General features: G+C 50.9%; 5 protein-coding genes and 3 non-coding genes across 10 annotated transcripts; 5 read left to right on the top strand and 3 right to left on the bottom strand.

Moving 5' to 3' along the window:
- Positions 1-15875: 15875 nt before the first annotated feature.
- TRNAH-GUG (transfer RNA histidin (anticodon GUG)) lies at positions 15876-15947 on the bottom strand. Its single transcript has one exon. It is a non-coding gene; the product is annotated as a tRNA-His (tRNA).
- A 601-nt stretch (positions 15948-16548) lies between these two features.
- Positions 16549-16620, top strand: TRNAH-GUG (transfer RNA histidin (anticodon GUG)). Its single transcript has one exon. It is a non-coding gene; the product is annotated as a tRNA-His (tRNA).
- A 1581-nt stretch (positions 16621-18201) lies between these two features.
- TRNAH-GUG (transfer RNA histidin (anticodon GUG)) lies at positions 18202-18273 on the top strand. Its single transcript has one exon. It is a non-coding gene; the product is annotated as a tRNA-His (tRNA).
- Positions 18274-26833: 8560 nt separating this feature from the next.
- On the top strand, positions 26834-46226 carry SHF (Src homology 2 domain containing F). 2 transcript variants are annotated; one of them, XM_055132499.1, is made up of 7 exons: positions 26834-27330; positions 36680-36821; positions 38852-39061; positions 40708-40848; positions 41830-42001; positions 42133-42252; positions 45505-46226. In XM_055132499.1, exons 1-7 carry the CDS (start codon positions 26836-26838, stop codon positions 45689-45691), a joined length of 1467 nt encoding a protein of 488 aa, XP_054988474.1. In that variant the 5' UTR covers positions 26834-26835; the 3' UTR covers positions 45692-46226. The 2 variants fall into 2 exon arrangements, with proteins under 2 accessions (XP_054988474.1, XP_004609690.2); XM_004609633.2 differs by lacking the exon at positions 40708-40848.
- Positions 46227-46559: 333 nt separating this feature from the next.
- Positions 46560-79854, bottom strand: DUOX1 (dual oxidase 1). Its single transcript, XM_004609632.2, has 33 exons — positions 79794-79854; positions 78540-78623; positions 78181-78345; positions 77254-77441; positions 76933-77134; positions 76646-76812; positions 76248-76308; positions 76006-76102; positions 74391-74478; positions 73111-73207; positions 72710-72882; positions 70868-71043; positions 70588-70706; positions 69857-69994; positions 69153-69266; positions 67873-68072; positions 67086-67271; positions 64268-64493; positions 63963-64056; positions 63578-63753; positions 61628-61697; positions 60966-61091; positions 59664-59842; positions 59195-59425; positions 58302-58401; positions 57470-57519; positions 55934-56061; positions 51354-51507; positions 50792-51024; positions 50409-50567; positions 49243-49398; positions 49013-49141; positions 46560-48306 (listed from the first exon to the last, which is right to left on the bottom strand). The coding sequence occupies exons 1-33, from the start codon at positions 79852-79854 to the stop codon at positions 48184-48186; spliced, it is 4650 nt and encodes a 1549-aa protein (XP_004609689.1). The 3' UTR covers positions 46560-48183.
- A 10008-nt stretch (positions 79855-89862) lies between these two features.
- DUOXA1 (dual oxidase maturation factor 1) lies at positions 89863-92997 on the top strand. Of its 2 annotated transcripts, XM_004609630.2 has the most exons (6): positions 89863-90009; positions 90310-90367; positions 91061-91195; positions 91464-91677; positions 91868-92085; positions 92690-92997. In XM_004609630.2, exons 1-6 carry the CDS (start codon positions 89863-89865, stop codon positions 92944-92946), a joined length of 1029 nt encoding a protein of 342 aa, XP_004609687.1. In that variant the 3' UTR covers positions 92947-92997. The 2 variants fall into 2 exon arrangements, with proteins under 2 accessions (XP_004609687.1, XP_004609688.1); XM_004609631.2 differs by lacking the exon at positions 91061-91195.
- A 1074-nt stretch (positions 92998-94071) lies between these two features.
- On the bottom strand, positions 94072-101995 carry DUOXA2 (dual oxidase maturation factor 2). The gene is made up of 6 exons (XM_004609800.2): positions 101849-101995; positions 96298-96355; positions 95731-95865; positions 95280-95493; positions 94694-94908; positions 94072-94430 (listed from the first exon to the last, which is right to left on the bottom strand). The coding sequence occupies exons 1-6, from the start codon at positions 101993-101995 to the stop codon at positions 94240-94242; spliced, it is 960 nt and encodes a 319-aa protein (XP_004609857.1). The 3' UTR covers positions 94072-94239.
- A 1365-nt stretch (positions 101996-103360) lies between these two features.
- Positions 103361-124508, top strand: LOC101538188 (dual oxidase 2). Its single transcript, XM_055132493.1, has 34 exons — positions 103361-103418; positions 103986-104075; positions 104254-104418; positions 104929-105116; positions 105231-105432; positions 105553-105719; positions 106067-106133; positions 106440-106536; positions 106955-107045; positions 107452-107554; positions 108331-108494; positions 109152-109327; positions 109515-109633; positions 109924-110058; positions 110248-110361; positions 110550-110752; positions 111486-111671; positions 112540-112765; positions 112850-112943; positions 114716-114899; positions 115613-115616; positions 115653-115716; positions 116078-116161; positions 116845-117023; positions 117163-117393; positions 117510-117609; positions 118482-118531; positions 118771-118898; positions 119083-119236; positions 121458-121690; positions 121906-122064; positions 122752-122907; positions 123010-123138; positions 123393-124508. Exons 1-34 carry the CDS (start codon positions 103361-103363, stop codon positions 123513-123515), a joined length of 4623 nt encoding a protein of 1540 aa, XP_054988468.1. The 3' UTR covers positions 123516-124508.
- The last annotated feature ends 5176 nt before the right edge of the window (positions 124509-129684 follow it).

Genomic DNA, 129684 nt, shown 5'->3' with positions numbered 1-129684 from the left:
TAAATATTCTCCCTTTTTTCCTTTCTGGGGCTCTTCCTTCTTCCCTAAATTTAGGTTCAATGTTCAATCTACCTAGTCATGATCCCTATGTTCCTTTCAAATAGCTTCTGACATGATTGACAGATCACCTTCACAGACTGAAATCCAAAGTGGTAGACAACACCTGATCTGATTATTTATACATATATAATATATTATTGGGCAGCTAAAAACAAATTTATTGACATATAAATGGGAAAAATTAAATCCTGGGCTGGACAGATGATATAATTGGTAGGATGCTTGCCTCAAACGTGGCTGGCCCAGTATCAATCCCTGACCCCTCATATGATCCCCTGAGCCAAACCAGTAATGATTCCTGAATGCAGAGCCAGAAGTAAGCCCTGAGCACTGCCAGGTATGGCAAAAAAAAAAAATCTGTCTCCCACATGACTATAATGTTCATACCCAGCAATATTTAAATAATGATATAGCCAAATTAAATGTTACATTTTTCCCATTTGAGATAATCAGGCTCTTAAAAAAATAATCACCCCATTATCCCTTAAAAAAGTTCTGCAGTACAGGGTAAGACCTTAAGTTGTTAGTATTCCTATTCTTATTATTGCTTTCTCTTAAAATATTGCAAGATGGGGCTGGAGCTATAGCTAGTGGGTAGGGCATTTGCTTGCACGCGACTGTTCGATTCCCAGCATCCCGTATGTTCCCCCAAGCACTGTCAGGAATAATTCCTGAGTGCATGAGCAAGGAGTAATCCCTGTGCATTGCCGGGTATGACCCAAAAAACCAAAAAAAATAAATAAATAAAATAAAATATTGCAAAATAAGAGAAAGGAATGCCAGACAAAGAACAATACTTTCAGAAGTCATAATTCTGTAAAATAAATGGTGCCCAATCCATGGCAAGAGCATGCCAAGGGACATCCACCTTTCCCACATCAGAGCCTGGTACCCAGGTACCATAGGCCTAGGCAGAGTACTGACTGGGTTTTGTGGAGCTCTATGTCAAAACATGAACAGGTTCAGTAGAATCGGACACAGGCCAAGGTGTGTGTGTGTATTGGGAGGGGGTGGAGAGGAGGGATGACTCTTCCAGAAACAATATTATAACATGAACCCCCAAAACACCCCAGGATTAATTAACAGATTAATTAATTAAAAAGTTAACCCAACTGCTGTTAATAGGAATCTTAGCTATAAATCTAGATAGTTAGGAACTTTCTCAAGTAGAGTTACAAGCTCCCAGTTATTAGGTTCCAAACTCGCCTCTTTATGCCCTAAGGTACAGGCAAAGATGTTTCTTCTGGAGGACTGATTCACTCCCTCAATCCGCATCATCTCAGGAAGCTGCTGCAGTTCCTAAAAAGGTTTTCAGTAAGTTGTTCAAACATCAAGTGTAATTTGAATCAAATTAGAAGATAAGAGTAGGGAAGGGCTGTCAAGCTGGCGCCGGCTTTGAAGTCTATCCACAAAGGCTGATTTCTCAATTTTGCAAGAATTCAACTGACTCAATGTAGCCAAAAGGTGGAATCTGCCTGCAAGGAAGATAGAGGGGTTGTGGCTGCCATCTGTCTCACCTAGTCCTCTTTCTTCTACCACTTCAGTCCAAGAAATTCACTTCCTATGTCATCTTGAGAGGAGAGGGAAATGAGATTCAACCTGAGTCAGAGGAGGGTGTGAAGATAGGTGCCTGTATCTTGAGACATGTTCTGAAGAAGGACAGTACAGGTAAAAAGGAAGCCAGCAAAGAATCTTTGGCTCAAGCTCCCTCCTCTTGCCTCTCCCTTCCCTCCATCCCTGTCTACCCCAACATGTCCTCAGAAAGTAACTGTGATTGGCTGTGTCATTGGGAAGCGAAATCAGAAAGTACTCAAGTGCTTTCTCTGCCTGCTAAAGGGTTTCTAGTAATCTGTGAGTAAGTAAAGGTGTCCCTGATTTTGTACATCCTGTTGAAAATTATGGTATGTTGATCAGTGCCTAGCTCTTTAAATTTGTCAAACAAATCAATAAATCAATACTAGAGACCAAAGTCTTTCTCAGGACCCTACAATAACACACCAATTGACCTACGGTTCTGGACTTAAGAGGTCACAGTTACCAGACAGAGCTCTGAGCAAAAGGATGGAAAGATCACAGCCCGTGTGATTTCTAAGCAGCAGAATACACAAACACTAAACACTACATTCCTATATGTGGGTTGCCCTTAGAGCACCTAGCAATGACTCTTGTTTGTTTGTTTTCATTTTTTAAATCACACCTGGCTGTGTTCAAAGATCACTCCTAGTAATGCTCAGGGGATATTAAACACATGTGCAAGAGAAGCCCCCTACCCTCTCTCCAGCCTATCTGTAACTCTTAAACTTTAGCTTGGTTACAGAGCAGTAGAATGTTGGTTCTATCAGTGGAAAACAAGTCACCACCTTTCTGGACAGAGAGCAAAGAGTCTGGACTTAGACTTCTTGCATTTATTCCTTTGAATATGACCCCTCCCACCAATTCATAGGAAAACCTAACCCTAAATTTGAATACAGTAAGAAAGAAGATTAAATGAGGTCATATGGGTGAGGCCCTAATCCAGAAGGATGAGTGTCCTTATAAGAAGACATATTAGAGATCTCATTCTCTCCACCTTATGGGAACAAATAAAAAGGTTATCAACTGCAAGCCAGGAAGAGTCCTCACCAGAAAACAAATCAACTAGCCCTTTGGTCTTAGACTTCCTAGTTTCTGAAAATATGAGAAAATCAGTTTCTGTTGTTCAAGCTAACCAGTCTATGATGTTTTGGTATGGCAGCCTGAGCAGACCAAGATACATGCTTTCCCTAAAATTTTTCAAGAATAATACTCAAACCAGTTCAAATGAATATACATATCTTCTGGGTCTACTGTTACCCAAGTCAAATTTCTTCCTATTATAGATCTTTTATTTCATACAGGTATACACAATATTTTTTTTCCTCCACACTCTATCCTTTGCTATGTCTCAAATATTGTATCACAAATAAGACAGACACTATGGTACAATCAGATTTACACAATCCAGATATTCTTTGAGTCCTGATAAAAACCAGAAAACTTTTTTATTTCACTCTGTCTCAAGGTCTCACCATTAAAAGGGTTCTCTTTTTCTTTGGGGGTAGAAAGGAGTTGGAGTCATACCTGGAAGTGCTTGAGACTTACTTGTAACCCTGTATTCTGGTATCACTTCTGGCAGGGCTCAGGGGGCAATACGCAATGCCAGGGATCAAAGCTGCGTCAGAAGTTTGCAAGACAAGCACCTTATGCCTGTACTATCTCTCTGGCCCTAAAGAGGTTGGCTTAAGATATCTCCATTTTAAATTGTCAAGTTACTGTGGGTAGGAGAATAATTTGTTAACATCTTTCAACAAACAAGCAGGTTGACTGACTCGCTTTGAAGGAAATTGGATAAAGAGTTACATCGAGGGCCAGAGAGATAATACAGGGATTAAGGCACTTACCTTGTACACACTCAGCCCCAATTCAAACCCCCCAACATTTTATATGATCCCTCAAGCACCCCCAACATTTTATATGATCCCTCAAGCTAAGAACAGAGCCAGGAGTTAGCCCTGACCATGGCCAGGGGTGGCTCCAAAAAAGAAAACAACAAAAACAAGAACCTTTTCTCCTCTTGTATTTAAGACAAGAAAAGATTCAGGCCAGAGAGACAGTACAGGGTTAAGGCACTTGTCTTACATACAGTCAATTCTGATTCATTCAATTTCTAGCACTACATATTCCTCTAGAATTGTCAAGCACTGTTGGGTGTGGCCCAACAACCCTCCCCAACCCACCCTGCCCCTCCCCCCAAAAGAATGATCACATCTAGAGCTGGAGAGAGAGGTTATGCATCTTGCCTTGAATGCCACAGGCTCAATCTTTACACAGCGCTGCCAGAGCTGCATATGATCCCCTAGCACAACCTAGTACAGAGCTAGAAATAGTTCCTGAGCACCACTATGTGAGGCTCCCAAAAGAAAGTTCAAGAGTCCTGGGTAGATAAGCTTAGGAACCAGAAAATGTGTGTTCAAGCAAAAGCAAAAACACTCAGTTCTTGGGGCTGGAGCAATAGCACAGTGATAGGGAGTTTGCCTTGCTCACGGCCAACCCGTGTTCGGTTCCCAGCATCCCATATGGTTCCCTGAGCACCGCCAGGAGTAATTCCTGAGTGTACAGCCAGGAGTAACCCCTGTGCATCGAAGAATGTGACCCAAAAAGCAAAAAAAAACAAAACAAAAAACTCAGTTCAACCCCCTGCACTTCAGGGTTCCCTGAACACTGCTGAGAGATCCCAGCACAGAGCCAGGAGTTAGCCCCAGTGCTCTGCCAAGAGTGGCCTCACAACCCAAAACCAAAACAACCCAAAAAAGCAAAACTCAGCAAACAAAGCTTGCTGACTTGATAATTATCCCTATCTAACAGATAAGATTAAAAAAAAAAAAAACCTTTGTCTCAAAGGTCAAGGAAATTATAAAGCATTTAAGAGAAATTAAGATAAATTATTAACTATCTTGAAAATTGAAGAACAGTCCTCCAATGTTATAGGGCTCAAAAGGTTATATGTGAATGAGGTGGGGCCCGGGTGTGGAGTGTTAATGGGGTAGAAGAAAAGCACCCATTAAAATGGACTTGAGGTGGAGGTAGATAGTACAGTGAATAGAGCACTTGCCTTACACAAAGCAGATCTGGGTTTGATCCCTGGTGTCCCCTATGGTCCTCCGAGCATACCAGGAGTGATCCCTGGGCAAAGCCAGGAGTAACACCTGGTGTGAGCCCTCCCACAAAATAAATAAATAAATAAATTTAGGGTGGTAGGGAGAGTGGGGGTATGACAGTGAATGGCCAGGGGCAAGAGGCAGAAATCTGACTGACAACTGTACCCCTCACTACCATGCCTTGGGGCAGGCGAGGGGGAGTGGGGGCATAGTGCTGAACATTCATCACACTCTCTTTCCAAACTTGATATACATCCCAGATGTTTGAGAGATGGGGCAGGGCTAGAGACTATTGAAAACTATTATACTTTTCTACAAAATTATTCTAAAGTATGGTCAAACTTATTTTCTATAGTCTTAACTCTACCTCAATGAAACACTGAGTCTTCGCATGATTCTAAAAGTTTTAGGATAGGTAACAAGTCATTGTCCAGAATTTTAAGATTTCTTGTTGTCTATGGCATGCGGCCTCATTGCCTTGCAGGGTGCCACAAAAGCAGCTTTCATATCACTCAGCACAAACTCAGCAATGTTTTCTTTGGAGTCCACTGAAAGTTGCTGGGGTAGCCCCTGCCAAAATAACTATATATGGATAACTTTTGGACTTAGGATATAGGTAGATAAGGCACCCAACACTTCTTATTTTGAAGAGTCATAAGATCTGGAGAATGGCCTTTAGAGACCCAAGGTCATAGGACAAAACTAGCAGTCCCTCAAAAAGGGATTTACAAAATCCAGGATGAGAATATAAGCTTCTTCATTCTGGGAAATCTCTTGTTAAATCATTAAGGTGAATAATGGGTATAGAGGACCTTCTTCCCTTAACCAAACTTTGTTCAAAAATTAGAAATCCATACTTCCTTTTGGTTGTAAGCTATTGAAGCAAATTGTCAAAGTTAGAAGCAGCTTCAGTCTCTTGAGGCTACGCCAGCTGAAACTAGGCTAACAAACCCAGCTCCAAAGTCAGTAGCAGTGTCTCCTATGTATGCTGGAAATTTGTAGTGGATAGTTATTAATTATTTCTCACCACTTTGTTTCAGGTGGCATTATTTATGTAACTTTGATGATTTAATTAATAAGAAAACTATGGATGTCAAAGAGGCCATTCAAAGAACTGGAGAACATAATTAGCATTATAAACCTTGGGTTTGAACCCCAACATTTCATAGCCTCCCTAGAACTACCGGGAAACCACCACCACCACCATCAAAAAAATAAAAAAAGCTATAAAATATTTAAAGACCATCTAACTAATTTTCTGTTTATTTTTTTTGTTTGTGGGGGGAGGGTCACACCCAGCAGTATTCAGGGTTTACTCCTGGTCCTGTGCTCAGGGACCATCTGGCAGTGCTCAGAAGAACATATGGAATGCCAGTGATCAAATCCAGGTCAGTCAGTTGCAAGACAAGCATCCTTATCAACTATACTATCTCTCTAGCCCCTAGCTACTTCATTTTACACATAAGAAAACTGAGGCCCAGTCTCTGTTAACTTAAGATGCCTACAGAGAGGACTGAATGGTGGACTCTAGAAAAGATAGGTCCATGTCTTAACTCCTACAACCTTGAACATTATCTTATTAGAAAAGATATCTTTGAAAATGTAACTAAGTCAAATATCTTAAGATCATTCTGAATTAAGGGAGACCCTTAACCCAATTACAAGTATCCATATAAGAAAAAGGTAAAGGGATTTGAGATTCAGGAGCCAAAGAGATAGTACAGGGGATTAAGCACTTAGATTTGATCCCCAGTATCACATATGGTCCCCCAAGCAACTTTGGGTGTGATCCCTGAGCTCAGAGCCAGGAATAAACCCTGACCACCACTGAGTATGACCCAAACTTTTTTTAAAAAGATAAGAAGGAGCCAGAGTGATAGTACAGGAAGTAGGGTGCTTGCCTTGCACACAGCCAATCCAGGTTCAATCCCCTGCATCCCATATGGTACCTCAAGCACTGCCAGGAATAATTCCTGGGGGCAAAACCAGAAGTAACCCCTGAGCATGACTGAGTATAGCTCAAATCACTCCCCCCACCAAAAGAGAAAGAGAGAGAGAGGGAGAGAGAGAGAGAGAGAGAGAGAGAGAGAGAGAGAGAGAGAGAGAAATACAATATGAAGACATGCACAGAGATGTAATTAAGGCAAGTCAGAGATCAAAGAATACCTGCAGCCAACAGAAGCTAGAAGAGCAAAGAAAAGTTCTCCACTGGAACTTTTGGAGAGTGCAATTTTTTATTTCAGACTTCCAACCTAAACTGTGAGAATAAAATTCTGTTGTTTTCAGATATGTTTATAGCGATTTATGACAACTCCAAGAAACAAATATGGTGCCTAATCAAAAAATGAGGCTAGACCCCAATTCTCTAAACTCCCATAGTACTGACTTTGTTTTTCTGTCATCATTTTATATTCTGAGAGTTCTGATCTTATCAAAGATGTGAAAAAAAAAATCCACTCTTCACTGCTGAAAACATAACTCCTGACAGAGGCAATTATAAATATTGCGGACACTGCTGTTTCCATGATCTAATGCTTAAACTATCCAACAACTAAGCTTCCTGGGTCTGAAAGTAATATACCTGGGGCTGGAGAGATAGTATTGAAAGTGGCCACCTCTAAAAGCACTGATGGGTGTGGCCCCTATTTTTAAGAAAGCAATATGGTGTCAGAGAGATAGTACAGAGGAGAAGGTACATGCTTTGCACTGCAGATAGTCCCCCAAGTACCATCAGTTGGGATCCCTGAGCACAGTCAGGAATAAGCCCAGAGCAATCTGGATATAACCCGGGAAACAAAATACTAATGTTAATTATATATGAGTGTGTGTGTGTGTGTGTGTGACTATAACATTAAGTATTTAAGAATCATTTACAATCTGGTAGGGAGACCTATAAAAACACAGCTAGAAAGTTATACCAATCCACTGAAAGAAAATATGAGAGCAAAAGACAACATCTATTTCACACAGTGCTTTGCATTCAACAAGTATTAAGCACACATTATTCACAAGGCATTTTCTAAATTCCTTGATCTCAATAGGAATATGAGATATCAGAATGGCAGAGCTTAGATGGCAACATACAAATGCTAGTGATAGTATGGATGTGATTAAGAAAGTAGTATGTAGGGCTTATATTGTACTCTCAATGGCCTTACCTGCTTTCATCCAGTTCTGGCCTGTGTTGGCTGTAATCAGTAGCTTACCCTGTAGTTTCTGGTAGAATTTAATGGGAACCACTAGAAGGAGATCAGCTATCTTCCCATCTATTTCCTCAGCTTTCCAGATATGTTTATAAAGTGGACATAAACACGGATGGCAATTTGATAAAGTTATGGATACACTCTATATTAGTGACTTCTCACTGAGGCTCATCTGCCCTCTCTCTGATGACAGGTTACTGCTGAATGTACCAAGAGCAGAAACCACAGCTGAGTCCATAGAATTTCATCATGCTTCAGTGTCATCAGCAAATTCCCTCGTAGCAGGTTGATATACTGTCACATAATGGAGGGGGCAGAGTTGCTCAATAACTCAATGAGCAATGATACTGATTTTTCCATTCTGGAGAAGCCTGTGTTCAGAAGCTGTCTTCTAGGCCAGAGCAATAGTACAGCAGCTAGGGCATTTGTCCTGCATATCGTCAATCCGGTTCTATCCCCAGCATCCCACATGTCCCCTGAGCACAGCCAGGAGTAATTCCTGAGTGCAGAGTCAGGAGTAACCCTTAAGCATAACTAGGTGTATGCCCCCACCAAAAACTCTATTTGTTTCACTAAGAAAAAAAAAAAGAGCAATGATAAAGGAAAGAAAATAAATAGGAAGTCACAGTACACTTTATAATATCATGGAAGAAGTAAAACATCTTACTATTTACTCTCTTATCTAGTTATTCCAAGAAGATACTCACTCCAGGAAGGGAAATTAATTTCTACCTCTGGAATGGAGAACTAAAGAATTTGTCCGTTTGGGGCCCACGTCCAATGATATGATAGTCAGGGCTGACTCCCAGAGTAGTGGTGGGGTTTGCTCATGCAGTGCCAAGAATTAAACCCAGGCTCCAGTATGCAAAATATGCTCCAGCCTTTTGATGCTTTTTCTCTTCCCCATACTTTTAAACCATCATAGGTTCCTTCAGAGTACTAGATCTGAAGATAATTAAGGGAAAAGAAGCTCTCTTCTTTTTAAATTAAATTTATATTTGAAATGTTCATAATATCATATCAAATTCTCAATACTAGCAATTATACTGTAATATTAATTGCATGTATATATTTTCATACTGGCTTGACTATTGTGATTCTAGAACACATTTAACTTTTAGGGGAAGGCAAAGGTTCTCAGACTCTGCTTAGGAATCAACGCTGGTGGTACAGATAAGTGCCTCAATCCCTAAACATATCTCTGGCCCTTACATTTCACTCTTGACAGAACTCCTCTCAAGCCCTCACATCCTTTTCCTTCATTGACACACTCACCTCTTCTACCTGAGTTAAATGAGAAAACACAGATATAATGTGAGTCCCTCCTCTACTACCAAATTAGTCCCTAATCTCCAACCTCAACAACCAAACTAAGACTGAAATTCTCTTCTGTCTCTATTTTGTGTCAATAATATTGTCAATAATTACTCATTTCAACCTCATGTTTCTAAAACACAAACGTGATTATGCCTCTCCACTCACTGGAAAATGGAAGTTTAAGGCCAGGGAAATAATACAGGGGATAAGGTGCTTTCTACACACATGGTTAACCGCCAATCAACTCCCAGCACCATATATGATCTCCATAAGTACCGACAAGAGTGATTCCTGAGCACAGAGTCAGAAATAACCCTGAGCACAGTCAGGTATGACCCTCCCACTCATGAAAATAGAGACTTAGGGAGACAACTCAAAGGCATGTGTCTCAGCAGTTGAGCACATGTTTTACATGTCTGAGGCCCTGAATTTGATCCCAGCCACAGCTAGCCCCAAGCAGAAGGATATTGTTAGCCTGACTCTTTCACCAAAAGGGACCCCTACCCCAGTCTCTTTGAGCATAGCCTGGTTATAGGATGACCTTGGTTTGTCCTTTCTCCCTGGCCACAGGGAGCTTGGGTTTGTTGGATTGCACCCATTCACAGTAGTCCCAAGGCATTCCCATTCCTCTGTTTATCTTTAACCTCTTCTCTGTGCTCTTCCCCAACCAGTTAATCACCATTTCCCCTAAGCAGTACCCGTGACTTTTAAAGTCAAATTCCTCAGAAATCTCTGATTTCTGAAAATATTGCTTTTCTCCTTCTCTTATGTCCTTTTGCATAGTTTACTTAAGAAGAATGTCCTTTTTGTATAGACACGGGAAAACAGTTAATTCCATGCTTTTGTGACTTGGGAGTTAACTGACTCCGAATAATATTCACTCCTGGGTATCTGTTTTCTCAACTTAAGCCTCAGTTGACCTTAGTTCCTGACACCCCAGATGCAGGGTCACGAGGGACTGGATGGACCCAGGGCAAGCTGTGAGTTACCCTGGCATCAAAAGGGGCCAGGCCAAGTGCCATAATACTTAACTATAAATTAGGAGCACAGTCAAGGACAAATTCTGTCATGATCCAAAGAGTCACAACTGGATTAGGACCTTTCTAGAGTTAAAAAAAAAAAAAAAAAACACTAATCTGGCCTGAGCACTGTAGTCTGGGATCTATAGCAACATGTCCCCAGGAGAGCCACCCTACAAGCTGAATATATCTCTTACAGTGTCCATACAAAATGACTAATATTAAGAAGTAGAATTAAGATGAATGTTTAAATGGTTGTTGGACTAAGGAAAAGAGAAACACACCCCTAAGTGATATTTCACCCTTGAGCAGATCTCCCGACTGCAGGAGATCTTTGTCTTAAAAGAGCTTCCCTTGGAAGGAAGGGCTTTCATATGTTGATTGTGCTATCTGACCTGGGTGTGGTAGTTACCCCCAATGATTGGAGGCTGGACATGAGACCAAGGCTGTGAGACAGAGGGCGGAGAGACTAGCATGGAGGACAGGAAGAGACAAGAATAAGAGGCATTGTCAGACTGGAATGGGGCGGTTAGTGAGACTGGAACAGACCTGTGGGGAGAGTGAAATAAATGGGAACTGATCACCAAGCAGCCTGGTGGCCCTGTTCTTCCTTCATGTGCTCATTGGCAGTGGCAGCAGGCCTGAGTGGGGAAGTGGAACATAGCCACCAAACGCACATGGCAGGTGAGAGAGACCGCCCGTTGATCACTTATTTATTTTGTGATTACACAGCTTGGGAGATCTAAAGACAAATAAATGAATGAATAGACAGAGACTAAGAAGGGTCCCCAATGACTACAACAAAACCAATAATCAGAATCCAGTAATGTGAGTTCAAAAACTGTGGGCACATGACACATGCATTTGGTGGCCAAGAACCGAGACAGCAAAGAATGGGGAAACAGAGGAACAGGGGCCACAGTCTATTTGGTAATCAGAGACCATTTATTTCTTTTTTTCTCCTTTACTTCTCTCTTATAGCTTAGTTATACAGAAATCATGAAGAGCAGGTGGAGGGTTACACATTGATGCGGTTGAACATTATCATAATAATAAACAGATGTAAAGTCCCTCCTTCAGGGGAAGTTCTTCTAAGAGATTAACTCAGGGACAAAATCTAACTTGAGGGTTCAGCACTCTAGATTACTAGGAGATCGGCTCAAGGGCAAGACTATCTAAAGGTATACTGCTTTCTCCTTCCTTAGCTAGTAATCCATTTAAACAGCCATATTAAATACTAATATTTCTAGTCATTTTACATGAACACAGTAAGAGATACATTAAACTTAAAGAGTGGCTCTTCCTGGGAACATCTCGCTATCCCAGACTACATTCCTCAAGCCAGGTTAGTCTTTCCTAACCCTAGCAGGGTCCTTATTCAATTACTTCTTTTTGGATCATGAGAGGGTTTGTCCATGACCATTCTCTCAAATTATTATACTTGTTATGGCGCTTATCTTTCCCCTTTCCCTACCCTGCCAGGGTAGCTTACAGCTTGCCCTAGTCCTCCAAGTCCCTCTCTCCATCTACTCCCTCGGTACCTTATAGCAATCATTTGTCTCTCCCTATATAATCCACAGGTTCATACTTCCTTGTTTCTGACTTTCTTTGCCTAGAATACTTTCCCCCTTCCCAGTAAGAAAATTACTTACTGGGGGGAAAAAATTACTCTACTCTTTTGTGTCTTGAAACCCTGCTCAAATATTGTATCCTGGTTAAGTGGTTTAAATTTCAATGTATTTTGTGTACACTTCTAGCATAGCTGTACTTACTTCTTCACTCATCTAAATAAGTATGGACTGAGATGATGTGAGAGTAGAAAGGGGTATTATTCTTATTTATAGCTCCAAGTCCTAGCACAGATAATACTAAGGACTACAGTAGAATGAGTGAGTGGTTTGCAAATTGAGCCCACTGTATGACAGAAAGGGGCACATCTTCCTCTAAGCATTCTCTTGCAGAGTCTGGACAGGCAGTAACCGGGTTCAATCCCTGCAACCCATGGTCCCCCTACCAGCACTCAGAAATGGCCCTGGAGCCCAAACCACTCCTAGCACCCACCTAACACTCCTCCAATCCTTGGAGAAAATAATAACTTTTTAAAATAGCATTCGCTCAGATTCCCCTCTTCATTGAGGACCGTATTTTTTTTGTTTTAATGTATTACATTTTAGGCTTTATAGTAAACTTTATCCTTTTAGATTCCACTGGCAGTAAAAGTCCAAAAATAATTATAGAGAGCAGCATAGTATTGCCAAATTTTAATGTTTCTAAGGAAGAACTTTCAAAAATTATCACCTAGTTTCTCTATCACTTTACAAAAATCACTCTAACACTTAAGAAAGTAAGAAAAAGTAAGAAAAACATATTAGCCTACAAGAAATGATCCTTGAATTAAATACATGGAATCTTTGGAAAAATTGTCAATGAACTAATTTTTTTCACTAAATATTTTTTTAAAAATCATTCCCATTTATTAGTTCTGAAATGTTTAGAAACCACTATTTTAGATCTCTACTTCTGAGAGGTGGTCCCCTCTGAAAATCTCCCTAAGTCATGAATGAGTTTCAGGACTCATGACAGGAATCTCCCTGTGGCAGGATCTTCCTGTGGCATCATATTGCGGAGGTGATGAGAAGTACCTGGAAACGAAAGACCAACCCAACATCCAGGTTCAGTCTCCAGCATAGTCACTTGTGACATGTAATAGTTGTACACTTCAAATGACAAAATCAAGAATGCAAAAAATGCAACATTCCTTTTCTTACTGAATTTATTTTCTAGTTGAATGTGAAATGCTGGAAATAAACTTATATTCTTTTCTAATTCTGATGGAAGTTTCTCAGCTCTTTTCTTGGAGAGTTTCCTTCCACCACAGCAAGAAATATCTCTTCCACAGAAATTTTTTTGTTTGTTTGTTTGTTTTTGGGTCACACCCGGCAATGCACAGGGGTTACTCCTGGCTCATGCACTCAGGAATTACTCCTGGCAGTGCCCGGGGGCCCATATGGGATGCTGGGAATCGAACTTGGGTCGGCCGCATGCAAGGCAAACGCCCTACCCGCTGTGCTATTACTCCAGCCCCTCCACAGAAAATTTCTTGTTCTTTTCTATTGTTGCCTGTGGGATAGCACTTTCAAATTGAAGTATGCTATTCATAAAGCTTTACAGTACCCTGGATGCATAACATTTTGATACAAAAGATGCTACTTTACTGAATGAATAATGAATGGATCAATGAATGGAACTTGAGTATAGCTGTCAATATATAGTTAATATATCAAGAGATAGTTGCAGAGACAGCAGCACATGACTGGCCATACAGGAAAGATATTTTTTGTATAGATTTTTCTGTGCTTTGTATATCTAACTATCAAGAGAATCCCCCAGAAATGGGTTCAGTGTATAGAGTTTAAATCCAAAGTGGTATTTTATCCAGTCTGATTTCACATCTACTTCCTGGGAGGTAGCACCTCCTGGTGGAAATTCTGTGCTACACCCTCATCATATCAGCCCCCAAAACACAGTAACTGGCTCCTGCATCTCTCTCCATCTTCTCATTCTCCAAATCTCAATGTCACCCTCATCAATCAGACACATCGGTCTCAGGAAGGTCACTCCTGATAACTTAAATACATACAAAGTGAACAATGAGGAGTTCCATGGGAGACAGTACCTCCTCTGGTCAAAAGCAGCACTGTTCTAGGTTTCATAGAAGAGTCACTTGAAAAAGGATCTTCTTAAAATGGTTAGTACCGCGCATAGAAACATGAAACTTACGGAAACATAAATTACAGTTGAAGTCTCCTACACACTTATGGGCTGGAGAGGTATTATAGTGGGCAGGGTGCATGTCTTGCACACTGGGTTAGATCCCCAGACACCCATCCCCTCCAGGAGTGATCCCTGAGTGCAGAGTAGGACTAAGCCCTAAGCACTGCCCATTTGGCCCCAAAACAACAATAAAAATTACAGAGAATTGGATAGGGCTCTGCCTTGCGATCCCCAGCAAGCCATGAGCACAGAGCCAGGAATAAGCCTATGCACCACTAGGTGTTGCCCCCTCCCATAAAAAAAAAGTCTACAAACTTATACAAGAGTTAACTTCATAACAGAATCTATATATTGAAATGAATTTTCTCACATAGCTCCTACATTAACTCTAAAGATAATCCCCAAACAAGATTTCCAAAATTATTTGGGGCAACTAGTTGGAGAAAGGGGAATACTTACTCTGAAATATAACATTCATCTAGATGTTTAAATTCCACTGTTTTCACTGGAGCCTTCTCAAGATGGTGCAGGCAGAGTACCTGGGAGGGCCCAGTCCTCCACCTGCCCACACCCACTTCCACACACAGTTCAGGCTCCTTAGACAGAGAAATAACACAGTCAAGTCAAACCTGGTAAGTCTGAGACACCATGCTGTTGAATCATCCTAGTGACACATCTGCTTGACAGCCTACAGTATGTGAACTACTATACCTCAGAGTCCATCAGAAGGAAGAAAAACAAAATTTAACTGACAGAATGGAGACCAGAAAGTAACAAATCAAATCAAGATAAAACCATCTGGAGGTGGAAAGTGTGTGAAAAAGCTTGGAAGGGATACTGAAATTTCACACTTACCTTCCCCTGTTCTATTTTCTCCTGCTCTAAGCTCCCCTATCTGAGGTCCTGAACATCAAATTTAGAGAATGGGGAGAATGGAAATGAGAAAAAATGACAACTCTCACCAATGTCTTGCTTTTACACATTAACAAGCCTTAGTTGATGGCGCTGGTAAAAGGAGGCAACTACACTGCCATGTCCATCTCTCTGAGAAATGCTTCCTGGCTTCCCTACCTCCAGATCCCCCAGGAGGGGCTGGAGAACCTCATTCCGCACTGGTGATAGCCACACTGCTGCCACCCCACCCCCCAGGACCAAATCCAAAATTCAGTTCCATTTTGTCTGATACCAAATGACAGACCTGAATTTGTTATCTAGGTATTCTTTAAGTGCACATCAAACAAGTAATAAAATGAGGATTAGGGAAAAAAAAATAATTCCTGAAGGTGGGGAACCCCTCTCACCTAAATGGGCTGTGGAGCTGGAGGCCACAGAGCTCCCATTAGCACCCATCACGGTGGCCTGGTCGGTGACCAGTGCCTACAGTGCCTCACGTCTGTCACTTGTCACCAGATCACCAGTTTGCTGGGTTTTATAATCTGCATTCTTCAAACACTTGACACATTTGCCTATAACCCTCCTCAGCGAAATACTGACGGTTTGTGTTTTTTGTTTGTTTGTTTGTTTGTTTGTTTTACTAATGTCCGTGTAGTTTTTAGAGAAGAACCAATATAGATTTCTCGGTTTCTCACACTGACTGGGGCCGCACAGAATAAAACTGACATAAAAGCGAAAATAGAGGGAAGGATTAATATCTAGGGGAACACACTGCGCGGAAAGGCAGACTTGGAGAAAGAGAAAGCCCGGCCTCGGGGTTTCCTCTCAAGGTTCCTGGGCCAGACAAGAAGTAGAAAAGACATCGTCATCCTGAGGGGCTCGGGGCTTCCCGAATCCAAAAGGACGCCCTTGCCGTGCCATTGTCACCACAATGCCGTGACTCGGATTCGAACCGAGGTTGCTGCGGCCACAACGCAGAGTACTAACCACTATACGATCACGGCGAGCTACCGGGACGCCACGGGGGCCGGGTCACCGGGTGCCGTCCTTCTCCATTCGACGGTCGACGCTCCAGGTTCCGGAAACCGCCTCTGGCACTTGAGGCGGGGCGAGCGACCAGCGACCAGTGCCTTCGCGGCAGGCCCCCCCCACCCCCACCCCCACGCCAGGGTCGTGCGCGCCGCGCACAAGAGTCCGGGAAACTGCTTGAAGGAGTCGGTAGCGGAGAGGAAGTCCCCTCAAGGTTCACGCCCACAAAACCTAGCGCCCCGGGTAGCGGAACGCACGGGCTTGGAATGCGGCTGTCTCTTCAATTCGACAGGAAGGAAAAATCGGTTCTGAGCCACCTCACAACTCCCAGTTCGAGGGGCGGAGGAAGGGGAAGGCCGGGCGCAAGACCGACCGCGGTTCTGCAGGGGTAGAACGTAGGCCCGGAGCAAGTGCGCGGGCTAAGTCAAGGCGCGCAAGGAGACCAGCGCGCCGCCCGCGGCTCGGCGCCGGGAGACCGGCGAGGGGCGGGAACCAGGCGTGACAAGGCCAAGGGGCGTGGCTGGCTGTAGAGAAGAGCTCTGACGAGAGCGGTCGCTTTCGATTCCCCAGTAGCTCGCCGTGATCGTATAGTGGTTAGTACTCTGCGTTGTGGCCGCAGCAACCTCGGTTCGAATCCGAGTCACGGCATTGCGAAGGCAATAACACGGCAGGGGCGTCTTATTTTATTGCGCTCCTCCATTTTCTTAAATTTTTTTTCTCTCTCCAGTCTGTAACAGGATTCTCACGAGATTTCTCGAAACTGGATCCCAAATTCCCGTGCGACCCTTGGGAATCGAGGTTCGCGCCAGTTCGGTCTAAAGTGGCCTTCGGTCGGTGTATTTCGGGGTTGTTAGACGCGTTCTCGGGGACAAAGCACAGAACAGTTATAACGTCCTTGGCCGTAGTGGAAACCGACTCCCAGTAATTGGAAGTCGAGACTTGTAGCTCTTAAAAAGGAAACTTGCCAAGCCCAGCCAGGATAATTTCGTGAGCTGACTTGAAAAAGACATGATAACTCTTCTTTGTAAATAATCTCCCTTTCCCACCCCCAAGACGCCCAAAGGCCCTGGCTTGACATAGTAGGTGCTCCTCAGGGATCTGTTGAGTGAAGAATACAAGTAATTAAGGAATAAGAACAATCACGCCAAAGAGATGAGCTGGGGAAGGTCTGTGTTAACTTCCTTGCAATCTGGGTGGGGGTGAGAGGTGGTGCAATGAAAGAATTTATTTTCGCGTTAAGCAAGACCAATTTGGCGACTCTGCAGGTGTCGGGGAAGAGGGGTGCGTTTGGTTATAGCATGTGACCCTGGCGGGATGGGTGATTACTTTCGTCCTGTGTAGAATCAGGGGCTATGGAGAGAGAGAGAGAGAGAGAGAGAGAGAGAGAGAGAGAGAGAGAGAGAGAGAGAGAGAGAGAGAGAGAGCGCACTGGATACTTTGGATTCAACCTGGTTCTAGGTGCCTAGGAAAATTGGGAGTATTCATGGACAAGAAGAAAACCTGGAGAGAGAGAGAGAGAGAGACCGCTGGATATTTTGGATTCAACCTGGTTCTAGGTGCCTAGGAAAATTGGGAGTATTCATGGACAAGAAGAAAACCTGGATCGGCCCTGCGGTGGCGCCCAGGGGTGTAACTGAGATGGGCACCGAGTCTGGCGGGAGCAGTATTTCAGGAAGGTGTCAGGGCCGCCCGACGAGTAGCAGAAGCTGCAAGGAAATGTGTACCGGGGCGCGGGGTAGGTTGAAACATCGGACGAGAGGCATTCAGTGAGTGCTTCTAGGTGTCCCGCCCGCTTCTCTGGGTGTCCAGATCCTCTGGTTAGGCGGCACAGGGGCACTCTTCGGGCACCCTGCGGAGGTAAGCCCCGGAGGTGCACTCACTACCGGCCCAAAGCACTAGAGTTCGGCTTCTTGCAAGGAATAGGCTATACACAGCTTGTGAACACTGTACGTGGGAGGTCCCTCGAAGCCCAAATTAACCTCATCTTCCGTCTCACTCACGACGAGGGTTATCTTCCCGGGACCAGCAACCCGCACCTGCAGCTATTGAATCAGAACAGGCTAGAACCCGTGCAAAGAGCGGGCGATGGTGGTATGCGCCTGCGCACTCTCTTTCCTTGGGCTGGAACCCGCCCCCGAGGCGGGCCCGCTGATGACGTACAGGCTGGGAAGACCTATGACTGTTGAAGAGGACAACAGGAGAACTTGTCCTGCAAGTCCCCGGTAGCTCGCCGTGATCGTATAGTGGTTAGTACTCTGCGTTGTGGCCGCAGCAACCTCGGTTCGAATCCGAGTCACGGCATTGTGGGAACAATGGCGCGGCAAGGGGACTACTTCTTTTAAAAATTCTCAGTAAAATTTTTTTTTTAACCTTATCGTTAACGTTCTGTGTAAATCATAACTGACTTTTTAAATCAACCGATTGCATCTCTTTTTCTTGCATACTTAACAACCCCTAAAATCGCTACCTCCGTTAGTTCTCATTTCATTCTCTGAATGCAGTCGTAATTCCTTCCCTCGAAAACATCGAAAATCGTTGTCTAAATCATCCTCTTACACCAGCAAAACAGCGCCCCCGTGACCTTGCGGATTTTTTTCCCGTGTATCTTAAAATCGTGTTACTCATTTTAAAATAGACTACATGTGCGGAATTCCAGTGAAAAATAAGTCTCCCTTTTATTCTTCTCCTCCCCCAATCATTGTCACTTTGCATGACAGTCTTGTATAAACAAGTACACCGTAGATATGTATGTAATTATCTCCCTCTTGTTTTTACTTAATACATAGTCTTGGCTTCATCAGTTGCCCAGAAATCAGACGGGACTTGACATGACAGATTTTCACTGCTAGGCAATTTCCCTTTACAGGAAGGACAATGTTCTCTTTCCATACTGGGAGAGGATCTCACCCACTTGGATCCTGATTCTTTTCTTCCAGATCCTGTTCCTGGGCAGGGAGGTTAGAGGTTTGTGTGGCTAGAATAGGGGAAGGGGATTCTTAACTGTGCTCATTAAAGACCGTTGGATGGGAGCCTGGCTCGACTGGTAGCACTCCTATTTCAATCTCAGGTTGGAAAAAAATAAATAAATAAATTTCAGGTTGGAAGAGCAGAAAAACATCCTAGATTTGGGAGTTGAGAAGCATTTGCTTCCGTCCAAAGCAAGGAAGACCTTTGGAAATCTTCCACTGCACCTCTCCCATCTTATTGTCAGGATCCAGCTTCTGTCACAAACCACTAAACTAAAAAAAACAAAAAACAAAAAAAAAACCCGTAAAGCTCACTGAAGGCAGAACTAATTTTACTATGTGTGTCGAGCATAGTCTCTCCATAATTGAAGATAGATTTCTTACAGTTTATAAATGAGTGGAGTGGCTTGGTTTGCCATATATTACATCTTACATTGTAGTCTTTCAACATAGAACCATGCTGTTTTCATATTAAATGAATAGAAAACCTGATGTAAATGAAACTCCATCTACATCCAAAATCTCAAAGAGCAGAGTACATACCTGAGTATGCTAGGATATTTTACCCTCTCAAAGGTGTGAATAGAAATGCAGCCAAGGTAAACCTGGTAACAAAGGGAGAAAGGAAGTGGCCACTGGTGAAGGGATGGGTGTTGAAACATTGTATGCCTGAAACATACTCATGAATAACTTTGAAATTTCACAGTTATTAAATTTTTAAAACAAAAGAAAGGAAAAGCAAAAAGAAGAGAAAAAGAAAACCAAATAAAAGAAAAAGATACTGGGCCCAGAGCAATAGTACAGTGGGTAGGGCTAGTTCAGCCAGTAAGACATTTGTCTTGTTGCCAACCACGGTTCAATCCTTAGCACCCCATATGGTGATTCCTGAGCACAGATACAGGACTACCCCTGAGCACCACCAGGTGTAGCCGAAAAACAAAAAATAGAAAAAGGAAGGGAGGAAGGGGAAGAGAAAGAGGGAGGAAAGGAAGGAAGGAAGGAAGGAAGGAAGGAAGGAAGGAAGGAAGGAAGGAAGGAAGGAAGGAAGGAAGGAAGGAAGGAAGGAAGGAAGGAAGGAAGGAAGGAAGGAAGAGGGAGGGGGAGGGAGGGAGGACAACTCAGAAAGGATCAGTGCTCAGGACTGGACATTTTAAAGTCAGGCAAGCAGAAGTGAGAATACCCCATTCATTATTCAGTTTACAAAGTGTGTGCTCTGGCCAAAGCCTTGGGACCTAGTGCAGGATGTTAAGTTGAATAAAAGAGGAAAGAAATAACAGAATAATGATGCATTAAGAAAAGTTTGAGGGGCTGGGAGTGATAGCACAGCGGGTAGGGTGTTTGCCTTGCACACGGCCGACCCAGGTTCGAATCCCAGCATCCCATATGGTACCCTGAGCACCGCCAGGAGTAATTCCTGAGTGTAGAACCAGGAGTAACCCCTGTGCATCGCCGGGTGTGACCCAAAAAGAAAAAAAGAAAAGTTTGAGATCACATGTCCTTCTTTCCCGGAAGGGAGCATAACATGACACTTGCCTTAGCCATGCGCCAGGCAGTTTCACTTGGGGCGCCCCAGAGTGGGGGAGGGTGAGACTCTTCCCCACCAAGGGACCCAGCCCCGCTGGCTGGAAACCTCCAGAATCCAGCTGCCGCCATGTTCATCGCAGCTCTCCACTGGCTGGGGCAGAGCATCACCCAGGAGGAATCTATTCCAGGAGGAATCTATTCCTGGACCACACAGTCATGATAATAACTCATACCTCATGACATTTCAAACCACACACCCTACCCACACTCCAAGACTACGGCACCATATTTGATAGGGTTCAAAGTAGGAGGCAACCAATCTTAGAGGGAAATGTACATTTTTTTTACAGATGTGTATATATATATATATTATATATATATAAACCACACAAGTCTCAACCTTTAACAACATGTAAGTGATCTCTTATAGAAGGGCTTAATGGCCCCTGGGTGAAATACAACAATCTCCACATTCTTTCCTCCAAGAACACTTTTTTGTAGCGTTTTCAGTGGTTTTTCATAACAAACAATACAAAATATATTATTTCGGTTCTGCTTTGGGGCAGGGATTGGGGTTCGGGATGGAAACAACTGAAATGTGGTGGGAAGGTATAATGCTGGTAGAATTGATGTTTGTATATTAAATGTAATAAAATATTGTTAACTACTTTATAAAATAAAAAAATTATTTAAAAAATTAAGAAAAAAAGAAAACATTTGAGGGACAGAGAGACAGTTCAGGTATTATAATAGGTAAGGCACTTTCTTTGTTCACAGCCAATCCAGGTTAAATCCATCATATGGTCCCCCAGCATGCCATCCTGAGCACATAGCCATCCTGAACACAGACCCAGAAGTAAGCCCTGAGCACAGCAGTGTGTGGCCCCCAACAAAGTTCGAAAGAAGGTTTCAAGGACAAAGGAGGACAGTGGACCAGGGTGCTTTGGATGACATAAAGGAATGAAATAAAATCATAAGGTTTGATACTTATAAATCATGACTTATATGCATGACTTTTATATGGCATGACCTTATAAATTGCACTGCATAATATTATTTCATGATTCCATGAAATCAAATGGGCTATATTTATAAAAGTTAAGGGGAAATGTACATACTTAGCTCTAGTAATTCCACTTTTGGAAAATTTGACAAGAAATAATCCTAAACTTACATAAGTCTTTACATAAAAAGATTTGTCATTAGTACCTTATCCTAGGATCATTTGAAAGAGAGAATGAAAAATATCCTAAATGTTCAACAAATAAGACAATGTTAAACTAGACCATATTTATTTGATAATAGTAGTCATTAAAAAAATATGAAGTTGGGGGCTGGAGAGATAGCACAGCGGGTAGGGCATTTGCCTTGCACGCGGCCGACCCGGGTTCAAATCCCAGCATCCCATATGGTCCCCTGAGCATGGCCAGGGGTAATTCCTGAGTGCAGAGCCAGGAGTAACCCCTGTGCATCGCCAGGTGTGACCCAAAAAGCAAAAAAAAAAAAAAAAAATGAAGTTGGGAGGGTTCATAGCCATAGTACAGTAAGCAGGCTATTGGTCCTGCACACTGGACTGAGTTCAATTCCCCAGCACCTCATATGATCCTGTTAGCCCAGCCAGTGATGATTCCTGAGTGCAAAGTCAAAAGTAAGTCCTGAGGATTGCGGGGTGTAGCCCAAACTACTCCCTGTCCCCTCACCACTACCAAAATGTTAAAAAAAAAAAAAAAAAGTTGGACTGGAGTGATACTGCAGTAAATAAGGCACTTGTTTTGCTCATGGCTGACCCGGGATCAATCCCCAGCACCTCATATGGTTCCCAAAGTCTGCCAGGACTGAACTCCAAGAACGGAGCCAGAAGTCCTGAGCATGCACCAGGAACGGCTAGGAAAGAAAAAGAAAGGAAGAAAGGAAGAAAGAAAGGAAGAAAGAAAGAAAGAAAGAAAGAAAGAAAGAAAGAAAGAAAGAAAGAAAGAAAGAAAGAAAGAAAGAAAGAAAGAAAGACAGAAAGAAAGAAAGAAAGAAAGGAAGGAAGGAAGGAAGGAAGGAAGGGAGAGAAAGAAATAGAAAGAGAGAAGGAAAGAGAAAGAAAGAAAGAAAGAAAGAAAGAAAGAAAGAAAGAAAGAAAGAAAGAAAGAAAGAAAGAAAGAAAGAAAGAAAGAGAGAGAGAAAGGAAGGAAGGAAGGGAGAGAGAGAAAGAAATAGAAAGAAAGAGAGAAGGAAAGAGAAAGAAAGAAAGGAAGGAAGGAAGGAAGGAAGAAAGAAAGAAAGAAAGAAAGAAAGAAAGAAAGAAAGAAAGAAAGAAAGAAAGGAAGGAAGGAAGGAAGGAAGGGAGAGAGAGAAAGAAATAGAAAGAAAGAGAGAAGGAAAGAGAAAGAAAGAAAGAAAGAAAGAAAGAAAGAAAGAAAGAAAGAAAGAAAGAAAGAAAGAAAGAAAGAAAGAAAGAGAGAGAGAAAGAAAGAGAGAAAGAAAGAAAGAAAGAAAGAAAGAAAGAAAGAAAGAAAGAAAGAAAGAAAGAAAGAAAGAAAGAAAGAAAGAAAGGAAGGAAGAAAGAGATAGAAAGAAAGAGAGAAGGAAAGAGAAAGAAAGGAAGGAAGGAAGGAAGGAAGGAAGAAAGAAAGAAAGAAAGGAAGGAAGGAAGGAAGGAAGAAAGAAAGAAAGAAAGAAAGAAAGAAAGAAAGAAAGAAAGAAAGAAAGAAAGAAAGAAAGAAAGAAAGAAAGAAAGAAAGAAAGAAAGAAAGAGAAAGGAAGGAAGGAAGGAAGGAAGGAAGGAAGGAAGGAAGGAAGGAAGGAAGGAAGGAAGGAAGGAAGGAAGGAAGGAAGGAAGGAAGGAAGAGGGGCTGGAGTGATAGCATAGCGGGTAGGGCCTTGCACGCGGCCAACCCGGGTTCAAATCCCAGCATCCCATATGGTCCCCTGAGTACGGCCAGAGTGCAGAGCCAGGAGTAACCTCTGTGCACCGCCAGGTGTGACCCAAAAACCAAAAAAAAAGAAGGAAAGAAAGATAAGAAAGGCAGCAAATAAAACTTAGCAAATACAGTGGAGAACAGAGTAAATCTTAAATAGGACTGTCTGTAGGTTTACATGTACATGCACAGATACATGACTTGGAGGGTGCAGATTAGAAAAATGTGTAGTATACAATGCTATTATAGTGTGTGTGTGTGTGTGTGTGTGTGTGTTTCTTTTCCATAGTGTGATAATGATCTTATAGTCCTATTGCAGAAATTCTCAGTCTTAGGAAATGATTGCTAAGGTATTTAGAACTGAAGTGTCATGATATTTGCAACTTGCATCAAATCGTTAAGAAAAAAGAAAGGGAGAAAATATGGCAAAATGTTAAATGTAGTGATTTTAAGTGAAGTGTGTAGAGTTCTTTGTACTTTCAGCTCTTTAGGTTTGAATTAAAAAACAAACCAACAACAACAAAAAAACAGCTGAAAGAAAATAAAGCTTTCACAATAAAAATGAGGGAAATTATACAATGCTCTATAAAAAAACACAAAATTGTGTCTACTGCAATTGTAGCTATGTAAAAATAGTAACAAGAGATGATCTTTATTCATTTGAACACTTACAAGGTCTTGCACATGACAGGCTGTGCACTAGGTGATGGGTACACCATGCTCCCCTTAAGAATCCTGATCCTATGTGTTTCATGCCTAGCAGTATTTAACATGCAAGACTGCACCCATGTCTCCAACCCGAGTCTCCTAATAGTCTTGTGGTACCAGCCTCCGGCTGTGTGCCTAATTCCTAGACAGCGTTGGCCTCCGTGAGGTACCTGCTTCCAACAGCTTTCGTACTGGTAAGGAGGAAACTACAGTAACATACCATATAAACTAGAGTAAGTGCATCCTGCACACAAAGCATTCCCTTTTTTAAAAATGATCCTTTTTTATGTGTGTTTTGTTTTGGGACCACATCCAGGAGTGCTCAGGGCTTACTCCTGACTCTACCCTCAAGGATGACGATTGGTGCGCTCTGGGGACAATACGTGGTACTAGGTATTGGACTCAGGTAGGCCGAGTGTAAGGCAAGCTCCCTATCTGCTATACTATTTTGAACCCTAATGATCCTTTCAACTCTATATTATCCTCTCCCCTCTTCATCTAATTTTATTTCCTTTCTCCTATGAATTCCCTTTTATATGGTATACTGGTTTTCACCTCAGTATTTTCACTTAGTTCATGCTGCCTCCCAGCTTAGAATGACTGTACACTCTTTCATCTGTTCAATTCCTGCCTTGATCAGGTTTGCCTCCTCCATGAAGCCTGCCATCTTTTGTGCAGAGTTGTATGATTCCTTTCCTCTGAGTCATCAGCAGCTTAACTCCAAACTTTCACATAAACATATGTGGCTTTATTTGATACCTATTAATGAAAGCTTTTAAAAATATTCAGAGGCTGCTCATATTCTCCATCTTCCCAGTTCTTTATCTTTTTTTTTTTTTGCCAAATGCCCCAGTTGGGAACCATGTGAGGCAGGTCATCTACCACGTAGTTAGACCCCTGTAGTTATCATGCCCTTTGTAGTTATCAGTGGTATTGTGTTTTGTGTCTTACCCAGGAATTTAATTGAGGCTTTTGTTCTGCCTTTATTTACTTTGGGTTTTGGACTCATACCGGTGGTGCTCTATGCAGAGATTTGACTGGAGCCCACAACTTTGAACACCATGAGGCAGACTTCTGAGATTTCAGACACCTACAATGTGGATTAACTGGACCTTTCTTCTGGTATTATCTTTATGTCCAGTTTCACATCATTAGTCAAGTTTTAAACCACACATTTAAAAAATGAGCCCATGTTACTTTTGCTGTAAGAGTTTGTGAACTCAGTGTTTATCGACATCCCCATTGCCTCACCAGTCAAAGTATCCAGTGGAGGTGGATGCCAGGTGGCATCTATATCACTTCAGTTCCTATTCCGACAACTGCTTAGGACCCCACCCCATCTAGACTGACAGCAACTGCAGTTGAGCTAGTGACTGATGTACAGAGATGATGCAGTTTCCCCAGGTGATTTGTGTTCACATTCAAGTTTGAGAAGCACTGCAATAGAACACTGGCTAGGACATGCACAAAGCAGAACTCAACAAACGTTTTTAAGATATGGAGATCCTACTGATCTAGGGGAGTCAGAGTTATTTCATCATACCCTTCTCTGCTCCAGCAGCTTTGAGATCCCTTCCCTTTGGATCCTCAAGTGGCTTTTTGCTCCCTCACAAAGCAGATGTGTGAGAGAGAGTACATAGAGGCAACTGCTCTGGAAGAGGATGGCAAGATGAAGGTACTTACCTTACCAGCCGACTTAAAAGCAAATATTGGTGACAGTTTCAAGACTATGACATCTTTGGGGAAAAGGAGGTATTGACTTTATTTTAAAAAACGCCTATACCTTGAGCATCCTGCCTCAGGAGAATAAGGGGTTTGTGATAGACAACATTGGGACTGCTTCCAGACTTGATTTATTGACTTGTCTCTTTCTGTTCTGTCACTAATCTGATTGACAATGAAACCCGGGATGTGACGGGAAGGGATTTGCATGTGGGTGCGCGCTTGCTTGGGGGCAGTGGGCCTGCTCCAGGGCTCTGTGTTCCGAGTGAGAGAGGGAAGCTCTGTGCGAGGTTGGCTTTTGAGAGGTGGGGTGGTGCGGAGGAGGGAGGGAGGAAAGACCGCGGGCAAAGTCGTTGTCTGTAAGAAATGAATCGTTTGTGATATGACATCTACTGGACCAAAAGCAACCAGCGTTTGGGTCTGTGCGATGAGAGCAAATGCGGAGGGAGGTGGCGCTTTCAGGGTACATCTCCCCACCTCACCCCACTCCCCACCCACCCCACTCTCCAACCTCGCGCGGGGGGGGGTTTAGACACACCTTAGGGACACAGCCCCTTCCCTGGCTCCTCAGGCTGTTCCTCCTTGTATTCTTTCCTACTTAAGACCCAGAAAGGGTGGGGCTGGGGGGTGGGGGGGTGTCAAGGGTGTCCGGGGCAGAGACGGGATGAGCAGGAGCAGGAATGCTTGGAACCCAGGAGTCAGAGGGCACTTCTCTAGGTATCACAGGAGTGGGGGGACAGAAGGAGGACAGGTAAGCCCCCACAGGGGCTCGGCGTGGAGCTGCCTGGAAGAATGTACCCTCCTTCCAGGAGTGGCGTCCCCTGGGGTGCATGCCCCGGGGACGCCCACTTCACTTCTCTTTCCGGCACACTGGCTGGAAGCCCGCGCCGGGGGCGGTGGACCCCGTTGGGCGCGGAGCCCCGCCCCCCCTTGTTGCTGCCGGGCCCCGCCCCCGCCCGCCGCCCGGCGGAGCCCCGCCCCTTCGCCGCCCGCCCCCCGCGCGCCCTCCGGTCGGCGCGCTCAGTCCGGCTCGCCCCATGTTACTGAGCGGTGCTCCTCCGGCGGGCTCCGGCCCCGCGCCGCGGGCGCAGGGGAGCGCGGGGGGCGGCCCGGGGGGATCGCGCCGGGGAGCAGGGGGGGCGGGGGCCGGCCCGGGAGGGGGCGGCAGCGGCGGAGTGGCCAAGTGGCTCCGGGAGCACCTGGGCTTCCGCGGGGGGAGCGGCGGTGGAGGGGGCAAGCCAGCGCCCCCCGAACCGGACTACCGGGCTCCGGCACCCTCACCGGCCGCGCCCCCCGCGCCGCCCCCGGACATCCTGGCCGCCTACCGGCTGCAGAGGGAGCGCGACTTTGAAGACCCTTACTCCGGGGGGCCGTCCGGCACCGCTGCCCTGGCCACCCCCACCGTTCCCGGCCCTACGCCGCCCCCGCGCCACGGCTCGCCCCCCCATCGCCTTATTCGGGTCGAGACCCCTGGACCCCCAGCGCCCCCTTCCGAGGAGAGAATCTCTGGACCCCCTGCCAGCAGCGACAGGGTGAGTGCGACGACGGGCGGGGACGGCCTGCAGAAGGTGGCTGGAGGTCTGGGGCTTGGAGAGGGACAAAGGTGGCCTGACTGGGGCCTGGCCTCTCGGTGTCAGGTTCCTGGCAGACAAGATCTTAGTCCCTGACCCCAGGACTCGGAGCCTCCATCCACCTTTGTTCAGATTCTTCACCGACCGATCTCAGACGTGTGCCCCAAACTCAGCTTTCTATTCCCTGTTATCGCCCCAGGACTGGTGATCCTGCCCCTCCTGGACTCAGCTCTCCTCTTCCAGGATTTCCCCCCCCCCCACCTTCGCCCCCACCTCCCCTCCCCCAACATACACCCCAGGCTAATGGGCGAGCCTTTTTCTAACGGGATTGGAGGCGCTCCCTCCCCTGCTGCTTTATAGCCTCTCTGCCCTCTGGGAGCAGCCGCTCGCTGCCCTTTGATCTCTGACCCCTCCCTCCCGGCCCTGCGTGCACAAAGCTGGGCTCCTCCTCCTCCTCCCCCCCCCCCCCAACTCGGCATCCTTGCAGGTGTTGAAGCCCACCCAGCCACCCCAAGAAGGTGACTGCTGGGCTTGCAGCCGGTGGGCGCAGCCAGAGCTGGCCTTTGCCTCATCCCGGGACTGGGGCTGGCTGGACTGTTCTCCGGAAACCAGAACAGGCAGCCCTCGGCCAAGGTCGCTGCCCCTGAGGTTTGGGGGGTGGGGGGGTTCCGGCTGCACTAAGACCTGTTGCCCAGGAGGTGCTGAGGCACTGGGCCCTCTCCTCCCCTCCTTTTGGCCTCCCCTTCCCCTGCTGCAGTGTGGGGCAGCCAGTTCATTTGGGGGCACTCTAGGAGAAGGGAGAGCTGGGCACCCTCGATTCCCCAAAACATGCACTGGGCTTCAGGGGAGAAGCCTCCCTGCCCCAACCCCAGTTTAGCCTTTTTCCTGCCTGGCAACAGAAAGCCACCCCCAGGTTCCCAGGGCACCAAATTCTCTGCTGTGGACATGTGGCCCTCTCTGGCTCCACTCGCCCCCTCACTTTCTCCTGGGAGCAGGGAGCTGGGGGCTTGCTCCCTCTGCTTGGTGGAGGACGCAGATTTGTTCGTTGGAGACTGGTAGTGGCTTCTGAATCTGTTGGCTTCAGGGTTGAGGCTGGCAGAGGAGAAAGTATGGTTCTGCCTGATTTCCTGGACAAGAAATGTGACAGGGTCAGAGCAGAAGCCTCAGGAATGTGAATTATTTTTTTTCCCCCCCCCCCGAGCTCCTGCCATGGGGCATGGTTGCCCATCCCAGGCCGGGATCCTTAGCATGCAGAGGTTTGCGGGAGCTCCCCTCTGAGCCTGTGCTCTCCTTACGTATCCTTTGGCTCTCTTCTTCCTCCCTGTCCACTGCCAGGACAGGGAAGGGAATGGAAGGGCTTGTCCTCACTGTGGACCACTGGCTATCCTCCGCGACGACCCTCACCCTGCCCTCACCTTTCGGGAGTGTCTTAGCAGGGCCTCAGCAGCTACCCACTGAGCAAGGGGTTTTTTCAGGACAAGGCCTGGGCCTCCTCTGCTCCATTTCCCTCAAGTGCCTGATACGATGCTTGGCCTAAAGAGGGATGCTTGAATGCATCCTGCGTGGAAACTGCTTTTGCAGGATGAGGGTTAGAGACTCCCCTAGCCATGGATTCCCTTGCTCATTTCCCTCCAGAGACTTCCAAGAAAGAGGCTGTGCCCCCACAGCCTTGGAGACTCACAGCCTCTTCTCTCCAAGGCCCTCCCCCGCCGCCTCTGGGTGGCCTTCTGATCCGTTTCAGACCTAGGGGCCAGAGGGGTGTCTCACTCCTTTGTCACCTGTGGGTGCAGGAATGGAACCCAGCAGGCTCTTAGCGACCATGCATGCAGTTCTTTCAGAGGAGGTAATAATAAGGATCTTGGGTACATTCCAAGCTGATCCAGGTCAGGGGGCTGTTCTGTGGCCCTCCATAAGGCCACCCAGCATTCCAAGAAGCAGAGTTTATGTGATTCCAGAGCCTTCCCCTGGGAAGAGCCCAGTCTGGCACCTGGGTCCATTCCCCTGAAGGAGTGCTCTTCAGGCCTCCTGGGCATGAGCCTACAGACCTCACACAACCGGCCCTTGGAAGATGTTCCAGCCTCAGCCCCCAGCCCCCAGGAGGCTCTGCCACACCCTCCATTCTGGCCTGTATGACTGCCTCTCTCTATTCTCACCTCCTCAGCTTGAGCTCCTCTTGGCTTGTTGCCATGGGGTCACTTTCGCAAATGAACTGGGGACGGGGCAGCTGCGTGTGCTCTGGGCACCGTGGCAAGTGCCAGGAGGGTCAGAAGCAGCCTAGGAGAGGGGCTGGGGAACGACGTTGATGAAATCGGTAGAAATGCTTCAGTGATGAGCCAGAGGGGTGAGGGGAAGCGAGCCCAGTGAGTGTGGGGGCAGGCAAGACAGGAGGACCAAGATTGGCACTAAGGAGCTAGAGGCTCAGGGCCGTTAGTTTTCCCCCGGTGTGGGGCTCTGGCGGCTGGTCCACCCGGAGACCCACTGCTGCGGTTGGCAGGGGTGCCAGGGCGGCCATCTGGGCAGGCCTGGCAAGGCAGGTGTGGGAGCAGCAGGAGCCGCACCCTGCCCTGGGCGGTAGGCAGGCCTGGCCATCTGGCTGCAGGAAGTGCCCCTGCACAGCCCCATGCCCTGTCTGGCCACCACGCTGCACTCGGGCAGGGCGCTGCTGAGCCTTGCTTTGCTCCCTTTTCTCAGCCCTTCAAGAGGGAAAACACCGTCTTCTGAGGAGAAGCAGACGAAATGACAAGAGGCGCTTGGTTGGAGGAAGCTCTGAGCTGCTTGTGGCCATCTGCAGCATGGTTTGGCCTCCATCAGGACAAGATAGGCACGTGCACGTGTGAGACAGGCAGAGGAGATGCCACGAACAGTGAGACCAGGCATCCCACATGAGTTGAAACAAGGGCTCTTCTTAGCTCATGAAAGGGGGCTGGGGCTCACGAACCTGCAGATAGTCTTGGAAAAAGCTTATAGCTCTCAGATTCTCATGGGGCTCCCAGGATCCCCAAGACTAAGAAATTAAAAAAAAAAAAAAAACATCTAGATGGACGTTACAGATGGTATCCACTTGCACTGGATCCTCCAGAACCAAATTTAGAAATGAGTGAACAGGCAAGGAAAAGAAAAGGGACAGGGACATCCAGGCACCTGCAGGTGGACAAGATGTGTCCATCTGGGGTTAGGGGATGGGCAGAGGTCACTGCTTGCAGGCCCCTCCCTCAGCGGATGTTTACTGAATGTGTATACCTACCTCTGTATCCATGCTCCTGAGTGTGTGTACCTCTGAGGATGTGTGTACTATTGAGAGTGTGAGCTCCACTGAGCATGTGTGCACCCCTGAGCGTCCGCTGAGAATATGTGCAGCGCTGCGTGCTGAGAACACCCGGTGCTCACTGCCTGGAGGTTGATTCTCGCCTGTTTTGAGTTTGCTTTACTTCCCTTTCCTCTTAAGACTCCCACAGAGATCAGATCTGTTTGTCTTGCAGGTGTTCTTTGGCGGAGGGAGAGGGGAGGAAGGTCCTGGGGAGAGGAGGGAGGAGAGAAGGTCTCAGGTCAGGGGAGCCACAGCCTGTGGTCTGTATTGCTTTCACGGGTGACTGAGACCTCTGGCACCTGTGGGATTGGCAGGCAGCCCGGCTCTCTGCCCAGTGCTGCTTCCTCCTACGGTGGCACTTACTCCCTGGGGAAGGCACTTGAGTCTCATTGTCCTGGCAGATGACTCAGGACTCCTCAACTCTGGGAGTCTTCCCATTGAGAGCTGGTGCAAGAGACCCATGGCCCATGGGTTGGAACAGCTGGTTGCCTGAGCAAACCCTGGCCAGGGCCTGGGGCTTGGTGTGCCCACTCTGGTTGCCCTCACCACTGAACAAGTGTGACAGTAGTTGAGAGCAGAAGAGACACCATGGGCCTATAGTATCTACAGAGTCTGGGGTCCAGCCACGGGCTTCATCACCCCTAAAAAGTTGAGGACTCTCTCTCTCCCTCTCTCTCTATCTCTCTCTCTCTCCCTCTCTCTCTCCCTCTCTCCCTCTCCTTTCTCTCCCCCTCTCTCTCCCTCTCTCTCCCCCCCTCTCTCCCTCTTTCTCTCCCTCCCTCTCTCCCTTCCACCCTCCCCATCTCTGAGCTCCTGGAGGACCCAGGATTTTCTGTCTGTAATAAGATCATGACAGATATTTGTCAGGCCCCAGGACCCTGTGGAAGCAGCAGGTCCCTGAGGAGAATGCTGACTCTTTCCCTAGGTTCTCCTGTGGGAGACCCAAGTACAGGGTGGTTGCAACGCTCATGCATTTCACAGCCAGTCTCCCTGAGAGACCACCACAGTCATGCGTGACTCTGCACAGTGGCCTGCACCCTGCTCCCAGACCTTTGTATCTTCGGAGGGGAGCCCGCCCCCCCCTCCATCCCCTGCTCCCCAAAGAGAGGTGCTCACTTCTCCTTGGCTGCTGAGCTCAAAGGCATGAGGCCATCCAGATGGAGAAGGCCCAGACCCACCTGGGTAGGGTCCGAAAGGAGTTTGCGGCATTGGTCGCATGTCTGATGTTTGACTGTTCTACCAGTGTGGCATTTCTTTATCATTAGAAAGGAAAATGCCACATTTATTTCATCTGAAGGTGTTTCTCTGGCATACAGAACTGTAAGGGGCATTCCTGTAAGTGAAAGTAGGAGAGGCAAAAAGTTTGATCTCAAAGGCTAGAGCAGGGGCTGGAGCGATAGCACAGTGGGTAGGGCATTTGCCTTGCGTGCGGCCAACCCAGGTTCTAATCCCAGCATCCCATATGGTCCCCTGAGCACCGCCAAGGCCATGGGTAATTCCTGAGTGAAGAGCCAGGAGTAGCCCCTGTGCATCGCCGGGTGTGACCCAAAAACCAAGAAAAAAAAAAAAACCAAAGGCCAGAGCAATAGTACAATGGACAGGGAGCTTGCCTTGCGAACAGTCAACCCAGGTTCAATTTTCAATATCCCATATCCCATGAGCCCCACTGCAAGTAATTCCCTAAGCCCAGAGCCAGGATTAAGTCCTGAGCATCTGGGTGGGATCCAAAAACAAAACAAACAAACAAAATGTTTGATCTCAGAGAAAGTAAATAGGATACCGTTTTCCCAGCTGACAGTGGAAAAGGGTTTTCTGGTTAAATACTTTGGAGAAATGCTGAATTAAACAAAATTAGACTGCTTGCTTGCTGCCTGGTATAGAAATTCTCAAAGCCTTTAAGTATGTGTGTGTGTATGGTGCCGGGAATCAAACCTAGGTCTCATGTATGCAAGCCATATGCTTTATACTGAGCTATATCTCCAGCCCTTTTTCAGATCCTTTAACCTGCTAAAGTGTATTTTAAATCAAGTAGAGAAGATGCTGCATTTCCCAGTCTTTCAGGAAATCTTTGGGGAGGCAGTGAATGTCAAAAAACTGAGGCCTCAGTCTTAATTGCTGCTGTAGTCACGCTGGTCCCCTGGACAAGTATCTACGCTCTGAGCTTTAATAAATGCCTGTGTCTGATTATCACCAGAGCTCCCATTTACTGAGCACTGATTCTGAGCAAGCTGCTGGGCTAGGCCTCTTACTTCACTGCCGTCTTTCCAGCACTATCTACATTCTACAGATTTTGAAAGTAATGAAACAAAAAGCTTCCACAAATCAAACTAAAAGAATTGGTGGCAAGACTCAGTGATAGATGCCAAGGAGCTAACAAAGCCCAAGCCTTCTGATGGGTACCCTATTGATTGCTTACCCCCGAGCCTCAGAACCCATGGGTTGGGTCAGGAACTTGAAGCCCAGCTCAGCCGCAGGGTGCAAGGTAGGAACAGATGGTGGGCCTGACAGCTACCCCAGAAGAGGCGTGGGCAGGAAGGAGAGGCAAAGCATGGCAGGTGCTCTGGGAGGAACTCTGCCCAGTTGGAGCAGGGACAAGAGCAGGTGCCTGAAGACCCCCTGCTGGATGGCAGCAGGGAGAGGGGGAGCCGGTTGGTGGGAGGCATGGGGACAAAGGGGACTTCTCAGCAGTAGCTGTAAACCTACTGGTTTGGCGCTGTTTCTGCCTTGAGCTGTGTCCTTATACTACCAGAGGCTTTAACTCGAATCAGTCCTCATCTTAGGTACTTTCCTTCCAGTTTCTCCCTTCTGCCTTTTAGTCATGAGCTTTAACCTCTCTCTCAAGAGACAGCCTAGGTGGGTTGGTCCCTCATCTTAGGTACTTCCAGTTTCTCCCTTCTTCCTTTTAGTCACGAGCCTTAAGCTCTCTCTCAGGAGACAGCCTATACGGGTTGGTCAGCAAGGAATCTGGGAGTCTGAGTCACTGCAGAAGATGGAGTCTGGGGCCTCGGAGGCCCTCTGAGTGTCCCTGGTGTATGCCAGAGACCTTGAGCCCTACTCTATGCCAGGTCTGCAGATGGATGCAGGATCTAGCAGCAAGCACATAGACCTAGAAAAGGACCTAGAAACAAAGGTTTTGAGTCTATGAGCCAACTCGCACCCTTCAAAAAAGTCTTCCTTCTTCCTCTGACCCAGAAGGTAGAGGGAAAACAGGCTTGGCCTCAGATTGGAGGTGTCTGTGCCCACGGCAGGTACCATACTGCTTATCTTCCCAGCCAGCACCTCTTCTGCCGCTCCCGACTCCCTGGCCCCATGGGTGTCTCCCCAAGGTGCCCTGGCCCAGGGCAAAGAGCAGGGCTTCCGGGAGCAGGGTGTGGAACCAGCCGTGGAACAGAGGAGCCATTGAGTTGCCACCTGGCGCCCACAGGCCCTGCACACTGGCGCTGGGGAGTCCCACGCCAGCTTGGGAGGGGTCGTGGCTCTGGGCACCACCCAGGACTGGAGGGGGGTGTAGGGATGATGCCTGGTGGTAAGAGAAGGGTAGGGGGCCCTGTGAAGTTGGGGGGTCAGGGTCCTGGGCCAGGTGCTTCTGCTCATGAAGCAGTTCCCAGGGACTGGCTCCCACCGAGGAGCCCCTGCCCCACCCAGATTCTTGCTTCCTCTGCTGAGCCAACGAGGCAAAGTGCTTCCTTTGTCCATTCTTCCTGTGAACTGACTTAACACATATTTACTCAGCACCTCGAGGCACTGGGGATTTAGCAGTAGACAGGCCTTCTGCCCTCAGGAAGCTCCAAGTCAGACAATGAAATGAGTTATTTGCACAGTGAGGTGGTAGCCTAGCACGAGGCCCCTAAGCCTAAGCCTGGGCTTTCTGAAGGAAGATAAACTGATCCATGCTAGGAAAAGGCCTTTGAGGTTAGAAAGAACCCAGTGCTTTAAGGTCACAGAGTAACCCAGGGTGGAGAGAAATCAAAGGAGAAAGTGGAATCTGCCCACTGCTGGCTTTAATGTTGGACTCTGTTGTAGACTTAGGCGTGATTGCAGGTCTGAGGAGAGCACGGCCATTGATTGCCGCTGTGTGAGGCCAGGTCCCGGGGTGCAGAATCTCCCCTGAGCAGGTTGAGCCCCCGGTGAGCTGTGAGTATACCATTTGGCTTGAGGTGAAAGGGGATTAGACTTCTTTTCTCTGCTTTTTGGAGGCAGGAGGTCTGGAGAACGGCTCTGGGAGGAGCTGGTGAGACCGGTCCCTTTTCTAGGGTATCCTGTGGGTCTGGAAAGTCTGAGGGACTGAGAGCTTTGGTGTTTTGTTTTGTTTTGTTTTGTTTTTGTGTTTGTTTGTTTGTTTGTTTGTTGTGACCCCAGCGATGCACAGGGGTGACTCCTGGCTCTGCACTCAGAAATTATCCCTGGCGGTGCTCAGGGGACCATATGGGATGCTGGGAATCGAACCCGGGTCAGCCGCGTGTAAGGCAAACGCCCTACCCGCTTTGCTGTCACTCTAGTCCCGGGACTGAGAGCTTTGGAGCAGGAGCTGGAGGCTGGTTCTCAGAAGCAGGCCAAGATCAGGGCAGGTAGAGGAGCTGGGGTCTAGACCAGAGCACAGTGAGATAACATTGTAGAATAGCATGATGAAGCCATGGCTTCAGAGACCCTAGAGGGATACGGGGGAAAGACGGGGGTCAAAGGAACATGTAGATGGGGTGTTTGAGGTGGGGAGGTTTCTTTGTCCATCTCTGCATTGCTGACGGTTCTGCACCTCCACCTGGGCAGGTGGTCCAGCGCTGTGCAGCTGCCTACCCCCAACCCCACCCCACCCAAACTCCTGTCCTATGTGGTCAGAAGCAAAGCCTAGATGGAGACTGGGGAGGGTCTGAGCAGAAGCAGCCCCTCCCCATGCTGCAGGCCTGAGACACCTCCTATCAACGCCTGCCTGTCAGTAGCAGCCCTGGTGGGCTGGGCTGGGCTGTCTCCACCTCTGCCTGTCCTTGCCCGCCCGTCCCCAGGAGGCTGTGCCCAGCAGGGAGAAAGGCTCCATTGTCCTCAGCCGCACCCACCCCAGCACCTGAGGAGCTCTGCAGGGCGTGCGGCTTGCGGTTCACTGGCTGGACTGGGAACCTGGGAGAGGGGTGGCCATGAGCTCTTGTTGGGGAGAAAGGGGGCCGGGTGGGCCATGGAGGCTGGAGGAAGCCTGCCCTAGCTCTGCCCTCCAGGAACTAAGGTGGCTGCAGCCAGTCTTACTCCTGGCCTTCCTCTGCCTGTGACAAGTTGTGCTCTCCTGAGATGGCCAACTGTGCCCTGTGGTGGCAGGTTGGCAAGGATGATTTTGCAAAAAGCCACTGATTCCTGTACTTAAGCAGAAAGGTCTTGGGCATGTTGTTCTGTAAGTGCCAAGAACCCCTATTTTCTGAGATGTTGGGAGTGGTGACAGCGTGTGATGTGGTGGACGCTGTGAGGACAAGCCCATCCGACTGTGGCATCCAGTGACAGCCACACAACCACACACACACACACACACACACACACACACACACACACACACACACACACACCCTGGGTACACAGCAACTGTTGATCCAGCATCTGGAAGTGAACACCTGGGAAGTCACACATAGAGCATTTCTCCAAGCTTCTGCTGGTCCTTTGAACCCTTCCGACATTGTCGTCACCCCCTCCCTGGACTCATTCACTAGAAGAGGCTCCTGGTGTAACTCTGGCCCTACCTGGACCCCAGCTGCAATGGACCTAAAGGCCCAGAACCTCCTCTGGACCTTTAATCAGAGGGAATGACCCAGGGATACAAGACTAACAGAATAGATACACTTCTCTGTTGGCTGGCTAAGTGGGGGAACCCCTACAAAGGAGGAGCCAGTGTCCCCACCATGTACCCCTCCAATTGCCCCAGACTCTGGCTCCCACATGCAAAGTCTGTGTATGGGTGGGAACCAAGGGGGTGTGAGCAGGGCTGCCCCTCAGACAGCCGGGCCCACTCTCAATCTCATCCTGCAGTTGGCTATCCTTGAAGACTATGCAGACCCATTTGATATCCAGGAGACGGGTGAGAGCCCAGCAGGAGCTTCAGGAACCTCAGAGAAGGTCCCTGAAAATGATGGCTACATGGAGCCTTATGAGGCCCAAAAGATGATGGCTGGTAAGTGATGACTGTCGGGGAGAGGGGAGGCGCTGGAAGGAGGGGGCTTGAGAAGCTGCTCCCCGGGGCTTGAATGTCTACAGAATAGATTCTGTAGATAAATATTGGGATCCGCAACTATAAGGGCTAAGTCCTCCGAGACTGTGGAGAAAACTTCTGCTGCGCCCTGACCGCCACCCGCAAGAGGGTCGGTCCTCTTGGAGTCAGAGCTCTGACTAGTAGCGCCTGTGCCCTGAAACATAGAGCCGGCCTCGGAGTTAGTTGTCAAAGGGAGAGAAATAACTGGGACTTGTCTGAGAGGGCAGAATAGGGGCTGGGCTGCCAGTTTGGGGTCAAGGAATCCGACAGGAGAATCACTAGCTCAGGGTGGGTTGGGGGGTGTGATGTGATGGCAATGAGAAACATCTTCCTGGCGATTGAAAACACATAAGTAGAAACACAGACATTGTGCACAGGAGACAGAGAGGTAACCCTGGAAGTGAGGGCAGGCAGACATGAACAAGACCTGGCCCGGGAGAAAGAAGCTGGGAGAAGCCAGGAAAAAAGATGAAAAGGGTGATTGGAGAGGAGGATGGGGAGAGGAGGATAGGCCAGGCTCCAGAGCGGAATGACAGAGAATTTGTTCAGGGGCAAATAATGAGAGTGTTGGGGCTGCAGGGGAGCGAGCGTAAAAGGGACTGCAAGGCTGGACCAAGACATTTGGACCTGCTCCAAGGGGGAGGGGTGCCATTATGGACTCTTGAGCAACAAGGGGCCAGGATGCATGTGGCATTATAAGAGGATTACTGAGGCTTTGGTGTGTAGAACAGACTGGAAGAACTGGGCATAAGAAGGATAATATAGTTGGCTAGTGTGGAAATCGGAGGCTCTAAGACACCAACAATTAACACCCCTTTCTTTCCCTCCTGAACTTGGAAATAATTAAGAACTAAGATTAAGGAAACTGAAAGATAGAGATAATGTCATCGTCATTACTAACTGATAGAAGTTGTTTGGAGAAGATTATTTCCCCTTGTTACCACAATGGGTTTCTTAATACACAGAATAGACTGTCCGCTCAGACTATGGAGATGCAGGACAGCTGTTGGCTTCCAGATTTAGGAGGGGGAATTAGGTGAAAGAACCATGATGTTCTCACTGCAAGAGAGGTCTGAGAAGGAGAGCCTCCTCTGGTTGATCAGACAAACCGCCAGGGGCCAAGAGTGGTCAAGATTATAATTCTGAGGAGCCCGGTGCCAAGGAAGCTGTGGGGATTGGTATGAAGGAGGCCCAGGAGCAGAGAAAGTGCAGAGACAGGACTGGAAGAAGTGAGGAGGCAGCTTCTAGGAAAGCCCATGTGCACATGGTGCGTTTTCTTGCCATACTTGGCTCCCAAGCTCTCACCAGCTTTTCACAGGGGTCGGTGAACACCAAAAGATAATCACAGAACAGACTAGATAGGACTTCAGAGGAAAGAGGTGAGCTTGAAACATCTAAATAAGGGAAGACTGGTTATGGCCGTGGGAAACACATCGAAGGATGCCGGAGAGGGGGCAAGTGGTCCCAGGAGTGAGGGCTGAGCAAGAACTGAGCTTGGGAGCAGAGACTCAGAGAAAATCCAGGGAGAGGCCCAGCAGGTTGATCAGAGAGGACAGTCCATGCAAGCGGCTTGTTGAAGGGGACAACTCCAAAGAGCTGGGGCTGTCAGCAGTATCTGAGCATCAGGAAAGGTTTTCCCAGCTGTACAGTGATATTGTTTAGGACACAGGAAGTAGATGGAGCTGGGGAGCAAGGCGGGCATGGACATGAGCCTCTGGTTTCAGCCTGTGCTGGTCTCATGCAGCATTTTTTTCTCTTCTGTCAGGCCGCCTCTGCTCCGCTTCCATTGGGTCACATCCGTTTGCAACCCCAGAGGTGTCTTGAGGGTGTTTGGCCCCAGACCACTTGGTACCTTCTATGAAGGAGCTGGGCTGGGGATCTTATCCAAGATGTCAGTCAGAGCAGGCATCCAGGGCCCCGCTCATGCCACCCCTCCTGTCTTGTGCCGGCAGAGATCCGGGGCTCCAAGGACGCGGCGGCAGCTCAGCCCCTGCCACTGTATGACACACCTTATGAACCAGAGGAGGAGGGAGCCAGTCCGGAGGGCGAGGGGGCCCCCTGGCCCCGGGAGTCCCGCCTGCCTGAGGATGATGAGAGGCCCCCCGAGGAGTATGACCAGCCCTGGGAGTGGAAGAAGGAGAGGATTTCCAAAGCCTTTGCAGGTGAGCTCGGCTGGAGGGGAGGGGTCTGCAGAGGTCTATGAAAGGTTCCTGAGTTAGAAAAATGGAAAGGGGGTTGGTACTTGCATCTGGGCTCAGAACAACATGGCAGGAAGTGCACGCGGAAACCATGAACTGGATGAAGAAGATGCAGTGCTGAGTGCTGAGCAAGGGACTAGCAGAGGAAACAGGGGGAGTGTGTTATGTGTGTTAACTCTCAGAGACCCCGAGCCTGGTGCTCCTTCTGTCTGCTGGGACAGGGTGTATTTAAAGATAAAGACATGCCAGGGCCTAGCGACGGAATGCTTTGCAGCCAGTTGACCTGGGTTCACTCCCCCGCATCCCAAATGGTCCCCTGACACCCACCAGGAGTGATTCCAGTGTGCAGAGCCAGGAGTCAGCCCTGAGCACAGCCAGGCGTGGCCCCGCGAAACCAAAAATAAATTCCAAACAAAATGATATAACTTGAAGCATACTATGTTAAGTCATTATGTTTAACAAAAGGAGATATTAAATGCTATTGACAATGGCCAGTGTGCGCAGCCCTGATACCAGCGGTGAAGGAGAGGGCTGTGTCTGCGGTGCCACCCAGACGGGGCGCTCTACCCCAGGGGACTTCAGAGGGGCAGTACCCAATGGTGAGAGAGAGGCTGTGAGACTTGCCCAGTGCAGAGTGAGGTCCCTCAGGTGCCAGGCGGCACTCAGTGTCCAGCCCAGGCCCGAGGTCAGTACGGGAAGGTGCTGCTGATGGTGGGAGCAGGGGCGGCAGGGGCCTGGAGCAGAGAGCTGGCTTCTCCTGCTGACCCCTAGGTTCCGGGAGAGCACGGAGGGACCTGACCTCCCTTAGAGCTCCTTCCCACTGCTGCCCCTATCCTTCCTCCAGCAAGGGAAGGGGCTCGCCCCTAGCCCTCCACTCTCTCCTCCCCAGCTGCAGGCCACCTGCCTGGAAGACCACAAGTCTCCCATTTGCTTCCTGTAAAGGGAGCACCGGTGAGGCCGGGCCGTTTATCTCCAGGAGTCTCCTAGGAGAATCGATACTGTTTGGATTGCTTAATGGGAAAATCTATGCTCGTCATTAGGAAACCTCGTTAGCAGCCTGGCCGCGTCAGTGGCTTCGCTCTTCTAATTGTCAGGGCTGAGGATTGAGGGTGTAGGGGGTGGTGGTGGTTGGGGGTGGATTTCAATAAACTGCCACCCGCCTGCCCGCCCGCGTGAGCGCCTTCCCAGCAGCCAGCCCTTCTGTCTCACCATTACCATTGCTGCAGGAGTTCCCAGCTTCTTTCAGGCAGGAGGCTGGGTGTGGTGTTGGGCTCGTGGGAGCTCCTGTCCCTCTTTCTCTCCCTTTCCCTGGTCCCTGTGGGCCCTGGAGGTTTGTGAAAGGTCAGATGGCAGCGCCCACTGGGCAGGCTGACCAGTCCTGCATCCTTCCATCCTGTGACCAAGCTGGCCTGGTGGGACACAGGCAGTGGGACCCTGCTCAGCCCTCTGAGCTCCTCTTCCCCCCTCCAGCCGCAGCCACCCCTGCCTCTGCTCTGACCCTTCTCTCTAGGCGCTCCTGTGTCCTGGCTCTGGTTTGGTGTCTCAACCTCTGCCTCTCTCTTCTCTGTCTCTGTCCCTGTCTGTCTCCTCCTTTCTGCTACTGGCTCCAGTTGACATTAAGGTCATCAAAGACCTACCTTGGCCTCCACCTGTGGGACAGCTGGACAGCAGCCCCTCCCTGCCCGACGGGGACAGGGACATCTCCGGTCCAGCCTCGCCCCTCCCCGAGCCCAGCCTGGAGGACGGCAGCGGTGGGTCCTGTGGGGGCTGCTGGCCTCTCCCACTCAGGCCCCCCGGGCTTGGAGTGGAGGAGCCCAGGGGTGGCGCTGGGTTTGGAGGACACTCCCAGTGGTGTAACCTCTCGTCCTGGAGGAAGCGCTGGGGGGAGACACAGAGCCCGATTCTTCCTGCTCGAGTCTGGGGGAGGTGAATGCTCAGGAAGGCCCCGTCCATGTGCCAGGCCCACCTTGCCCCATAGATCCACGCTAGTGAAGTCTGGGCCTAGGCATTTCCCAACCATATCACCATATTGGTTGCCTTTAAGTAACCTCTGGGGGAGGGGGCTGCTTGCACTGGAAGTGGGGGCCCCTTCCAGGAAAGGGAAAGCTCTCATCCACACATCTGGGGACTGAAAGATGATAAGGGCTGGAAAGTACTACCCCCAGGAGGAACCCCCCAGGGAATCCCAAGCACAGCATGCAGACTCCCTCTCCCCAGAAGGGCAGCCAGAGGGCGAGTGTGAGCCTCTGTGGAGGAGGGGGGAGGGGGAGGGGAGCCTGTGGGCAGCGACCTTGGGGGCGGTGGTGGGGCAGGATTAGTCTGTCAGGATGGCACCAAGGGGAATCAGATAATTGTGCTCCAATCGATAAGTCATTTCTACAGAATGGCTTGGCAGGGTGATTTGGAGAACGGTAATGAACTCTGAGGAGGAGAAAGAAACAATATTATCAGTGCTGCAGCCACCCTGGAAGGGGTGGAACCGGGAAGGCAGCATCTGCTCCAGCAGGAGAAGCCTGAGTCCTGCCAGGTCGCTCCTCTCCCCTCTCGTCCTGCAGTGAGAGGCTGTAGCGAACTGTAGCTGGGATTCTGCCCTGTGGCCCCTCAGGCCCCCGAGCAGATCCTGACCTGGAACTTTCCTGAGATGCCATGGGGAGGGAGATGCGGGCAGGCCTGGGGCTGTCAGTGGGGCTGTGTGGCATCCTGCATACCTGTGACTGGTATATTCCCCACAGCCCAGTTTGAAGGATCAGAGAAGAGCTACCTGTCACCTGGCCGTGAAGAGAAGGGGCGGCTCCCTCCCCGGCTCTCTGCAGGGAACCCCAAGTCTGCCAAGCCTCTAAGCCTGGAGCCCAGCAGTCCGCTGGGGGAGTGGACAGACCCAGCACTACCCTTGGAAAACCAGGTGTGAGTGTCTGTGTCCAGCTGAGGACTGTTCCCTCCCCTCCCCTCCTGCTTGTAGGCGACACCCGCCGTGGGTGGGTTTGGCTTGCGGGGGGGCCCCAGCAGAGATGCGCCTTCCTCTCTCTCGTCCCCAGCTGGTACCACGGGGCCATCAGTCGAACAGATGCCGAGAACCTGCTCCGGCTGTGCAAAGAGGCCAGCTACCTGGTGCGCAACAGTGAGACCAGCAAGAACGACTTCTCCCTCTCTCTCAAGTGAGTGGGGGCAGTTGCAGGGGGGAGGGGACACAAAGAGCAGAGCAGGAGGTTCTCCGTGTCCCCACCCCAGCTAGGGAGAACTTCCCTACCTCCTCTTTTCTGGACCCTGGATCCAGAGCCGTGCAAGGCCCCCACTCCTCCACTTGGGGGACTGCGTCAGTGGAGGGAGAATGGAGGAGCAGCGTCCAGCACAGCAGGATTTTTCCGTCTCCCAGCTCTGTGGCCTGGACCCACCCTTAGGACAATTTTCTTACAAAAATGGGCGAGTAATCCCGTTTGCCTTGGGCTCGAGGTAGGGCTCAGTGGTAAGAGCCCTGGTATAGCAAAAAATAAAATGAAACACAAACCAGATCTATCTTCCAGGACAAAGTTAAAGGAAATATAGAAGAGACACAGTTAGGTGAAGCTGTGTGCTGGGTAAGTTGTCACCATCATCTGTACCAGCAGAAGCCCTAGTGGTACCCAAAGCACAGGCAAGGAAATGGGGACTCGCCTGGGGAGTCTGCAGGGAGGCGGGTCCTGGGTGGAGAGCAGAGCTGGCGGATGAGCTGGAGGAGTGGCTGCAGGCCTGACTGCTAAGGGAGACAGCTTTCAAGGGTCCTGGGAGAAATGGGGGCTCAGGGCCTCCCTTCCCATCAGCCTTCCTCTCTAAGAGCAGACACCCAGAATAGCACCTGCTTCCCTGGCTCTCCTGCCCTTGGGTGACCAGGAGTTCTACCTGGTGGGCTGGCACCCCACTGGAGGTAGTCAGATCCCCCCCATCAGTCCTGGGGCATCTGTGTTACTTCCTGCCACTTTCCTTCCTTGGCAACATTAGAATACAATCCAGTATTTGGAAACATGGGGCTGCTCAGCAGATAAGGCTGAGGGTTGTTATTCAACATCACTGGGTGAAAATAGCAAAATTACCAAACTGTGGTGAGATCATCTGAGTTCCATTCTGGCTATGTGACTCTGGGCAAATTGGCTTACCCTCTCTGGGTTGTGAACTCTCTTCCTTTTGAAAATGTGTAGATGGGTAACTCAAGTTTCTTCCAGTTCTCATTTCTTGGAGTGTGCACATTATCAGTCAAAAAAAAAAAAAGCAGCTAAAGGAAAATCCCGTTTCTTCACTAACATGTTCTCCTTTTAAACGCACAATTAAGATTTATGCATTAAGAGGGTTCAGGGATGTGGCTCAGTGGTTAGCACTTGCTCTATGTATATAAGACCCTGGGTCTGATCCCTGGCTCCACAAAAAAAATAAAAATAAGGGATTTGTAGAGTTTTTATGTACTGCTAAACAGTAGATACACCTTTTCCAAACCAACTAGCACCCTGCAAGTTTGGTCTTTTATATAGATTCTCAAGGCCACCAGCTAAGGTGCTAATAGCAGGTCTGGAACCCAGCTCCGTCTGGCTCCAAGAATCGCTCTGTTCCAGTGGACAGCCCCACCCCTCACGAGTCTGGTAACATCCAAGGCCAGGGGAGACGCCAAGGGTCTGGCTCCTAGAGCCAAGCACAGCCTGGCGGGCCGGGCCCTGCCTTAGCCTGCGGAGGGAGAGGGGGAGGCAGGCCTGGACACCAGCGCTAGCCCAGGCTGATCTGGCCCCGCCAGCATCTGTCTGCCAGGATCTCGTTTGCATATAAATGGCTTCTCTGAAATACAATTATGGTTTCTCTTCACTCTGTAATGGAAGGGCTTTCACTGGTAATTAAACAGCTTCCTCAAAAAGCCAGACCAGCCCTGGTCCTGTGGCCAGACTGGCCCCACCCCAGCTCCATGAGGGTCTGGCAAGGGCTCTGCAGTGTCCTAATGGACCCTGGGGACTGTCCCAGGAGGCCAGGGTGTTAGGGGAGGGAAGCTGGACATTTGGCACCCCACGCAGATCTCTGGCCACTTGTTTTTCTTGTCCGGACAAAAGGGAAGGTACAAGAGTTGGGGAGCGGAGAATTACTCTAAGGGCGGGGGGGGGGCTGCCCTCTAACCTAGGAGAGGGGGAGGGGAAGTGTGCCCCCCACACACACACTCTGTTGCCCCTAGCTTGGGGGTCTGGCCTGGGGAGGGCAAATACTCTCTGCCCTTTCCAGCCACCCGTGGGCTCTGTGCACTGTTCCTTAGGCTCTTGGCTCTTTTCTCCTGGGCCTGTGCATTCTCTATCAGCTACAGCCATTATCTTCGCCCTGCAGCTGATGGATAAGCCCCTCCCTCCCACCCTGTTAGACACACTCAGCCCCCAAGGGGCCCCCAGCGGGCTCCAGGAGGGTGCTAAATGCAAGGTGGGCTGGGTTTAGTGAGGGGCCTGTTTTCAGGTCATTTCCCTCCTCCTCCATCTCTCCATTTCCTCACTGGCGGCTAGCCTCATGCACCCCGCCAGAACCTTCTTTGTAGGGGAGGCACATGAAAGGAGTTTCCAGCTTTGTCTCCCAGCACTGGCTGGCCTCACCGGTTCTATCAGCGCTGTCCTTGTCCCCCAGCCAGCTCTGACCAGCAGCAGACAAGTCCTCAGGCATTAGGGCTGTCCCATCCATGGCGTCTCCTTTGTGTGAGGGTGAATTTCAGACCTGGGGTCCAACCCACGATGCCTTTATTATTGGGGACACCTAGTTTCCCTGAGGGGCCCACACCCACACGGTCTCCAGAGCCCCTTCCCTAGGCAGGGCCAAGCACTGAAGCTTTCCTGGCTGGCTGAGGGGAGACTGGGCCGAGGTAGAGCAGGTCCACTATGTATGGGCGGGGCTGCAGCCCGGTGATGCCATGAATGAGGTCAGCCCAAGCTGAGGGACTGGGCGGGTGAGTCCTCTGTGTGTCCAGGCAGAGGGATTGTGTGTGTGATGGGAGAGTGAAGGCATCATCCCAGACCAGGCTGCTGGGTAACCCCGGGTTTGGGAAGGATGTCCAGGGTGGCTCCGCCTGTCCCCTGGTCTCTACCAGCCAGTCCCAAGGAGACCCGCTTGGTTGCCCTGCCCAGCCCAGTGCCAGGACCCTGGTGATATGGGCTGGAAGGTTTGCTTTGGTTCTGTGGGGGCGGGTGGTTGCTGGTCACTCCAGTTCCCACCTGCACACGCCCAGTACACTCACCACACACATTCCTGGCACACCCAGTACCCTGGCCACAAAGCCAGCTCCCTTGCCCTCTCCCTGCTTTGACCTGGGCTTCCCCTCTTGCCCCTGGCGCCGGGCCAGCAGCCGCCCCCAGGTGCCTGTGTGGGATGGGGAGGAGGCCTGGAGGGGCCCCCACTCACCCGGGTCTCCTTCCTCTTCCCAGGAGCAGTCAGGGCTTCATGCACATGAAGCTGTCTCGGACCAAGGAACACAAGTACGTGCTGGGCCAGAACAGCCCGCCCTTCAGCAGCGTCCCCGAAATCGTGCACCACTACGCCAGCCGCAAGCTGCCCATTAAGGGGGCCGAGCACATGTCCCTGCTCTACCCCGTGGCCATCCGGACTCTGTAGATGTGAGGCCCCGGCACTGTGACAGATCTGGACCAGCCCTGTGCCCGTCCCCGGCCTCGGGACAGGATCTCTCCCCTACCTTTCTTCCCGGGTCCCGGAGGAGGTCGGGTGGAAGCCAGAGTCCTTAATTTATTCTAAAGGGGAAGGGCTGCCCGGGAGCAGATAGCAGAGGAATCCATCACTAGGGAGAAAGGAGAGCCCTGCAGGAAGGGGGCGCCGGAGCCCTAGCGCTCCTGAGGATCTCCCAGGAGCGGCGACCCCTCGGCCCACCACCACCTTCTCCCAGGGTCGGTGCCGGGTGGGGTGGGGACAGACCGCGAGGCGCCCGGACCCTCGCTCCGCCTCCAGCCCGTAACCACGGGCGGGCCCCGCCCTGAGTCTCGCGCGCAGCTCGGGGAGGCCGAGCCCGGGGAGAGGCGCTGCGGCTGGGGAGGAGAGGAGGGGAAGGAAGGGCTCGGGCCGGAGGGAACTTGTGCAGTCCCCGAGCCGCCCCGGCTCCGGGCCAGAGGCAATAAATAAAGCGCGTCCTGCCAGGCCCCGCCGCGTCCGCGCCTGCCGCGCCGCCCCCCTCCACGGGCCCGCGCGGGCGGGAGCGGCCGGGCGAGCGCAGATTCTGTTTATAAGCCCGCCCCCGAGCAGACGCGGGCCGGCTGTGAAAAGCACTTTCGAAGCATCAAGTTCCTGCCTCTGACGAGACGTCAAAACATCCTCCGCCCCGCCGCCCGCAGGCGAGCGGCCGCGCGGCGCCCCCCTCCCCGCCCCGACGGGCGCAGCCTCCCCGGAGCGCGGCCGGTTTCCTGCCAACAGCCATTTGTCTGGGAGGATGGGGGAGCCGCCGGGAGACAAAGAGGCGGCGCGCCAGGCTGGAGGGAGCGGGGCGGCCCTGCCACGCGGGGGCGGGAACGCTGGCGCAGCCGCCAGCGTTTCCTTTACAGGGGAAGCGGGGCCGCCCGCGCCTCCCCGACCCCCTCCCGGCCCCGCGCCTCACCAGGACCTGCAGCCTGGCGGGCCACGGCCCAGGGCGCCCTCCAACCTGGGGCCTGAGCCCGGCGGGGCCGTCCGCGCGCGCGCCCTGCTGGCCCGGACGTCCAGCGCAGGAACCAGCTCGAGGCCCGTGCTGTTCCTGGACCCCCGGATCAGCGGTTCTCTCGAGCGACCCAGCAGGTCCGCCCACCTGCTCCCACGGGCAAGCTGGAGCATAAACTACCAAGGCAATCTCTCGGGCTGCACGGACACCCCGGAAAGGGTCTATCCCGATCCAAAACTGCGACTCCCCAGTTGTGAAGTGAGTCGTGAGGATTTTCTAATCCAGAGGCTCCGTGATGGTTATACTGACTGATGATAGTTTAGAATTCTCTGAGGACAGTCGCGATTGGGCATTGCTTCAAAAATTCCCTCGGGTACATGCCCACTCTTAGTAGACTGGGAAGGTATTTGCTCATTTGCAGATGAGAAAAGAGGCCCCAAGAGGTTAGCTGGCTGATGCCACCTGTCTTCCCTGCTGGCATTTGCAAGCTACCTGTCTGGCACAGGTGTTCTGAAGCTCACCTGCTGCTCACAGGAGGGTTGGGAGTAACGGTCCTGAGGCAAGCCAGGCTAACTGCCCTCCTTCTCACCAACTGGTGCCCAGCCAACTCCTGCAGAATCTGCCCTCCACCCCCAACCTTTGCCTAAACCTCACACTAGCCGCTCTCGAGACCTTCTCGCAGAAAGGCTGAACTGGGAAAGGGGACTCTTGTGGGGCACTTGACTGTGCAGAGTTTATATTCAGATACTGGCAAGCTCAGCAAGAAGGTCTGGGCCAGCCTGGAGAGTGGGCTGGATGGGAAGCTTCCACTGTTCGTGCAGTACCACCGCATCAGGGCAGAAGAAAGAAACCTTGAGAGCAGCAAAGATGTTTATTTGTAATGGAGACTACAGGAGCCAGAAAAGAAGGGCTGAGGGGTACCATCCAGACAGATACTGGACCAGGTTCTGACTATAGCACATGCTTAAAAACTCCAGGGAAGATCAATTGAACTGTTAGACCAGAGTCCTAAGGGGTTCCTGTAAATTACTCTGGTTCCAGCCGCCACCCCTCCAAGGCATCTGCCGGCCCTTTTGACAGTAGAGAGCCAAGTTGTGGGTGGGCAGCCTTGGAGGCGAGGTTCTGAGATGCCAGCATCTGTGTTCCCATTTCATCCTTAGACTGAACACACACACACACACACACACACACACACACGTGTCACCCATGCATGCTAGTTCGGTCTTGATTTTTCTTCTCAATGTGAAAGTGTCACCTTGTCCCAAAACAGTGATAGCTCTCCAATTTCCCAGCCTCTCATCCCCAGTGCCTCCCACTTCTCTTGACCAGGATGCATTCTGGGCCTGGGGTTCCCTGAAGCCACCAGGAGTGACTGAACCAAGAATAGGAGGTGGGAAGAAGAGAAGGCAGAGGGAATTAGACAGGTGCAGTGCACCCAACCCTCTGCTCAGCCTTGGATGGAGGCTTAGAAGTTTTCATAGTGGTGGGAGAAATGAGTCCGGTCCTGCTTATTGATGAGCTGACAGGCCTTTTCCACATTCTTGGTCATGCCAGGGGGGCCACAGCTAAACACCCCAATCTTCCGAACCTATTTGGGAGAGGAAAAAGCAAAGATTCCTGGTTCAAGAACAGCAAGGGTACTTGGTGCGGCTCACCCTACATTGCTGTGAGGGCTGCGTTGTGCCAGCCCTGGCATTAGCTGGATTTTGGTAAACCTGAACTCTGGCCTGGCCTCTGCCCACTCCTAGTCAGCGCCTCGTGTTTCTCTTTTTGTTTTGTTTTTTTGCATACACCCGGTAATGCTCAGGGGTTATTCCTGGTTCTGAACTAAGGAATTAGTCCTGGTGGTGGCTAGGGATCAAACCTGGGTCTGCTGTATTATCGCTTCGGCCCCAGCTCCCAGTGTTTCTAATAGGCTGGTGCTGACTGATGTTCAAGCTGAAGGCAGCCCCTGCCAGTGCACAGTGGCTCATCCTCACCCAAGATCCACGTGAGGATGAACTCAGTGTGCCAGAAAGGATATCCAGAGGGAAGACGAATGCTGAATACTGGGGAGGACTAGTTCGGTCACAGAGTCCTTCAGTGTGGACAAGGCACTGTGGCTTCTAAGGTGGCAGATCCCTGTCACCAGCCTCTTCCCTTGCCCATTGGGTAACTTTCTCTCCTTCCCCATTCCACCACCCCATTGTCTTTCAGGGGGAGGGTCTCACTAGTTCCTTCTGTAATAGAGCAAGTGTGGGAGGTTGCTCAGGCCCCACATAAAGGCGCCCACAATGAATTTGGGAGAGACTGACCTGTGGGTGGACCTCCTGCAGGGAGTTGAAGAAGGGCTCAAAGGGGGGACGGCCAAAGTGGGTGACGGAGCGCAAGCCCGTGAACAGACTCCGGTTCAGTACCTTCTGGAAGTGCCGCTCACAGATGTACTAGGGGACAGAGAGGAAGGGGAGGGCCCCACCAGGCAGGCCCAGGGTCAGCTGCTCATCCAGTGGCGACTCCCCGCCCCACAGGGCCAGCCCTGACCTACCAGCATGGTGGTCCTGAGGTCGAACTTCTCGGCCAGCTGAGTGATGTAAATGTGCACGGACACCAGGTCCTGGCGGTCATTCTCCTCCACCTCCCGGATGATGTCAGCCAGCCACTCGAACTGCCGCTGCGTCCGTGTCACCCAGATGAAGTAGATCTGGGGGCACACACAGCTTAGGGTCACCACACCCACAGAACTGCTGATTCCAGACAGTCTGGGGTACATGAGGTCCGCAGCACCAGGTGCTGGCCCAAGGCAGAAGAGACAACTGTGGGTGATGGCCTGGGGGCAGTGAGACTGGCAGGGAGTGGCAGGTCTGATAGGGTGAGGCACTCTGCCCCATCCTGAACCCACCCTGCCACTCCCTCCAGTGCCCCCGCAGAGGCTGCCCAACGGGGAAAAGAGGGTAGTCACAGAACAGCCTCAGAAAGAGCCAACTAGCTGCATAAAAGCTTGGAGATAGATTTGAGAGATGGGGACAGATGGGGACCCTGAGCTGCTGAGGGGTGGGGAGCACCTCTAGCTTCTGCTGGGGAGGAATGTGTGGCTCTTGGACTGAGGAGTCCAGGAAGAGCTGGCAGGGATGTAGGGCAGGGTGAAGGGGAGCTGTCTGTCACCTTTGATGCCCACAGCTTCTGGGCGGGCCTCTGCCCGCTGCATTCCTGTGCCCCTGACTCATGGCCAGGCCCAGGAGACAAGCAGGGGCCTGCTACCAGGTCCAGACTGGGGTGAAGGGACCCACTGTGGAGGGACCTAGGGCTGGGCTATGTGCCTGAAGCCAGTCCAGCGCCTCCTCCAGCCCCACTGGCCCCTCCCCTCCTCAGATCCAGGTGCATTTGTTCCCCATCCCAAGTGTGCCATTCTCCCTCCCAGTCCCACCACACTCTAAGCACCAGACTCCTAGGAAAGAGGAAATGGGTGTCTCTGGCTGTCTCCAACCCCATCGCCAACCTTCTGTAGGGTTCCCCATATCAAAAGAAGGCATCTGTGTAAAACACTGCAGTTACCAGCAAATCCACTCTGTCCTGTTGGGGGGGTGTTGCATGGATATCCTGACCTCCATCCGCCCCGTGATCAGGTCAATAGGGTCTTGTCCAATTAAGGGTGGGGGATGGCACCAATGGACACAGTGACAGGTCTCAGGCTGAAGAAGGAGGGACACTCACCTTCTTACAGAACACTTGGCAGCTGACTGAAGACTTGAAGACCAGGTCTTTGAGGATGGAGGCAAAGGGAGTGACTCCAATGCCCCCTCCCACCAGCACAGACACCTCAAACTTGTGCCACTCTTGATGGCCCTCTCCAAATGGCCCATCAAGGTATAGCTGCAGGGAGGTGAAAGAGGTTTGAATTAAGCTCGGTCTCCACCATGATCCCAGAGGCAGAAATTCAAGGCCTTGAAAGGCTGATGGGTTTATAGAGTGCAGGGGAAGAAAAGGACCGCTGGCCTTATCAGGAACAGCTATGTCTAGAGGGGCAGAGGGTAGCTGGCAGCAGGCCAAGGTCAGTTATACGAATGTGGGAGCCTATTGGCACACGGCCTAGGCACCTTTGGGTATCTGGGACAGGTGTCACCCGGTGGGGGAGAGTAGATCTCCCTGAGGCGAGTGGTCCAGGGTCCTGCTGCCCGGATATGCAGGCTGAGCGTGTCCTCATGGGGTGCAGACGTCAGCGTGAAGGGGTGATACTCGGTGGTCCCCAAAGCCAGACAGGCGATCCGCACCCACTGTCCTGACTTGTACTCAAAGCCTTGGGGCCGCTGGAACTGCAGGTGGGTCACTCCTGAAGAGAGAAGGTTGCTGTTCTGAACCCCACTATAACGTGGCCTCCACAGATTGCTTCACCCGGCTTCAGCTCTGCATCTGGACTGTGATGGAGCCCTGTTCCCATCACATGCCCTAACTGCCTTTGAGCCTGGCCCCTCGAGGAGGCGCTGGCAGCGGGGGCTCCTGATCAGCAGGGCTGCCTGGCCTGGACTGCTTCTCCTTTTGGAGTCTCCTGACAAAGAGTTTCTCTTATCCTCTTCATTGTCCCCAAGCCCTGACCCACTCCACCAGCCATGGCTCTGCTGCTATCCTGGTTTTGCCAAGCTGGTCCCGATAGGCTGGTACCTGAGGGCAGCAGCTCTGCCTTCACCACTCCAATCTCCACCTTCTTCCGGCTCAGGCTCACCAGCTTGTCACCCCCATAGATGAGTGCCGGGACCAGGAAGAAAATGTGGAAACGGGGCATCTGGATCAGAGCGAAGCTGCCATGGATGATGAGCTGGACAGAAAGAAGAACCTGGATCAAATAGAGCCACCCCAACTGGACCCAAGGCCACGCACGACTCACGCCGCTGCCTTTCCCTGCACTGGCACCTCAGAACCCCACCTCACTGCATGTCCTACCTGTCCCCGCCTCCCAGCCCTGCCACCATCCTGGAGCCTCCAGAGCCTCTTGTCTGCATGTATACAGCTCCTTCAGTGGCGGTGTCTTGCCACACCAAGATCCATTCTCTTCAAGACTGCCAGTGTGACCTCTAATTAATTTGGGGGTGGTTGGACCACACCCAACAGTGCTTCGGGGGCTATGCTTGGTTCTATGTGTGGAGGTTGCACCCAGTAGTGCTCCTTGCAAGGCGAGTGCCTTCGCCACACTTCCAGTCAGTGTAGCTTTATAAAGTTCATTTTATCATCTCATTCCCAACTGAAAGAGCTTTTGTGGGCTTCTCACGAGAGCACCAGGCTTTGCAAGGTTCTGCCAGCGTTTCCCTCTCCTGGTTTTGCAAACAAGATGAATCCTATCTGCTTCATGCAAGACCTTCTTGCCTGCTGATTCCTCTGCCAGAAATGTGACTCCCACCCCCAATCCCCACTTCTTCCCAGGGTGAGCTCCAAAATCTCAGGTTCCAGGTTGTAGCAGCAATGCCACCTCCTCCTCTGTCGTCTCCCCCCTATCCCCCGCCCCCCGCCATGAACTTCAGAACATTCGTTCATAAGCATTTGGGTCTTCATTCATGGACTTGTTTTCCTTGTTGTTTTCCTCCCGGACTATGTCCATTCTGTTTGCCACGATGCCCTCAGCACTGGCACGCAGGGACCGCTGAGGCCATGGAAAAAAGTTTTCCTGATTTGTCTTCCCACTCTGGAGCCTAACCAGCACCGAACCAGTCCCCCATGTCCGTGAAAGAACTGAGAGGTTTTGCCCAGCATGCGCCTTTTCCCAGTCGGCTGGTCTGATCTTCTCTGGCACGCCTTGTCCCCACTCTCCCACTTGCTGGCTCCCAAGTCTGGGTCAGTCTGGTTCCCACCCCCGCCTCTCTTCAGGATTGGCTCCTGGAAGGCTCATGGGCCGCAGAAACATCCCCCTCCCTTCTTGAGACAACCAGATCTGAGGACTGCCTGCAGACCCAGCCCTTTGGTTCCCACCCTTGACAGCCTGGGAATTGAGATCCCTCCATCCTTGCCACTTCTACAAAAGTGCTCTACTGGTTCTTCCTCCTCCCACTCTGCCATGGATTATGCCTCCCTCACCCCCAATTCTGCATGTTGCCCAAGCCTGATTTCCTCACTCTCTGCTCTTCTCTGTGCACTCGCGTTGGCATATTCCCAGACCTGGCCCCACAGCTGCAGCTGCAACCTATAGAGGCCCAGTGTCGTGTGTTACCTCCTAATGCACCGAAAGGCCATCCCCAGGCAGACCTGCCTTCTCTGCTCCCAGAATAGTCTAGCATCGTTTCCACCTTTACAGCTGTGCGCATGCCCTTCCTTCTTCCTGGAATGTATTTCAGCTCCCTCTCCGCCCCATCCCCCTGTACCTTATCTCCCCTGCAGGCTTGGCCCAAGTCCCATCTTCTCCCTAGACTCTTCCCTAACCAGTTTGGCCCAAATGAAACTTCTCTCTGAGAATTCCTATAACTTACTCTTCAGAACACTCAACTATCGGTTGCATATTGTCTGTTTATTTTGATCATTTTGTGTGAGTGTGTGTTTGTGTGGGAGAGAGAGTGAGTGGGGGTGGAGAGAGAGAGAAAAAGAGATTTTTCTTCACAGCAAACCCTCAATTCCTGAAGGCAGAACCTAGAGCTGAGGTTCCCAAAGTTATCTGCCAATTACTCTTTTTTCAGGAAAAAAGTCAGTGCTCCTCCAGAAATCTACCTTTCTATTTTTATTTTTTTCTGTGTGTGTATGTGGGGTGAGGGGACACACCAGGCTGTACTCAGGGCTTACTCCTGGTTCTGCACCTGATCAGGGACCAGTCCTTCTGGTACTTGGGGGACCATCTGTGGTATTAGGGAATGAACCTGGATGAACTGCATGCAAGACAAGTGCTTCAACCCTTGCAAAAATCTCTCCATCTCCAGAAATCTACCTTCTTTTGAAGGGTGAACAGAAAGCACCCCTCAATTACATCCCAGACTCTGCACTCTGGGTGGTCTAGCATCCTGTAGGGGTTGTACAGCCTACTTGGGGAGACAGTGGCTGAGTCTCCTCCTTGGCACTGGCACCAGAGCACAAGGCTCAAGAAAGCGACCTTGAGCAGACACTTCAACTATCCCTGGTTCCTCTTCAGTTCACCCCCATGGCCGTGCTCCAGTTGGGGGCCTTCCCCACAGGACCAACACCAACCTCTCCCAGCGTCCCACTGAGCTGGCCAGTTTCTCTTTTATTGTGGAGTCCACGCCCATCCCCAAGGCTCTCTGAGCATCCAACCAGGTGGAGAACAATACTAGAATGACCTCATACTCCTCTGTTTATATGCCCCATTTGGTGTTGGCTTGACTTTTAAACCGCAGAACTGTGTCAGACGCCTGCCTCGGTGGCCAAGGAACCAGAGGAGCTGGCCAGCCCCTGTGGCCTGGACACCTTTCCCCAAGCCTGCTCTCCACTGGGGTCCTTACAACTTCCATTTCTGCCCCAAGTCAAGAGGCCCCTAGCTGGGCTAGGTGGGGAGGGGGGAAAATGGGCATCTTGGCCATGATCCACCCAATGAGAGGCTCCAACACTACTGAGGTGAGATGGCCCAGGGAGAGGCCTGCGATTTTCTGAGCTGCTTATCCCCTGTGGCCTGAAGGGTGTGCTTGAACCTCAAGGATCCCCCTGTGAAAAATCAGAAAGTAGTTACGATGTTGGGATGTCACACTTTAGGATCTCCCCAGTCTAGTTCAACAAAGCTGCCTTCTTATGAGGAAGAACGCCATCTCCATGAGCAACAGAGACAGTCCCCCAGAATGCAAGAGTCAGTTTGGGGTAGTGGGGGCTGTGGAGAGGTGGGAGGACTAAACAAGCCAGTACCTCCAAACAAGGGAGAGATTCCTTTGGAAACAAACACCGATGTTCTAGGAAGCATTCTAAGCCAGGCAGGGCATTGGTATGCCAGAACCATGAAGTGCTGTGCCTCAGGCAAAGCAGAAACAGGCTCTGTCACTAGGAGCTATGAGACACAACACAATTTCGAGGAGGTCGAACTGGTCACTGCACAGCACAGCCAAGGACAGACTCTCTCCCACTGTCTAAGGACAAAGAGACCCCTGTGTGCCATTCAACCTGGAGCCCTGGGAGAGAGAGTCAGCCAGGTGATCACTAGTGGAGACCTCTGAGCCCTTGGGGCTTAGTTTAGCTTCTTGGTCAGGCCCATGGGGTGCCCTTTGCCTGTGTCTGTGAGAAAGGAAGGGAAAGAAGAATGGTGACAGGGGCACGGGTCGCAGGTGTGGAACAAGCCAGGGGAGGTGAAGGGAACCAAGGGGGGAAGGTGGAGGGGATATGAGGGGAGGGAAGCAGGAGCCTGAGTTAAGGAAAAGGAAAGGGGACGGGCAGACCTTAAAAATCCATTCTAGGGGCTGGAGCGATAGCACAGTGGGTAGGGCGTTTGCCTTGCACGCGGCTGACCCGGGTTCAAATCCCAACATCCCATATGGTCCCCTGAGCACCACCAGGGGTGATTCCTGAGTGCATGAGCCAGGAGTGACCCCTGTGCATTTCTGGGTGTGACCCAAACAGCAAAAAAAAAAAAAAAAAAAAAATCCATTCTAAGGGCTGGAGCTATAGTACAGCGGGTAGGGCATTTGCCTTACACGCGGCCAACCTGGGTTCGAGTCCCAGCATCCCATATGATCCCCTGAGCACCACCAGAAGTAACTCCTGAATGCAGAGCCAGGAGGAACCTCTGAGCATCGCCGGGTGTGACCCAAAAAGCAAAAAAAAAAAAAGAAGTCCATTCCATCAGCAGTGCAAACAAGACATTTCAAGTACACTCATTAACTTTACAGGTAGCACTTAGCTGAGCAGGGCGGTTGCCACCCTAGAAAATAGGATCAGACCCAAAGTGACAGAACCCATTTAAGATAACTTACCTGAGGTAAGTTGCCCTTTTAAAAAAACAAGAAGGGGGGTGGTGTTCCCTAGAGTATGGACAGTACCCAAGAGACCAAACCAGTTGTCCCAAGTGGGGAAACGCAGGCTGGGCAGAAATGATGTGGGGTGCCTGCAATGAATGTTGATGAGCCTGGCCAAGCTGCCACTGCAAAAGCAGGCTGAATGCTAAGACTGGGATTCTGGCAACTCAAGAGCCCCAGATTAAAACCTTCACATTCTCAGAGAGCTGTGGACACATCAAGAGGATCCTCAATATTTGGGATGACTTGGGGGTGTCTTCTCTCTCATAGCTCCTTGGAAAAATCCTGCCCCAACCCCACAGGCCCGGCGCTCACCAGTACGTAGAGCAGGATGTAGAGGTGGTGGGTCAGCCAGAAGCCCCTGAAGCTGTGGCGCCGGAAATGGTGGGATGCAAAAACATACATGATGGCCAGGACCAGGAGCAGCACCACCCCTGTGAGGCCTGCAAACAAACACAGGGTGAATGGCAGGGGGAACAGGGCCAGCACCCATGGGCTGCAGGGTCCACTTTCCACTCCACGGTTCTCCCACGAGGTGGGAAATCCCTAGCACTTTGCTTTGTCCCCCTGATCTACCCCCCACCCCCAGCTGACACTGAAAACTTTCACTTCAACAGACTCATGCTTCACATGCCTAGTCACAACTGTAATTTGTCAAGTACCAGCGTCATTATTTGTTCTACGTCTGTCACTTTCCTGCGTTCCTCCAGAACAGGGGGCAGGTTAGGTGAGTTCACCTCAGAATTCTGCTGTCCAAGGCAGGCCTGGCACACGGGGGTGTCAGAGAAACTCGCGCCGTGCTGCATGAGTCAATGCACAGGGCCTCAACTCTGGGCCCCCAAAGTCATCTTTGGAGCATAGCAGGCCCTGCCTCCAGGGAGACAAGGCTGGGTCTGTGTCCCTATAGCACCCACTCAGCTGCCACAGCATGTAGCATGAGTATCGGCAGAGGTGGGGGACAGGGGAGGGGAGGCCGTGGAGAGCCACCATTAGAGGTCCCCTGGGTCCAGCCCAGAGTTTCCGGCAGACCCTCCTGTCACAGGAGGTCCCAGATCTGGGAGACACCAGAAGGCAACACTGGAGCGGAAGTGGGAGCTTTTCAAGTGATCAGGAGGAAAGAGGCAGAAATGAGGCCGATTAGCACCCTGCAGTATGGAAAAGCAAAGGTTAAGAAGGGATCTAAGGAAAGCCTGTAAAGTCGTGAGCAGAGAGAAGAGCATAAACACAGCCTTATCCACCAAGCCCCAGTGTGCAGGAATTAGCAAGCACTCTCTGAAGTTCAAAGCACATCGTTTTAGGATTAAAAACATATAAAAAACCATGCTGTGCTTCAGAGAGAGGAGCCAGGGTAGGAATTGTGTTACCCCAAGGAGGAGACAGATTGAAAATATAAATAGGTTCAAGCAGTGTTTGAATAGATTCACAGCTAATAGCTCTAAAATGAGTGATTACGGGGAGTTAGGAATATTCCCCTAAACAGCCTGTGTCAAGACAGACTACAGGGATGTGGTGGAGGGGGGTTCGAGGAGGGGTGTGTTGTCTGCATAGCTTGACAACAACCCTGGCCCTCCCCCATGCAGCACACAGCATTCCTCAAAGCCACTGTCATGGCAGATGAATGCAGAGGTGGGGAAGCCTAGTCCACAGAGGCAGAAACGAGTCCAGAGATGGGCTAGAGCCTTGGCAAGCTCCTGAGAATGCAAAGTCACTACTGCTCAGGAGAGACTTGGGGCCAGCGGGCAGGACTGGACTTATGAAAGCAGAGGAGAGCAATTAGGCTGCCCTCGAAGGGAGTTTGAAGTACAAAGTGGGGCTCAGAAGTTCTGGGGCTGGGGCAGGTGGGGCACTCACCTGGTACTGTCTGGAAAAACCACCAGTAATACTTCTGGGGAAACTCAGAGCTGGGGAGAAAGTAAGGAGAGACCCTGAGAGGAGCTGTCTGGGATACCCAGAAAGACCCCTCTAAGGAACCCCCCAACCCAGCCACCAGATTCCTTTCCTTTCCTTTTAAAAAAATTTTTTATTTTTCTTGGACATACCCCACTATATTCAGGGCTTACTCTTGCCCTGTACTCGAAGATCACTCATGGCAGATTTGGGGAACTTTATGGGGTGCAGGGGATTGAACCCGGGTTGGCCACTTGCAAGGCAAGTGCCCTATCCATTATACAATTGCTCCGGTCCCATCAGTTTCCTTTTCTGCTGATTGGAGCTGAGAACTCAGGTTGATCACTGTCTGCAAACCTAGAAAGTAATCCTGTCCACTGGGTGAAGAGACTGCTTTTTCCTTCCTTCCTTCCTTCCTTCCTTCCTTCCTTCCTTCCTTCCTTCCTTCCTTCCTTCCTTCCTTCCTTCCTTCCTTCCTTCCTTCCTTCCTTCCTTCCTTTCATTCATTCTTTCTTTCTTTCTTTCTTCTTTGGTTTTTGAGTCACACCTCATGATGCTCAGGGGTTACTCCTGGCTCTTCACTCAGGAATCACTCCTGGTGGTGCTTGAAGGACATATGGGATGCCAAGGATCAAACTCAGATCAACTGCATGCAAGGCAGTCTCCCTGCCTGCTATACTATTGCTCTGGCCCCAAGATTGCTTTTTTCTATTCCATAGACGCCCCAGCCCCAAGCATGTGCGCGCACACACACACACACACACACACACACACACACACACACACATTCACTCACCCATCATCATGAAAGAGGCCGGGAAAGAGGCAGGAGAGGACGCTGAGGGGGCTGACGGAGAACAGGTACACATTCACCACATGGCCTGCACTGTGTAGCACTAAAAAGGCCACAGAGGAAGGAGTAAGTCTGGGAGCAGCCCAGTTGGGGGGGGGGGAATCAATCCATCACCCCAAGATGCAGGGGTCTGGATTGATCTCTGATCAACCTCTGGTTCCTTCCTAGGCCCCATAATCGCACCATCCACAGACATGATAATGTGTTAAATGATATTAAATCCTATTCCTTCAGTTTCTCACACAGAATTATATTTTCTTTGTTTGGGGTTTGGACACCTGACTCAGTGTGCTCAAGGCCCACTCCTGGCTCCATGCTCAAGGATCACTCCTGCTGGGGCTCTGGAGACCATACATGCTGTGCCAGGAATCAAGCCAGGATCAGCACAGGCAAGGTAAGAGGCTTGTACCATCTCCATAGTCATGTTTAAGATATCAAAACTGGGTGCTTCACTAGATTAAGCTCGTGTTTTGCGTGTAGAAGGCGCCACCCTGTCCCCAACATTGTATGGTCCTCTGAGCACTGCCAAGAGTGACATCTCAGCACAGAGCAGAAATGGTCCCAAAATAAAACAAACAGGCCAACACCGTGGCACCTAGGGCAGAGCAGCCATTCTGTGCACTGGTCCTGGGGTGTTAAGAATGGTCAGCTGGAGGCCAGAGAGGTGGTCCTGCTAGTGTGACAAGAGGGATAGGAGAGGATGGGTTTGTCACACCACTGTCTCTGGCTGCCTTCTTCCAAAAGAGAAGGCCCATCTGGGGAGGGGGGCCTCTGGAGATGGGGGAAGCCAGCAGGGCCGGGAGGGTTGGAGAAGCACCCGGGACTTCCCGCCCTGCCTGTGAGCACGATGGCGGTGCTGGCGATGAGGCGGTGGAAATCCACTGCGGCGTCGAAGGGCACGTAGCGGTTAAGGAAGGTCTCGCGCAGGAAGGTGATGAGGTTGCGGCACATGGTGAGCAGGATGTAGGAGAACATGAAAGAGATGCTGGCGGCTGTGCCCCGGGACAGGATGATGCCCACGCGGGTGGTGTCCGTGATGCCCATGTGATGAGCCGCAAAGGCGTAATCTGCCAAGGGGCAGGTGGGTAAGGGGGAACCGGGGGGGGGGGGGAGAGGAGAGTGAACAGGGAAGACCGCGCCTGCCTCCTTCCAACAAGGAGTCCCATAGAAGGCTCTGCCCAGGCCAGAAAGAACTACAGAGGCCAAGATCCTGAGTCTGTCACTCAAGTGAGGCCCCGCCCCCAGCATTGTCACTCACGGGAGGCCCCGCCCCCAGGACTGTCGCGCTCTGGGGTGATCACTCACAGTAGGCTCTCTCCAGGAAAAGGCCCCCAGTGATGGCATAGAACACGGCCACGCAGCCAATGTGGCGCCGGTAGTTCTCAATGAAGCGCTTGAACTGCTGCACGGTCTGGTGGCGCCAGCTGCGTTGAAATTTCTCCCTGTGCGCCTCAGTGAATAGCAGCGGTTGGAAGGATGTGACCCTGTAAGAGAGGAAGCCTGGCTCCTCAGGGCAGGACCCAAAGCTAGGGCAGCCCCGCACCTTGAGTGACTCAAGCCAAGCAGGGCTCTGGTCAACCCCATTTCTCAAGCAGGGTGTGAGTGTAAGGACGCCTCTCAGGGGGTCAAGGGGCTTATTCTAGGCACCACCCCAGTGTCCATCCCAACTCAGACAGACCTTCCCACTCCTAGTCTAGATACCAACTGGCACTGCTCCAGAAGAGTCTCCAGCCACTCCCTTCCCTAAAGTCCATCTCCTCCAGAAGACTTCCCTGACTTTTTTTTAAAAAAAATTATTAGTTAATCACCGTGAGGTACAGTTACAAACTTATGAACTTTCATGTTTGCATTTCATTTACATCTCTCTACCAGTGCCCATTATCCTCCACCAATGTTCCCAGTATCCCTCCCACCACTCCCACCCCAACCCCCCCCACCCACACTGCCTCTGCAGCAGGGCATTCCCTTTTGTTCTCTCTCCTGTTGGGTGTTGTAGTCTGCAATAGAGGTATTGAGTGGCCATCATGTTCAGTCTATAGTTTACTTTCAGCACCCAGCTTTCAACCCGAGTGGGTCCTCCCAACATTCTCTGCTAGGTGTTCCCTTCTCAATCTCAGCTGCCTTTTTCCCCAGCACGTGAGGCCAGTTTTCAAGCTGTGGGGCAGACCTCCTGGTTCTTATCTCTACTACTCTTGGGTGTTAGTCTCCCATTCTGCTACTTTATATTCCACAGATGAGTGCGATCTTTCTATGTCCGTCTCTTTCTTTCTGACTCATTTCACTCAACATGATACTTTCCATGTTGATCCACTTATACACAAATTTCATGACTTCATCTTTTTTAACAGCTGCATAGTATTCCATTGTGAGCATTCCCCTGAGTTCTGAAGCCCTTTGCTGTCACGTCTATTATAACAAGCATCAGCTGGACATTGTAATGGTCAGTGTTCCAGACTCTTAGCAAACCATGATGCTCTTGGACAAAGACTAGTCATCTTGCCTGCAGCCCCTGTGTGGAGCACCATACCTGGTGCCAGAAGACAAGTAAAGTATGCATGCTGACAGGAAAGATGAACTGTCTGGGTGGAAGGGGGGGAGCTAACATACTTCTTGCCAAACCTCCGTCGAATCTCCTGGGGAGGGTCTGTGTCCATGGGGCACTGCATTTGCTGTGGTGTCAGCTCCCCCTCCATGTCACTCCGGCGACAGCGACCACTCACTCGGGGAGAGGGACTAGTGCAAGAAACAGATCAGACTTTAATCAGCTGGGCACTTGGTCTTCTGCTGCTCTAGGTCTGCCTTCAGACACACTCAGTCAAGAAGGAGCGGAGTGCTCAGTCACAGAACAGGAGGACACCCCACAAAGACCCAGAGAGAGAATGAGCTGATCCCGAGGCTTCGGCCAGGGGACAGCACAGGGGTCATCTGAGCCAGGCAGTGAGTGAGCTCTGGGATCGAGCAGCTCTGCTACCCCTGACACAGGGCTGATTCCGCTTTCAGGGGTGTGATTGGGGGATTGGGTCACACTCAAGGGTAATCAGGGCTCGTTCCTGGCAGGGCTCAGAGGGCTGTATATGGTGCCAGGGATCAAACCCAGGTCAGTGGTGTGCAAGGCAAGTGCCCTGCCCACTGTACTACCTCACCAGTCCAGGAAAATCTTTTTCTATTTGCACGGATCAGTGGTGGCACTGATCCTGGTTGTTCTTGAGCAAGAAGAGACACTTCTTCATCCCCATCCCTTCATCCAGCATGCCCCTCCTCGGGCTCACCAGATCTTCTCCTGGCTGATGTAGGAGGCTCGACGACAACGGTCCTTGATGTCTTCAGGAACCTCCACCCCTGTGAAGCAGAAGCTACTTAGTACCCAGAGCCAGGAGGACCTGCTCAAATTCACAGCTCCCATTGCCATCCACATGCTGGGGGTGGGAGGGGGGGCTGGCCAGCACAGCCCCCACATCTGGGCATACCCCAGCCTCAGCCCCTTCCCCCAAGGGGAGTTATACCAGTGGTAGGAAGAAGGCTTAAAGCAAAATTCACAGGGGGCCCTGAGCAATAAATAATACAGCAGGTAGGGCATTTGTAGCACTTGCTCAACCCAGATTCTATTCCCAACATCCCATATGGTCCCCTGAGCACCTCCAGGAGTGACCCCTGAGTGCAGAGCCAGGAGTAAGCCCTGAGCACCACCAGGTGAAGCCCACCCCCTTTTAGCAAATTTCAAATTACAAGGGCAGAGGATGTGACTCAGTGGGAGAGACCTTGTATATGGGAAGCCCTAGGTTCCACACACAGAGGAAAGAAAAGTTTCAAAATAAAATGTGTAGGGGAGGGGGTGCACAAGAGTCCAACAGGATGGAACATAAACTTTGCATGCAGGAAGCCCAGACTTGATCGTCAGCACCACATGGTCCCCTAGCACTTCCAGGAGCAACCGCAAGCACTGAGCACCACTAGGGGAAACCTCTGGGCACCACTGGGTGTGGCCCAAGAGCAAAATAAAAATAATAGAATTTGGAGGAAACAACAAAGCACAACTGTTAAAAACAAAACAAAATAGCTCTCAGTGCTCTTTCTCCTTAGCCCTCAGTCCCCAAGCCAGGGACTGGGTGTCCCCAGGACTCTGGCCCGGACTCACTCGCAGGCGCCTGCGCACCTCTCCCAGGCCCAGGTGCCTGCTGCCCTGGCTTCCCGGGAAAGGTACAAAGCTGCAGAGTCAGCAGGACTCAATCTCTGTCAAGGCCTTCTCTCCCCTGGCAAAAGGAAACCCTGAGCTGAAGCCCATCTGCATCTTGTCTAACTTGCCCTCCCTCTCCCCGCCCTCCTCGCCCTCCAACATCAGGGCAGCTCAGCTCCCCCAAGTTCTCACAAGCCTGGGAGGGGCTGGGTTATAGGTCTCAACATGTAACAATGAGAATCGGGAGCTCTGAGGCCACAGACAGTCCCCATGTCCGCTCCCTGCCCCTTCCTCACCCTGTCTCCGGGACCCGCCCTTCTGAGTCAGAAGCTGGTGGGGCAGGAAGTAGGGGGAGGGACAGGAGACAAGGGTCTACTGCCACATGGAGCCAAGATTGACCACGCATTCTGGAAGCTCAGAGAGAGGCAAAGGAAACCAGAGCATCCCCCCAGCACTAGGTAGTACAAGAAAACATTGCTCTGGCCCTGAGCCAGGATATCTTTGAGCTGGGGGAAGAACTCGGGCCACTATCTGGCCACTGCCCTTCCACCCCACCCAGAACACCCCATCCTGACCTTGCCCAGACCTACCTGCATTATGAATTTTTTTTTGGGGGGGGGCGTCAGGACACATACCCAGCAGCCCAGCAGTGCTCAGAGATTACTCCTGGATTGACACTCAGGAATCACTCTGGGTGGGCTTGGGGGGCCATATGGGTGCAGGAATTGAACCTGGGTCAACTGCATGTAAGGCAAACACCCTCCCAACCGTACTATTTCTCTGGCCTGCCCTGCATTATAATTTCATGGGTTCCCAGGCAATGTGTCCTTTCTGGGATCCCCACAATATATTTTACAATTGCATAGATATAAAGAAGAAAATAATCTAGTTAGAGATGGTAATCTACAGATATGGCCAGTATGGCCACCCTTTTCTGCTGTTAGTTGAAGAAATGAAAACTGAAAGCATGTTGGCCTTTGGCTGGCCTTCGGCAGAAGCCTGCATGTTCCAGGGTCAGGCGGCCCCACCTCCCGCCGACCCCCACCTCTGACGCAGAGCTGCGTGAAGCGCAGCTCACTGTCGTGGTCTCGCAGCATAAAGTGGAAGTCCTCCCACGTCAGCTCCTCCTTGTCCTGGAAACCCGACTCCCGGAACATGGACTCCACCACCTCGGCCAGCTGCGTCTTGGACAGGCAGTTGTTAGAGATCTCGATGAAGGAGCTGGGGTGAGGGGAGGAGAGCCATCAGGCCATCCCAAGGGCTCCCTGGTTATCCTCCCAGGCCCTCAGTGCCGCACCCCAGCCCCCCATGGTGACCAGCTCTGGCTTTGTGTGTGAGGAGGAGGAGGCACTGGCTTCCTTCTTTGCATTCCCCCCTTCTCCTTGTTATCCCTGTCCTGACGTGCTTTCTGGCTTGCCCACAGGACCGACCTCAGCATCCTGATGAACTCATCCTTGGAGATGAGACCATTCCCGTCAAAGTCATACATGCGGAACATAAGGCGGGACTTTTCCTCAGGGGAACCTGGGGGAGAGAGAACCCCATGAGGAAACCCCCAACCCCAGGCTGGCTAGGAGGGGTCTTACACCACTCGGACCCACTTGCTAGACCCCAGCAGGGTGATCCCCTTAGATGTCTGCTCTGGCTAGAAACGTCATTTCCAACATACCAACCACACTCGCATCCCAGTTCCCAGCCCCTTCCATCTAGATCATTGCCCCTCACCCCTGCCCACCTTTCATGAACACCACCAGGATGTCCAGAAACTCCCGGAAGGACAGGTAGCCATTGCCGTCCTTGTCAGCCAGAGAGAACATGGACTCCACAAACATGTCCTGGGGCTTGAGACCGAGGGACTCGGCGAACTCGACTCTGCTCAGCTCACATGTCAGGGCCTCCCGCACCTTCTGGGATGAGTCCAGGGGCAGCGTCCCCGCGTCGGCCTGGTTGATGTCCAGCACCTGCAGGCCAGCAGCAGAGAAGGGGAGAGAAGTTTTCCTTGACTCCACGATTCCTTGAGATTTGGAGGAGGCACCTTTAAAAGTTTCTGCCCCGCACTGCCTGCCCTGAGCACTACACCATGAGCACTGGGGGTGGCCTCTGAGACCATGTTTGCCCTCCAGAGCCCTGGTCTTCTGTGGGAGCTGATTGGAACATGGACACATACTTGAACCCAGGGGGTCTAGAACTGGGACTGAAAGGGGCTGGGTCTAAGTTGAGTGCAGCCAGAATCTTCTATTGTGGCTCATCCTTCTCCTCCAAGTGCTCTGACAGTGAGGCAGAGCAAAGCAGAGAAACAGAGGCAGAAGCAGAAAGCATGGCCTTGTGTGCAGACAGCTTCTTCTCCCTGGACACAATCTTGTCTTGGGAATTTCTGAGCTCCCCCTTTTTCTTCAGAGTTCTTTGAGACTCAGTCAAGGCTAGCAGTTTGCTCATATCCCAGAGAATTTTTGTTGTTCTTATGGTATTGTTTAGGGGCCAGACTTGGTGATGCTAAGGGCTTACTCCTGTCTCTGTGCTCAGGTATCACTCCTGGTGGAGCTCAGGGAGCCATATGTAGTGTCAAAGATTGAACTGAGGTTGGCTGCCTGCAAGGCAAGTGCCTTAACCCCTACACTATCTTTTCAGTCCAGCATCCCAAAGAAATATTTGACTAAGGAAATGAGCTGGCAGGGGTGAGAAAAATGTGGTTTTGGAAAAAGGGAATTCGGATATGGGGGCTTCTCCAGTGCCCTCAGGAGCTGCTCTGGCCCAAGGATAGCCAGCAAGGGAAAGGACATACAACCGCCCCCTGCAACTGTCTTTTCTGCCTGTCTGCTGAGCTGCCCTGGCCCAAACCTGGCTGTTTCCTGAAAGAAACTTTGTTCCTTCAAACAAACTGGTTTGGTGGAGAGAGCTTAAGGCTGGAGACAGACCAAGTTCATGTCCCAACCCTGCCACCCTGCCACCTGCTTGCTGCATGACCTCAGGCAAGTCTCCTCAGTTGTCCGTGCTAGTTTCCTCACCTGCCCTACTTATCACAGAGGGTTATTATAGGAATTGCCAGCCAGGTTTTACAGAAAATGTTTTGAAAGCTGAGAGCACTGTGCAGACAGAAATTCCAAAAGGCCACGCAGCACAGTAGCCCATGTTGGACACGGGGCGTTTCCCTAGCCCCGAAGACTCCTGAGCTATGGAACAGAGGTATCCTGGGCCGGGGAATGACTCATACCAGCTGGGAGGGTCCCTCCGTTCTAGCGCACATGCAAGTGCAAGCTATGGAGTAAAGGGCATACGTCATGTGCCGGCACAGTCAGGGACAATTAAACAAGAGCTGTCCCTGCCCCTCCTCAAATAGCACATTTTGCTCTTCTAAGTTCCTCTATTCAGTCTCTCCTATACCTTTCTTTTTTTTTCTTTTTTGGGTCACACCCAGCAATGCTCAGGGGTTATTCCTGCTCATGCACTCAGGAATTACTCCTGGCAGTGCTCGGGGGACGATATGGGATGCTGGGAATCGAACTGGGTCAGCCACGTGCAAGGCAAATGCCCTACCCGCTGTGCTATCGCTCCAGCCCCTCCTAGTACCTTTCTTGATTTGCTTTGGGGGCCACACTCTGCAGTGATCAGGGCTCACTCCTGACTCTGTGCTCAGGGATCTCTCCTGACAGGGGGCACAGGGCACCTTATGTGGTGGGGATCAAACCAGAATCGGTCCTGCCAAGTCTTGTATATTAATCTTTGTGTTATCTCTCCAGCCCCCTCTCCTGCCACATTCTTCTGAGCCAAAACTTGTTCATCTTAGAATCCCTGCTAGGTCTCACCTGCACTGGCCCTCACCAGCCTGAAGTCTCCTCAATCACTCACTCCTGGATCTCCTCTGCAACTTTCTCTGTGTCTTTCCATCTTCTGAGTGGGATGACAGACTCCTGCACTGCTTCGTCTCCCCTATAATACTTAATCTCTGTCTCCTCAACTTGTCCACTCCCTACTCTGCCACCAGGGTACCTGCATTTCGGTTGAGGGGAGGACCCAAACCCTGGCCTTTCTCTTCCTGTTCTGTATCCCACATCCTCCTCCAAACACATCAGCCCCCTTGCAGGACTCTCATCCCCTGTCTCAGCCTTCATGTCCATGCTTGGCTGATGAGAGTGAGGACAGGCGGCCTGGGCAGTGAGGAGGAGGAGATGGGGGAACACCATCACCCTTGCAGCTGGGGGTGGACTGGTATAGGACAGGAGCAACTCCATGAAATTTGAGCAAAACTGGAGTAGAGGCAGGGGTGTTTGGGTCACACTGGTGGTGCTCAATTGCTCCTCTCGGTGCATGGCTGGGGGGGGCCCTTTTGGAGGTGCTCAGGGGGCTCAAACCCGGGGCTCCTACAAATGCAACATGCCCTCCAGCCCTGTGAGTGGTCTCCTGGCTTCCCACTGCAAAACTGACTAGAAGCAAGAACTCAGAGCCTCTGACTTTCCCTGGAGTCACCCCACGACCTCAGTCAGGTGGGGTGTGGGGGCAGGGAAGGCACCTCGAGAATCAGACAGACCAGGCCAAAACCCCTCCTGCCTTCACACCTGGGAGAATAGGTGCCTGAAGAAGGTCTCCAGGAGGTGGCTCCGCTGCTCCCGCGTCACAGCCACCCGCATCAGCTCCTGCTCCCGCAGCTCCCACTCCTGGAAGCTCAGCCCACTCTCCTTCAGAGTCGCCCGCAGGTTTTCCACCAGCTCCTGCCGCTCCTCCTCCAGGTTGAACAGCAGCACCTAGGAAGGGCAGCCATTCATCCGGGCCCTGGAAGGCCCGACGCTCTCTGTGAGTGCTGCCAGGGGACCATGGGGGAAGAGAAACCCAGCAACAGAGAGGGCGTTCTCCTCCCACACACCCTCCCCTGGACGCTTCTGCAGGTGCAGGGGGAGCATTCAAAAGGCATATGCACAAAGCTGACCTTCTTTCTCTTGCCCAGACTGGAGAACTGATCAGGGAGGCCAGGGGACAGGGAATAGAATGGGGACCCTGAGTCAGAGCCGAAACTTTGACTGAGTCGCCTCCGCAACAGTGAGTCTAACAATTCACTAGAGCCTGAGATCAGAGGACAGGGCTGAGTGTCCTGCCTCTTTTGAGGACTCCTACTGAGGACTGGCCAGGCTGTCTTTACAAGGGAGGGACAGGCCGTGTCTGCAAGAGGAAGGACCGCGGGGATCATGTCACCCAGCATGCCCGGGGCAGGATCAACATGTTCCAGGTGATCTTCCGGCAAGACTAGAAGCCAGAAAGCGCGGCCTAGCCTGTGACTTTTCCTCTCCCCCAGGTGGCCTCCCTTGCTGTCCCTGTGGACAAGGATCCCTGGGGCCATCTGGGCTGTACCAGGTCATACTCCTTGGGGATCTTGAGCAGCAGGGTGCGGCGGCCACGGTTGCTGGACAGGATGAGGTTGACCTGCTGCGGGGGCCGCAGCTGGATGATGCGGAGCACAGAGAATCTGCCGTCTACTACGCGGACCTGACCGGGCTGCAGATGCACCAGCACATGCCGGGAAGGCTCCTTGCGGCCCTGCCATTCCAGTGCTGCGGAGAGAGGGCGCTGGTCAGCGGGGGCCGCCCAGAAAGTACATGGCACAGCTCCAGCTCTGGGCTGCAGTGAGAATAAGACCCGCATGGTGCCTTGTTCCTTCCAGGATGGAGGGGATCCCCAGTGCTGATGAAAGGAATAATGCCCATGGCCTGAGTACTGACTATGTGCCTGGCACTCTACCATGGGCTCTGCATGAGTTCATTCATTTAATCTTCACCAGCCTATGAGGTAAGGGGTATACCCCTGGCTTTCTCCTGGCTCTGCACTCAGGTATTACTCCTGGTGTGGGGGCACCAAATGCAGTGCTGGGAATAGAATCCAGGTCAGCTGCACACAAGCAAGACCCTTAACCGTGTACTATCTCTCGAGACTATAGATGGTAAATATATATCAATGGTATTTCTATAATATATGTGTTTGTATATACATATGTATGTACACATACATGTACATATACATATATAAATATATATATATAATTTAGTTTGGGGACCACACTTAGTGGCACTCAGGGTTTACTCCTGGTTCTATGCTCAGGGATCAATCCTGGCAGTGCTCAAGGGACCATATGCTGTCATTGGGCACAAGGTAAACACCTTATCCACTGTCTCTACCACTCCTGCCAGTAAGTGATATTATCAATGTTATTTTACTGGGGTGAGGGAGGTAGGGTAGGGTTTAAAGAGATTTAAAAAAATTTGCATAGCAGTGAAACCAAGACTCCAGTGGTAGGTCGCGCTCTCACGTCTCTCTGTAAGTGCTTCTCTGCAGCCTGAGATGCCAGTGCAAGAAGTCACAAGGCAGCTATGCTCAGGCATGTACCCAAGGCCACAGTCACCCACCCTGTGAAGAGTCGCCCTGGAGGCAGTGTTCCCTTTCCCCCGCCCCCCCCTCCGCCCCATCTAAGTGGGACTCTTAAGGAGCCCTGTGGGTGGAGAAGTCCAGGCCCCACTAACTCCAGGAGAGCCCTGGGCCCCAGGCCTTGGAAAGAGAGCCCTTTTCCTCAGGCTGCTGACGTGGAGGTGGGCTGAGGCCAGCAGGCTCCACCCCACCCTGGCTGGCTCTGTACCTACCTTCCACACCCTCCACGAACTTCTCAGACATGATGCTTTGGCGGCCCTGCCCTTGCAGCCTCTTGAAGTTCCGCCTCCGGAGTCGGGCAACAATCCAGGCGCTAAGAAGGCTCACTGCGAGGACAGAGGTGGCAGGACACTTAGAGGAAGGCAGGGGCCTGGAGAGATCAGTGGTCACATCTCCTCCTAGGTCTTTCCATTCTATGGTCTCCAGAGATGATTTTCCCAAGGACATGCAAACTTCACACCAGGGGGAGCATGGAGGAGCATCCTAGGGGGACTGCCCAGCCTCCCTTGCTGTCATTACATAGAGCCTAACCCAGACAGAGACTATGTCCTCTCTGTCAAAGCCTGGGTCCATTCTGCCAGACCACTGGGGCACACCAGGGAAGCCTTGCCCTGAGCAATGCCATCTGTGTCAGCCTTGGCTCCCCAGCGGCCCAGCCTCTGATAGTCTCTCATACCCCTGTACTACAATTAGCTGTGGAGGGGTTTCCTCTAGTGAAGGGAACCTAGAAGACAGGGAGGTAATTCTCCATGACACTAACTTATCTGCAAGTCAGATACTCCTCATGTCCTGTCCTGACTGACCAGAGGATCAATCTGGAAGATTGATTTCCTAAACAGAACCACCCACATTTTACCACCCCCACCCCCACATCCTTATAGACCCTCCATACGCCCACCCGACCCATTCCTTTTACCTAGGGGGAAGCAGCAGAGGGTCGCAATGGTGACCCAAAAGCCAAATCTGCAGCCCTTAAAATAGTCTCGAATGATGTAAGGAGTGCAGGCTGGCAGGCTCTCAGTGCTGAGCTGTGTGGGCTGTGGACAGGGGTCTCCTAGGGAGGCAGAGAAAGTTGGAGGTCTGAGGAGGTGGGCCACAGTGGCACAGGGCCACTGAAGCTGAAAGAGGGCAATGACCTGGGTGGCAGAGGTGACGGAGCTGCTTATGTCTTTCATTGCACCAGGAGTGCTTGCCTTCTTGCCTTGGACATCTCTCTCTCTTTCTCCCTCTCTCTCTCTCTCTCTCTCTCTCTCTCTCTCTCTCTCTCTCTCTCTCTCTCTCTCTCTCTCACTCTCACTCTCTCACACACACACACACACACACACACACATACACATACACACACACATTCACAGAGGCGCATGGATTAGGATTGCCTCACTGAATCAACCCCCACCCTTCAACAGTCCTTCCTGCTTCAACTTGGATCTGTCCTCACTTGGGCACTGCCTGCAGCTGTGTGGATGGGCAAGGGGTATCTACACAGCAAGACATGACCAGTTTGGTGCACTGAACCAAAGTTCCCAAGGACAGAACCGTGGCTCACTCCCCCTTGGAGGCTGCCACCAGCCCTACTGAAGCCAGCCCCAGAGGAGGAGGGCCGAGGCTCAGAGCCCAGCCCCCTCCACAATCGCCCTGGCCACTAACCGGCTCTCCAGAAAAAGATGTTGGGTTGCAGGGCATTCGGGCTCAGGTTGGTGACGGCCACCAGAACATCCCGGAGCGAAGTGTTTCTGATCTCTGTGATCTCTTCCTCAGAGAACAGCCTGAGAGTGGGTGAGATGCTGTGGTGGAGACACAGGTAGGCAGGCCCCAAGCCCACAGACCCAAAAGAGAGGGAAGGGAGATAGGTGGAGGGTACTGGGAATCAGACAGGTCTGGAACCAGGTCAAGGAGGAGCGTGACAGTGGACCCCAGCAGGCCTTACCCATTCCTGGTGTTCTCAAACCAGTACCGGTCTCCATCCCGCAGTCGCACAAACTGGTCGAGCACAATGGCACTGAAGAGGGGCCCAGGGTCCCCGTGGCTCTCTAGGAGCCCCCCAGGGAGCAGCTCCAGGCGAGACAGGTCCTGGTCGTATAAGGCAGCTGTAGCCTCTAGCACCTGGAACCAAGAAGGGATAAGAATGAATACAAACACCCAGATGGGCACCAGGAGTAATTTCACAGGACAGGACCAAAAACTCACTCATTATGCCCCAGGCACTGCTCCAAGTGCTCTGTATGAATGCATTCATTTAGGGGAAATGGCTCACTAATTCGGCTACCTGTTTTATAAAGTTGCAGTCGGATGTTTGCCTTTCTCCAACATACACTTGTTCTCAGAAAGGGCAAGATATGTGCTGATGTTGAATGTAGGATGAAGTGTGAAAACAGATGTTTGTTTGTTTGTTTGTTTGTTTTTATTTGGGGGTCACACCCAGAGAGGTGCTCAGGACTTATTCCTGTTCTGTGCTTAGAAATTGCTCTGGTAGGACTTGAGGGACCACACGAGATGCTGGGGATTGAACCTGGGTCAGCTGCGTGTAAGCTGATTATCTTTCTGGCCCTGTATTTTCAAATTTAATTTTAAAATGTTTTTCTTGGTGGGGGAGTCCACACCAGCGATGCTGAGGGCAATCCCTGGTTCCATGTTTGGGAAACGAGGTGGTGCCTTCCTCGTGCAAAATGCATGTGCTCAACCTATTGGGTGATTTCCCTAATAGAATGTGCTCCCCCCACAACAAACAAAAACAAAAAAAATCAAATCTCTGAGTATACATTGCTTTTCAAGAACAGTCTTTCTTGAAAGGAGCAGCATCTTCTACCTGATTGTCACTGTTCTTTCCCCAATGAAGGCAGCAGCAGAGCCCTTGACCAGCTTCACTCCTTCAAGGTCCAGCTGAAGCCAAAGGCCCACTACTTCTGGCCTGCCAGGTGATCGCTAACTTCATATTGATATAAAATTTACAATGCCTTGCCTGTATAGAAGAAGAAGAGGAAGGAAAAGAAAAGACAAGGATGAAGAAAAAGAAGGAGGAGGAGGAAGAGGAGGAGGAAGAGGAAGAGGAAAAGAAGGAGAAGGAGGAAGAGGAAGAAAGGGCAATACACAATAAACAGAGGGACACACTGTAGAAACAGTGTTGTGCCCAGGGGCACATGCAGACAAAGTTAACCATTGATGGTTAACAAGCCACAAGTGGTTAACAAGCCACTTGCCAAGAGATCACTCAGGGTGTGACAGTCTGAATCTCAGTGCATAAAAACTACAGTAAAAACGTTAAAAGTGCAAGCCTTGCATACAACTGACCCAGGTTCATTCCCTAGCACTGTGTTTCGTCCCTGGAGTCCCTCAGGAATGATTCCTGAGCACAGAGCCAGGGAGTAGCCCCTGAGCACAGCTGGTGTAGTCTCAAAGTGAAAAACAAAACTGAAAGAAAAAGGTTAAAAGTGCACATAAAGTACAGTGTTTCCCTAAGTCAAGTACCTTCAATACTTTGGGAGAATTTCCTAGGAGTTCTGGGAAGACAAATGAGACAAATCCTATAAAGTTCCCGGCATGTAACAGATGGCTAGTAAACATTTGCTGGATGTGCATAGCAACAGAGAAAAGCAGAATCCTGCTTGTCTGGTCATCTCCACCCTGATGTGGTCACCGGGAACGGCAACTTAGGTGAGCCCAGTCTTCTCCCAGGAACTGGTCGCCAGCACCTCTCTCATGTCTGCCTTCCATGTCATGTCCAGCATACCCTGACCCACTGCCCTGCCCTTGGGTTCTGACCCCTCCTCACAGTGCCATTGATTCGGGAGAGTGCAGGGTTGATGTCTCGCCAGCTGGTAACAGGAGGCAGGCCCAGGGCTTCCCTGGCTTTGCTGTAGGAAGGCAGGCCCAGATCCCGGCCCCGTTGCAGGCAGCTTGCCATGTGATCTGTGCGGGAAAACTTCAGAGGTCCAGGCCAGAAATCTGAGGAGATAGCAGAAAGGACGAGAGAGTGGGGGGCCATCATAGTGCCTCTAACCCATACCTGAGGATTGGGGATCTGGGCCCTCCAGAGCGAGATGTGGGCCAAGTCTGGGAGCTCTCTGGGCAATGAGAGCAAACTCTCCACCCAGGGCAGCAACCCCCACCCCCTGCCTGACTCTGGAGCACTTCTAAGGACCAATAGCCTCACCCTGCAGCCTCCAGGCTCACCTTGGACATCCTCAACCACCACATGGTCCTCTCGCTCGGCGATCTGGGAGGCCATGCCCAGCAGCAGTGCGACCACATCTTTGGCATTTTGGGAATGCTTTGAGGGTGGAGAGAGGAGAGTAGTGTGACCAGAGCTCTGGGACCCACCCAATCTGCTATTTGCTCCTAAACTGGTGAGCCATCCTCCTCTGTAGGGTGATTTTTCACTCGGGGTGAGTGGGGTCCCCTCCACAGCTCATGCTGCCAGGACACAGGGCTCCACCAGCACAAGTGACTTAGCATCTTATTTCTTCTATTTTAGGAGACTTGACAGTATGGTTGAAAGGACACGAGAAGATTTAAGTTTTGTACTTGCTGTTACCAACCAGCAAATCATAGAACCTCTCTCAACTGTCTTTTCTTTCATGAAAAGGGTCCTAGGAATTAATAAAATACCACAATAAAGGGGCTGAAGTGATAACACAGCGGGTAGGGCGTTTGCCTTGCACGTGGCCGACCCGGGTTTGATTCCCAGCATCCCATATGGTCCCCCGAGCACTGCCAGGAGGGATTCCTGAGTGCATGAGCCAGGAGTAATCCCTGTGCATCGCTGGGTGTGACCCAGAAACAACAACAACAACAACAACAAAAAACAAAACAAAAAATCACCACAATAAAATAAGCAGAAAAAAATTAAGAGATTAGGGCATTGAGGCTCCTTTTTAACTCAGCCCATGACTATGATCTCCCTCTTTCCTATCTACCTTTCTTTTTCTTACTAACAACTCCATACAAAGTAACTGATTTTGTTTTAAATAAATGATCAATAGTTTCCATCCCTTCTGTGGCTGGATTTGGATCATTGGGATTATCCCTCTACCCTGCTTCCCTTCCCCAATTCCCATTCATACCCACAAGCTGCCCTGTGTGTCCAAATGGAAAGTTCCTTAGAGGCTGGGTTCGTTGGGTCCCTACAAGGCCTACAGGGGACCCACAACTGTCAAGGGAGAGAAAAAATCCTGGGAGAGGAGGAAGCAATGAACGTAGACCCAAACCTGTACAAGCCATGTTGTCTGCCCATCTCACATGGTGGGATAGAAGGCTGGCATATGACCTAGAACAACTGCCAACTTATTTCACACACTAGTACTGGGGATGGTTGAGGCCCCCAGGCTGCCTCCTCCAGCCCTCCACAGCCCAGCTGGCTACCTCGGTTCCAATGAGGCACCACACACATCCCCAGATAGAGATATACAACCTGCCCCAAAAGCACACACCCACTAATGTGCCCCTAGCCTGACCTCTCGCCTCCAGTAGCTGTTGCAGACCCGGAGAGCTCTGGAGACAGTTGAGTTCCAGTCAACCCACTGGAAGTGACAGCTGGCATTTCTGAAAGGCAAGGAGCAGAGAGTGATGACTTGGGTCACAGAGTCTGGCGTTAGCTCTGCGTTAAGTCACTGCTTCCCTGAGGTGGGCTGTGTGAATGGTAGGTGCAAAACAATTTTCACTTTGCTTTTTCTGTTCATATATTTGTTTGAGCAAGGCCTGGCAGTGTCAGGACTTACTCTTGCTTCTATACTCAGGGATCACTCCTGGAGATACTTGGAGGACATATGTGGTGCTGAAGATCAAATCTGGGTCAGCCCTATGCAAAGCAATGCCTTAATTGCTGTGCTATCTCTCTGATCCATCAATTTGATTTGTGTAAGCTCTCTCTCCCCAAATCAGAACATCTAAAACTTCTCTCTCCCTCTCTACAGATATATGTATATACATTACAAACAAAATAATACAGTTACTTTAAAATGATTAGATTTATTATCATATATAGTGATTATAAGAATTAAGTGGAAATACTATTATATATATTTGATTAAATATGTATACAAAATGAAAAATAATAAATATGTAAATTTATTTTAAGGGTCTCCCGGATGGTACTCTGGAGGCCTTGAGGCCCATCTCAGAGATCTTCATTAATTGGGCTAGGAGTTCAATATAAGGGCTCAAGGATGCAGTGCTGAGGATTATTGGGGTGAGCCCAGTGGTGTTCAGGATCTTCTAAGATTTTGGAGACCTTTTAAATGTAAAGCATGAATCTTAACCCTTGTAATGTCTCTCCAGCCTTAAATATGTATACTTTTAAAGTTCCTTTTTCATTATGCTGAAGTTATTATTTTTTCAGCTCTCAACTGTTTATATTATAACTTTCCCTCCAAAGTCTTGTGTCACCTAGGTCCTGTGCTTATAATTAAAACTGTTCCCACCGAAATGCCAAAAGTTGAAGTTAAGAGTAAGACTGTGACTCACTCTCAGAGTCTCAATTAACCCATCTTTATCTGAGGGATTAACAGCTACACTAGCTGCAGGATATGAATTTAAAAGTACTTGAAAATCACAATGGGGGCCCAGAGAAGGTGCAAAAGTGAAGGCACTGGCCACTTCCACTCTGGCTGGAATCCTGGCACTGCATGGGATCCCCCCAGTATCTCCAGGAGTTGCACCCCTGCTCCCCACATTGCAATGGGGCTAAGCAAATAGTTGTTGTTGTTTTTTTAAATAAATGACATTAAAAAAAAACAATTAAACAACGGATTATCTTTTAAGACAATTGTCTTGTCCTCCATAGTTCCCTTGAAGAGTCATGAACAGTTTCAATTAATAATCCACTTCTGGGGGCCGGAGTGATAGCACAGCGGGTAGGGCGTTTGCCTTGCACGCGGCCGACCTGGGTTCGATCCCCGCCATCCCATATGGTCCCCCAAGCACCGCCAGGAGTAATTTCTGAGTGCAAAGCCAGGAGTAACCCCTGAGCATCGCTGGGTGTGACCCCCCCAAAAAAAAAAATCCACTTCTGAAAGCTCCTAAAGGCAGATTTTTTTTTATTTGACACAAACCTTTGCGTTCCTCCCTCACCTCATGTAGACGCCAGGGGGCACCATGGTGGAGAGAAACTGTTCAGACGCCACCAGGAACTCTGGAGAGATGCTGGGGTCCAGGAAAGGGTGGTACCCTAGGGGAAGAGAAGACAGAGCACTTTAGCATGTCACTCCTGTACTATGCGACACCCGGGGTCAGCGCCCTCCAAGAAAAGAGCCCGCGAGCTTTCTGGTCCTCCCAGCGCCTCCCGCGAGCTTTCCTAGCCCCCAGCCCCTCACCTGCATAAGCGGGGGGCGTCTTCCCAAGGAAGCTGGGCAGCCACTCATACATGGCGATGTTCTGAGGAAGAAGGGAGAGGGGCTGAGCGCTGGAGCGGCGGGATCCACAGGGACCCAAGCCCGGGAGACTCCTGGGAAGATGAGGCACAGGCAGGGCTGACTGGGGAGAGACCCCTCTATAGGCGGATGGGGCGTTGTCCCACCTCACCGTCAAGGAGGGGGTCACAGACCAGAGTCTCCCACTGAGGAGCCCTTTGCCCCTCCCACGACTCCCAGAAGTGATGCCTCCAGGTGCTGGGGGCTGGGGAGCTGGACTAGGGCGTTGGCGGCGGGGCGGCCCAGGAGGGGTCTGCGCGGGGCCTCGGGGCTCTCCCGGGCGGCGCTGGGCTGCGACTGACCTGGTAGGTGGCGATGACCCGCTTGCGCGCGTGCTGGAACAGCTGCTCGTCGTCCCAGCTCGGGTGCGCGGCCGCCAGCCTCTGCGCGCACAGGTTGTGGTAGCGGAACCACAGCAGGCCCAGCGCCTGCACGAAGGGCTCGCGGTTCCCGCGCTCCGCCCCGAAGGCTGCACGGCGGGGGGCGCGGGCACGTGAGCTCCGGCCGGGCGTCCCGGACACACCCCTCTCCCGAGTACCCCTCCTTGAGACCGAGACCCAGCCCCGGGGTGCGCCCGACCCGGCCTCACCGTACAGCCCCCGAGGCCCGCGCTGGCCGGTGGCGGGGTCCGGCGCGACCCACATGAGCTGCGGGTTCTGCGCGTCCCGCGGGAAGTCGGGGTCCGGGCCCGACGCCAGCTGCCCCCCGGAGAAGCTCCGCAGCGCATCGCTCCAGGAGTGCGAAGAGCCATAGATGGCGCTGCCGTCCAGCCAGCCGGTCACCTGGTTGGTCTGCGGGCGGGCGCGCGCAGGGTCGCTGACACGGGGTGGGGGCCTCCGGCACAACCCGAACCCAGCCCGGGCTCCCCCGCGCCCGTCCTGCCGTGAGTCCTGCGGCCGCCTAGTCTCACCAGGTCTCGGGGGTTGCTGGGGCTCTGGCCGGTCTGGGGGTCCCAGCGGCTTCTCTGGAATGGCAGGACCACGTCCCCGCGTCTGTGGGGGTCGAACACAGGGTCTCCGGGCGGGATGTGGATGTTGAGGAACTCGGCGGGGCAGCCGGGTCTGTCCACGCTCACCAGGTCCGACAGCACGTGGTAGCCTGGGGGGGAGGGGCGGAGGTCAGGGTCATCCCTGAGCCAGGTACCAGGTGCCCTCACCCAAGGTTCCTAAGAATAGGAGACAAGTCCATGCCTTGACCTCCCCACCCCTTCCCAACCCTTTCTTACATCCTTGTCCAAACTGTTTTCCTCACCAGTTTGGCCTTCTCCTTGGTAACTGGGAGGTGCCCAGTGAGTGTGCCTAGAAAAGTGGGCTGGCAGCTCTGGTTTCGACTTGCAGCTGGGAGCAGCCTGCCCAGAGGGTCTGTCAGCCTTAGCGAATTGTTGGGCATCTCAGAATGTTGCAAGCTAAGGTGTGGGGGAGGGGCTGAATGGCCAGCAGGAACTGGGCATTAATACAGGGAACCATCAGCTACTGGGATCATGCTGCCCTACGCCTCCTATTCAGACCATGTCCTCTCCCCCTGCCCTCTAGTAAGAATCCAAACCCTGCCCAGGAACCTGTCCTTAGAACCACAGGGGCTGAGAGTGAGAAGAGAGTGCCAACAAGAGGCCACGTCCCTCCAGCCCACCTGGGCAAGGGGAAAATGCCCCTGTCCTCTTCCCCCATGTTCCCACTCTTTCTCCATGGGATATACTTATGTGTCTCAAACCAGGCTCTGCTTCCACGCCCTACCCCAGCTGTCTCCTTCCCATATCTCCCCATCACTTCGCTCCATACTCCCTGTTTTCCCCTCAGGACACAGAGGTGACCTCCAGCCCCGAGATTAAGGCTCTCACCAAAGAAGACCCCCATCACTGTGCGGTTCCGCAAGGAAGCCTGCCCTGAAGCGCCCCTCATAGCGGTGTTGCTAAGACTTCGGGGGTTGGGCAGATGGGGTTCTCCCTTGGCCTGGTACACACCATCAGCGTAGCTGGCTGGGACCAGCCGCTGCAGCCGTGAGCCTGGAGTGAGAAGAGAGGGGCAAGAAAAAGAATATTCAGGCAGGCTCTGTCACCTCCCTGCTGGGGTTCTGGCATCATAACTCATACAAAAACCTCAGAGATAGATTGGCCTTAGCTGGCACCTGCCAACCTTTGACCTCTGGTGGTAAGTACCACCGTGACCTTGGGGCTATGTCCTCTTGACCCTCATTTACCTTTGCTGCCCCATTTGTGCTCCTTGTGGTTGTTGTACCACCCATCAAATCGCTGCACCTCCCAGGAAATGGGGTTCTGAGCACCTGTGTGAGGACAGAAGGAAGGGTGGCTGGGCAAGTCAGAAGAAGATGGGGCCCTCCTGTCGGGACAGGAGTCCATCAGCTGAGACCTTTTTCTACACTAGGATGGCACGGGCTGAGGCTCCCTCTCCAACCACCCCTGAGAACAGAGTAAAGGACATGAACAATCATCAGGTGGGAAGCCTGCTTGTCAGACTGTTGCCCCTCAAAGATCAGAATTTCAAAGCTACTCCCCTCAACACCTCTGAAAAACCATCATCTCCCCTCCCCCTCCCTCCCACCCTCCCTCCCTACCTCCCAAACAAGAATGCAGGGCTTCAGGCAGAAACTAAGACAGCTTCCTTCCTAGTATACCATGGCCTGGGGCAGGAGGAGTGTGGGAAAAATGCCTGCTGGGACTAAGAGGCAAGAGCTCTGGAGAAAAGGGAAACCCAAGGCCAAGGGAAGGGGCAGGCATGCAGCCATGTACATGGGAAGCCTATGGCAAAGGAGAAGCTACTGGGCAGCCTCGCCATGCTGCTGCCTCCAGCAAGCACAGTTCATTCCGCAGGCTGCTCTCCTTCCTACTCTGTTCTCCACCGCTGAGCAGCAGGGCCTTGCTCCTTCCTCCTACTCACTGAACCTTTAGCCCACTTCCTCCTCAGAGACCTTCATAGGCTGCAGAAAAATGGCCTCATTCTAGTAAGAATCTGACCGAGTCTGAAGGTCATAAGATAAAACTTGTGGATCATATGTGTGGAGTGGGGGGGGCAATGTCCAGGGGTATGTGTGTGTGTGTGTGTGTGTGTGTTCAATAATTAAAAACACTGATAACTTTCCCTCAGCTTTTAGTCCAATGTGTCTCTGAGATTCTTATTGTTTTGTGTATCTAATCAGTCTTTCCTATGGGGGTGTCAGAGGTACTTTATGGAGAGTAGGGGTAGGGAAAGCATTCCCAGCTACAAGAGGGATGAAATAGGAATGGCTGTGATGAGACAACCATCCATATCTCTGTTTGGGGGTAAATTTTCCAATCTATTACCCACTCATCTAGTCAAGCAGCTTGAAGTGAGCACCTCCCGGCATGGGAATTTAGCTAGGAAATTGGGATTAAGAGATGAACAGGACACAGCTTCTGCTCCTGGAAGAGTCACTGGGTTGCGCTACTCCTAATCTTCTCCACTCTGTACTCACCCATGGGCATCCATGGCCCCACCAGGAGTATCCATGCCAGAGCCAGACAGAAGAAGCCCATGATGAAAATGATTAATGGAGTCCTAAAGCAGATTCTCTAGGAAAAAGAACAAGGATGGTCAGAATGATCCCCGGCATCAGGAAAGTCAGGTGAAAGTCTCTGTAGCCCCCTGAGAATCATGGCAGGGAGCTAGACCACAATCACAGTGGGTAGCAAAGTGTAGATGACATCCCATCTCCCAAGAATCTTTCATTCATTCAACAAACACTCCATGAGTTCCCATTATATCACGCGCAAAGAATAAATGATAAAACAAAGCAAACAAAAATCAGTGCCTTCCTGGGCTTTACCTTCTAAGACCATATGGAAACCAGCTTCCGGCAGTGCTTGTTGTTCCCCAGCGGCGCCTTGTTTGATGGCCAGGTCGCCGAGCTGTGTCCAGGATATCACACTGCTTCCAGTCCGCTGTGTCACTTCTCCGGTCTAGACCTTGGTTTCCTCTTCTGGCTATGGAAGTAAACATGCCTGAACTGTTCAGCTCCTAGCATGGATGCTGGAACCAAATGTGAGCATGAGGCTGAACTGAAAGCAAGTAACACGTCACTGCCAAGGAGAGAGGGTAGGCTTGGCTCCTCTGGGAGGGCTCTGGCGGGCTCCTCTCCATGTGTGCCTCTGGTGTCTTGTCATCTCTCCCCCGACCGACAAGTCACCCAGTAAGAAACTGAGGCAGCAGAGAACTTGGGCTGAGATTCTGAGGGCCACCGGGAGCACTGCAGGCCAGTGAAGAACTCCCCATTTAAAATCACCTTATGAGACTCACCTTATAGACTGGGGTGGGCGTACCTGAGGAGCCATTGATTTGAGGGAGACGGAGCAGGGAAAGCCTCACCTCCAGTCAAGCCCTTGGGGCTCCTGGACAGGTTGTCTAGTCACCAGAGGAGGGAGCACAGGGAATGAGCTCATCCTCACTCACCATCTATTAAATGAAAAGACCTGCGCCCTGTCCTAACTCACAAGCTCAGCATTCCGGCCTGTCTGTTCCGCTGCTGGTCTTTGCTAACGTGTGTGTGTGCGGGCAGGGCTCTGGACAGTTGGCCTTGTAAGGGTGTCACACTTAAGCGGCTCAGAGATCCTTCCCTGATCTGTCCTCATTCTGCTCCTCCTCCTTACTGCTATCTTCTGGAGCCTGCGTTCCTGATACCCGTGTGCCACTGCTAACTCTGTACAGACTGGCAAGGAGCTAACCTGAATGTTGTGGGTGTGTGTGTGTGGGGGGGGGTGTGTGGCGGGGAGCTGCCTCTTGCTGGTGGGGAGCCCCATTTCACACAGCAACCAATCTTTAACGGGAAGCACTCTCTAGATAACCCAAGTCAGGGCAGTGACCCCTGAAGGCGGTGACAGAACCACCTTAGACACAAAACACTAGAACCTGCCTGGTTCTTGCAGCACGTGGCCATTTTTCGGGAGAGGTGACCCTGGTGTGAGGGTGCACAGGAGATGGGTCCTGGCACTAGGGATTCCAACTTGGTTCCCAAAGGGTTTTGGAAAAGCTTAGACACTAAAAACTTAAAAATTCCCTCCAGGGAATGACGCGCTGTTGCCAGGAAATGCTCCAGAGAGAATCCCAAACAAAATACGTCACCCAAACATTCCCGGACCCCAAAAGTTCCAGACTCCCCAAACCTTGCTGGAGTGGAGGATAATCTCCTTTACCAGCCCCCATCTCCTTCCCTCCGTCCCCCCCCCCCGCCCCCGATTCTTTTGCAAAGAAGGAGCCAAAGCTAGAGAGTTCCCCTTCCCCGACCAGCGTGGGGGAGCCAGGGCGCGGTCCGCAGCTGCCCGGCCCCGCAGCACCCCGGCCCCGCAGCACCCCGGCCCGCGCGCTCTGACCTGCGGCCGCCGCGTCCCCGAGCCCGCACGGCGGGCTGCCTCCCGGCCGGCTAGCAGCTCGGCCCGCGACGCCGCTCCCGTCGGGCTCCCGCTCCGGCTCTGAGCCACCGCGGGCGGGGCTGCGCGGACTGGCGCGGCGGGGCCAGCGCGCCCCAGTTCCAGGGCGGGGCGGGGCGGGGCGCGGCGTGGGGCGGGGGAGAAGCCACGGGGCCCCGGACCCGCCGAGGTGTTCGGCCGAGACCAGGGCGCTGCAGGTGAGGAGGCGCGCGGGGGAACCCGGGGGAGACGGCCCGTCGGTGTCGAGGGTTCGGCCAGTGCGGCCACGTGGATGGCGCGAAGGGCTGGTCTAGTCCTACAGGTCTGGCGGGGCAGGGGAGTGGGCGGGCGCTGGGAGAATTGGGGCTGTGGGCGGGAGAAGTCGAGGAAAAGGGGGAGAGTGGTCCCGAATTCCCGCCCCTTCTACGGGATGTAGGTCCTGAGACTCAGAGTATCTTACGCCCGCAGATTACGGCCGGCATCCAAGCCCGGCATCCATCCTAAGGCCCTGAAGATCAGTGGTAATCACCACACACCCGCCCCTCGCCACCCCGCCCTCCCCTCCGTGAGAACTGGGGGTCTCGCCGCCTTCCAGCCGCTCCCGCACCCCACCGGATCCCCGAACCGCGCCGCGAGGTTTGTGCTGGAGCCGCCGGGTATGGGGATGTGCGGGGCTGGGAGGAGAAGGAACGCGGGCGCGGGGCGCGGGGGGCATGTATGGTTCTCGCGCACCCGTCCCTTCTCTGCCCAAAGCCGGGGTTTGGGGTGGGAGCGTCAGAGCCCCGCAGCCTCAGGAGTGGTGTGTGAAGGTGGACAGCAATTTAGGATGGAGTTAGAGGCTGGGGTGGGTGCTCGGAAGCACCTCGGCTCCCTACGTCGCGTCACTGCGTGTTAATTGAACTGGGGCTGGCAGGGGGGGTTCAGTCCAGAAAAAGAGCGCGCGTTTTCGATGACAGAAAGCCCATAACTGGTTCCTTTCCCTCTCCCTCACTTGTGCGCGCTGATGATGGTGACTTTCCCGCCCACACGAGGCCGACGACGCGGGCTACCGCACGCGCTTTTTTTTCTAGGAAGAGGCCAAGGGTCGGAGTCGAATGCGTCACCGAGGCCGTTGCAGGAGGGGTGGAGGGTGGTGGTGGGGGGGGGGGGGGACGAGGTGCGGTGGGTCCGGGTTTTGACAGGGCCCCGAAGTGCAGTCCCCCGCCCTAGCCCCTAGGGGCGCACTTCCCATGTCTACTCAGACCACGTTCAGCCTCTGTGGGAATTCTTCAAAGAGAAGGTTTAATGAGAAGCTAAGGGGAGGCAAGAGAAGCCTCATAAGGCTCTAGAAGTCCCTGATTTACAGACATGGAATCATTTTTCCTGGAACTTAGCCAGAAATTTTGGCTTCCATGGTTCAGTACCACCGGGCGCCTTACCCCGCTTCAGCCCTTATTGGGGGTTACTTACCAGGGATTGAAATCTTGTGTTTCCTCTACTTAATAGTTAACTCCTTATTGAGTGCAACGACTCACAAACACAACCCCCCTACCCCTTGTGCCATACACATACACCACATACCCAAGGTTTTGAACAAGACTGTCCAATTTTTCTGACAAGGTCTCCTTAGCCAGCCAGAGCTGTAAACTTTAAAGGGAGTCAACTCCAAGAGAATTAATCCATCACACTCAAGTGACTGCGTGTCACCAATTAGAGTACGTGACAAGTCCAGGCAGGCCACCCACTCCCCCTTTGTATTGAGTTAATATTCCTTACTCTATGGATTGGAGAAAACAGGTGAGGTGGGCAGGGAGGGATTCGAAAGTTATATCCTGTAAAGCTATGTACAAGAGAGCACTCAGCTTTCCAGGTACAAGATGACTTTGGTGGCTGAGGACTGGAGCTAGCACTCAGCTGATTCTATTTTCCCCATTTAAAAAATTGATTGAGATTCTATGATTTGCAAGACTGTAAACAATGGTTTTTCAGGCACATAATTCCACACCCTCCCCATATCCCTCTCCTAAGGACCACACTATCCCTCCCTCTCAACACCCATACCCCGGCTCAATTGTGTGGACCAGTTCTTCGGTTGTGTTGCCTTTGGAGTTTTGTTGGTACCTTTCAGCTGAGTTCCCTGATGAACAGTTACTTTATTTTGTGCCCACCCCTCATACACACACAGGAGAACCCCATTTCATCCCATGGTAGGTAAGGATTGGATAACTGTGTATGAAATAGTTAAAGTTAAATAGTTGAATCTGAAGAGCATGAGAAATGTTTCCATATTTTAGGCAGGCTTAGTCAAGGAAAAGTGTGTCCCTCACCTCTTCAGGTTTGGTGAGAAAGGAGGATTGCAAAATGTAAGGATTGGCCCACAGAGAGAAAATCACCTCAATTTGCCATAGGAGTCTCTGGTGGGGGTTTCTATGTCTAGATAGCTAGTTGTGAAGAATTCTTAACTTCTTGTGTGTGCTGTCTGAACTTGTACAGGTACATTGCATTGTACCTTCTGTAGGCCCATTCCTGTCCAAATGCATTGTATACATACACTATGCATGATGGTGAGCTTGGAAAGAGGTGGGCTAATTGATAAAATGATTTGAGATTCTTTTTCAGGATAAATTATACTACCATATGTAGTTGGCAGAGCAGGGAGGATATTCCTGAGAGAAATTTCAAGTTTTATAGAGAAATCAGCATTTCTGGGGATGGGAGCAGCTCAGTTCCACCTTTTCCTGCAGAAAACCTGTAAGCTTAATAATTCAAACTCAATTGGGATCTGTGTCTTGAAAAATTCATTTTACGTAGGGTAGTGCTAAGTGAAGAACTTGGTAGTGAACTTAAATGAGAAGAAAGTAGCGAGGGCTGGAGCTATAGTACAGCATGTGGGGCATTTGACTTGCACGTGGCTGACCTGGGTTCAGTTTCCAGCATCCCATATAGTCCCCCGAGCACCACTAGGAGTAATTCCTGAGTGCAGAGCCAGGAGTAACCTCTGTGCATTGCCAGGTGTGACCCCCCCAAAAAAAATAAAAGAAGGAAGTAGCAAGGCAATTTTTATCAACTGTCTTTGATGACGTCATCTTAATAAATGGTTTGGAAGATTGAAAATAAGTTAACATTATCCTATACTTCAGATACAAAAGACCTTTTGTTAGTGTTTCTTTGAAGCACTGTGTTAATAGAGATGAGCCATTCTTGTAAAATTTTATAACCTCTCTTTAAAACAAATATAGGGGGCTGGAATAATAGCACAGCGGGTAGGGCATTTGCCTTGCACAAGCCGACCAGTTCGATTCCCAGAATCCCATATGGTCCCCTGAATGCTGCCAGGAGTAATTCCTGAGTGCATGAGCCAGGAATAACCCCTATGCATCACTGGGTGTGACCTAAAAGCAAAAAACAAAATAAAATAAAATAAAACAAATATAGGAATAATGCTAATGTGTGACCCTGACAGAAATACACTCTTATTATTTTTTATATTGTAAATATTCATTTTTAAAGTTACAGAACATCAAGTGTTTATTGTTGTTTTTAGTGTTGTTTTGGGCTCCCCAGCTGCCCTGGAGCCCTGGGAGCTATACCCAGTTGTACTTGGGGGACATGCTGTGCCAGGGATCAAACTCAGGGTCCTGTGCATGCCAGACATGCACACTAGCCCTTTGAGCTATCACCCCAAGCCTCATACATTAATTTTTACATTGCTTTATTTTCTTTATTAATCAAGATTTTTTGTTAATCCCTCACTACTATACAAATTATTAATCCCTCCACCACCACAGCTAGGATCAAAATGATGTTTCAGATTCAATTAAACTAGAACATTTGTGCTTTTAGAGACTCCAAATATTGAAGATGCTTTCTGAAAAATTTATGAAATCACTGAAAATTGACAAGTTGGACAAATCCTTCCTGTCTCCAAGTCCTTAGTCTTTTATTGATGATGTTGAATTGATGTTGAATGAGAGTTCAATATAAGGCAATGAGGGAGCATAGCTCCCTCTGGTGTACAATACAGAAGGAAGCTATATGCAGGGAGAGGAACTTGCTCACAAATTCTTTCTTCTGATCCATAGTTTGTTTAGGATATGCAGGAAAGCAAAGCAGGAAAGCCAAAGTGATGGCACTCAAGAAGATAGGAAGCTAACGGGGCAATAGATTAAAACAGTTAGAGTACTGCAGTGTTATTATTGTTTTAACAGATAGGTTAAAACAGAGCACAGCAGTGTTATTATTGTGATCCTGAGGTATGTTCAAAATGCAATCAAAACTTTAGATGTGGAAACTTCACTTTGGCCTGATGGTGCGAGAGGAAATTTCACAGAGAGGGTAACACAAGCTGAGACTTGAAGGATGAAAAGGAGTGTGCCAAGAACCCAGAGCATTCCAGCACATACAAAGGCATTAAGGCTTGAAAGAGCATGTTAGAGTCAGGGAGAGGCTGGTGGTTTGGTATAGCTAGAGATTAGGAAGACAAATGGCAGAGACAGAGAAAAGTTGGGACCAGATCACCAAGGATTTTATGCATGATTGTGAGGTTAGATTTTTACCAAAACAGTGAGATGATTATATTTGCTTGTTAAAACTTTTTTTCTGACATCATGCAAGGCTGTGTGATGAGGCTAAATTTGGGCTGAGGCAGAATTAAAGGAAATGCATGAATGAAATATGTATGGGGTGGGGGATAGTTTAAAGAGCTGGCATACATGCTTTGCATGTGGGGCCCTGGATTCCATCCCTACCACAGCATGGTCAGTGGCTGTGCCCCACCAGCATTGAATCAGGAGTTTCCCCCAGCACTGCTCAGTTTGCCCTCCCACCAATAGCACAAATATTTAGGGGGTTATGGCTTACTTGACTGATGAGAGGTGATGTCTCCAAAGAGACAGAGCAATAAAACATTAGAGACAATGAATTCAGTGGGTTTTTTTTTTTGCATGTATGTGTGTGTGTGCGTGGGGGGGGGTGGTTTGGCCATATCAAGTGACGATCAGGTCTTATTCCTGGCTTTGCACTCAGAGATCATTCCTGGCAGGACTTGGGGAACCAATATGGCATGCTGGGGATTGAACCTAGGTCGGCCACATGCACATGTTGTACTTTTCCTCAAGCCCCAATGAATTCAATTTGGAGCTTGTTAAAGCTAATGCATCTATAAACATCCGAGTGAAAAGGTCCACAGAATAATTGACTGGTCGGAGGACAATAGGTAGGAGGCTGCCCTCGAAGACAGATTTGAGAACATAAGTTGTGAACCTGCATTGCCCAGAAACTCATGAAGAGCCCAAAATTGGGAGGCAAGACAGAACCCTGGGGAGCACAGACATGTAAGTGGGAGGAAGAACTAGCAAGGAGACTAAGAAAAGGTTGACCAAAAGCAAGAGACCCAGGAGAACTTGGAGTTGTGAGGTCCAGAATAGGAAAAGGTTTGAAGAAACAGGGAAGGCCACAGTGTCAAATAAGAGGAAAAGAAAACTTCCCATTAGATTTATTGTTCCTCCCATTTTTATTGATTTATAGTACTGTTAATGACAGTTCCATTCATACATCATTCTAACACCACCAGAGTGCCTACTTACTCTACCAATATCCCAAATCCTTTACCTATTCAACCTCCTCCCCCAGGTAAACTCAATTCTATAGACTAATGCTCCTATTCTGGTCAATTTTGTTTGTTTGGGGGTTACACCCAGCGGTGTAGTGCTATGGATTACCCAGTGATACAGTCACCTGGATCAAAAGGAAGTTGGCCACATGCAAGGCCAGCAATTAACCCCTGTGCTTTCTCTTCTATTCCTAACCCTTGGTGGCTTAATGGAGAAGCTGGGGGTAGAGAGAAGCCAGTTGCAGTGGGTTATGAAGATAACTCAGTGAGAATACCAGCATGGGTGTCTTTCAAAAGTTTTGTGTGTGTGTGTGTGTGTGTGTGTGTGTGTGAGAGAGAGAGAGAGAGAGAGAGAGAGAGAGAAAGATAGAAAGGGGGGGTAGTATAAAATGATAGTTGCGAAAGACCCACAAGCTCAAGGGAGAAAGTTTCCTTTCTCTTTGTTGCTAAGATAGTGGGTGATAACTTGTTTCAATACTCATAATAACCTTACATGAGTAAACATTATCATCGTTTTTTCAAAAAAGGTCATGGTATTGGAATTGTGTGCATGAGAAATTATTAACAGCATTGTATACTACAGAATCTCAATCTCAATCTCAATCAACAAAAAAATAATAAAGGGGCCCAGTAGATAGTGCTTGCCTTGTACACACTGATCCCAGTTCTATTCCCTGCACCATAGATGGTCTCCACCAGGAGTAACCCTTGAGCAGAGTCAGAAGTAAATCCAGAGCAATGCTGGGTGTGGATCAACCATCTCTCTAGACCACCCCCAAATAACATTGTGTCATTATAGAGGCCAAGTAACTTGCAAGAGTAAAGGTATAATTCAAAGAGCTGCTTGATTCTCTCATTTTTCCACTCTGTCATTTAACCAGACATCACAGGGTCAGACTCTATAGCCTGCCACACCATATGAGACTGCAGGGAAAAGAGCAGAACTGGGATCATTGGTGCTTTGACTTTTTTTTTTCTCATTATATAATTATATTATCCTCTGCTGGTTCCTTCATGCAGGAAGCTATCTGAGAATTTCCTGCCCACATGGGAGAGCCTGGCAAGCTCCCTGAGGTGTATTCATATGCCAAAACCAATAAAAGTTATGGGTCTCATTCCCCTGACCCTGAAAAAACCTCCAATGCGGCACCATTGGGAAGGACGAGTAAAGGAGAGGCTGCTAAAATTTCAGGGCTAGGACAAATGGAGACATTACTGAGACCGCTCCAGAAAATTGACGATCAATGGGATGATGATGATGATATTATATCTATATATCTTATTTTATAGATCTTATTATATACATATATAATAGTCCAAAATAAGATCTCAGATATGAATTATCTTATCAGATGGGCTGTCCTGATTTAATGGGCAGTGTTTTTTGTGCATTTGCTTATCCTTTACAGTAGCACTGTAGCACTATAGCACAGTCATCCTGTTGTTCATCGATTTGCTCGAGTAGGCACCAGTAACATCTCCATTGTGAGACTTGTTGTTACTAGTTTTTGGCATATTGAATACGCCACGGGTAGCTTGCCAGGCTCTGCCGTGTAAGCAGGATACTCTCTATAGTTTGCCGGGCTCTCCAAGAGGGACGGAGAAATTGAACTCAGGTCGGCCATGTACAAGGAAAATGCCCTACCCGCTGTGCTATTGCTCCAGTCCAGGATCCTTTACAGTATGTAAAAGAATAACATATCTGGCTTCAACAGTTTTTCAAACCACCATTTCCCCACTATTCTGTCTACAAAGGGATAAACTAACTCTGAAATAGGGGACCGGCTGAGAAGCCTAAGGCCAGACAGGATTTGAGCAGAACCAAGGCCAGGGAATGTAAGTTAGAGATAGCCCTAGAGCCCCGGAGTTGATGTGTGAGCCAGAAGCTGTCTGCCAGGTGAAGGCAGGTTCTGCTTTAGCGCTTTGGTTGGGGGGTTGGATTTAGCTCTATTGCTCTGGGGTTTCCAGAGCAGGAACCGGCGCATTTCGGAAAGCTGGACAGACAGGTACAGACAGTGCAAGGTGTGAGAACAAGTCTCCAAGGATGTCGTCGGATTATATACTTAGCTCAGCTGTCTGGCCTTTGTTTCTTTGGTGACAGAAGTAGAAAGCCAATCTTTATGTAATCTCTACCTTCTCTCACCCCTACACCTTTACTCCATAGTAAATACAGCTCTTTTTCCTGTCTGCTTGTGCTGGAGGCCTGAGGGAAATAAAAGAGAATTATATTTCTGGAGACAGTCCCAAAGGAAGCAGAAAAGACTAGAGGGTACTGAGGGCCCTGAGTTAGGGAGGCTGCGGGTGAGAGCAGGAGCATGAGGTGACGGAGATTGATTACCAGGAGCCCCTTCCTCCCTCACACACAGAGACGGGAGGAGAGGGATGGCTGCGGGCAGTGCGATGGAACAGTAGATTCTCAGCAGCTCTGAGGGAAGCAGCTGGGTCTAATTTGCTTTCTGCTATACCTCTAGCCCCGAGGACAGTGTGTGGCACAAGAGAGGACCCTCCAGGACACTTTCAGCATCTGCCTCTCTGCGCACTCCTGGGCCCAAATGGCTGTTTTGGGAGACATGTTACCCTTCTACCCTGGCCCCAAGCCCACCTTCCCGATGGACACCACCTTGGCAGTCATCATCACCATCTTCCTCACGGCACTGGTGACCTTCATCATCATCCTGCCAGGCATCCGGGGCAAGATGGTAAGAAACAAGCCCGGCCCCAAGGCTTCAGCCTCCAAGTCTGGTCTCCACGTGAGGGGGCCAGACTCTGGGCCTATGACACTCAGGGAAGACACTGGTACTGAGAAAGCCACCCTGACCCCCAGCTGAGAGCTCCCCACTCACTGATTCAGCAGATCATCACCGAGCAGCTACCATGTGCTGGGTGAGCTCATCTGCACTGGCAGGGGGAATCCCAGGTTAGAGCCCCAAGTCTGGAAGGAGGAAGGGTGGCCTTGCAGGAAGGGACCTCCTCCCTAAACCCTTCCCCCTGTGCCTCAGAGGCTGTTCTGGCTGCTGCGGGTGGTGACCAGCTTATTCATCGGGGCTGTGATCCTGGGTGAGTGCGAAACTAGCTGAATCAGGCATCTGCCTCTGTCTGGTTAGTTCCATCTACAGTGAGCAGCTGGCGTTTCTCCACTGCTGCCTTTCTGTCCAGTCCTTCACCCCACCCCCTTCCTCTGGCACTCTTACCTGAGTCCTGAGGGCAGCACTGGGTACATGCTCCAACCTTTCTCATTCTTTTTTCTCAGAGCCAAAGAGATCAATCACCCTGACTTTCTATGGGAAGAAGGTTTCAGGAGACTGGAGCTGGAAAAGAAGGGTGGAGGGGGGCTAGAGGGTGGGCAGGTAGGTAGGTGGGGAAGGGGCTGCTGGCTTTACTTTGGGAATTTGGCAAATAAGCGGGAAAGTCACTCATAGAAGTTGTGTTTGCAGATCAGAGTTAATTATGCTAAGGGTTTCTTCCAAGATTCAAGAGCAGGTCTCCTCAAATGGGGGTGGGAAGAAGGGAGGGACAGTTGCAGAAGGTGACCACAGGAAATCTTGGATTGGACCCATTTACTCATCCCAGACTGGTTGCTGGCAAACCATCCAGTAGTCTGACCTTGGACTCGCTGATGGACAGAAAGAGATCCCTTGTAGGTCTCCCTCTGAACTGATGGACAGAAAGAGATCCCTTGTAGGTCTCCCTCCTAAGCCGGCTGTGCCCAGACCTCTCTGAGTTCCTGTATGTTCAACTTCCCAACCTCAGCTGTGAATTTCAGTTCCGAGTGGTCAGTGGGCCAGGTCAGCACCAACACGTCCTATAAGGCCTTCAGTTCCGAGTGGATCAAGGCCGAAGTTGGGCTGCAGGTCGGGCTTCGAGGAGTGAACATCACACTCACAGGTAAATGGTGTGTGTGTGTGTGTGTGTGTGTGTGTGTGTGTGTGTGTGTGTGTGTGTGTGTGTGAAAACTGGACTCTAAGTCTGTCCTGATGGAGAACTGAAGGATGGGGGGATGGTAGCTGGGACCTTTCCAGACCGTGGAAGTTTTCTTCTGTCACTTGAGAGAAGTTTCTCACCTTCCACCCAGTGTGGTGAGCCACACATCAGGGAATTGCCCACTCTGGCCCTGGGGGTCCTCCCCACTGAGTATGCCTACCTGACAACCCAGGAACCCCAGTGCAGCAGCTGAACGAGACCATCAATTACAACGAGGAGTTCACCTGGCGCCTGGGCGCAAGCTACGCTAAGGAGTACACAAAGGCCCTGGAGAAGGGGCTGCCGGACCCCGTGCTCTATCTGGCCGAGAAGTTTACCCCAAACAGCCCCTGTGGCCTGCATAGCCAGTATCGCCTGGCAGGACACTACACTTCGGCCACTCTGTGGTGAGGTTGGGACAGGGTGGGCGCTGCCTTAGGCCCAGGAACAGGATTTCCCCTGTCTCTCTTTCACTCAAGGGGGGGTCCCTGGTGGGCTGGGCTGGCATCCATTCTCCTGGGTGATGGGGAAGTCCACAAGCTGGAGACCATCCTGGGAGAGGCCCCCAGGAGGCCTCACTGGCTTCTGGCCCTGTAGGGTGGCTTTCCTCTGCTGGCTGCTGACCAACGTGATGCTCTCCATGCCTGTGCTGGTCTACGGTGGCCACATGCTGTTGGCCACGGGCATCTTCCAGCTGCTGGCCCTGGTCTTCTTCTCCACCACCATGTCACTCAGCCCACACTGCCCCCTACGCCTGGGCCCCATGGTGCTGCGTACCCACCTTGGGCCTGCCTTCTGGATCACACTGGCTACAGGTGAGGACTGCTCCCAAAGAGGGGTTCTGGGGTCAGCAGTAGAGGGTTGAGACCTTCATGATGGGACATTTTGAAGGCTTATCTCTGGGGACCTGGATGCTTTCCCCTTCTTTGAAGCTCCCCCTCTCATGTCCCTCATCCCTGGGATTTCTCTCCAGGTTTCCACTTCCTCTCCTTCCCAGATGTGGCCTCCTCTGCCCCTCCATGTCTCTCATGGCCCTCATCCCCTATAGCTTTCTCCCCCCCTCACTTCTAAATCTAAATCTAAATAAGTCACCCAAAATGTTCTTGTGTCTCTTGTTCCTATCTGAGGACCCTTATTTAATGCCCGGTATATCCCTCTCCATAGTAACCTCCCACATGCCAACAGGACTGTCCACTGTAGTCAAGGGCTCAGCTGCTACCCTGGGTCTCGGCAGAGGGGGATCCATGTAGCCCTTAAGTGTACTCTCTCTCTCTCTATTAGTGAAAGATCAATGGTATCAGCCTATGACTAAATCAGCCACTTCTCTGAGCCCATATTGCCCTCCCATGGTTCAGAAGGTCCTAGAAGATGTCCTTGGGAGAGTCTCTGAGTAACTGACACCTGTTGCCTCCTACCCAGGGCTGCTGTGTGTGCTGCTGGGGCTGGCTATGGCGGCGGCCCACAGGATGCAGCCCCACAGGCTGAAAACTTTCTTCAACCAGAGCATGGGGGAAGGCCCTGTGCTGAACTGGAATCCTGAGGAAGGAGGACTCCTGAGCCCTCGGTACCGCTCCACGGCTGAGAGTCCCGAGCCCCAGAACATCCCGCTCTCAGAGGCTTCCTCTGAGGCCTGTTGCAAGGAGGAGCACCCTGAAGAACCCAACTGTGCCCTATAAGGTTCCTCACCCCAGTGGCCACCTAGGCTTCCAGCCTGGCTCTGGACACTGTCGGAGTACCATCAAGCCACTAACACAGCCCATAAGAAGTTTGTGGCAGGACCCTGTTCCAACCAAGAGGTAGTTCAGAAAATTCCTGAGACTGGGGAGAGACCTCAGTGGGCTGAGCACATGGTTTGCAGGCAGGAAGCCTGCATTGCCTTCTATCCTGGACATTGTGTGGCCATCAAACCCTGCCAGGTGTGACCCCCCAAACAAAAAACGAAACAAGAAAAATCCCAGAGTGCAGAAAAAACACTGGGGCTGCCCATAAAGCCTGTCACTATGTTGGACCAAACCCAGGCTGTTTCTTCCCGGTGCTTGTCTGTTTGCTGAAACTCCAGCTCTACCTACATTGTGACGTGTGGGCACAGTGGGTTCCCAGTGCCTGCCTCACCCCTTTGCTCCTCTTGTTTTCTTTTTCCCTGGGTCCTTTGTTCTTCCCTAACTCCCCAAGTTTGTATGAACTCTTGGTACAATAAAAGACAGCACTGGGGAGGGGAAGAATGTGAAGTGGTCTAAACTAAAATTAACCAACCAGGATCCATTCTCTTGGAAGTTCAGTTCTCAAAGTTTGCTAAATAAGAAGATAGGAGTTGCAGGACACTATCAACATTTGCATTTTGACGACGGCTTTCTTGGCCTTGGGACACCACACTAAATCAACTGAACTTAGTGAATAAGCTCAAAATACGGTCCTTTCCTTGTCCATCCTGCTGGGCCAGGGTGGAAACCTGAAACGGCCTCCTCCGGCCGCTCTGCCCGGTTCCCCGCAGCGCTCACTAGAGGGCGCTCCTCTCACAGAGCCGGTGCGGTTATCCCAAACCCCCAAACGCAGGGTACCAGGCTGCCTCCGATCCCGCCACTTGTTCGGTGCGCGCGCATCCCCAAAGGACTTGGCGAGCCACCGAAATGATCAGGAAATGAGTGTTTTTAACTTTTTTACTTTCTTTTTCTTTTTCTTTCTTTCTTTTTTTTTTTTTTGGCTTTTTGGGTCACACCCGGCAATGCATATGGGCTTACTCCTGGCTTTGCACTCAGGAATTACTCCTTGCGGTGCTCCGGGGACAATATGGGATGCTGGGAATCGAACCGGGGTCGGCAGCGTGCAAGGCAAACGCCCTACCCGAAGAAAAAGTCCTTTATTTACAGTTCATCCTGGGAACTTTTCCCACGATGAATATGACGAGCACGGCGCCCAAGCCTGCGTGAACTAAGGTGGCGGTGGCGTGGGAGTCCGAGGTTGCGCCCCCTTTACAATTTAGTACTAGTTATGACCGCTGGCTCTAACGGCTTGTGAAACGGGTTACTGAGCACAGGGGGAAAGCCGCCTTTCGTATAGTCTCCGCAGTCTTTGAGGCTTTGGTCCAAGAAGATGCGAAGAGCTCCCGGTCGAAGGTAGTGGAGACTCGCCACAGCGACGCCCAGGAGGAGACACAGGATGCCTGTCGCGGCCGGAAGGAAAAGGGGGTGCTCAGCGCTCCGGACCAGCGCTCGATGGCCACACCCATGCACATGGCCACACATTTCCCAAAGAAAGGCCTTAAATAGGTTACACGACATGCTAAGTGGGGCAAGACCCTGAATGCTTCTAAACTCTTCTGTCCTCCCCTGGGAGCCCTCTTTGTAAACTGGGGAGTAACATCAGTACAAATCCCGTGCCGACCCGCAGCCAACCCCTGGTCGTCCGGGTCCCCTCGGTCCTTACCGGTGGCCAGCGTGATCCAGAAGGCGACCCCGTAGTGCGTGGTGAGGGCCGAGGAGCCAAAGCGGAAGGGGCAGAGGGGCACGCTGGAGATGGAGGCGAAGGCGAAGACAGAGAAGAGTACGAAGGCGCCGGTGACGAGCAGCGCCAGGCCGCCGTAGAGCGGGACGGGCATGGAGAACAGCGCGTTGGAGAGCAGCCAGAAACAGAACGCCACCCTGCGGGAAGCGCCGCCGCGCCGTGAGCCCGCAGCTCCCAGCCGCGCGCGCTGCACACGCCCGGACCCGCAGCTCCCCGCCGCCCCGCACCCACCCCTGCCGTGAGCCCGCAGCTCCGCGCTTCGTGTTCCCGGGAGGTTCCCACCCCAGATCTCCCGCCCCGGGCTGGGAGTTCAGTGGCGGAGGGTAATCCCTGGGGGAAACCCGGCTCCCAGCACTGACTGAGTTTCCCGGAATTTCCGAGACACTGGAGGCCCTGGAGACCGACCTTCAGTCTCCCAGCGAGTCTCCGAGCGCGTCTCGAAGCGTCTGCGGCCCCCAACGACCCTGCCCAGCCCAGTCCATCAACTTCTCTCTCCCCCAGGGCTCACCACAGCGTGGCCGAAGCATAGTGGCCCGCCAGGCGGTACTGGCTGTACAGCCCACACGGGCTGCTTGGCGTGAACTTCTCCGCCAAGTAGAGCACGGGATCTGGCAGCCCCTTCGCCAATGCCCGGGCGTACTCCTCCTCATAGTTCTCCCCGAAACGCCAATGGAACTGCTCGTTGTAGTCAATGGTTTCGTTCATCTGCCGCACTGGGGTCCCTGAAAAGCGGGGCAAGGTCAGAGGGGTACGGGCGGGGTGGGGGGCGCTGCACACAGGCGGGGCACCTAAACGCATTGTAATTGGAAAGCTGGGGCGCCAGAGGATTGGATTTGGCAGACAGGAAAATACAAGTCTGTCTCAGAGATCAGAAGCTCTCTGAGCTCCAGCTGCTAATGCCATACGGCGCCCCCACCCATGGGGTCTGCCCGGTAGCTACTGCGACTCAGCCCGCTCACCTGTGAGTGTTATGTTGATACCCTCCAGGCCCACGTGCAGACCGACATGCGCTTGGACCCGCTCAACGCTGAAGGCTTTGTAGGAAGTATTGGTATCGACTCTGCCCACCGACCACTCTGCGCTGAAATGCACAGCTGGGGGGAGAAACACGTGGCGGTTGTGGGGGGTGTGGGGCAGTGGAGGTTTCTGAGAGAAGTTGGAGATAGAATCCAAAGAGGTGAGAAGCTTCATCGTGCAAAAGAGGGGGTGTCCTAGGGTTCCAATGTGTTGTATGAGGTAAACAAGGAAAATTGGCCACTAAAAAAGGTTTGGAGGGGGTTGGGGGTAGAGATAATGCAGGAGGATAGATGCTTGTCATGCATGCAGCTGCTGCAGCCCTGTGGGAGCACCACGTGATCCCCTAAGTGGCAGGAATAGCCCCGGAAACACTGTTTGGTGTGACACCCCTCTCCCCAATTAAAAAAAAAAAAACACTTGAAGGAGAAAGGAGGCAGGAACCAGCCCCATTTTCCCAGGTGCCCTCTACCCATCTCCTTCCTCCCCCATTGGCTGTACCACACACTCACCCACAATTTCTGCACCTATAAACAGACTGAGAAGAACTCTCACCAACCAGAACCAGCGCTGTGGGAAAAGCAACCCATTAGGCCTGGGTACTCTGGTACACGACCAGAATTCCCAAGACTTCCTTGGCCCCATGACACCCTAATATGTAGTGCCCCTGAAACTGCCTCTTCAGCTGGAGAAAGGCAGTCATGAGGATAGGTAGGACAGCCTGTTGACCATCACGGTGAAACTAGATGGGGCCAGAGGCGGGGAAAGAGGGCTCCTCACCACTAACCCCACTTTGGTTTTTTTTTTTCTTTTTGGGTCACACCTGACAATGCACAGGGGTTACTCCTGGCTCTGCACTTAGGAATTACTCCTGGTGGTGCTCAGGGGACCATATGGGATGCTGGGAATCGAACCTGGATCGGCCGCGTGCAAGGTAAACGCCCTACCCGCTGTGCTATCACTCCAGCCCCTAATCCCACTTTGGAACATACATTTTGCCTGTCTTCTTTGATCCCAGAAGCACATGTGCTGCCAGACACATCTCTGAGTTAAAAATGTGACATTCAGGGGGCTGGAGCTGTACAGCGGGTAGGGCATTTGCCTTGCACAGGCCAACCCAGGTTCAGTCCCCAGCACCCCATATGGTCCCCCCACCCCCCACCCTGCCAGGATTAATTCCTGAGTGCAGAGCCAGGAGTAACCCCTGTGCATCGTCAGGTGTGACCCCCCAAAAGCAAAACAAACAAACAAAAATAAAAAGCAAACAAAGAAACAAACTGTAGTTCAGACCACCTAGATGGATATGATTAAATCCACGAAGGCCTCTCTGTATAGAAATGTGAGATTTTGGCAGGAGGGTGTGAAAAATGCTGGTTTTTGCAGGCACTTAAGACAAAACCTAAGTATGTTCCCTTGGTTATTAATACTGTTATGTAGCAATGCAGAGTAATCTGCGGTGTGGTCAAGAAGAGAAAGGAAGGTTTGCCACAGCAGGCAGACCTCTGCTCTGAGCAGTTTGGTGAGGCTGAAACTCAAGTTAGAAAAATGAGAGACCTCAGGATGCCATTGCGCAAAGATGGGAGAGCAACATGACCTCAGATTTAAGGTTCAAACTCTTGTGACAAAGCCTGATTAGGACATTAAGTGGTGGAAAGGGGGAGGGAGAAGAGGCAGATTTAAATAGCAATTACCCAAAGCTCCTTGGAAGAAACTTGCATTCCCCCAGTGTCCCAAAGGATAAAAAAGAAGACAGAGACTTAAAATACAGATTGCCAAGATACTTTTCCCTTCTTGAGAAGCCTGTGTTCTCTCTTTAACATTTTCTCTCCCTCCCTCCCTCCCTCTCTCCCTCCCTCCCTCCCTCTCTCTCTCTCTCTTCCTCCCTCTCTCCCTCCCTCCCTCCCTCCCTCTCTCTCTCTCTCTCTCTCTCTCTCTCTCCCTCCCTCCCTCCCTCTCTCTATCTCCTGGGGATTAAACCTGGGGCCTAAAGCATGGAAAGCATGCACTCTATGCTGAGTGCTTAGCACAGCTTTTGGAAATTTTGAAAAATTTTCCCAAATCAAATTCTGAGTTAAGAAGTATCATAATTGATTCAGTCTTATTTGATTTGCTAAAATTTATTGGGATTATTGACAAATAAGAAGTGATGCTTCCTCAAGTCTGGCCCAGTTGACTGGGCCAGTATCACCTGGAGTGGCCCCTGGGATCCTGAGCATTGCTTGGGAGGATTCCCCCCCAGAAAAAACAAATAAAAGTGAAGCTATACTTTTTTTAGGGTTTAAGTGTTTTGGCACTTCCTAAAAAGTACTGATACACTAGTGCCGAAGCAATAGTATGGCAGGTAGGCAAGGCGCCTGTTTTGCATGCAACCAACCTGAATTCTATCTCCAGCATCCCATGTGGTCCCCTAAGACCTCCAAAAGTGACCCCAAAGTACAGAGCCAGATGTAACCTTTGAACATTACAGTGTGTGGCCCCCCACCAAAAAATATTGATACATTCTCAAACAGTGTTACCATGTATAGACTTGTCTCTGATGCAGGATACTCTGCAGATTTTTCTGGAAACTTGGGAATGTGGGAACTTGATAGTGAAGTCACAGAAAATTTAAGGTCCAGGCCGTTGCTGTAAAGCTTCAGAAATTATTTAAGTAAGAAGTACATTGTTCCAGTGTAGTTGTTGGATGCGAACCCTAAGGCCCAAGTCAGATTCCTAAGAATGTAACAGAGGTTGGAGTTCTTCAAGGAATAGGGGGTGAGGAAGTGAAATATTTTTTCATCCACCTAGCATGGAGTCTCTGTTCCTTCTACTGTCTGGTCAAGAAAGGGCATGTGTGAGCTGAGGATCAGAGCAATAAACCACCCTTGAGAAGAAAGGCTAACATAAGAGTGAAGCAGATTAAAGCTCTCGACATCTTCCAGACATCACTATCATTTGAGTTACGTCTGTGACTACAGAAGGTATGAGCTAGGGCGGTGACACAACAATACTATTTTGATTTCAGCTCTTTAAGGGGTCCTGTAAACCCCCATAAAGCAACAGCTCCTATCATACACATGGAGCTTCTCACACAGCAGTGGTGGGTTGAACTGAGTTGTCGGCTGATCCCTCAGAAGCCCTAGCTGGCCTTTTGCACGGACAACCAGCTCATTCTAAAGGGATTTGTCCTTTACCTTGGATAGCAGGACAGCAGGAGTGTATGATCACAAGTGGTATCTTGCAGGGTCAAGATGTATAGAGAGACATCTGAGTGCAAGTACAAGAAAGGTGAGGCAGTCCTCACTGTCACACACATCTTGGCTCTAACATCCCCTGGCAATCAGGAAACTGCTGCCCTCACTCAGGTACCAGCCTTAACGATTAAAAAGGTAGATAACAATGCATTATTGAAAAAGAAATTGTAGATGCCTGAGAGATAATATAGAGGCTACTTGCCTTGCACATGGCTGACCCTGATTTGATCCCTTGTGCTTCTTACTTAAATTATTCCTAAAGCTTTACAGCAATGGCCTGTGACTTCACTATCTGTGATTTCACTATCTATCAAGTCCCCAAACCCCCAAGTTTCCAGAAAAGTCTGCAGAGTATCCTGCATCAAAGACAAGTCTATACATGGTAACACTGTTTGAGAATGTATCAATATTTTTTGGTGGTGGGGGGGCACACCCTGTGATGCTAAGGGTTACTTCTGGCTCTGCACCTCTTGGAGGTCTTGGAGGACCATATGGAATGCTGGAGATGGAACCCAGGTTGGCTTCATGCAAGGCAGGTGCCCTCTCTATCTGCCTTGACTGATTGACTGATACCTAATATGGTCACTGAGACCACCAGGGAGTGAGTGATCCCTGAGTGCAGAGCTAGGAGTAAGTCCTGAACATAGTGAGGAGTGGCACCAAAGTGTGCACACGAGGGGGGGGGCGGGGGGAGGGAGAAAGGGAGAGAGAGAAAGAATGAAGGAAAATAGTTGACTTGTGTGCAAAGCATGTGCTCTAGCCCCCTCAGGTACCCCTCTGGTCACTCACCCAGCAAGTCTGAACAGATATCACCGTCCCACGACCTCCCACCCTGCCCAAACCTGTCCTTTCTGAACACTGAAATGTCCCTCAGGAGTAAAACCATCCTTCAGTATTTGCTTCACCTGTGCCATTATGCAAACAGAATGGCATGCATTTAGACCTGAGGAGTCTACTATCATAGTTAATTTTTGGTTTATTTTGGACCACACCCAGCAGTGTTCAGGGCTTACTCCTGGCTCTGTGCTCAGGGTATTACTCCTGGCAGTACTCTGAGAACCATTGGCGGTACAAATAAAGCACCTTAACCTCTCTGTTATTTCTTCAGTCCACTATCATTGTTATTAAATCACACAAGTGAACAAATATACTGTTATAAATCATGATTTGTATTATGGGGATTTCTTATAGAAAAGGAACTCACTAATACTGGAAATCAATGTCTTAAACTAAGTTTTGTCTCAAATGTGTCTGTATGCTGGTGGAATTTGCCCCTGCAATAGTCAAAAAGCAGCTGAACAGCCCTGTCTAGGCTAATGAGGTCCCTTGCTGACTGCCTTGATAGCACCTGGAGCTGGCTATCAAAAGACACCTGCTGACCATCAAGCTGGACCAGAGAATTATAGGTGCCTCATAACCACCTTCTCCGCATTTGGGGTGTGTGTTTCACTTGCCTTCTTATTCCCAGAAACTGCCAAAAACAAAACACCTTACCTCTAAGATAAACTATAGCAACAAAAATTAATTAAAATGTATTTTTTAAAAGATAAAATGTATCATTGAGGCTACTGGATGATGTATGTGATTAAGCTCACTAAAGATTTTTGGATAAATTTTAAGATGTGGTGGAAGGTGCAAAAAAAAAAACACTCTTGTTTTGACAAAGGTAAAGTCTCAGAAGGAAGTACCCTTGGTTATTAAAACTACCATCTTGCGATATGGGGTGCTCTGCTGTTTTCTTGGGTCTCTCTTTGTTTATCACATAGAGTGGGACTTGATTTCAGATTATTCCTGGGATCATCTTGAGGCTGTATCCCCAACACCCTGGTGACTCATTCGCTTTCCCAGTTACATTCTTGACATTTTGAAGGGAAAGCAATCTTTGAGGAGGAAGCAGTCTTGCTTTTTATGCAAGACCCCCTGGATTGGTGGCATTTCTGATATTCTTTAGCTTTGCATTCCACACACACACACCCACTTCCCAGTCCACCCCAACCAACAACTAGTGGTGAGGATGAAGGTGTCTCTGACTAGTGATCTCCCATTGCCCTCACTCCCCCAGCCAGCTAATTCCTGATCCTGCTTCTCGCCCAGCTCTCTGCTGCGATGAGGATCAGTGAACCCAGAAGTGCTAGCAAGGATCACCTCCCCCAGGAGAGGGAGGCCCTGATCTGGTCTTCAAGTAGAGGAGGTAGGTATACAGTTGATCAGGTTTTCCTAGGCACACCAAGATCCCCAGCAAACCAACAGCTGACCAAGGTGAGGGGCTGAGTCCCCCTAGACTTGAGAAACTGACAGTCTAGATGGTACAGGGAGGTGTGTGTGTGTGTGTGGGGGGGTGTATTTATGGAAATGTATCCAGTGTCCTACAACTTTGCATCCTGTGCTGGGGTTTCTCAGTTCATGGGATGAGAGAGCTCATATAGGTTCCTCTCAAGCAGCAGTTTGGGGGAAACAGCAGTCTAAATAGTTTGGGTTCTGTTATCTTGGCCCAAAAGTATTGCAGAGGGCAGAATGAGGGTGGAGCTGCTGTCTGGAAGAGGTAGGTCTATGCTGCACATTGAAGACTAGAGTTGGGCCCAGGATTCCTGGACTGGGCACCTACTCTGCAGCAACCTCCGAATGCCCCAGACATTCCTAGGATATCTTGTACATGAGCCACCCCTGATCTCGCAAAAAGGGAACATATGGACCTGGCTTTGGCGCCTAGGAGTCTTTTCTCTCTCACTTTGACTATTCACGGAGGTCCTTGCTCAATTCTTACCTGTCTTGAGCCCTTCAGTGGCGCCCCCACCACACCCCCAGACCCAAGCTGTTAGCGTTCCCTTACCGAATGGCCACGAATCCCGGGCAAGATGAGCAGGAAGCTGGAGGCCAAGGCCAAGAACACCACAATGACGATGAGCAGCGGGACGCTGAAGCCCGCAGCGCGGGGGGCCTGAGGGTAGAAAGGTAGCACCCCATCCCACAGCGTCATGCTGCCGGCGGTGGCCTGGAGCTCCGGGGAACCGGGTCAGCGGACCCTGTGGGGGGGACCCCGGCTCACTTTTCTTTATCCGGCCCCTCGGCGTGCGAGGACTGGCCCCAGTGGGCTGGTGAGATCTGAGCCCTCGGCTGGCCGCCCTCAAGAGCGCGGAGCTGGCTCGGGAAGAGCTGGCCGCGCGCGCGCAGAATTCTTTCTCACGGGTTGCGGCCACACACGTAAACCCGCCGCTTCAGGCGAGTTTGCGCCGAGTTTGAGAGTTGCGCCGGGCGGGGCCAGCTTTTATAGCAGTGACCGCTGTGACTGAGGCGAAGCGGATGTCGGGGCTCCAGCGGGAAGAGGTCTTGGCGAGGAGGGGCTCCGATAGCTATGCAAATGAGAGGAGCCCCACCTTTGCAGCCTCTCTGAGAGCCCTAGGGCCAGATGCTCACACTTGGCGCTGGTCGCGCCTGAGAGGACACTCACCCGTGCGCTGCGGCCCAAGAAACTGACCCCGAGGGAAGGGTGAGAGTGCCGAGGGGATTCCGGGCTGGGGCGGCGAGGATGGAGCACGCGGTGTGCAGGCCGGGAGTAGGGCAGAGCTGCAGATTCAGGAGCCAAACCTTCTAATCCTGTTTATCGCCCCACTATGTGTGTGTGTGTGTGGGGGGGCGTGCAGAGTTTCCCTCTCACTAGCCTCTTTTCCTCCCCACTCCCTGCCGCCTTCTTCCTCCAAGAAGCAGTTGTGGAGGAGGAGGGACTCAAAGGGTCTGCAGAGCACTCTCTACCGAGCCTCCCCACTTCCTCCGGTGGAGGTGGTTCTACCGCGGGATGGAGAGTGGGGAGCAACTGCAGCATCTGGGGGACCGCCAACTATCCTAAAAGAGAGAGGCTTGTGGGCCGGAGGGACAGCTCCACTGGGCTGAGAGCAAGCCACTGCATGGCCCCTCCAGCAACATGCCCCTAGGAGCAACAAAATGAGAAGTCACCCGTGAGCCCATCAGAGTGTGGGCCTCAAACAGACCAAAAATAAATAGATAAAAGAGGTTGCCGGAGCTATAGTACAGTGGGTATGGCACTTAACCTTTCACGAGGCTGACCCGGGTTGATCCCAGCATCCCCAAGCCGGCCAGGAGTAAGCCCTGAGCACAGAACGAGGAGTAAGCCCTGAGCACCACTGAGTGTGGCCCCAAAATACATTTGAAAAAGAAAGTGCTCAGTAGGTTCAGGTCCTTGGTGGTGGGATGTATCTAAGAGTTCTGTCCCAGAAATGAAAGCAATCAGTGCCACTCCCCTTGCAGCCGCTGTAAGTTTGGGGGAAGTCAGATCCAAGCCTCTGGCGTTTCGCCTCTCCACTTGCTACACCGCTGAACCGACGGGATGCTCTCTGCAGAGGTCCTGGTGCTCCTGGGAATTCTGCTGATGGCCCATCCAGCAGGTAAACATCAGGTGCCTCTGGTTTCCCTATGTCCCGTCTGGAGGTGGGGCAGAAAAGGAATTCAGGGAAGTGGTTTCTTTTCTTTTCTTTTCTTTTCTTTTCTTTTCTTTTCTTTTCTTTTCTTTCTTTTTTCTTTTCTTTCCTTTTCTTTCTTTCTTTTTTCTTTTCTTTTCTTTTTTTTTTTTTTTGTTTTTGGTAGCCACACCTGGCACTTACTTTTGTAAGCCACACCAGGGCTTACTTTTGGCTCTGTGCTCAGGGGTCACTCCTGGGGCTCAGAGGGATCATATATGGTGCCAGGATGGAACTGAGTAGGCAGTTAGTTAATAGGGAGAGCTCCTTACCGCTGTGCTACGCCCCAGCACGGGAAGCGGTTTCTAGAGGCTGGGATGTCGGGTCAGATCGGGGCATGTCTCCGCGTTATGGGAGCTTCCAGCGTAGCCTGTTACAGCGCTTATCTAGGTCGGGCGCGGGCTGATACTGCCTCAGAGATCCTCTTGTGGATGGGCGCCTTGGAAGTCCCTGTAGCGCTGAGGACCAATGCTAAGACTATTCCTTGTCCCGCAGGCGCCCGGGACCCGCAGTCGCTGTCCTGGGAAGTGCAACGCTACGACGGCTGGTTCAACAACCTGCGGCACCACGAGCGTGGCGCTGCTGGTGAGTCTGGCGGGCAAGGCTTGGGGAGCTGCCTGCCCCACGGTGCTGGGCACCGAGCGCCAAGGGACAGAGCTGTCTCATCAGTGAGGACGGGGGCGATTAGAGGAATGCAGATGCAAGGTTTGTGGGCCTCCTGGAGACCCCGGCTTTGACCTCGAGACTCCCCCGCTCCCTGCAGGTGTGCGGCTGCAGCGCCTAGTACACGCCAATTATGCAGACGGCGTGTACCAGTCCCTGGAAGAGCCGCTACTGCCCAACCCGCGCCTGCTCAGCGATGCAGCCATGCGGGGCGAGGCTGGCCTGGCATCCGGGGCCAACCGTACGGTGCTGGGACTCTTCTTTGGTAAGCGCAAAGCTGGAGAGCGCTGGGATTCTAAGCGCCTGCAGGGAGGGACTCTTGGGGTCCTTCCACAAGTCCACAAGAAACCAGGCTTCAGAGTCTGCTGACCGCTGGCAGAACCCACACTCCCTTCCCAAGCAGCATTTCCAGCCATTCTTCACTTCGGAAGGATCAGTGGTAGTGGTGATGGTGGTAATGCTAGAGGGACCTTTGTCTCCCTCATAAATCCAAACCCTTATTCCAACACAGGAATACGCCTGGAACCCCATTATAGGTGTTAGGAGTTGAATTCCCCACCTGTCTTTCCCACAGTATTGTAATCTCTTCCTCCAGCCCCCTCTCCCCTCCCAGGGACAGCGAGGCAGAGCCCTTAAATTTTGTTTTGACTCTTATAACAATGCTGTGAGGTGCGGTAGAAGAGGACCATATTCCACTTTGCAGAGCTAGTGGTCCAGACCGAAAGAGTGATAGTTTTCATGCTCTCGTGCTCCCGCTACCCGCCTCTCCCCCCAGGCTACCACGTGCTGTCGGACCTGGTGAGCGTGGACAGACCCGGCTGCCCCGCCGAGTTCCTCAACATCCACATCCCGCCCGGAGACCCTGTGTTCGACCCCCACAGACGCGGGGACGTGGTCCTGCCATTCCAGAGAAGCCGCTGGGACCCCCAGACCGGCCAGAGCCCCAGCAACCCCCGAGACCTGGTGAGACTAGGCGGCCGCAGGACTCACGGCAGGATGGGCGCAGGGGAGACGGGCTGGGGTCGGGGTGTGCGGAAGCCCCCCACCCCGTGTCAGCGACCCTGCGCCCGCCCGCAGACCAACCAGGTGACCGGCTGGCTGGACGGCAGCGCCATCTATGGCTCTTCGCACTCCTGGAGCGATGCGCTGCGGAGCTTCTCCGGGGGGCAGCTGGCGTCGGGCCCGGACCCCAACTTCCCGCGGGACGCGCAGAACCCGCTACTCATGTGGGCCGCGCCGGACCCCGCCACCGGCCAGCGCGGGCCCCGGGGGCTGTACGGTGAGGCCGGGTCGGGCGCACTCCGGGGCTGGATCTGGGTCTCAAGAAGGGGTACTCGGGAGAGGGGTGTGTCCGGGACGCCCGGCCGGAGCTCACGTGCCCGCGCCCCCCGCCGTGCAGCCTTCGGGGCGGAGCGCGGGAACCGCGAGCCCTTCGTGCAGGCGCTGGGCCTGCTGTGGTTCCGCTACCACAACCTGTGCGCGAAGAGGCTGGCGGCCATGCACCCGAGCTGGGACGACGAGCAGCTGTTCCAGCACGCGCGCAAGTGGGTCATCGCCACCTACCAGGTCAGTCGCAGCCCAGCGCCGCCCGGGAGAGCCCCGGAGAGCCCCGAGGCCCCGCGCAGACCCCTCCTGGGCCGCCCCGCCGCCAACGCCCTAGTCCAGCTCCCCAGCCCCCAGCACCTGGAGGCATCACCTCTGGGAGTCGTGGGAGGGGCAAAGGGCTCCTCAGTGAGAGACTCTGGTCTGTAACCCCCTCCTTGACGGTGAGGTGGGACAACGCCCCATCCGCCTCTAGAGGGGTCTCTCCCCAGTCAGCCCTGCCTGTGCCTCATCTTCCCAGGAGTCTCCCGGGCTTGGGTCCCTGTGGGTCTCGCCGCTCCAGCGCTCAGCCCCTCTCCCTTCTTCCTCAGAACATCGCCATGTATGAGTGGCTGCCCAGCTTCCTTGGGAATACGACCCTGACCCCCGCCTATACAGGTGAGGGGCTGGGGGCTAAGAAAGCTTGCGGGAGGCGTTGGGAGGACCGGAAAGCTCGCGGGCACTTTTCTTGGAGGGCGCTGACCCGGGGTGTCGGAGAGTACTGGAGTGACATGCTAAAGCATCTCTTGGGGCCAGGGAGATAGTACAGTAGGTAAGGCGCTTGCCAACACAAGTGGAATCCATGGCATCCCATACGTCTCCAGAGCCCACCAGAGCCAGGAGTAAGCCCTGAGCAACGCCTAGTGTGGCTCAAAAAACAAAACAACAACAAAATATTAAAGACCCTATCTTCTCTTCCCTCAGGGTACCGCCCTTTCCTGGACCCCAGCATCTCTCCAGAGTTCGTGGCAGCTTCTGAGCAGTTTTTCTCCACCATGGTGCCCCCTGGCGTCTACATGAGGTGAGGGAGGAGCTGAGGGTGGAAGGGGGAAGCCCTCTGGCAGAGCACCCTGGAGTGGCGCACTGAAGCTCTTTATACACCTCCAGTTTATTAGAGAAGAGAAGCTGAATTTGGCCCTGTGAGGGCTCAGTTGTAGCTGTCTCTCACCCCACCTGCTGCTTCTTCAACTTTTCCAACTCAGGCTATTTTCAACTCCCGGTTCCCTCTTCCTTCCCTCTCTTCTGAGCTATGTGCACAAAGAGAAACTTCTACTCCCTACCCCAACCCCCTTTTCTCTCCTGCCACAATACAGAATTCCTGTTGTCCTTAAGGAAATCCAGGGCCCCTGACCAGTCCCACCTGAGTTGTTCACTCCAGTTAATCACATCTTAGCCTTTCCCTAAATTTCCTTACTGCTCCTTTGATTTCCCCATTTCAGAAATGCCACCTGTCATTTCCAGAAGATCCTGAACCCGGACAATAGCAGTTCCCCAGCGCTCAGAGTCTGCAATAGTTACTGGACTCGCGAGGTCAGCCTGGGCTTGGGTCATAGTGGGTCAGTCTAGTCACAGAAGCTGGGTAAAGCAACTGCTTCCATTTTTGGATGTCAATGCTCTAAGATGGTGGGGGATGAAGAGTAGAGGGATCCAGACATGCGTTTTAGGGGCGGACCTCACCCCGTTGTGTTTAGGGCTTACTCCGGACTTTGTGCTCAGGGATCACTCCGGGTGGTACTGGGTATCAAACCCAGGTCAAGGCAAGGTCCGTAAGAACCCAAGTCATGCATGTGTTTTAGGAGACCTTATCTGCTCTCTATCCCTCTGGCTCCAGTGAGTCTGGGACTGACTAAGTGTCCTTTGTCTTGTGATCCTTCTTGGGTCCAGGCAAGAGGCTCTGAGGCCTGAGGGCCCACTTCAACCCTCTGTTTCTTTGCAGAATTCCAATCTGAATAGTACCCAGGCAGTGGATCACTTGCTGCTGGGAATGGCCTCCCAGATTTCAGAGCGGGAAGACAGAATAGTTGTTGAAGATCTGAGAGGTAAGCTTGGAAGGTTAGGGTTCCTTCTCGGTTAAATCACCAAGCAGGTCTAAGCTGCCAGGATCACAGACACCAGGCAAAGAGTCATCAGAATGGTTTATTCCTTAATATTTAGTGCTGCTTCTATTCTAAACAACTTCATGTCTGGATTGAGGGTAGGATAGCATCACAACACCACAATCTCTTTTGTGCTTAGATCTCTAAAGGTTTTCTCAACCCTGTATTAAGAGTAAGGAAGTAAAAGACGGGGAATTTACAACTTGGTGACTGATACAATTTAGAGTCTTAGAGGAAGAGAGTTGCCAGAAAACTGTGCTTGGTCATACCTGATATCATTGCACCCACATCAAGGCAAGGTCCATAAGGACACAAGTCATGCATGTGTCTTGAGTGCTGGAGGTGGATAGGGCCAAGGCTGTCACACAGAGGAGAGTTGGGGGACCAAGCCTATAGCTTGGCCTTCTCTCCCCAGATTATTTTTGTACTAGTCACTGTGAAATGACAAAGTTATTTATGATTGAGTTTCAGGAATACATTGTTTTAACAACAACCCCTTGACCAATGCCCACTTTTATCCACTAATTTCCAACCCCCTTGCCTCCTACCCACCAGTCTGTCTCTACAAGAGAACTTTTTAAAAATATGTAAGTTTTTGAATTGTGGTTTACTATACTGTTACCATAGGATTTCATACAAAATACCTTACCACCTGTCAGGACCACCTCCTCCTGTTTGATCTTCCCTCCACCAGAGTCATTGCTCCTTCCTCTCTTCAGATTACTGGCCTGGCCCTGGCAAGTTCTCCCGCACGGATTACGTGGCCAGCAGCATCCAACGTGGCCGAGATATGGGGCTACCCAGCTATATTCAAGCCCTGCAGGCCTTGGGGCTGGAGGTTCCAAAGAACTGGACCGAACTCAACCCACATGTGGATGCCAAGGTCAGGAATAGTCTTGATAATAGCAGCTACACTTTTTGTAGTGATGCTGTTCTTAGACCATTACACAATAACTGAGTCTTGGTCACAAACAGAGTTGTTGCTGTCAGTTTCCCATTTTTACTAACGATACAGTGTAATGCAGTGACAGAGACAGGGTTTGAGCTCAGCCATCTAACTCCAGAGCATATTTGTTTCTGGAAGGCCACTCCTCAGGATGACTACCACTCTCTGCTCCTGGAAGGTTTTGCTTCTTGAATTGTGGGGGGGGGGGCTGAGCATTCTGGGGAGTGATGGACACATGAGAGCAGTCTCAGCACAGACAGGGTGACACCAGTCCTCCACTAGACTTGAGGGAGGCTGCCAGGAAGAGGGACTCCCTTAAACCCAAAAAGAAAGCTAGACCCCTTATGGGGTCCTTTGTTTGCAAGATTGGGCAATTGTGGCTGCTTTCCCTGTAGTACTAACACACACACACACACACACACTCATACACTCACACATACAGACATTCTCACATATACGCACATACATATACATACATATACTGACACATATACACACATACACTTACACATACATATACACATATGCACTTATACTCACACACATACACACACACACTTGTGTGCTCACTCCTCACCTCTGGTGGTGTCTCAGGTACTAGAGGATACAGCCACCTTGTACAATCAGGACCTGTCTCGGCTGGAGCTGCTCCCTGGGGGGCTCCTAGAGAGCCACGGGGACCCTGGACCCCTCTTCAGTGCCATTGTGCTCGATCAGTTTGTGCGACTACGGGATGGTGATCGGTACTGGTTTGAGAACACTAAGAATGGGTAAGGCCTGCCAGGGTCCCCCATCACACCCCTCCCTAGCTTAGTTCCCAGACCCTCTGCTTGTCTGACTACTTCCCAGGTGCCCCCGCCCACCCCGTCCCTTGTTTCTCTCCCTCGTCTGCGCCCCAGGGTTGCTGGAGACCTGTTTCTTTTTCCTTCCCAACAACCCCGACTTTGTCCCACACAGGCTGTTCTCTGAGGAGGAAATTGCAGAGATAAGAAATACTACACTGCGAGATGTGGTGGTGGAAGTCACCAATGTGACCAAGAGTGCCCTGCAGCGCGATGTCTTTGTCTGGAATGAAGGTGGGTGGGATGTGGCCAGAGAAAGCATGAAGGTGGGGCTGAATGTGCAGGTTCAGGAGTCCCATGTAGCTGCCCAGTGAGTCAGGTACCAGGGAGTCTTGGTGAGGGGAGGCCCATTCTAGTTGCCTCCCATGGACCAGCTGAAGGGGATACTGAAATATCTGGGATTTGCAAGGGGACATTTGATGGGTACAAATTTCAGGGAATTGGGTCTGGGCAGGAGAGATGAAGGAGGTCTGGACGGGGCAAAAGATCCTCAGCTCTGAGGTGCTCTGCACCCTCTCCCTCAGGTGACTGCCCTCAGCCCAGGCAGCTCACGACTGAAGACTTGCCCTCCTGTGTGCCTCTAACCGAGTTGGACTATTTTAAGGGGAGTGGTCCTGGCTTTGGCATCACCATCGTGGCTCTCTGCTGTCTTCCACTAGGTGAGCCCCTCCCCCTTAAGTTCCCCCACACTGTCTGTTTCTGCTGCAGAGTTAGCTCTGTGGTAGAGATGAAGCCAGAGTGAGTGGAAAGGCTGGGATGGGCTTGGGAAGGGAGGGAGCAGCCACCAAAGCCTCAGTGAGATGCAGGCCAGGGGCTCCTCTCCACTGATGTCATCTGTCCCCCTTCAGTGAGTCTGCTTATTTCTGCACTGGTGGCCCACTTCAGGGGCCGAGAGCTCAAGAAGTTACAAAAGAAAGGCAGAGAGAGCATGAAGAAGGAAACACACAAAGACGGGGTGCCAGGTGAGAGGGGACTGGGGAGACAGAGGGAGGAAGGGGACAAATGGGGATCCTGGGAGAGAAAACCAGGTGACAAGATGTTGGGGGTGGGGATTGGGACTTACCCTGTGGGTTCCTATTCAGATAGGGAGAGTGGAGCTGGCAGGAGGTCAGAGGTTGGGACTGCTTCCACCTACTTGTCCCTTCCTCAGCCATGGAGTGGCCAGGCCCCAAGGACAAGAGCTACCTTGTCACCATCCAGCTGCTCCCAGATGGAGGGCTGCAGGTCCTAGACCAGCGTCTCACTGTGCTCCGCACCGTTCAGCTGCGGTCCCCGCAGCAGGTCAACCTCATCCTGTCCAGCAACCGCGGCTGCCGCACCCTGCTGCTCAAGATCCCCAAGGAGTATGATCTGGTATGACACTACCTGACTGCAGCATGGGCGACCTGTCCCCTTCCTTTTTTTGGAGGGGCTTTTTTAAAAATAATTTTTAAATTTTATTGAATCACCATGAGATAGTTACAAGCTTTCATGTTTGGGTTACAATCACACAATGATCAAACACCATCCCTCCACCAGTGCACATTCCCCACCACCAATATCCCGGGTATACCCCCTCTTTACCACCGTCCCCCTGCCTCTGTGGCAGACAATATTCCCCATACTCTCTCTCTACTTTTGGGCATTAAAGCTTGCAACACAGACACTGAGAGGTCATCATGTTTGGTCCATTATCTACTTTTGGCATGCATCTCCCATCCCAACTGGTTCCTCCAGCCATCATTTTCTTAATGACCCCTTCTCTATTCCATCTGCCTTCTCCCCTTCGTTCATGAAGCAGTCTTCCAGCTATGGGGCAATCCCATATGGGGAAATTTTCTCCCCCACCCAGCCCCCTGGCCCTTGTATCTACTGTCCTTGGGTGTCAGCCTCATGTGATGCTACCCTACACTCCACAAATGAGTGCAGTCAAGAGAGGCTTTTTTTCAGAGGCCCTCCTAGACACCCTCTGACTGCCATGGGATCCTCACCTGGTCAGCCTGGATGGAGGGGGCTGGGTGGGGGAGAAAATTTCCCCTCCCACCCCAAGTTCCTTTGAAGGAAGAGTGAAGCCCGAGCTGCTTTGTCTGGGCTTCCTTCTGCCCAGGTGCTGCTGTTTAACTCGGAAGATGAGCGGGCTGCCCTGGTGCAGCAGCTGCAGGACCTCTGTGTGCATCGGGCGCTGGACCTTGAGCTGGCTGAGATGGCTGAGGAGGAGCTATTCAGGAAGGCCGTGACCAAGCAGCAGCGGGGCCGCATCCTGGAGGTCTTCTTCAGACATCTTTTTGCCCAGGTGCTATGGCTATGCCTTTTGGATGGAGCCCAGCCCAGGGGTTGGAACGAACCTGGACTGGACAGCTGCCTCTTTATGGGGTGAACTAACCAACTCTGGGGGTGAATCCTCACTTTGCCACTCACTAGCCGTGCAGGCTTAAGTTGCATCCTCTCTGCTCTGTATGTATTTCCTCATCTATAAGCTTTGCCATTGGGTCGCTGTGAGGATTCACCGACAATTTCTATTGGTGCTTCTCAAAGTGTGGCATCTGCAGCAGCAACAGCAGCTTTGCCTGGATCTTTAAAAAGCAGATTCTCAATGCTTCTCAAATATTTTGGAATAGAACTTCTACATGGCACAGGGATTCCTCTTCTTGGTGTCTATCCACTTCCCCCAACATAAAAGCAGTAATTCAAAAGGAGATCAACACACCTATGTTCATTGCAGCACTTAATACAATAGCCAGGATATGGGGGAAAAAAAACCCAAAAAACATCAACCTCAATGTTCAGTGATAGATGAATGGACAAAGAAATTGTGGCACATAAAAACAATGGAATGCTACTCAGATTTTAGAAAAGAGAAAATCCTGCTGCAAAATAGATGTTAATCGAAATTATGCTAAGCTAAATAAGACAAATTCTGGATGATCTCACTCAGTCTTTAGACTATAGAGAGACAAAGCAAGAGAGTGGATGGTATCAACTAACTCTTGGCCGTTGATTACCAAGAAGTGTGGAGAGGATGAGTGGAGAAGTGACCATAGGATGAGAAGCAGCCATAGGGTTCATCTTCTCTGAGTTGAACTTTGGGGAGATGTGAGAGTGACCAACTGCTCCCAGGGCAGGCCTCATCTCCTCTCCTTATGTCTACTGCTTCACTGAAGGTGTTGGACATCAACCAGGCCGACGCAGGGATGCTGCCCCCGGACTCATCCCAGAAGGTGCGGGAGGCCCTGACGTGTGAGCTGAGCAGAGCTGAGTTTGCCGAGTCCCTTGGCCTCAAGCCCCAGCACATGTTTGTGGAGTCCATGTTCTCTCTGGCTGACAAGGACGGCAATGGCTACCTGTCCTTCCGGGAGTTCCTGGACATCCTGGTGGTGTTCATGAAAGGTGGGGGATGGTGGACCATTGTGGGAGGCCACATGAGGATCTTTCAGCAGAAAGGTTACCTTTTCCCCCGCTTTCTTTTCCCAGGTTCCCCAGAGGACAAGTCCCGCCTGATGTTCACCATGTACGACATTGATGGGAATGGCTTCCTCTCCAAGAATGAGTTCTTCACCATGATGAGGTACGGGGTGGGACATTCTGATCCAGAAATTTCCTGGTGTTTTTGTTTTTTGTTTTTGTTTTGGGGCCACACCTGGCAATGCTCACTGGTTGCTCCTGGATCTGTACTCAGGAATCACTTCTGGACGGTCTCAGGGAATCATAAAGGTTACTGGGGATAGAACCCAGGTCTGCCACATGCAAGACAAGTACTCTACCCACTATACTATCTTTCTGGCCCCAAAACCTTCCAGTGTTTTCGACAGGAAGCAAGTCAGATCCAAGAAAACAATGGCCATCTACATTGAGAAGTGGCCTAGGGTCTGTATCCCAGTTCACAGAGCATCAGTGAAGGTCTTGGAGATCGCTCAGAGGGCAGAGCTCATGCTTTGTATGTGGGAGTTCCAGGTCCAATCCCTCGCACTGCATGGGGACCCGAGTACAAAGCCAGGAGCAGTCTCTGAACACCAGTGGGTATTCAGAAAATTTACCTAGTTAAGAAAAAAAGATCACTAATGATACCACCAGCAACAACATTCAGGACCAGAGATATAACGTGACAGGCTGAATGCATGCTTGAATCTGGGAAGCCTGAGTTCAATCCTTAGCACTGCATGTCTCTGAGCAATGCCAGGAGTGAACCCCCCCCCCCAAGCATAGAGCCAAGAGCACCCCCTGAGCACTGACAGGCTGGTTGTCCCTCAAACCCAAACCAAACAAACAAACACCAGCGGATATACTACATAGAGTGAACTATGGATTTTTAGTTTACAAACTGTATCAGAATTTAGAAAAAGAAGGCAATAGGGTGAAGCTGATTGCAGTCTGTCTGATCTGGGGTTGCCTTTTCAAGCCTCTGGTGGGGCTCTTGGTAGGAGATGGCAGATCTCTGCCCCCTCAAGGACATTTTCATCCTCACCTCAGTTTGGATATTGCTTGTCTTATGAGATGATGTGTGTTTTTTAGTTTGTTTATTTTGGAATCCTACCCAGAAGTTCTCAGGGCTTTGTCATCAGAGATCTGTCCTGGCTCTGTCCTCAGAGATCACTCCTGGGGGGGGGGGTGGGGCTCAGGGAACCCTATGGGATGCTGGGGATCAAATCCAGTTGAATGCATGAAAGGGAAGTGCTCTATCTGCTGTACTATTTCTCTGGCCCCTATTAAGTAAGTGCCATTAGCACTTGCTGTATGGTACAGGTGAAGGTCTGTCTGTATTTGCTAAACTTCAAAAGACCTATGGTCTGTTTATTTTTGTGCTCAAGCACAACCTCAAAACAAGAGCTGGGTCACCACAGCTACCTTTCTGGGTGTGTGTCAGCTGGTGCGTGGAAAGTCTACCCATGTCCTGTCCTGTTGGCATGAGGAAGCAGCTGCCATCACAGTGACATCCCTTCCCTGCCCTTGTGGATGGCTGCACCACCAGTCCCACAACCTATGGAAGGGGGAGCCCCGGGGTGCTGTGGGAAGTATCAGCAGTGGATGAGAGGGTAGAGAGCCTGTTGAGCAAGAGGACCTGGTTAGCTGGGTATGTCCCCAAACAAAATAGATTATTATCCTGCCTCCCACTGCCAGTTTGAGGGTTGCTTTCTCTAACTAGTCAAGGTCACTTTCAGTTTTATTCTGCCTTCTAAGCCTGTGGCCACCCCACCCAGCTTAGTATCAGTCCCAGGCCACTTAAGTCCCTTCTCAGTTGCCCTCTCCCAACTCATGGTAACTGTATTAGGTAATCGGGGCTGCCCCAGTCCCAGCCTGAGTGTACTGGGTGACAAATTGCCTGTTCTGCTCCTTCCCTAGCTCCTTCATTGAGATCTCCAACAACTGCCTGTCCAAGACGCAGCTGGCCGAGGTGGTGGAGTCCATGTTCCGGGAGTCGGGTTTCCAGGACAAGGAGGAGCTGACGTGGGAGGACTTCCACTTCATGCTGCGGGACCATGACAGTGATCTCCGGGCCACACAGCTGTGCCTCAAAGATGGAGGTGTGTACGTCTGCAAGGAATGTTCTGCATCAGGAGCAGCTACCTTCAGAATGAGAGCTCCTGGTGGACAAGACAGAGATGGGCTGGGATGTGGCTGAGATGGGCTGGGATGTGGCTCAGTGATATTACACATGCCTTGCGTGTGGAGGACCTGGGTTTGACTCCTGGCACCAGCATCAGCAGCACATGAAGTCTAATTTCTTTCTTAGTTCTCAAACCTTGCACAGCACCTAGGCGCATGTAATCAAGGTAGGGCACATGAAACTATGCAGCTGCTACCAAAGTATAAAGGTGCCCGCTGAGGGGTCGAGAGGTCTGGCTTTGGTGCTGCTCACCTAGCACTGCACATTGGTTGGGGAAGAGGAACTATTTTCTTGACATAACCTCTGTAAAGTGGGTGTCCCTTGGCCACACTGTCTGTTCTGTGTACAGTGGGGTTCAGTGAGGCATGAAGGAGGAGGCTGGAGGAAGAGCTGGGACCAAGTACCCACCCCATCTGCCATGTGGGACGTCTGTTCAGCTTCTTGTTCTTGGTGGCAGTTATTGGAGACATTTGGCAGTTGTGGTGGTGGTGGTGGTGATGGGGAGACAGTTGTGACATACCTGATAAGGCTCAGGGGCTATTTCTGGCTCTGTGCTCAGAAATGATTCTTGACAGTGATCAGGTGAACATATTCAGTGTTGGGAATTGAACCAGGGGTCAGCCTCCTGCAAGGCAAGTGCCTTACCCCCTATATTATCTCTCTGTCCCCCAGGAGACATTTTTAAACCCAACATCAGTTGTCGAGTCTCATTCATCTCTCGGAAGCCTGCAGGATGGTGAGCAAAAGTGGGTGGTCCCTGGGGCCTCTTCTGTAGAGCAATGAAGAAGTCAGAGGGTAAAATCAGCTTTAGGGGTCTGATATTTGTCTTCTGAAGGAAACTTTCAGAGTGTGGCGGATTCCATCCTGTGTTCAGTTCCCCCCACTCCCCTCCCATATATACCCCTTGTTTACATGCCTGGCTAGTTATCTCTGCTACTCCAGGACAGAATCATTCTACAAAACAGACGATCAGCTCATAGTCATCTTTCTTTCCTGCTTCCGGTCTGCTTCTCTCTGACCAGTTACAGGGCATGCCTCCACTGCTCCTGTAAGCACTGACCTGCTGGTTCTTCTTTTGGCTGTTTTCCTTTTCTCAGCTCCAGACCCCAGGGAGTGGACGTCCCTACCTCAGAAGCCCCAGAGCTGCGTGGCCCGAGGCTGAAGAAGAGGTTTGATAGAAAGTAAGTGTTTGGTAAAAAGTAAGTGAAAAATAAATGTTTCCCAGATTCCTGGGCCCACAGATGTGTAAGGAGAGGTCTTGGGGTCTCTGTACCCTTGACTCCTTCAGTTGTGTTCCACATAAGACTCTTCAGCTTTGTGTGTCAAAAAACTCATCAGCCTCTCCACCTTCTGGACCCTCATCTTCAGCAAAAGACCTGGCCCTTGACTGCAAGACCAACAGGACAGTGAGGGGCCTCCTGGCTCCTGCTTGCTTTGAGGCTAGTGCAGGGAGTAGGAAGAGCGAAGGATAGAGCCAACTGGATACAGTGGTGGAATAGTGGTGAACAGAGAAGTGGTAGACAGAGCAAATAAAGATGAAAGCAGGGGCTGGAAGACAGTACAGGAGGCAGAGCGCTTGCCATGCATGCAGCCAACCTGGCTTTCATTCCCGGTACCAAATATAGTTCTCTGAGCTTGACCAGGAGTGACTCCTGAGTGCAGAGCTAAGGAGAATGCCCTGAGCACCAAAGGATGTAGTAGCGCCATGCCCTGCCGCCCACCCCCATGAGAACAAATAAAGATGAGGAGGTTGCAGTGTGGGATTTACCCACAAAGTGCTTTTTCCTTAGTAGAGTGTCATTTTGGGGAGGCCAGGTGACCGGGTGGTGCCCTCAGTCCCCAACCCTGTTTCTCATGGATGCAGGTCTGTGGGGCCTCGTCCCCAGCTATACACAGAGGCACAGCAGGAGAAGATGGAGCGGGGTTTCCTGGCCCAGAAGCTGAAGCAGTATAAGCGCTTTGTGGAGAACTACCGTCGGCACATAGTCTGTGTAGCAGTGTTCTCCGCCATCTGCGCTGGCCTGTTTGTGGAGCGCGCGTACTGTAAGGGCGGGGAGGCGGCCTTCTGCGGTCATTCCTTGACCCTTCGCATCTGGCTGGGGGAGGCCCCGCTTTGCAGAGGTCCAGGCCCTTACTTCTGTGTCCTGCTGATACATACTACCACCCTCTTCTCTGTCCCCAGACTATGCCTTTGCCTCACCACCCTCGGGCATCGCAGAGGTTACCTTTGTGGGCATCATCCTGTCTCGAGGCACGGCGGCCAGCATCTCCTTCATGTTCTCCTACATCCTGCTCACCATGTGCCGCAACCTCATCACCTTCCTGCGTGAGACCTTCCTCAACCGCTACGTGCCCTTCGATGCTGCTGTGGATTTCCATCGCTGGGTTGCCATGGCTGCTGTCATCCTATCTAGTACGTGTCTATGCCCCCCTCCCCCCGCTCCCATGGCTGCAGCCTGTTTCCTAGCTTGAGCTGTGGGGAAGCCATGAGAGGGCTGGGTGGTGTCTCTAATTGCCTCTGTCTCTCAGTTTTGCACAGTGTCGGCCACGTGGTCAATGTCTACATCTTCTCAGTCAGCCCCCTCAGCCTGCTGGCCTGCGTCTTCCCCAACATCTTTGTGAATGACGGGTCAGTCGGAAGAAGTCCTCCTGATTTTGGGACACCGGGGATAGGCTTAAGAGAACATTAGAATGAAAATAGAGGGCCCTAGATATGGAGAGGGGGAGGCCTGATCCTCAGGGAGACACTGACAGGAGACTTCCTCATTGTCAGGAAGGAAGTTGGCCATGGTTGGCCAGGAAAGAAGTTTGGTAGATGAACTTGGGGGCTCCTTTCTACATGTCCCTGACACCATAAGCTTGCCATCTGGGCTTACTGTCATCCATGGAGCAGGAGTGATTCCTGAGTTCAGAATCAGGAGTAAGCCACTGGGTGTGGGCCAAAAACCAAGAGAGAGGGAGAGAGGGAGAGAGGGAAAGGGGAGGAGAGAGGAGAGAGAGAGAAGAGAGAGAGAGAGAGAGAGAGAGAGAGAGAGAGAGAGAGGAGAGAGAGAGAGAGAGGGAGAGAGGGAAAGGGGAGGAGAGAGGAGAGAGGAGAGAGGAGAGAGAGAGATGGAGCATATCTTTCAATCTTTCATTCAGGTGCTAGGAGTAGGATGCTAAGACACAAGCATTTGTTCAGGAGATATGTGTGGAACACTGTCTGACTTAGTGTGAGACAATGCTAGAGCACCCTACTCCATCCCCCCCATCAGCTTTTTTGACCCCTCTGCCCCAGGGAACTCACAGAGACTGAATCAGGTGCTCAAGCAAACAAAGGTCAGCTGTTGGAGATTTAGGACAAGGGATCCTTGTGGGAGGGCAGACAGGAAAAAACAGGAGGGGCATGTGCCATGTTCCTTGGGTGACCTACTGGGTGGAGCCCTTAACTGCTGCTGTCCATGTGAATATGCTGGAACTCTCTGGTCTTCACCAGTGGCTCCACATACCTTTGTCCCACAGGTCCCAGCTGCCCCAGAAGTTCTATTGGTGGTTCTTCCAGACGGTCCCAGGTAGGGAGTTGTGTGTGGAGTCCAGGGCTCTTTCTGAGCCTTTGTCTTCGTCTGCCCATCATACACATTTGACAGTGGTGGTCATTGGTTCCCTTTCTAGCTCTGGGATCAGCCCCAGCTCCAGTCCTTTCAGGCAAGGGAGGGAGAAGGGAGGTCAGGGAAAAAGGATGAGGAATGCTTTGTTGTGCTCTTAACCCCAGCGGAGGTCCTGAGATTGCTTCTGTCCCCACTTCCCCCAGGTATGACAGGAGTGCTCCTACTCCTGGTCCTGGCCATCATGTACATCTTCGCCTCCCACCACTTCCGGCGCCGCAGCTTCAGAGGTTTCTGGCTGACCCACCACCTCTACATCCTGCTCTATGTGCTGGTGAGGGACTCCTTTGGGCAGGGCTCGGCCATGGCACAGAAACGAGGTCTGATAACTCAGGGCTGAGAGCCTGAGATCGGAGACTGAAGCCCCTGCCAGTCCTCTCAGCCCAGGCTCAGGCAGGAAGTATTGCAGGCAAGACGCCTGACTGGGCATGAGTTATACTAATTGGTTGTGTCTTTAGATCATCATCCACGGCAGCTTAGGCCTGATCCAGCTGCCCCGTTTCCACATCTACTTCCTGGTGCCAGCACTCATCTATGGGGGTGACAAGCTGGTGAGCCTGAGCCGGAAGAAGGTGGAGATTGGAGTGGTGAAGGCAGAGCTGCTGCCCTCAGGTACCCAGTGCAGCCAGACCCGGGGTGGTGGGCTGGGGGAGGGGCTGGGGAGGGTACTGGGAAAGATAACTACCTAGGATATCTGTGGGACCTCTGCCATTTGCTGATGCAAATGCAGCTTTTATTTATTTACTTTTTTATTTGGGCTGGAGCCATAGCACAGCAGGTAGGGCGTTTGCCTTGCATGCTGCCGACCCAGGTTCGATTCCTCCACCCCTCTCAGAGAACCAGGCAAGCTACTGAGAGTATCTCGCCCGCACAGGAGAGCCTGGCAAGCTACCCATGGCATATTCGATATGCCAAAAACAGTAACAACAAGTCTCACAATGGAGACGTTACTGGTGCTCGCTCAAGCAAATCAACGAGCAATGGGATGACAGTGACAGTGACTTATTTATTTATCTATTTTATTTATTTTAACTTCTAGGCACTTTCACAATATTGTTACTGATAGGGTTGCTTATATAACACATTCCTACTACAGCCCCACCAGAGTGTCCATGTCCCTCCACCATTGTCCCAGTATTGAGTCCCCAACTCCCCACTACATGGTAAGCTTCATACTAAAGACAAGTTCTTTTTTTTTTAAATTTTTTATTAGTGAATTACTATGAGGTACTGTTACAGACTTACAAACTTTCGTACTTGCCTTTCAGTCATACAATGGTCGAGTGCCCATCCCTCCACCAGTGCCTATTTTCCACCACCAATGGTCCCAGCATCCCTCCTACCACCCTCATTCCATCCCCCCCTCCACCACACCCCGCTTCTGTGGCAGGACATTCCCTTTCACTCTCTCTCTCCTTTTGGGTGTTGTGGTTTGCAGTAGAGGTCATCTGTAGTAGTGGCCATCGTGTTCGGTCTGTAGTGTACTTTCAGCCCGCATTTCCCATCCCGAGTGGGCCCTCCTACCACCCTTTACTTGGTGGTTCCTTCTCTATCTGAGTTGCCTTCCCCCCCAGCATTAGAGGCCGGCTTCTAAGCTGTGGAGTAATCTTCCTGGAACTTATCTCTACCATTCTCGGGTGTTAGTCTCCCATTCTGTTATTTTATGTTCCATAGATGAGTGCAATCTTTCTATGTCTGTCCCTCTCTTTCTGACTCATTTCACTTAACATGATAGTCTCCATGTTAATCCACTTAACTGCAAATTTCATGACTTCATCTTTTCTAACATCTGCATAGTATGCCATCATGTAGATGTACCAAAATTTCTTTAACCAGTCATCTGTTCTCAGACACTTAGTTTATGTTGCCTTTGGGTGTTTGTTATACCCTATTTTGTTTTGTTGTATCCCACTTATGAGAGAGATAATTCTGTGTCTGTCCCTCTCCAAATGCAGCTTTCAAAAAAAGGCTGTGCTGTGTTGCACTTAGTCTAATAGCCAAGATATGGAAATAATCCAAGTGCTCAACTACAGAGAATGGATCAAGAAGTTATAGTATATATATATATACATGTATATATATATACACACAGACAAAACACACACACAAATACTGTGCAGCTCTAATAAAGAACAAAATCATGCAGTTTATAGCAACATGGATGGACCTGGAGGATATCATTCTGAGTGAAGTCAATCAGTCATGAAAGGGATAAATCTAGAATGATCTCTCTCATATTTGGGACTTAAAGATACAAAGCAAGGCAGCAACAAATATCCAAGGGCAGCATAATGGATTAATTGATCTATATGTTGAGTTTGGGAAGATGAGAAGGAGAGGGTTGGTGTCCTTGGGGGAGGAAGATGGATACTCTGGTGATGAGTATGGTGTTGCAATTATGTCCATAAAGAACCATCATTAATAGTATTATAAAAAATCAAATTAAACATATGCAAATAAATAAAGTTTAAAAATAAATTTTAAAAAATTGTGCTGAACCTTGAAGAGGAATTGAAGGTTAGAGTATGTTATGAGAAGAGCTGGCTAAAGCCATACAGGAAGAGAGGGCAGAAGAGACCCCTCCTTGTGCATGGGTGCAGGACATGGATCTCTTCCCTGTCCTTCCCTCAGAATAAGACTCTGAAAGAGACAGGCAAAGAGAGTCTTGTTGAGAGTCACTGTTGGCCAAGACTGGGCAGCTTGACTCCATAGAGAGTGGCAGGAGATGCCTTTAGGAGTGTAGGGATGAATAGTCTAACCTTCAAGACTCACACAATGAGAAACTGAACCTGAGTTCCCTTAAAATGACTTCATTGTCCATTTCTACTCCCAGGAGTGACCTACCTGCAGTTCCAGAGACCCCAAGGCTTTGAGTACAAGTCGGGACAGTGGGTGCGGATCGCCTGTCTGGCTCTGGGGACCAACGAGTATCACCCCTTCACGCTGACATCTGCGCCCCATGAGGACACTCTCAGCCTACACATCCGGGCAGTAGGACCCTGGACCACTCGCCTCAGGGAGACCTATGCAACCCCAGTGGGCGACATCTATGCCAGATACCCGAAGGTGCTATCTCTGGGAACTATTTTCGGGTCTTAGGCATTGGTAGAAGGTTCCTGTCCACCTAGATCCTGAGATTCCCCCTGAGACCTGACTAGGAGTGGGAGTGCCTCAGCCAACCCTGGGGTGCCCCATATTCTCTCCTCCCTGCCCTTCTTTCTTTTCCAACCTCAGAACTGAGGAAAGATCTTTCTCACCTTATCTCCCCATTCTCTTGGCAGCTGTATCTCGATGGACCATTTGGAGAGGGCCACCAAGAGTGGCACAAGTTTGAGGTGTCCGTGCTGGTGGGAGGAGGCATTGGGGTCACCCCTTTTGCCTCTATCCTCAAAGACCTAGTCCTCAAGTCATCTTTGGGCAGTCAAATGCTCTGTAAAAAAGTGAGTGTCGGGCTAGAGACAGAACAGGGTGGAGGATTTCTTAAATGCAACCAACCCTGGTACTTCAGCACCACCTTGAGTCTGGGTGTGCCTCCAAATCTGTAGCACTGTTGTCCTGTTGTTCACTGGTTTACCCAAGTGGGTACCAGTAACGTCTCCGTTGTGAGACTGGCTGTTACTGTTTTTGGCATATCGAATATGCCATGGGTAGCTTGCCAGGCTCTGCCATGTGGGCGGGATACTCTCAGTAGTTTGCCAGGCTCTCTGAGAGGGACAGAGAAATCGAGTCTGAGTCAGCCGTGTGCAAGGCAAAATGCCCTACCCGCTGTGCTATTGCTCCAGGCCCCCAAATCTAAAAACATAAAAATAAGAAAGTATCTCCTGTTCTCAGGAGGAATGGGGATTGACAGTGGATGTGTCCCCACATCACAGCAGAGAAACTGTCCATAGCCCTGGCACTAAGTTGGCTGGGACACTTGGACCCAGTTGTCTAGATGGCAGACATCAGAGGGAGGCTGGAGTTAGCTATATCTACAGAAGGGACTATGCTGGGGCCTGTCAGCCTGGATCAGGGCTTGGGACACTGCCAGAGGACTGATGTCTCTGAGGGGACTGGGACTTCCCAGATTCCGGGAAAAGGGTCTGGAGTTGGGGAACCTCAAACTGAACTGAGCCTTGGGTCCCCAGATCTACTTCATCTGGGTGACACGGACACAGCGGCAGTTTGAGTGGCTGGCTGACATCATCCGGGAGGTGGAGGAGAATGACTGCCAGGACCTGGTGTCTGTGCACATTTACATCACTCAGCTGGCCGAGAAGTTCGACCTCAGGACCACCATGCTGGTAGGCCAGGGCTGGCCCTGTGGGGCGGAGAGTCACCACCTGGACGAGCAGCTGACCCTGGGCCTGCCTGGTGGGGCCCTCCCCTTCCTCTCTGTCCCCTAGTACATCTGTGAGCGGCACTTCCAGAAGGTGCTGAACCGGAGTCTGTTCACGGGCTTGCGTTCCATCACCCACTTTGGCCGTCCCCCCTTTGAGCTCTTCTTCAACTCCTTGCAGGAGGTCCACCCACAGGTCAGTTTCCCCCTAACCATTCTGGAACATCTAGACCCTCAAGGATCCCACAGTTCTTTCTTGAGGCAACAATGCCCACATTACCAGGTTTCATCCCCTCGCCTTCGCCCCTCACCCCTGCCTCTTCTTCAGGCCTTAGGGAGATTTTCTGGTCACTGCAGCCAGCTGTTAGGAGCAGCTTCTCCCCAGTACCAGCAGCTCATCCTGCTATGTGTTCTCTTTCTTCTGAAAACTCTCCCTCCTCCACTTGACAGGTGCGAAAGATTGGGGTGTTCAGCTGCGGCCCCCCAGGGATGACCAAGAATGTAGAGAAAGCCTGTCAGAGAATCAACAGGAAGGACCAGGCCCACTTCATGCACCACTACGAGAACTTCTGAGCTCAGCCTCCTTGGGTCCCATTTTCTTACTGTGGAGCCTGCTACTAGCACTTTCTCTGTCAGAATCTACCTGAGGCCTCAGCTGTAGAGCTGGAAGGGCCTCTCCCTCATTGTCCCTCTGTATCATGCACTGAAAAGCTAGAAAAGATCTCTCCAGCTCAAGTCATAGCAGGTTGTGATGGACACAGTGGGCAGGATCAATCCCTGCCTCATAAGTCATGAGATCCAACTGCATATGTCCGGTGTCTACCTAACTCCCACAAAATCCATCCATGACTGCTTCAGCATCTTCTTGGCATTGGGGGTGGATGGTGAGGTGGGTAGGGGTTTGCAGGTGCTGTGAGGACAGGGTTCAGACTGCAAATTTCCTCAGAGCTCCACTCAGAAATCCATAGCACAGGACAGGCTGGCTGCCTCCACCCAGTTTCTGAAGTCTCTGCAGCACTACACATACCCGCCTTCATACTTCCAGAGGACCAGAAAGCATGGAGTAAAGATGCTTCCTAACCCTGACATTGGCCAGCGATGCTCCCCCTCTTCTTCTGTTGGTAGGGCCCTCTGCATCTGCTGGAGCAGTTCTGGCACATGGAATGAGGGTGGCTGGCCCCTCACCAGACACCTCAAATACCCTTCTTGTCCCCCCAGTACCACAGGAGTTGAGCATTCAAGTGTACCAGTTTGACCAGGACTCTCCCAGTTTTAACACTGAACATTTCTTGTTCTTTGAAACCCCTCACTCCAAACATATTTCAATCTAGACAACCTTCTTGGGAGTCAAGCTGGGCTGTGACCCACCATACTTAATCTTAAAGAATCTTCCTTTCCCTAGCTCTTTCTTGAAAAACTGGGCTTGGATGGTTTGGTACTAAAAAAAAATTAGATATGATTTTTATGCAGTTAAGGTAGAAATATCAAGGTGACCAGTTATGTATGTGACCGCTACCCAAGACAGAATGTTTCCAGCACCAATAAATTTGCCTTGCAACTCTTTCAGACATTGCCTCTCAATCCTAGAAGCAAGCACTGAGGTACATTCTATCAGCACTGAGTTATTTACATCAAGTCTGTGTGATTTGTTGTTGCCTATATTCTACATGGTTCCTTTTAATTGCTGAGTCATTGCTTACTGCAATGAGGTATAACTCTTATTGATTCTTTTATTAAAGGACACTTCTAATTTTTCACAATTATGAATAAAGCTGCAAGAAACATCTTATACTGGTCTTTTGGTGAACTTAATGTGTTTGGTCATGTGGGGTATGTTTATGGGAGTGGAATTGCTGGATCCTAGAGTTTTCTAGCTAACAGAATTTGTGATGGAAGGTTTTAGACCATCCTTGCCTTAGAGTCCTTTCTTTGTTGGGCCACTCTACTTGCCTCAGATATGCCAATGACTGGGTTTCCAGCTCTCTCTATTTCTTCTCTTCACTGTTTATTGAAATTGGTCAATGATGTTTTAAGTGCTTTCACATTTGTTTTTCCTTAAGAAAGGACTGCACACAGGGATTGAGTGATAGCACAGTGGGTAGAGCATTTGCCTTGCACGCGGCCAACCTGGGTTTGATTCCCAGAATCCCATATAGTCCCCTGAGCACCACCAGGAGTAATTCCTGAGTACAGAGCCAGGAGTAACCCCTGTGCATCGCCGGGTGTGACCCAAAAAGCAAAAAAAAAAAAAAGAAAAGAAAAGAAAAGAGAGACTGCACACAAATGGACAGTCTATTTTAGGGAATGGGGGTGGTGTTGAGCTATACCCAAGCAGTCCTCAGGGGCTCTTCCTAACTCTGCGCTCAGGAGTGATTCCTAGTGAAACCTAGGTGGTGTCAGGAATTTGAACTGGAGTCAACAGGATGCTAGGCAAGTGCCTTAGCCCCTGGACTATCTGGTCTCAACTGCTTTTTTTTTTCTTTCTGTTGTGGACACCACATCTGGGAATGCTTGACCCAGGGATTGAACCCAGAGCTTCTGCCTCTCACATGCAAACTAGATACTACACCTCTTGAGCCACATGGCTCCATGGGTTGCTTTTCCAATAGGTAAAACATGGTGGTACATAGTGAGACCAGCTGACAAGTATGTATTCTTCTCTAAGTGATTAGAAATGATTAGAAGTTCTTCCCAACCCTCTATAATGAAGGAATCTATCTGACAGATCTGGAGGGACATTGAGTCAGGAATCAATGAAATAAGCAATAGATGTGTAGTCTAATAGCCACTTCACCTCTAGTAGCAGCAGAGAAAAGTCCCTTACTCTCTCAATTTCCTCATGTATTAACATGTCTTATTAAATATTAGGAAGTCAGGTAGTGAACAGGATTAAAAATTATAGATGAAAAATGCATGGGAATGTAGTACACAATTGCAATGTATTATTATTATTAATCTACTTATTTACAAACAGCACCATGCCCCCAGGCCTCCTGCACAGTCATTCACCCTCAACTCCCACCCTGTAAGGCCCAGTTTTAGCTTTATCCCCACATCTGATCCATCAGTGCCTTCCTTTCTCTTTCTAAACATGTTTCCAAATACTTTCCTGACCCACTCTAATTCACTGATTCTTCTCAGATCAGAGTGTGTTGTTAGTTTGGCTGATGATTCTCTATATGATCTCTCCTTAGCCCTGATCTCCCTGGTTTGGAGTTTGAGTAAAGGTTTTCTAAAAATTTTATGCCCACTTTTGCCCAGACCCCAGGTAATGCCAAGTATACATCCAGCTGGAAGGAGGGATGTGCCATTATGATTAAAATTGTTGCTATTGTTTTTGGTTCACACCTGGCTTACTCCTACCTCTTTACTCAGGGATTACTCCTGATGGCTTCAGAGGACCATATGAGGTGCTGGGGATCGAATTAGGGTCAATCACATGCAAGGAAAGCATTCTGCCCATTGTACTAACTCTCCAACCTCTTAATTAAAAAAATTTAGTCACCATGATTTACAATACTGTTAATATTAATGTTTTAGGCATATAATATTGTTTTACCACATCCTCTACCATGGTGTCAGCGCCCATCTACCACTGACTCTAGGTCCCCTCTTAGGATTCTCCCTGCCTTAGTCACTCAGTTATATGGGTCAGTTCTCATTATTACTTTACTATGTTTCCATAGTGTATTTTTTGGAGGGGCTTTTGGGTCACACCTGGCAATGCACAGGGGTTACTCCTGGTTCATGCACTCAGGAATCACTCCTGGCAGTGCTCAGGGGACTATATGGAATGCTGGGAATCGAATCTGGGTTGGCTGCATGCAAGGCAAATGCCCTACCCGCTGTACTATTGCTCCATCCCCTCTGTGGTGTATTTGATATGCCATAAACAGTAACAACAATGGGCCTCATTCCCCTGACCCTGGAAGGGCCCCCAATACGGCAGCATTAAGAAAGATGGACAAGAAGAGGCTGATAAAACCTCAGGGCTGAACTAGGTTGCCAAAACAAAGAAGGACTAAAATGACTGTTTGCACTTTTAACGCATGAATGCTGGCATCAGAAACATCCATTGAGGACCTGATGGTGCAAGCGCAGAAGATCAAGTATGACGTCATTGAATTGACCGAGATGAGAAGGCATCAAATACATCATGCCGTTTTTGACACTGGAGAAGAACTGTTCCTTGGAACATGCGACAGTAGAGGCATTGGTGGTGTCAGTGTCCTTGTCAACACGAATTTGGCCATGAGCATTGATTCGTTTGAATGCCTACAACCCGCATCGGACGCTTACATTTGATGCGGCTCATTGCCGGCAGTTTACTTCATCATCTACTCACCAACATCCAACTATGACGAAGAAGAAATTGAGAAGTTCTACATGGAACTGGAGAAGTTCAATAAAGAAGACCACACCTTCTACAAGGTCATTGTCGGTGATTTTAACACCAAGATAGGACCTAAAAGGTCACCCAAAGAACTCCACATCAGGACTCATGGAACGAACAGGGTGAGAGACTGTCTGAGTTTATCATGTTGACCAAGACCATCCATGGTAACTTGCAGTTCCAGAAGGTTGAATCTAAACTTTGGACATGGGAGTCTCCCGGTAGACAGTTCCGCAATGAAATTGACCACATCATATTCAGTCGATGGTTTTTTTTTTTACCTGACCGATGTCGCCATTGTCCTAAAATTCCAAATGGGATCAGACCACCGTCCACTTTGTGTGAAATTGTACTTCACAGAACAGGGAGAAAGGGCTGCAAAGTTTAAAAAGAGGGGCGTTCCCGGCGTGCCTTCTGCCCAGAGATGACCCGGAGCCACGGCACGAGCAGACCCTCCGCGCCTAAAGACTGTGAGCCTGAGGTCTCCTAACCCATTTTGGCACCAGAGCGGATTCTTGCAGCCATGCATTTTGACTGTGATCTGAGCTACAACCTCGTGCAGCCCGGGGAGGGATTTTTTCCTCTCCACCCCATTTTTCTGAACGAAAATGGCGGCAGTGGCAGCGCCCACGGGGTGAGAGCCACCCTCTAAGACCCCTCACCCTAGAGGTAGGACTTTCTTTAGTGAAGTAGCCCTTAGGTGGCCCTGGGAGGGGGGCGTTCCTGGCACGCCTTCCACCCAGAGATGACCCGGAGCTGCGGCACGAGCAGACCCTCCGCGCCTAAAGACTGTGAGACTGAGGTCTCCTAACCCATTTTGGCACCAGAGCGGATTCTTGCAGCCATCCATTTTGACTGTGAACTGAGCTAAAATATTAGAAACCCAAAACCGCGCGGCCGCGATAGACTCTTAGCAATGAAGAGAAATTATTAGATGATGCCTATTCAGCAGGCCTGATTGTTGGGGAAAATTTCCAATCAATAATAGTGAGTTCTGTGTGGAAATATGGAATGTACTCAAAGTTTATAGAGAATAAAGGGAATATTATTAGCTACTTAGATGGGGGTGGGGTGGGGGGGTGTATTGGGGTTCTTGGTGGTGGAACATGTTCACTGGTGAAGGGATGGGGGTTTAATCAGTATTTGACTGTGACTTAAACCTGAAAGCTTTGTAATTTTTTTCATTCTTTTTTTCACGGTGATTCAATAAAATATTTCTTTAAAAAAAGTTTAAAAAGAGAACTCACAGAATGACTACCAACTGGAAGCTCTTTGGCACTATTGCAGCAATATGGGAAGATGCTGTCGTTGACAACATTGATGAGGAATATGATCAACTGGTTCAGCATCTCAATGATTGTTCAAGGAATGCAGAGAGAGAAGCCACAAAAATGTCACCTGTCTTCAGAAATTCTTGAGTTCATTCACCAACGTGGTCTGGCGCAAGCCTTAGGCAATCACAAGCTAACATCTGAGCTTGCAAAGCTGTGCAAAGAAGCGATAAAAGATGACCTCAAAGAGAAAAGAGCAGCAGTGTTGGCTGATGTGGCAGAAGCCAGGAAAAGTATATGCAACACCCACCTGTCCTTTGCCAACTATAAGACCAAGATGACTACCGTCCGACGTCCTGATGGATCTATCACATCTTCAAGAAGGGCAATGGAAAAGGTATCCACGACTTCTACTCAGATCTTTGATAGCCACATCCACCTTCTCACATACCAAATTCTGCAGGATGGATATGTCGTTCCCAATGAACTCCCTTCTGAAATCCTACATGCCATTTCATCCATAAAGACGCATAGAGCACCCGGTCCAGACACGGTCAGACCTGAACACCTGAAGAATCTGCCGCCAGTACTCATCAATACACTGGCTTGGCTCTTCACACGCTACCTGTCTGAATGCAAGGTTCTGTCCCAACAGCAGGACCGTCCTGTTGTACAAGAAGGGAGACATCCATGACATCGGCAACTATCACTCGATCTGCCTGTTGCCTGTCTACAAGTTATTCACTCAAGTCATCCTGAATAGGATTGGCAGAACACTAGATGAAATACAACCATTCGAGCAAGCCGGGTTCCGAAAAAGATTCAGCACAATTAACTATATCCACATGGTGACCAAACTCATTGAGGTTTTGCAAGCGTTCAAGATGCCTCTCTGTCTAATGTACATTGATTTAAAGAAGGCCTTTGATTCTGTTGAGACTGAAGTGATCATCGAAGCCCTAGCTAAACAGGGTATTCAAACTCAGTACATCAAGATCCTCCATGAGCTGTATTACAGATTCACCACTAGGATCTCACCATTCTACAAAGAAGTAATCATCAACTTAAAGAGAGGGGT

This window comes from Sorex araneus, chromosome 3, assembly GCF_027595985.1.
Source record: "Sorex araneus isolate mSorAra2 chromosome 3, mSorAra2.pri, whole genome shotgun sequence".
In the NCBI taxonomy this organism is placed as follows: domain Eukaryota; kingdom Metazoa; phylum Chordata; class Mammalia; order Eulipotyphla; family Soricidae; genus Sorex; species Sorex araneus.
This window is presented reverse-complemented; position numbering and strand designations above follow the sequence as displayed.

What these genes read in the sequence shown, in the direction of transcription:
- SHF (XM_055132499.1), top strand. Translation starts at nt 26,836, where the DNA reads ATGTTACTGAGCGGTGCTCCTCCGGCGGGCTCCGGCCCCGCGCCGCGG. An exon ending in CCCCTGCCAGCAGCGACAGG is followed by an intron (nt 27,331 to 36,679) that starts GTGAGTGCGACG and finishes CTCATCCTGCAG; the next exon opens with TTGGCTATCCTTGAAGACTA. An exon ending in CAGCCTGGAGGACGGCAGCG is followed by an intron (nt 40,849 to 41,829) that starts GTGGGTCCTGTG and finishes TATTCCCCACAG; the next exon opens with CCCAGTTTGAAGGATCAGAG.
- DUOX1 (XM_004609632.2), bottom strand. Translation starts at nt 79,854, where the DNA reads ATGGGCTTCTTCTGTCTGGCTCTGGCATGGATACTCCTGGTGGGGCCA. An exon ending in ACAGCTACTGGAGGCGAGAG is followed by an intron (nt 73,208 to 74,390) that starts GTCAGGCTAGGG and finishes CCACCCTCAAAG; the next exon opens with CATTCCCAAAATGCCAAAGA. An exon ending in GTTTTTCCAGACAGTACCAG is followed by an intron (nt 56,062 to 57,469) that starts GTGAGTGCCCCA and finishes GTTTGTTTGCAG; the next exon opens with GCCTCACAGGGGTGGTGCTG.
- DUOXA1 (XM_004609630.2), top strand. Translation starts at nt 89,863, where the DNA reads ATGGCTGTTTTGGGAGACATGTTACCCTTCTACCCTGGCCCCAAGCCC. An exon ending in CAGGCATCCGGGGCAAGATG is followed by an intron (nt 90,010 to 90,309) that starts GTAAGAAACAAG and finishes CCTGTGCCTCAG; the next exon opens with AGGCTGTTCTGGCTGCTGCG. An exon ending in AGTGAACATCACACTCACAG is followed by an intron (nt 91,196 to 91,463) that starts GTAAATGGTGTG and finishes CTGACAACCCAG; the next exon opens with GAACCCCAGTGCAGCAGCTG.
- DUOXA2 (XM_004609800.2), bottom strand. Translation starts at nt 101,995, where the DNA reads ATGACGCTGTGGGATGGGGTGCTACCTTTCTACCCTCAGGCCCCCCGC. An exon ending in CCGGGATTCGTGGCCATTCG is followed by an intron (nt 96,356 to 101,848) that starts GTAAGGGAACGC and finishes CTTTTCCCACAG; the next exon opens with CGCTGGTTCTGGTTGGTGAG. An exon ending in TATGCTTCGGCCACGCTGTG is followed by an intron (nt 94,909 to 95,279) that starts GTGAGCCCTGGG and finishes CGCTTCCCGCAG; the next exon opens with GGTGGCGTTCTGTTTCTGGC.
- LOC101538188 (XM_055132493.1), top strand. Translation starts at nt 103,361, where the DNA reads ATGCTCTCTGCAGAGGTCCTGGTGCTCCTGGGAATTCTGCTGATGGCC. An exon ending in GCTGATGGCCCATCCAGCAG is followed by an intron (nt 103,419 to 103,985) that starts GTAAACATCAGG and finishes CTTGTCCCGCAG; the next exon opens with GCGCCCGGGACCCGCAGTCG. An exon ending in TCTCTGCTGTCTTCCACTAG is followed by an intron (nt 110,059 to 110,247) that starts GTGAGCCCCTCC and finishes GTCCCCCTTCAG; the next exon opens with TGAGTCTGCTTATTTCTGCA.